We start from the raw sequence: 118116 nt of genomic DNA, 5'->3' as shown, positions 1-118116 counted from the left end.
TGCACTCTTTTCTTGTCTGATTTCTGCTGCAAGGGCCTGCCCCCTTCCCTTCCTTGCAGGCATGTGAGGGGGCTGCTCCTGGCCTGGAGGCAGCACTGGGGTGATGTTGAGGCAAACTGAGTAGCACAACTCCCTGAAAAAACCTCTAATGGCAGGGCTGGCTTGGGGCTGGCCACCTTTTGCATCCATCACCGTGGGCAAAGTGCCCCTCGAGGTAAAAGCCTGCTCAAGGGAAAAGGAGAGGGACACACACAGCCATTTATGTTCTGAAATAACTCTGGTGGTCGCTGGTTTATCACTGTAAAGCAAAGTTAAATTATTTTTTTTTTCTCACTCCACTGCAGAAAAAAAAAATAAAATAAAGGACAGACAGGTGTTGCCTTTAGCTCTTCTGTTCAGCAGCTGCAGGCAGGGCAGCCAAGGCAGGGAGGGTGGGAGAAGCCCCTCGAGGACAGCAAAGTGGTGGCATCTCTCAAAAAAAAACCCTTCCTAATGCCCTCACCAGCACAGGCTGCCAGGCACGAGCACTCCACCCTCCTGACCAGGGAGTGAATTTTTCTCTAGCGTAACAGGGGCTCTTCTCATTACCCAGATAAATGCCTGATCCCACAAGTTAATTGGCATGAATTACAACTACAAAGTTGCTCTGCTCTTGTGTGATAAACTCTCCTAGCAGCCCTGCTTGGCAGGTCTAAGGCAGTCATCAGATGTAATTGCCTGCTCGCTCGTGCTGATATAAACCAGGATGATTACCTTCACTGGGGTCACTGGTGATTTACACCCGTGGAAGACGAGGAGCAGGGCTGGTGGTTCCTGCTGTGTCTCATTGTTTCGAACACCAGGACGGTGTGCTTTGGTGGAGATGAATGGAATAAGAGATGGGACACACGCATTTGGGCTGCTTCTGTTTTCATTCCTGATTTTCCCTTGGGTGCGAACTGAAGCTCGTGATGATACTAAGCAAGCTTTGTGCTGCTAGAAGAGGACAGAAAAGCAACACCAGGCTCCTGCTGGGTTCCTCCTCTGCAGACTCACTCTCTGGGGAGCCCACTGAGTGACAGTGGTAGGATCAGGTTTTAGTTTTGATTTTAAATCCAGGTGAAGGCTCCCGGGTTTCTGCATTAGGATTAGAACAAGATGGTTTTTCATCGACAAGCCCAGCCTTTGGGTTAAGAGCAACCCCCGCCCCTCCTAAGCATCTCCTCACAGCAGTGTCTGTGATCTCCAGGTCAGGGCAGGGCAGCTTTCCAGAGTTTCCATTCGTGACCACGCGAATACAAACCATCTTTTTTAAATTTATTTATTTACAGGACTGAAGCCTGCTGCCCCCTGCGCAGCTGCTCTATCACCAGTGCAAAGGGTACAGCAAAATGCATAGGCTTCAGAACTGGAGCTCTGGGCTTGGGCCACTTTGAGTCAGGAAGATGCAATCCTATCTCTCTAGACACCTCCCTTCCTAATGCGTGCAAGATGAACAAGGATCTGGCAAAACAGCTGCTCCAGTGGTTCCTCTCTGTCTCTGGAGCCCAGTGTCAGGTGCCTGGTAAACTCGCTGGGACGTTTCTCATCTTCTCTGAGTACTGCAGGTGTTTGCTTTCATACAGGCGTGCTAAATCCTCAATCCCCCACTGCCACCAGCAGCAAAAGCACTGATTGTTGGAGGATGAATGACTTCACTTTTCCAGCTTCAGCATATGTTTGCATGTCTGAGAGCAAAAAATGTGCGAAGCTCACACAAACTATTAGGATTCCAGCTACAGGGACTGGCGAGTAAACATGAAGTCGCACGGTATTTCATAGAAAACCCACAAATTACATGTTCGACAGGCTAAAGTTGATCCTTTGAGGCATGTGCCAAGAAAAACCTCTCATGTGAGCTCCACCAATATTCCCCCTCATCTCCATCCAAGAGTGCAGCTCGGCTGAGGCGTTCATGCCTTGTTAACTGCTGAGCTTCCCTACCAGCAGGCAGAGGCACACCATCTTCTCCTAAGCTACCTTTAAGGAGCTCTGCTAGCTTGGGTGAATTGAGTTACGTGATAACTGATTACACCAAATAAAAATTGAAAACCACAGTGACAAAATAATGTTATAATATTAAAATAAATCAAATAACATACTGCCATTATTCTGATACAGAATTTTTACACAGCAAATCCATACATATACAAGAAGTCAGGCAGCCCATTACAAGAAACTTCAGGGTTCCTTTTTTAATATAAACTACATCTTAATACAGAGTTTGAGATGATCAGGTAGTTTTACACCAACTCAAGTAACAACAACTTTTCCTCATCTTAAAATACTAAAATAACAAAATATTTAATGCTTTGAATACTGAAATGCTTTGGTTCCATCTCCCACTTTTTAAAAGTGTAAAATCTACATCTATTGGTTAATCTTTTAATGTAGAGATGTGCCTAACTTACAAGGACAGTTATATTAATAAAGAAATGAAATGTAAATACAGGTTTTTGGCAATCATCGTATGCTTCACACCATAGAATTACTCAAATCTCAGTTCGATTCAGGCATCCCAAAGTGTAAAAACATGGCCAAAATTTTCCAAAGGTGACGATAACCTTGGATGTTCTCGCTCTGGGGCTATGCTGGAACCACGGGGACAACAGGACCGTGGGCTCCTGTCCTCAGAAAGCAGCGTCACGTTAGCACATCTCGCTTCGCCCACCCCATCACCGCCAGCCCCTCAGAAAACCTTGGCCACAACAGCACAGCATCGCATCGTCGGTTTGGGTGGTGGCGAGGCAGGACAGTGTGTGAGAGGGGGTTCCCCGGTAAGTACCTTGTTCACCACGACAACAAGAACAGGAACACATCGAGCGGCCCTTCCTCGCGCTGAGCAGCTCCTGCTAGAAGAAGACGTCCTCTTTCCTGAAGTCCGGCAAACACCTGAACTTGCTGGGAGAAGTCCGTGCGCATGCCAGGCTGGGGAGGCAGGGGCAGGTGTGGTGCATCCTCCGCCCCGGGAAGGGCACCTGGGCACAGAGAGAGCGGGTGTCAGGTTTATCACGTGCTGAGGACCTGTTTATCACATCGAGGTCCTCAGGCCAGCACCAGCCGGTGCTCAGCACCCCCTGGAGAGGAGCCCAGCACGAGGGATGCCGCGGGCTTCCCCCTGTCCCCCACCCTGGTGCCTCCGCACGAGCACAGAGGTCATCGGGCACGGAGCCAGGAGCTCCCCACAGGAATCATACCTTGCAGGTGCCCACGCACAGCGCTGCAGAAGAACCTAAAATCTCAGCTTCTCGTGCTGGCACGGCTGACTCAGAGGTGCCTCCGACAGCTGAAGGGGTTTATTCAAAGCCTTAAGCTCAGCAAGGAAACAGCTCTTTCAGGGGGACGCCCACGCTGGAGCTGGGGGGGGACACACCTGGCTAGGGACAGGGGGCGGGTGGCAGCGCTATGGGGATGGGGAGCATTGCCCCATCACAAGCCCAGCCCCAGATTTTGATGAGCAAGGGGGTGACAGGAGCCTGGAGGTGGCAAGGGAGGGACACGGGGGCTGTGTGCAAGGTGCACAATGGCAGCAAAGCCCCCCCGGTGCTGCCAGCTCTGCCTGCGGTCCTGCCAACCCTCACCTGCTGCAAAGCCTGCCTCTGCGGTGCCAGGAGAGGCTGCTAACAGCATCGAGCCAACGCCATCTAGTTGCTGAGAAGGAAACCAGGAGGTGGAAAGCCATCCACCAGCCATCTCCTCTGGGCACCTCTCGGGAGGTCCCCCAGGCGGTGGTGTGGCCGTGGGGGCCACCAGAGGTGGGACAGCTGTGACAGGGGAGCACAAGGCTGGTCTCCCAGCAGCACTAATTCCACATACACAGCCTTCAACAGGGGAGTGCAAACACAGTGGCAGAGCAACACGTGCAGAGACCGACCCGGTGCTGCTGCTCCATGTGTGGCCTGCAGGCCAAGGAAGGTGCTGGTGGTCAGGGCGACTGGTCCCCAGCAGCCCCCTCCCAGGTATTTAGGGGAGAGAAGCTGTTGAGTGAGCTCTCCACCCTAAATATACGTGATTTCACATGCTACAGGAAATCAGTTTGCTTTGTGTTTGTCGTGAAGAGCAGTGGGATGAGGGATCTGCATCTGAAATTAACCTCATAAAGCTCCCAACACCCATGACTGCGACCATTAGCCCGGGGTGGCAGGCATCTTCCCTGATTGTAATTAGCCTAAAATATATCAGACAGTATAAATTATCTTGCAATAGCAATAAGCCCATTTAAAAAATAAATAATAGAGGAGTTTCTTTTGTCCTGAGATTCCTACATTTCACAGTAAGAATGAGAATTTGGTCCCCAATGCCACAGTAGAAGATTTAAAAAAATAATAATAATTGTAATAGAACAGAGCTTTGCACTTCCTAAAACTGAGAAAATTAACTAGAGAGACAGAGCTGAGAAGCCAGGCACTGAAGGGAAGTGTGAAAGAGGCAGCTGACTACAGTTCTAAACTAAATGCATTGCCTTGGTATCCCTCATTGTGATGGCTCTTGGGCCGTGCTCTTCTTCGCTTGGTCTCAGCACCTTCCCTACCGCCTCGGAAGGCACCAGCGGCTCTTGGTCCCCAGAGCACAGCGTGCCACCGCTGCTCAATGGCAGGGACAGCGCTGCAGTGCTGTGCTGGGTATCCCAACAGCTCCTGGTGACACATCTGTGGCTGTGATGGGATCTCGTTCAGATCCATGGAGCTCAGCAGCTCGTGTGCGAGAGCAGGGCTGGGCTCAGGAGCTGCTTGGGATGTTTCAGGTCATGTAACGGAGCAAATCAGCAAGAACTAACTAATAGGAAAACAAACTGAACAGCGTGTAGTATTGTATTACTGTCAGAGTTATTCTGAAGACATTTTCTTAGGTATGTATCAGCACTATTTCCATAAAGATGCGGATGGTTGGATTACAATGCACGTGATGCTTCCCCACGTTTCCACCACGCATAACCTTCACGCGATGCGACTCCCAGATATCTGTATTTGTCCCTGCCCTGCCCGGGGCAGCCCACAGCCCCGGGACGTACTCACCCGGTGACTCAAAGGATGGCACTCCTCTCCCAAATTCCCCATCGGCGTGCACATTCGCAGGCTGCGGATCCACAGGCTGACCGCACAGCACATCCCTCCTCCGCACTGCTGATCTCTGTCGCAGGCCTGCAGTTTGACAAAGAGTTATGCAGACAAAATTAATAATAAATGCCTTCCACAGATAGGACAGCTCAGGTGCCTAACAGCTACCTCGACACCCCACGAGTTATTGCAGCTCCTTAAGGCAGGACAATAAGGTCTGAGGAGGACGTGTGGGCTCCTGGCACCTTGCAGGGTGTTTAAAGCTGTGCTTAAAGCCCAGACCCCAGAGACAGGACCAGCCCCAAGACTGTCACTGATTTGCAGTGATCATGGCCCGTGCCACCAAGCTTTCCCCAATGGGAGCAAGGACCGAGGGCACCAGTTGCAAAGAAGTCTTGCAGAGAAGCTAAGAAACAAAATTATCCGCAAATTTAAGGATTTTTAGGTAACTATTCCATCTACCTTCTTACGATAATATCTTGTGGCTGAGTGCCTTTCAAATGCAAGAATGCTCGATAGTTTCATCAGCAAACTCCCAGTGGAGGTAGACAAAATAAAAGTTTAAATAAGGATTTTGTGGTTATTTGGAATTACGTGAGGTCTCAAACGTGTAGCAGAAAAAGCTTTGTGTAAGTGTCCACACCCAGGAAAATGCTACAGTGGAGGCACTCACCCTGCAAGAGGGAAATAAAAATTTCAGCCACTTATCCAATACACTTCGTGGCTTCGTTAAGTACCAACCAAAACACAAACTATTAGGGATATTTCAAAACCCAGAAACCGTGAAGAGCAATTGATGTATTAGGAATTGGAAAAGGTTCTTGCACGCCTTTTGCTTATTTTTTTAACCAAAAGATTACCAGATTTGTTATTATATGGGTTTAGTGCTAAAGCTGGTCTTTCTTCAGTGAGAAATCCCGTTAGTTAAAGGCTCTGATTACACCCCAAAAGTGAGTTTAATTAACTTGCTGCCCTCCTCATGGCTGGCAGCAGGGCTGCTGGACCAAAGGCTCCGGTCAGCAGTACATAAACAGGCAATTTCTGAAAATGTACATAACAGATGATAAGGGCTCTGGGGAAGGCTGCGTATCAGAACAAATACCCACTTGAGGAAAAATGCTTACAGGTCTTACCTCGGGATTTACATAATAAATGCCACTAGACTGTACTCTGCTGGGTAAATATTACACTATTTCAAACAGCAACACCAGACCAAAATCTGTATTTACAGAGCAGCTAGTAATTTAGGAAAAAGCTGCTGCATTAGTGTCAAGCCACTAATAGTGCGTGTAACCCAAAGGGCCAGCACTCCTCCTGGACACACATTTAGCAAAGCGAAGAGCTCTGTGCTACAAGTGAGCCCAAACACACAGCGTATTTACTTAAAAGAGTAATATGTCCGCAAAACTGCCCGTGCAGCCTTCCATGTAGATAGTATTTACTTTGCAACCTCTTAAAAAAAAATAAATCCTGATGTTCTAATTTTTGCCCTGGTCACAAAAGCTGCAGGTTGGTCATTTGGGGACTGGAGGTCAAAACCATCAGGGAGAGAGGCAAGCAGTGAGCAGCACCCCCAGGGGACCTAAAGCCCCGCACTGGGCGATGTTTCGTGTTAAAGCTCACACTCACCACGCACATATACACATCTGGCAGGAGTTTTCAGGTTCCCCTTCCAAAAACGTATGACAGGCTAGTAAAATATTCAGCCCAAACGCTGCTGCCCACACCTTAACTCCAATGTGTAACTCACACCGAGCCTCCTAACGTGCACAGGACACAACACGAAGGACATTCCTCCCCAGCACCCCATTTAACACGGCTCTGTGGAAAATGCTGCTCGAGGAAAAAGTCCCTGGTGAAATGCTGGCTCCAAAGCCAGCTGAAGTCGGAACATGGACAGCCACAGGAGTAAGGAAGGTTTGAATCGAGTCCTTCAATTGCAAAGGAAAAGCACTTTCAGGCTCGGGGAATGCGGACAGGAACACCTACATCAGCTCTCACCTGAGATCTGCCTGCTCGTTCAGGAGCCAAACACGCATCCCGGTGGTTTAGGCAGAAATACACTGCAGCAGTTAATAAAGTAACATTTGCTATTTCTAATCTATTTTTACTTTTTCAACACATTCTGTCTCTAATCTTTTATTCAGAGCTTCGCAGTTACTTCATTTAATTTATTAATTATGTTTTAAAGGCGAAGCCACAACTTTGACAAGACTTATATAAACCGCTCCTCCATGGCTCGAAATATTGCCATATAAAAGGAACCTCCGATTCTCAAATTTTAAAAGATCCCTTCACACTCTCCCCTCTGCAAACCCTGCCAGTCTGGGAGCTATCTGCCAGCCAGAGAAGTGCCTACGAGCTCTTCCACCAGCTTCAGGGAGCTCGGCACTGGGAGCCTGGACCGCCAGGGAGTTCCCGCTGCTGCGAGTACAACTTCGGAGGGTTACAAAAGACATGTGAGCTCTCACAAGAATGCAAGCGCCGGGTTATTAATCCAAAGCAAACACGAAAGAAAAAAAAAAAAAAAATCATTTTACTTAAGAGTGATGCAACGCTTCGGGTTAAATAACGTCTTTGGAAAAAAAATATTTTCACAAGCAGAGTAAATCTCGAGCCCGACAACAACAACAACAACAGAGGGCTCATCTGCGACGGGCGGCTACTGAGGGGAAGAAGCAGCACGGTCAGACTTGGGGGAGAGAAATAAAAAGAAAAGAGGCGAAAGAGCAGCGTTTTGTGGTGCTTGCAATACCGGCGCCTGCCTTACGAGCAGGCAGGGCTGCAGGAGCGGGGCTGCGGGCAGGGGGGGACCCCGAGACCGGCCCGGGGGGGGGCAGCCGGGGCTGGGGTGTGCAAGGGGCGGACGGGTGCCCCGGGACAGACCCCATACCCCCGGGACAGACCCCACAGCCCCAGGAAGCCGCCAGCCCCAGCATCTCCCGCCGCACGGAGACCCCTTACGGTGGCACCAGCCACCCCAAAGAACCCCCCCAGCTCTCCTGTCCCCCACCCCAATGACCCCCCATCTCCAGACACCCCATCCCGCAGGGACACCCTCAGTGTGTGTCCCCCCCCGGCACATCAGAGCCCCTCCACCCCCGTCGCGTTCATCCCGGGGATCCCCCGGCGCTGGGAGCATCCCTCCGGCGGGGAGACCCCCTCCATCCCCGCACCCCTTCCCCGGCCGCCCCCGCTCCCCGGCAGAGCCCCGCAGCGGCACCGGCCCGTCCCGTCGGTGCCGTCGGAGCCGTGCCAAGCCGTGCCAAGCCGTGCCGTGCCATGCCGAGCCGTGCCGAGCCTCTCACCCCGGTGATGACGGCTCCGCGCCCCGCCGCCAGCCCCAGCCCCAGCAGCAGCAGCAGCACGGGCAGGGGCGGCGGGGCTCCGCGCAGGCTCCGCATGGTGCCGGCCCTCGGCCGCGGCCCCCCGCTCTCCCCCTCGGGCTCGGAGAGGCGCAGAGGAGCCGGGCTCGGTGCTCGGTGCCGCCCCGGCCGTTATAAAGCTGGGGGCTGCCGTGCGCCGCGCCGTGAGTCACCCCCGCCCCGGCAGCGGGATGCTGCGCGCACCCCTCCGAGCCACGGGGCTTGGTGGAGCCCGGGGGGGGGGGGGGGGGACAACCGAGGCAACGGGGGGCTCGGCACGGCTCGGGGGACAGCCCGAGGAGGGGCTGGGGGGTGTCCCAGGGCTGCTGGAGGGCATCCCGCAAAGTGCCGGGGGCAGCGCCCAAGGGGGTTGTTGGGGGAGCCTCCGGGAGCGGACTGGTAAATGGAGGGGGTGTCCCACAGCACGTCTGGGGTGATGTCCTGCAGGGGCTGGGAGCATTGCAAGAAGGTGGGGGCACCCTGCAGCAGGTGGGGGCACATCCCACAGCACATCGGGGGCAGCCTGCAGCGGCTGGTGGCAGCCTGGGGCTCTGTCCCTGTCCCGGAGCTCTGTCCATGTCATGGGGGCTCTGTCCCTGTCCCACAGCAGTCTCTGCAGTTCTCCTGCCAGCCCCAACCCCAAACTCCCCCTGTTCCCCTCCATGAACAGGAGTCGCCTAGCCAGCCTCTGCTGAGTCCCAGCAATGCAGTGGGCATGCCTGTTTTGGGGGGATGCGCAGGCTGCACCTCACTTTGGCTGAGAAAGAGGAACATTGACCCAAATTCACCCCACTGGCCCTCTAGGAACAGAACCAACACCAGCCAGCCCAACAAGTGCCAATGCTGAGAAAAAAAGAAGCGCTTCTGTGCGCTTTACCTTAGCTCTCTGTGGACCTGTGTCAGCATCAGGGCGCTCTGCAGCCCAAATCCCCTCAAAGTCCTGCACCCCTCCTGCCTGTGCTTCCCCCTGGAGCCCCTGCCCCTTCCCAGCCCTCCTGGCTGCTGCAGCCCCAAGGACATGAGGACAGGGCAGCTTCCCCCTGCACGACCAGATCCCAGTAGATCCCAGCTGGGACCCCCAGACACCATTTGCTCCTTCCAGCCCTAGCACCAGGCCGTGGTCTGAGCAGCACAGTGGGCTCCCAAAGTTTAAGGACTGATGGTGCCACCTTTGGGAACCTCTGTCCCTGCTGGAGAGAAGGTATCAGAGCCCAGTGAGGGTCAGTAAAACCTCCAGAATCACTGAAACATGCAGTCCCCTTCCCTGCCTGGGTTTTGTCTCCATTTCCTTCTTACTTTTCCAGCTCTCTGTACTTATTTCCTTTCACCTTTCCTCTCCCAGAACTCCATTTCTGTCCCTTTTTCTGCCATTGTGTCACCACCTCGCTCCATCTTCCCCGTTCCTCCCTGCCACCCCCCCGCTCCGGTTTGCCCCGTTCTCACACGTAGGTCCCTGTTTTCTCAGATATTTCAAATTCTCTTTTTTTTTCCAAACAGGAAGGCTGAGTCTTTGCAGAGCCCGTATTTACACGATTCCTGAAACAGTCTCATTCTTTGGCTGAAGTGAGGCTGAGCGCAGCTGAAGGGGAGCATATAACGCACGTATTGTCTCCGCAAAACCCCGCTCCGCTCCGGTCGGGAGCTGTCGGATCGATTTGTTGGACGGCATCCCCCGAGGGGGTCGGTCTGTCTGGCACGGTTCTCATTACAGACGTGGCCTTTTTGGTACTCGTGGCTATTCCGTAAAAGTGCACTCAAGACAAATACGGCCTGAGTAAATAGTGTCTTACTCCAAGGATGCTTTAAAAGCAAATTGGGATGGGACAATTTTGACGCATGAGTATTAAAAATAACTGGGCCGGATCCTTAGCTGTTGTAAACCTGCGTGGCTGTCTTGAACCCTCGCCAGCTTAAGCCAGCTGAAGGGACTAGCATGTTTTAATTCTTATTTGTATCCTAGAAACCAAAAAAATTAAACATAAAACGTGAATTATTACTTTCATAATCTCCAGGTGCCCAGAACTTAAACAACAACAAACAAATAATCATTTCCAGCTCTAAACCTCCCAATCCTTCCAAAACACTGCAGAATTAAGGTGAGTTGAAAAGGGAGATGTGAAGGATTTTGTGCAGTTTTACATGGAGGCCATCAGTTCTTGTAAAAGCCATTTTCCATGAAAGGTATGACTTATGAAAGGTTGCCAGTTGTCAGCCCAGAAGGTCTTACTAACATCCACCCTAACACCAGTGTTTTCTACCACCAACCAGAGCCAGTCTGCTATTAGAAAAGTTCTCACACATTTATATGGTCTTTAGTTGATTATAAAATTGTAATCAAAAATAAATTAAGTCCAATTAAAAGGTTGATGTTCTAAAAAAAATCAAGGCCTAGGAGGTAAATCTCCAAATTTCAGTGTCATTCCTTCCTACAATAGCTGTCCAATTACAAAAGCAATGAAAATACACACAAAAAAATCTTAACTGTAAAACTTTACATTGCCCATCTCACAAATGCACCAGAAGTTCAGAACTCATTTAATTTCTTTTGATCTGCTTTGAAGGACAACCTCTTATTAGTTTTCTTAGCGTCAAAGTTTTGTATAGCTGTATTTTACTGAACCACTTCATTCTGAAACGTGTAACATTTCTCCCAATATTTCCTTCTAACTTTGCTGGAACAGCACCAAAAATTCCCCAGAGGGACACGCATGACAGACCGGGCAGGGTGTAACCTGGAGTAGTGCAGAAGCAGCTTTCCAGCCTCTCTGATAACATTACTGCAATTAACACAGCTGCCTTCCCCATTCCTCTGTGCAGGTACTTGTCCAATTGGCGTCTGCGATGTTATCCCAGGGTAAGTAAATCTACCCCATAAATACATCTCCCTCCACACGCTCCATCCCTGCAGGATGCAGGGCTTCAGGGGAGCTACACCTCTGGCTGCGCTCAGTGAGGTTCCTCTCAGAAGTCCCACTTTCAGATCGCCTTCACAAACCCAATGAATATCTTCGACTGTAAAAACTCAAACATCAGAATCAGGAAATATCATTCTAAATTAACCATGACACTTAGGTTTGACACAGTAAGTTAACAATCACGTAAAAGTCCTCGTTGCTGAAAGAACCCGGAGTGAAATGCCTATTTATAGCTTTCAATGAGGTTGGTAGCTCTCTCTAATTCTTCTTGGAGCCTCAATTTTCCTGAAAGCTAACTGTCTGTGGGTAGGCATTCAAATAATTATTTGGCCTATTCAAGTGATAATGCACTACAGAGTTTACAGATTTTTGAAGACTAGGAATGTGAATAAATCAGCTATCTAAAAAGACAATTTTCTCATAAAAGAAATGAGAAAAAGCATATAATGTGCGACAGGAGAATTAACTTGTCCTAAAAAACCCTCTTAATAACAACAGTATCTAATTTGTTTAATCTTCCCCGCCATGTATCAAACAACGGTCTGAAGTCAGCAAAGCGGTGCGAGTTTGCTGACTCTGGTACGAGATGAATATCATCGTTTGTATCACAGATTCCATGGATCGGCACAGGGCTATGACCAGCATTCCCTATAACTACATGCTCAGTTTTTGTTTTTGTTTTTGTTTTTGTTTTTTTTTCCAGAGAAAGACACTCCAGCGGGGCACACTGATGCTGAGAGGTGCAGCTGCACTTTTGTTACCATGAGTTTTTCAGCCTATCCTTGGTTTCATTTAAATAGAGCCCCATGAATAGGCAGTGCTGTCACAATTAATTGAGACAAAATGATTCCCCTCTGCCAGAGATTTTTCTTAGCAAACTAGAAAATTGAAAAACATGTGTTCAAACAAAATGAAGCAGAAATTCTTTTAAGATGGAGAAAAAGAAGGGCTGTGAAGCTGATAAGTCCTCCTTGTTTCTCTGTAACTTAGGGCTTAATGCATACACCCAGGGCATGGAAGACCTCAAGTCACTTGTCTCCAGTGCCTGGGATAACCTGAACACATGGTTCATTCAAGAACCTCATTTCTAAGCTGTAAACCAGGTTGAGATGCCACCCTCCTCTCACCCAACATTTCTGCCTAATGTCAATAAGTAATGTCCCGTGGAGCAGGGGCTTGCCCAGCTCGTCCCCTTCACAGGCAACTGCCCAAGACCCTTCTCAGTCTTTGGTCTTCAGACCTGGGGACTGCACAGAGGGTGGAAGAAGCCCCTCCTGCTGGTGTGGGCACTAAACAGAGGCTTCATGCCTGCAGCTCTCACTGAGGCTCTAAAACCCAGCTGGATCTGGATCTGCCGTAAACTGCTTAGCAAGTCTGGGCACCCACAGGTGTGATTTTAGATTATACACACAGCCATTTGCGTAATGGTGCAACATAAAGAGAATGAAAGGCAATTTAGGCTCCTATACGCAACCTGCTGTGACGCAGGGAGAGCGTCTTGCATCTGCATTGGAGTTGCCTTTGGATGCATCCACAAAGGCTGCTGCCTGCAGGAACTTGCGTGCAGGTCTACGTGGTCAGCACCTCGCTGCCCATACGGGGTATGGGCCATAGGTGAGAGCAGGGGTGGAGGGCGGCAGCACGTCTGCTGGCTTACCGGGAATGAGAAACTGGTTTCCAGGAATGGGACAGATTGCCATCCACAGGTCAGCGTGAGCCACAACCATCTTTTTTGTGATTGCTGCCCCACAGGCTCACTTCTGGCCTCTTCTGATATCAAATGAAGTAACTGATTACCAAAAAAGTCTTAAGAGACTTGCAAATTTTAGGATTCGAAGGGGCACTGTAGTCTCAATTCCTACTAAAGCAAGCCATAAATTTCATTAGTGAGGCCTAAATATAGAGTCAGAACTTGTTTTTTGAACTGGAACATATCTCGAGAGAAATCAAGCCTTGACTTAAAACAACGAAGAATTCACCACGTCCTTTGGCAAACTGCTCCAACTCTTAAAACCTTATATCCTGGTTGAATTTCACTGATTTGGACCAGTGGATGGTATCATGCCCTTGAATATTTGGGAATTCCACCTTCTGCAAGCAAGTCTAAGGTGGGAAGAAACTCCACAATGCCTGCGTACTGATATTGAGGCCTCTCTTTTCTCTCGTTTTGAAGCCACATTTTTGTCACCATCAGATTATTCTGATAGCTCATCTCTGAATCCTTCCCAATACATCCACAAACTTTCTAAAGTTCCTGGCATTACATCAGGAATCTCCTCACTCCGTGAGAAGAACCACACAGCTCTATTCTTAGTTATATATTCTTGCAGACAAAGCAAACTGAGCATATAAACAGAAACGGCCTTGTGGATACACGAGCGAAATGAGAGTTGAAAAAATCATTAGTAACAAAAAAGCACCTAAAAGCGTTTTCATTTCTGAGGTCAGGTAAGAATAGTTTCAACGAGCCGCTGTTCTAGCAGCGTGTTCCTAGTGCTCCTCGTGTCTCATTATGCTGCTTTTCAGTGCCGTTGTCATAGTAGTCTACAAAGAACCTTATGTAAGAAATAAGATGATGGTTCTGCACAATGTTAAAAAAGAGCATTTATCAGATAAGTGCTAATGTTCTAGATTAGGGATTCTTGCTCCCTCACTCTGCACTGGACCATGTAACCGCATGAATCATTTTGATTGCAAAGTACACATTCCCTCATCAGCTCGGAGAGATTAAAGTGGAATAGTACAGAGTCTACTCATGAAACCATGGCATCAAGTAGACCAAAAAAAAAAAAAAAAAAGCTGCAATCATACAAACAAAACTAACAATTTCTAGTTTCTCATGAAATATTACTCCTTTGAGTTATACCCAGATTTTCTTTAGACTTTTACATGTTTTTGTGACTGCATTTGCACATTCCAGGGCAGCACAACTCCGAATGATTCAGCGGGAACTCTGGATTTATATGACGGGCAGGGACTCAATGTCTTTCCGTAATTTTCAGATACGTCTTTAAAAAAAATGTCGAATTTTTGCCAAGAAGATGCAGTGTTGGTTTGGGGAGTTTGCTGGGCTTCGGGGAAACATTCTTTCAGCCTCTGTTCTTCCTATTGATTGCTTTTGGTAGGAAACTTCTCTCCTCTGAACGCACGCCAGTGCGGGCTTGGTGCTGGGAACTGCAGGCAGGGACCCGACTGATGGAGCCATGCGGCCTCGTTGCGCATGGAGAGCCCTTGATGGCTGTGATGGATGCATGGGGCTGTTGGGGAAGGTGCTGGGAATACTTCTATAGCCAGAAAGCTGCCATGAAGGCAAGAGCTGTGGGCAGGCTGTCCAGGAGGGCATCGCTGTGGATGCCGAGGACAGGCTGTGTATCACAGGGCTGCAGCAACATGCAGGCCCCTGCCTGCTGCCCTGCACAAGCGTGCTCTGTGCCCTCACCGTGTGAGCTGGCCGCAGCGCTAGGAATGCTGCTAGCACCTGGCTGCCCCCCATCTCCGAGGGGACCAAGAAGAGGTCACTTGTTCACGTTTTATTTACTGTACTTAACTCAGGCGGCATGGCTTCCTCCGATTGCCTGCAGGGAGCAAGCAGAAACGTTTTTTCTCCTTAGCACACAGCTTAGTTTCTGTTTGGGTTCCGCTGCTTTGATTTCGCAGGGCGCTGCTGGAGCGTGGTCTCTGCCAGGGCACGGCGTGGGTCGTGCTGCCGGCCCTGTTCGCACCAACCTTGTGTGGGCCCGGCCCCCCCTGGCCAGCTCTGCTCGCAGGCACCTCGGGCAGGACACAACAACCTGACATTTCACCAGTCGTCCAGCACCCCTGTGGTGTTCTTCTGTCTTTCTGAAGCTCCTTATGGCTGTAGCTTTTCTCCTGTTATTTGGGATGGTTGCAGCAGGCCTCAGGCAGTGGTGTCACCCTCAGCAAGGGCAGAGGCAGCAGCGCTGCTGGGCCCACAGCTCTGTTTCTCCCTTCACCTCCACCACAAGGGTTTTTTGTGTTTGTTTTCCACGCACTGTTTCTCTCATTTTCTCATTTATGTCCTTTTTCTCTCTCCCCTGCACCTTGTGCTGCTTCGTCTTTCACCACCACCACCACTAAAAGTCTGGGATTCCCAGCTCGGCACAGCTGAGGGGCCTCCAGGGCCTCCAGCACCACGAATCCTTTTCTCTCCTTTTAATCCATAAGCCAGATTGCTATGAGAAGTGAGAATTCCAGTGAAATGGCATGTTAGCAAAAAGCAGGCATTAAATATCCTGTGGGGATTGCTGCAAACTGCTTCACCTCACCAGAGCCGTCTCCAATGTGGAAACTCCACTCCCTGTTCTCCTAACATGAACTTCAGAAATGTTCACCTTCCTCTCATAACACACCTCTCTGAGAACCCCAGAGCCCTCAAATTGGGGTAAATTGCATTCTCCTGAATTACTTCAGCTGTGGCTGGGGTGACAACTGGCACCTGTGCTACTTCCCAGGCCCACAGCAAAGAACAGCTTTGGATGAAAAAAAGAAAACATCGTCCCTTGGCTTGGTGGTGGTTGGTTCTTGGTTGTTTCCTTTCTGTTGTAGCTATTAGGAAGCAGAAAATAAAGCATTAATACGGAGCTTAGATGTTCTGGGAGTATTGGTGCTATCCTGAGGGAAGGCTACAGTGTCTTCCTCACCACCAAGAGGTCAGCATCCCACTCTCTTCTCTCAGCCAAATTGCAGGGCAAGCAGCAGTGCTGGAGCAGGCACTGCAGAGATAAGGTGGGCTCTGCTGGGCTGTCCCCCTTCAGACGTGCTCCTGCTGGCGATGCTAGGGCCCAGAGGCTCTGGGGGACACCAGGGCTGGGTGGGAGAAGGTGGCAGCGGGGAAACCCCATGTGTGAGCACAGCTCCGCGCACCTGCCCGGCTTTCGAGGGAAGAGCGTGACCTCCTGCATCACCTTCTCCGGGCAAGATGCTACAAAGGACAAATTACCCAGCTCGCCCTCCCGCTCCCGGCTCTGATCTTCTGCCAGCTCACATTTCCACAGCCACTAGTGCAAAGGGCAGTTCATTGTTGCAGGAATTCGTATGGGTTGCTTTTATGGTGAAGATCAAACAAAAAGAAAACCCCAGCAATGCGGGCTGGCGTTGGCTCCCTGCCGCAGTGACGAGTGCCGTGCTGGGAAGACGCGCTTCGTGCCCCGAACAGCTCGCTGTGTGGGGAGCTGGGGCTGGGCCACAGATGGGCAGGAACACAGGGAGCAGGGGACGAGGGTCATTCAGCCACAGACAGACCCATTTCGCTGCCCAGGTTCACTCAGTGCATTTTCCCCTTTTACTGGCTATGCCCAAAGAGCAAAGTAAGCCCTGGAGCCTGTGGCCATGAGGTTTTCCATGCCGCCCTGCTCACCAAAAGCCAACATCTCCTATCACTGAAGGACACTCACTCCTATGACCCGTGTCCCACAGAAAGAGCTCTGCCCAAGGGCAAAGTGGTTGTGGGCAATGGCTGAATGAGACCACAACGTACTTTGTTGTTGCCTTGACAATATACTTGCACTCTGGAGCTCTATTTTAACCCTGTGCTGGGGTAATACCAGCTGATGAAACACTGCTGGAAACCAGGCAAGCCACTATACTTGCAAAAACAAGTTTTCACACATGCGGTAGCATCGTTAGGGTAAGCGGCCTTTTGCCCCAGGAGAGGGGCTGGGTGTGTGCCAGGAAACGTCTGCACTCTCGCTCTAAAGGATGGATTTTCAAACATTGCATAGCAAATCCCTTCCTTGTACACTGCCTTTTTTCTGTTTTTCTTTTAAATATGTTTTGAATATACAAAAATAATCCAAAACATTCAAGATGCTCACGTTCTTTAAATAGAGCTTCATGCAAAATCTGCTGAGTCCAAAGGCGGCCTGCAGCTGACTTCCCCGGGTGCAGCACGAGCAACCAGCAGGTTGCTGCTAGCAGAGGGCTGTAAGTCACATCTTGCCAGGGGTGTTTCCTTTACAGTACTATTAACTCAGATCATGGCCCATCTAATTTGGGAATCCCTTGGTGACCAATACATTTCAGTACCCTGACGGTCGCGTGCAGCGGCAGGGAACCAGCCTGTCGCAGGTTCCTAAACTCACGCCACTGCGCTGCCCCTGGGGACAGCCTCATTTCCTAAAGCTGCTCTTCCCATGGCGGGCCCAAGCTGCAGACAAATCAGAAATAGGTTTTCTTATAAGTGTCACAAGAGGACCATTGCTCAGCCAGGCTTTTTGTGCAGGACTGTTCACGAGTCCTTTCCTGAGAGGCACTGGGACATCTGCTCGTGGCCCCTCACCCTGCAGTTGCCTCCAGACCCACGGGTGCACAGGGCGCAGCGGGCAGGCAGTGCCCCGGCTCTTTCTAAAACCAGCTCTTTCTAAACCCCGTTACTCAACTTCCTGCAGCAACGAAGGGTGACCACACTGCAGATGAAGAAATATTTCCTTCAGTTTACCCTAAATCCCAGGCAGTGCTGTAAGCAGCAATTCCCTTCGTTTTTGCACTGCTGGATGCTGCGATGAGCAGGAGGCCTGGGTCCCCAATGGGCTGCTGTGACGTTCAGATCCCCCTGTGAAACCTTTTCTCTTCTGCCTATTTCAGCCCCCGTTGGCATCTGCCGTCACAGTCCTTGCACGCTTTGTCTCGCCAAGGGGAGCAGTCAGCTCTGGGACGCTTCCAGCTCGTTTTGTTACCCTGTCGGAGATGACATTTTAAGCTGAAAGTGCTTTGCGTTTACCTGGCACCATGTCAAGCAACTTACCTCTCATCGCCCATGCCGATTGCTTGTTCAGTCAGAAACCTGCTACACGGCTTGTGCACATAATTACGGTAATTGCCTGGGAGAAAAGATCTTCCATTGTGCATCTTCCATTGAACAAAATGCATAACTGCTGGCCTGCACTGACCTTTTCCTGCTGCTTCCTTCCCATATGAGAATGGATGTTATTAGCTGAAACTTCCCCACGTCTGCTCCTTGTTCCGCCCTTCCTGAGCGCATCCCGCTACGACATGGCCAACGGTTTGCATGGGTCTGGGAGAAGCACCAGCAGTTCTCATAGATGTGGATTTTGCTTTTCCTTAGCTGCATAAACAGGATATTCTGTTCAAAATACAGCAAAATGGAGCCACATAGCCAATCGTGCACGTAATTTTCTCCAACTAAATGGTGCTGTTTGCTTGCTTAAACACTAACCCAGGGAAACACAAGTGTACATTTCAATAAATCAGGAACTTAAAGAAATCACTTCATACATTATTATCTTTATTGGCATCTCAAACAACTTCCCCTACCAGAAAAGTTGCCCAGAACGAAGACGGGAAGCGAGAGCTTTGCCACAGCCAAGCCCTCACTCGAGCTCGTCCAGCAGCATCCTGGAATTAACTCTGCCTCCCCAGGGGGCTGGGGCTTTCCTTCGGCCTTGGGAGGGCTGCGCTTGTTTATGTTTGTCTCTGATCCAATGTCAGCCGGGAGAGCTCTGGAGGGTTTCCGTGCACAAGGACAAGCTCAGCACCCCTCCTGCTGCCAGCACGGCAGTGCCTGGAGTCCTGCTCTCTCCCCTTGGAGCCCCCAAAGGCCACGCAGCGTCCCAACATCCTTGTGCCTTCAGGAGATTCCAAAATTGTCTCCGCAGGCAGAAGTGTGGCTGCAGCGTGGGGAAGCCTTTGAAGTTGACATTGCCAGGGTTGGAGCTGGTTTGAGCTGCAGAGGGGAAGCGATACAGAAAGAAAAGGCTTTTATTCTGACAGTCAAGCTTAAGCCTGCCCTCGCTGCATGTGAAGTGCGAGCTCGAAACTTAAAGAGGGGAAAATGAAAGGGCTGGATTCAGTGGACAGTCAGGTTGGACTCCAGCTCGGCTGTCAGGGGAACAAAGCCTTTGAAAAAGAACAAATCCCATCCTCAGCCATTCCCCTGGGTGGGACCAGCTTCAGCAGCTTCAAAGGCCGGGCTGTGCCACCGAGGAACCAGATGTGAGCACAGGGCCACCCCAGCACCCAGCCTTGTCCCACATCCTGGCCACGCTGCTCCCCTCGGGGTGCACTCAGCAGCACTGGGTGTGGGTCGGGACCACCTCTCTGCTCCTCCAGGATGACAGGGATTGCTGTCACGGCTTTACCCCTCCAGCATCTGCTTCTGCACCCACTGCTGGTCGGGGTGCAGAGGGTGGCCCTGGCATCACAGCTCGCTCCATGGCCCGCTGCAGCTCCAGAGGTAAAGGGCCATTAAGGAAATGTTCATGTAGGGACAGCACATCAAATAGGCAAAGCTGGGTGTCGAGAAACACACAAACACACACACAAAAAAAAGAAAGCAGCTTGTAATTACTTTGGTTGTATTGCCTTTCCAAAGGGCATAACATTTGAGGTGATTCATTAAGATCAGAGCCCCGGGTGTGTTTGTGAAGGCTGTGCTAGTACAGAAATTAATCATCTGGAGGAGCAGGGCTGGGCTTTGATGGTGGCTCCCATGCGGCCATGCAGACTGGCCCTTGGGGCATACCAAGGCAAAGCTGGTGCCCAGCTCCCGGCCACGCCAGCCTGCAGCAAGCCCCGAGGTGCTCGTGTTATCCCCTCTGCAGCCCTTGGGCTGTTGTAATAGCGACTGAAGCAGATTAATTACAAGGAAAGCACTGAACCACTGCTACTGCAGCTGTAATCTCACTTGTGGGCATTTTCCCCACAGCTGGTGCTTCTCTGTAATGGCCGGGATGGGATTGTTGGGGGAGTGGATATGATTCACTGGCCTGGTCAGCTGTCAAAAAATCTGGAGGCTGCTGATCCCTTTGCAAGCTGGACAGTGGCAGGCGCTGCCTTGGGCACGGGGCGGGTCTGGGTCCGGGCTGTGGGATGCTGCACGTGGGACACAGAAAGTGCCCCGAGGCACACGTGGGCCCTTCCTGACGCATTATCTAGTCGCAGCTGGGGGAAAATGATTCACATATAAAATATTTGATTTCAGCCGGGATATTTTTAAGACCGCTGTATAATAAAATCAAAGATTTATTACTGTTCTATTCCTGCATAGATGCAAAGCCCGTGAGTAATTATAGCTTTGCAGCAGCCTAACCTTTCAGGTATTTGCATTTCACGTTGCATCCTTACCGGGAATAAGAGGTAACTGCACTCAACTGCAAAACGCCTCCGGTAAGACTAGATCATCAGGAAATTGGCAAAAGGCAAGGTGCACGCTGTGTGTGTCGCAGCCCGACGTCCCTGTCACTTCTGCTCAGTTTATTAGCAGGAAGCATACCTTCACTGCACCCCTTCAGCTTGAATCTCCTGCGGGAGGAGCGCAGCCAGGGAGGCTTTTGCTCTTTCTGCTTTGTGACATGATGCTGAGTGCTCAACCGAGCCTCTGCTCCGGCAGCAGGAGCAGCGGGGCTGCGTGCTGCCCTCCTCGCCGGCCGCAGCCGGTGCAAGCACCACGGGGTGACGTTTCTTTTGGCAAACTGCAGATCTCTGACAAGTTTGCTCGGTAAGATCTCGCAGACTTTCCACAAACAAATTCCTGACGTAGCAGGAGTCGGGAGACAACTCCTAAAACCTTCAAAAAGGTGACATTTGCTCTGTTGTTCCATACAGACACAGGGCTTGGTCCAAAGCTTGTAGGAGCCTTTCTGCAAACCTTTTGGTCACAAAGCTCCCACCCTGGTCCCTCCTGGCACAAACCTCTCCCCCCAGTGCTAAATCTCATTAGGAGTTGAAAAGACTGACGGAAACCACACCGCTGTAAGGGGAGGAAGTGCTGGGGTTGTTGCTTTTGTTTCCAGGGCATGAAATAAGGTATTGAATAATGAGTTTTTCCTCATATTGCTTGAGTTGTGTGGGTGGATTGCTACAGCTGATTCCTAGCCGTGTGTCTGACAGACTCACGAATGAGGCCCCTTGGTGCACATCAGCTGAGGGAGACCCACTCTTGTCTTTTTCCTCTGAGAACTGGAAGCCAAAGAGCACGAGCACCCGTCCCTGCTCTAAAACCCACCCTGGCAGACGGTGCTGGCAGGAAACGTGCCCTGAGCCCTCCTCACCTGGGCATGGCCATGAGCAGGACACACCACCACGTTTGCCCAGACGCTGCCCACCGTCTGCCTGGCCGCACCGTGCTGTCTGCTGCGCAGGCTGGTGCTCTCGGGACAGCGATGGTCATCCACAAACACCCCGCAGGAGGAAATAACAACCACAGACTTTCTCAGCTCGGCACCGCAGGGGCTGGCCGCATTACGAGTGAACTCTTCCCATTCATGCTCAGGTTTCGTCACATTGAGAAGAAACAGAAGAAACGCTGGAACTGGAGAGGGGCTGGAAAGAAACAAAGAGCGGAGCAAAGTAACGTTAGTCATTAGAAATAACACTTCAGGAGATCCTTTTCAAAAATAACAAGCAGCTCACTTAACCTCCTACGTCAGAAAGGGCGATTCCGTATCTGTTATTCTGGAGCAAGGACTATGAGCTGTTCATAATACACACAGATATCAAAGAAAGCAGAGGAAAGATACCACGTGAGCAAGGGAGCTAAAGGACTGACAGCGCATTATCTTAAGCAAATTTGATTACTGTAGGCATTTAAAGTGTGCTTTGTCAGGCTTGTGCCAGGACAAGCCCTCCTGCAGCAAGCTGTGATTGTACCTATGACAAAAACCAATTTTGCTCAGGGGCAGTGGACAGAAATGCTGTGCAGGGCTGGCCACAATTTCCAAGAGACCCCCTCAGATTTCAAACTCCCTCTCTTGTTTCAAATTCAGCCACTGCTCTGTTTTGCCTGCCCATCCCTGATTCAATAGCTGCCAAAATAAATTTTAAATTGTCCAAAAGAAAGTCAGCCAAAGAACAACAGGGTGAAGACGGGAGGAGGGGAGGTGACAGCCCTTTGCAAACAGCTGAGCAGCAAGGGGCTGTCGGCCTGGGTGGAGAGCAGACCTTGCAGAGGGGCAGCAGCTCGAACTGTTTGTATTTGGTTGTTGGAATGTCTTTTCCTCCCTTAACTTTACAGCCCTGAGTCCATTACTCCTCCTATGAAATTGGAATTATGGAGAAAAATGGATCAGTGCATTTACTTGGAATCATTATGTGTCAAGTATTAAATTGGGAAGGAAATTTTAAAACCATTCTTCTAATATGAGTCACAGGAGTAAGCTATCAGGAGCCGTGTCAAAGGCACTGTAGCTGGCAAGAAACATATAGCATCTTTATGATTCTTCCTTTTACAAAACCCAGACCATAAACAATAGAAACAGGGGAAGAGAGAGAATGTAATTTCATTAGAGTAAACGTGACATAAATTTAATAATGAATAATAGCCGTTATCTATAAAAATATGAAAAGCCATTTTCAAAATCATTAGCTCTAATCGCAAATGAATTTTGCAGCTTCTTTTCTATTTTGCACCTCTGTAATGAACTCTGATAAATTCAAGGGACTACATGTTAAATAAAGAGATAGAAGGGTCTAATTTGCTGCTTCATTAAACCGGCTTATTTCTAGAACATCTTGCTGTTGCTCTGAATTTCCTATCTCTGAAAGGTGGAGACAATGGAGCTATCTGTCTCTAATGTAGTGTGGCACACAATTAGGGATTCAAAAGGATGTGAATCTCTTTCCATCAGAGATACATGCAGCGATTATTATTTTATTACCAAATACTGTCAGCATTACATATTTCCAACAGCTACTGTGACACCTGACTTGCATGTTAAGTTTGCACGAAGCATTATAAAAGAAGTCAGATGGAGTTTATTTATACCACATTATTCCTTCTTACGTAGGCCTTCGCAGAGTCTGGTACAGCAAAATGTTCACGGAGTTCAACATTGAAGATTTGCAGTCAGCCAGGATATATGGATGGTGGTTTGCCATTTGGACGTGTTTTTAAGGCAGTGATACATCACCAGCTCAACCTTACAAACCACGATTACAAATCAACAAAAAGCATATCTGGACCTCTCTCTATTTATCAAAGCACTTAAATGTGAATCTGAGGCACTGTCCTTCTTAGGGATGGAGTTTAAAAAAAAAAATTAAAGAGTTTTGAACTTCAACTGAAACTTATTTTTAACATTAACCCCAAAGTTTCCTAACCTCTGCTTGTACAAACTGGCTCTGACTAGAAGCCAGCACGCAACCGAAAGTTGGTTGACACGATCCTGGAACCACAAAGAGACTTGAGAAGACCAGCTTTGAACTGACAGAATAAAGATGTTTTCTTAGATGTAGCACGGGCTTGGGTTTTGCCTCCACACCCAGGTACCTACATGGGGGACTTACCTGGCAGTCTGAACAACAGCAAAAGGAAACGATTGAGGCATTTCAGGTGGTATTCTGCCTTCCTAAATCCACTTCATATATGCATATACATGTACATATATCACCTTCACATACCTACTGAGCAGTCAGAATTACCTCCCGTGTACCAAGAGGTTGCCAAAACAGGTCTGCAAAGCCCTTCCTTACCTCCCAGGCACTGCCCAAGGCGCTGTGCAACTTCTGCTCTGATTTCACCCTCCTAATGAATATCTTACCAATGCCAGAAAGCCTCACCTGGGAATACAAAGTAGGAGTTCAAGAGAGATATGAAAGTTTACTGTCACAAAGACGGCAGAGCAAATTGGTGGGACAACAAAACCCAGCCCTGCCCCACTGGAGGTGCATCTAGGCAGTGTGTTGAAGGCCGTCAGAGCATCCCATGCAGACTACTCATGGCATGTTGTTCCCTGTCTCACCTTTAATGCTAGTGGTGGGCGACACGGATCAGCTTAAGGGTTTGTGACACAAAGAAAGCTGGATCCAGCCTTGAAAAATCTACGAATAATAACTGCAATCACTTTCTTGTGAAGAAGAGAGTCTTCAGCCAGTCACATCATCCAAATTGCTGCGCCAGCATAAAGGAGACCGAGAGCTGTAATATAAATTATAACTACAAAGTGCAAAAAGGAGAGAAAGAAACTACCCAGAATATTGGACTGGAGAATTTAAACTCACAAGTCAGGACATTCAAAATCATGGCTCCCGCAGCACCCATAACTTAGCTCCCTGCACATATGTAGCATGTACTGCTGGGTACGAGCTCATATTTATGCCTCGCTCCTTCTCTGCCAGGGGCAGAGTTATGGCTGCTGGGGGAACCATAATTTTGATTTTCCTGACTTTGGTGCACTGAATCTTTAAGAAAGGGAAAAAGCCACCTGTTTGGGTGGTAGCGAATGTCTCTCTCCATTTGCCTTTATTCCCACTTTCTCTTCTTGCCCTCTGCAGACCCCAGTAAAACTATGGATTTGCACACACAAAGAGGGATAGTTGTTAAAAGGATGCAAACTATATCTTCTTTGGAAGAGGCAACATCTTTGCATACAGTCCCAGCCCATACAGGGCCTTGTTAGGGAGGCTGCATTAAAACACTAAAGCTCTAAGAGAGTTTTATTTACAAATGGTGTTTGCAGCCACCTTGTAAAACAAATTCTCCGCCCTGCCTGTATTGCAAGGGCCTTGCAATAACCTCTAAGACAGCCAACCCCGTCTGGAAGATGCTTACAACACCAGTTCAGAGCTCACCGAAATGCAGACATTCTTTATAGGTGGAACAAGCAGTGGCGAAAGCCTGAGCCTCAGTTTCAGAGCCATTTCCTGGCACTAGTTGCACTGTGGCTCTGGAGAGGTGAGGAAGGCCTCATTTTCCTTTTCTGTCTGCAGCAGCAGTAGCTGTTAAGGGGCCTTTTTGCTGGAAATACTATTTGGGAGATTGGCACATACTTTCAAAGAAAATTTCTTCTGTTTCTCTACTCGGGGTTATTAAGTAATGCCTGTTGCACGGGCTCAGATGTGGTTACAGTGAAAGGAGCTGTGTCTTCGCCGAAGGCTGCAGGAGCCAACGTGATGCTTCCTGATGACTTGGGTAACCTCTGGGTTGAGCCCTGCACCGCTCTGGCTTCCCTGCTGCCTGCCCAGCACTCGCAGGCTCCGTGCTGACAGCCCTCGTGTAACGGCAGCAGACACAACAACACGTGATTCCAGGCATTCGGTCACAGATAACTGCAAGAAAGAGAAATAAGTAGTACTAACGAAGTTAATACGTGGCATCTTGATGTTAGTGGCATTCCGCTGTGATGGTTCGCTTTGTAAAGCCTCTCGTTCTGTTCGGTCATTTATTTATAGGGGGAAGAAAAGAAGAGAAAAGAAAATTAACCTGGATGCTTCTGCTCTCTGCACAGTGATACTTTCCTGTGGAAGCCCTACTGATTAGAAAATGCTTTTGATTTGACTTCCTGGAACATTATGTTATTTTCTACTCCAATACGGGTTTATTTCAGACATATTTCAGAAGCTTTCAATGAACAAAGATGCAAGGAAATATATTACATTTGGGAAAATCATACAAACGGTAAATGCCTTTTCAAAGAAGTTATAATGATATTTCAAGGGCAGTTTAGACCTATTCAAATCGCATACTCTCATTACCATTCTTAGCAAGAGGCATAAGTCCTTCAATCTCTACGTAGTTTTGCTACTCTCTCTCCACAATTTTCAATTTCCTCACAACTATTCATCTGATTTATTATTTCCCTCCTGTATTTTAAATGCATTGTAACCCCATACATTTGTTTCACTCTCTCAGCTTCAATACTCAAGGTCGTTAATACCCCCAGATATCCTTTGCTTATATCACAACTTCAAATGTGCTCTTTCTTGCCCAATGGCTTGTTACATAATTACCACTGCCAATATCATCTTGTTTTTATAGTTTTACGATTAAAGAGATAAAAATGAACTCAGCTGAATAAAATGTAGGAACATACTTGCAATATCTGTGGCAAGGCTGCTGCTGCTGCTCCTACTGCACGGATGATACGGAGAGATGCAAAATTAATCTCTCAGCATGGCTCCTGAAAGTTAACTAAGACAAAATGAATTATGTAGTACTAGCGTTTGGCCCTTCTGATTAAGTGCTGCTTAAACACGCATCGAGTTTTAAATCGATCGCCCTGTACAGGAAGGCAAGGTGCATGCCAGCCAGGAAGGCTCAAGTTTGTCTTCAAAGAGGGAGCATCCTCACCATCCACGTCCCCAGGCACACCTCCTTGGGTCCCCAACCTGCTGCTCTCAGCCTCCACATCCCTCCCAGCATCCCTCCATCTGCCTGAATCACGGACCCTCTACCCAAAACACCCCGAGGAGGAGGGCTGTGGCACACCCAGGGGCACAGAGCCTTCGGGGCAGCTCACTCCATCCACCCTGCATGCACACCAGAGACAACTCCTCTCCCCCCACCACCCCCTGCTCTCACTCCATCTTTTCAGGGCACAGCAGACGTGGGAAGCCCCAGCAGCAATGCCTGGGACGGGCGCACTGGGGTGTGGGGAGGGAGCACGTTTGCTGGACACGGAGGAAGCCAGGCGCTCAGACGCGACAGGAAAGCATCCGCTTTCACTCCTGCTAACCCAAACCCTCCCCTTGAATCACAGCCTTGGCTTACGAACAGGAGGTTTATGTAAACATATAGCTTGCTTTCCATTCAAAGCGCACAATTCCTTCCTCTACTAAAAGCTGTTTTGTTTTTTTTTTCCATGCAACTCACAGACCCGGAGCCTGCCGTTCCAGACAGCCAGTCCTTAGGGCGGCGTTTGCAGGGGACCAAGCAAAAACTCTTTATTTTGTGTCTGGTGCTGAAATCCTCCGTCCTGTCTGTAACCATGCTGGTGTGGGTCCCACAGCTCTGGTGTTTCTCCAGGCAAACCTGGTTGTGGCTGGTGCCCCATGCTCCCAGGGGTGCCCAATGGCACCCATGCAGCAGCCCCTCAGGATCCCCAGCTGCCAGGGAGCCCCGGGCATGTGGGGTAGACTCACTGAAGCAAGCCTCAGTCCTACCTTTGACTCATGAAAACAAACCAGAGGAAAATACCACCCTGTTAGTCACTCCTGGGGAAGCAGGCCCGTGCTGGACGTGCTGCCTGGCACAGCCACAGGTGGTGTAGCCACAGCACTCGCAGCCACTGTGCCATCCCGCACATCTCACCCAGACCTCAGCCTTCCCCTGCTGTTTTTCCCTGGGGCAGCTCACAAAAGCCCCAGGGGTGGTTTTATTGCTCAGAGAGACTGCTGCAGCTGAGTCCTGCTGCCCTGCTTGCTAACACACATCCTCCCCAAATGGAGTGGTTTGAAGAGGGGAGTTTCAGTAAACGAGGTGTTAGGAAAAGAAAACGCATCAGTCCCAAATCCTACACGTATCCTCCCTCCGTCACCCCTACAAAACCAAGCAAATTTTGCATAAAATTACTTTTATCAGAGCAAGAGGAGGTACAGCTGCATCCACTCTCCAGGAGTGACCCCTTCAAGCTGCAGCACCATCCTCCCAGACCCACTAATTTAGCATTCCCTAACGAGGGCCACAGCCCCACGGGGCTGACTTGCTTGATGTTATCAGACCATTAAAGCACTCATTAGAGAAGGGCTCCATTTGCTCTTTGGCCTACGGAGCTCGGATGAGTTGCTGAGCAGCCGGCCAGGCTCCTGGAGGAGAATCTTTAAGAAAACAACGTCTGAGGATAAATTTACAGCTACAGCAACCGCATATTAAGTGCGTTTTACCCCAGCTAGTTCCGTGTCACAAGTTGTCAGTACAGATTGGTGGGAAAAGAGCATGAAATATTCATGAAGTTATCAATGGCACCGAAATACCCGGTTAATTATGCTGCTCAGCACCTCCTCGCAGGCTCCCAGTACCCAGCGCCCGGCTTGCTCGTTAGCGTCACCGCGCTCTGATTGCGCCTTTGTGGCAGCGCTTCCTCCGTGCCCCTGCCACACCACCGTGCTCTTGGACCAGCTCCATCCTAATTAGCTTTGCTGCCACTGGAATTAGGCGATATGTTGTAGAAGTCACTTAAATTAACTTCTGACTCTTCCTCAGACAGATGGGGCCTCTGTACCCGTGCCCGCCTGTTCGGTTTGGTTAATCATTCCTTAAAGGGCTGTCGCAAACAGGGCGCGTCAGAAACGTGACCTTGCCTTCAGCTCTGCTGTTTGAAGAGGAATGTGCTTCTTAGAAGGCATCTTCGTTTCTCAAGGCAGCTGGGTTAGGTATTTGGGTCATGGCCCGGAGGTTTCCAGGTAGCAGGGCCCCACTGAGCTACTCACAACCCAGACAGCACCGGTTACAGAGCTCCCCTCCCTCCCGTGATGGTGCCTGCAGGGTGCATGCCAATGGGCATCACCTTCCAAAAGCTGTCTGTGCTGGGCTAGGGGCTGTAGCTGGGAGAAGCTCAGACAGCGCAGGGTGGGGTATTCTGGGGCATGCCAGCCTAGATTTTAGATGGAATAGACTTTAATTTGCATTTTAAAATGTTAAAGTTTCCACAGACTTTATTGTTGTACTTGATGAAGATCTTTTCCAGCCTAAATAGTTCTCTGATTCCATGATTAGCAATGCTGGGAGCAATGCTGCTCTGCCCCACAAAGGGAAGATGCAGCTCCAGTCGTACCCTGTGCTTGTGTGCAGGAGGGCACCCAGATGAGTGAACTAATGCTCATTGAAGGGACTTTTCTGAGATTTTCCCATCTAGTAGGCTTCATCTAGAGCTGTGAGCACACAGTGCATTGAGTCAGCAGTTTTCAATTAAAAAAAAAAAAAAAAAGTGTAAGAGTTTCCCTTAGTTCCTCCCTGGAGGTTTGCTTTCAAATTTCCCCTTCAATCAAGCCCAGCTTTCAAAGTTTAGCTGGCTCCATCAGCACGGTTTGTGAGCATGCAGACCATGCAGGGCAAAGAGTTTCCCTACAGCAGGGCTGGCGAAGACTCACCTGAACATGGGTTTGGGGACATTTTGCTCGTTTCTCTCAAGATGTGTTGCAAGACACCAGCAATACTGTGGTTCTTGTCTGACACGATAGCGTCTTACTGGTAGGACTTACTGCAGCATTTGAGAAACTCGCAGCCAACAGCTTCAAAAAGCGCCCCTTTCACCAGTCTCTTGAAACACTTCATCCTACCGAAGGCTTACTTCAGTGCTGACACTGCTGCCAATTTATTTAAATAGCTTTACCTTTGGAAGACAGGCATTATCTGATGTACCACAGCCTGCCTGTTGCACGTTATCTTTCTTTATTGCAAGCAAGACACTTCAGCACATGCTTCAGTATCATCTCATGAGTGCATTGCTGTAGCACTTGCTGAATCAGGGTTGCAAAACTGTAAAATCCTCTTGCTGCCATGTGGACAGAACTGGACATGGCGTGGTGTCCCCTCCAAGGGGAAGGTGCTGTCACTGGGTCATGGTCTTGCTGATTTGGGGCCATCTTCTGAGCACATTGGGTTTCTGGGGAGTGGGGGACGGATGCTGCCGAGCCGTGACCGCACTTCTGCAGATTCTGGAATGTGTCTATCAAACCGAAGTGGGTTTGGAGGCCACTCTCCCAGCTCTTGCTCCGTGATTATTTGCGTTAAATATTCCCACAGAAATATTTGTGGTGTGGCATTCATTCCCTAACCCATGCTGAGATCCCCTGTTATTCCTGTAGTGATCCCCATGCGCTGGCCCCCTCACAGTCGCTGCCTGCAGTCCCACGGGTCCCGTCAACTCACTTTTCATGGCTCCAGGGTCACCCTTGCCTTCCCTGGGCAAACTGCCTTCCCTGTAAAGGAAAGAAACAGCTATCCGCCACACAATAGTGCACAAATAAGAACATGATTAAACCATACTGGGTGCTGAGAGGCAAACTACTGCACTATGATGTTCAAAAAGCCAGAATAATGTGATGGTTATAAAGACAGACAGCTCAGGCAAAGATTGCCTAGAGCACAGAATGATTGTCAGGATGGGCAAAAATGTAGAAAATCATGTGAGTGTGTAAGCTGCCAAAGCCAATTAATCCTAAGAACATTTTGCAACCATTAGGCTTCTATTACTGTGCATGCATCATAATTACTAGGGGTCTGCGTGGATATGATGGCAGATCCTTAACGATATCGAGTTTCCATTTGACCTTTAATTATCTTCATTGCATTTGTTTGTGTTGAATCGTTGCAGCATCTAAAGTTTGAAAAATTGACTCATTTTTAATTTGTCATTTCAAGCGGTGCTGCAAAAGATCACCGAGCTCCTCCTGGCAACGAGGGCGAGGAGCCTGGGAGGGCTGCTCGGAGGAGCGGGGATGCTGCGGCGCTGCCCTGCCTCGCGCCACTTTACAGGCAGCTCACGCCGCCAACATCAGAGCCTGAGAAATAGCAGGAACACGGAGATCAAGGAAACTTTCTGCTGATAGAGAGGTGCAGAGAGGCGTTTGTCTCGGCAGCTTGGATTTGAGCATCCTCCTCTGTGGTGGGGCTGGAGAAGCCAGAGCTTGGAAATGCAGGTGAATGCAAACCCTATGGGGAAGGACGGGATCCACCTCGTGTGGCTGGCTTGAACCAGTGGCACTGCAACCCCGAGCCATCAGAAACACTGCCCTGAGATTTCAGCATTGTTGCCTGGGCTTATCTTCTGCTCGATAACAAACAACAGGGGGTTATATCAAAATTAGCTTCACACTTCCTTTAGCAACGCATCCTACCCCCAAAAAAGCTCTTTTATCAAAGAATGTGAAAAGATGATGCTTCTCAGATTGCTGTGCTGCTGCCCTGATAATGTGACAGATATTTGCACTTCTACAGAAATTAAATGGGGGCCATTTTTAAAATCTGGTGTTTTTTTTTTTATATCTTCTATCCATTTGGTTATAATTATTGCAAAATCTTGATAGTAGGAAACAGAGATGACAGGGTGAGAGAGCTAAATAGGCTTTGGTTTATCCAAAAAAAATTAAGATAGAAAGCCCACTGACTTGCCATTAACTGAAATATATTAATCTTCTGAAACTGAGCCCCAGGTCTGTGAGCAGCCCACCAGACCTTCACCTCCATGGAGCTGACATCCCTTCCACACAGTGGGTTGCTTGCAGAGTGTCTGCCTAGTTAGGGATCTCGGTTTAGTTCCTGTCCAAGGAACACCGACCTGCAGTCTCTGCCATCACGTTTACCTTCCTGAAACTCCTTTCAGCCTAAAACTCTTTTGCTCTCAGCTTCCCCGTACCTGCTGGCTTCTGGGAGCCCGGTGCAGACTCTCGGTTCTCACCCTTTAACACTCACCCTCCGGGGCTGTTTCCTTACAGCTCTGCGCTTCCCGACAGACCAGGTGCTGTCAGCGCTTCCAGCTGCAGCCTTCCCGCTCTGCCTGGCACAGACACCCTGCGGGCAAGCTAAAACCACAGAGATTTGGGCCAGTTCAGGTGCTCGACACATCACCGCTCTCCCTGCCCTGTGGCGTGGCAGGGATTAAGCCAAAATCAGACCATTATGGGCAACGCTTGCTAAGCCCAGCACACGATTCCCAGCAGAGTGGCCAGACCTTTGTGCTCCTCCTGGCCTCCATCTCCCCAGTTTCTTTGCCACCAGTCACCAAGCAGGTGTTTGGCATAGGGTAATGATAGCCCATAGGTGGGATTGGAAACCTTGCTTTCTGTTCCCATAATGTTTATCCTCCTGCTGTTGTCCCCTCAGCCCCAGGGAAGTCAAGCAGAGGACAGACTCTGGGCAATGGGCCTTCAGTTTTAAGTAGAGGATCTGCCCCTCTCTTCACCATCCTCCCAGATTTTTGCTCTCCAAACCTAGCTGTGACAGCCAGCCTGAAAAAAAAAAGCCAGTCCTTTAGAAAAGTTCCACTGGACCAAAAGGATAGACTAAAGAGAGCTCTTGTTTTCATGATTAAAATAAATAAATAAATAGAAATAAAAAAATAAATAATTCAACATACATCAGAACTGCAGCACCTCTGGCAGAAGAGGTCATCTCAGAGCATTCGCTTAGTCTCGCCTTTTTGAGGTCTCAAAGCAATTAAACAGATGGATTTCTTCAGACAAGCCATTACCTGCTAATCTTCTTTCTTTTTTGGGGGAACTGGTTGTGAACCGTGAGTTACACTTTGTTTTGTTTCCTTACCCAGATGTTATTTTAAGTGTCTGAGTTCTATAATTGCACAGCGCTCTGGGCAACTGAGACAGAGAAGCAGCATATAAATAAGGCTGCCTCGCCTCCCTGCTAGCGTTTACCCAGTCCCATTTGCTTTACGAGACGAGCAAAAAAGAAAGAGGCGAAGCAGGCTGTGCGTGGCGGGCAGGAAGGCAGAGCCTGCGGGCTTCAGGGAGTGCTGGGACGGGCAAGGACACCTCTTCCAGGAAGGAGATAAACAGCAAAATAACCTTTTTTGCAGGTCAGAGCACATTGCGAGTTTTTTACTGTTGCTGGTTGTCTTTTTTTTTTTTTTTTAAATAATAATAATTTTAAAAAAACTTCTGAAGGAGTCCAAAGAGCAGGACGCTGCTTTTCTGCTGCATTTGCACATGGGCAGATGAGGCTTTTCAACATGATAGTCAAGCAAGCAGCTCCACGGGCAGCATTTAGCATTTCATTTCAACATGCCTGCACTGCTTAGGAGCAGGAGAGCCTTGTGCCTGACCAACCTCATGGCGCTGTTCCCTGCCCCTCTTGCAGGCCAGCCCTGACCCCAAACCCTGCAAGCAAAGCACCCCCGAGCTGCTCCTCTCCATCTCTGCCACTCCAAGCTTCTCTTTTCCTTTCCCGTTTCTCTCTAAAACACACCAAAATGTTACAGGCAGTATTGAGCCCTCCAGGGCTCATTGCTGACCACCCCGGTGTGGGTACTTACAGCCCATTTTCTCAGCCATACAGCTTGCACTGAAGATCAACAACTGCAATGCCTCCTACTAACTGATAGAAACAATTACTTTAGGTGAAGACTTGCAGGTATTTAAACACGAGAAAAGTGCTTTGGAAGCCTGATTAAAACAAGTGGAACAAAATCCAAATATAATTTTGTCCCTAGCCTTAGCACTGGTCATAAAACACGGCTGGTTGTCCTGTTATTAATTATTATTACAACTCCTTTCACAGCATCACGGAGGCAGAGCACAAAAATCTTTGTTACAAGTTGAATGTTGGCTCTGGCTGAGCAGAAAGCAGGTGAGCACTCATGGGAGCACCTTTTGAAGCTATTAGTTATTTAAGCAATTTGTAGGAAGAATAGGGAGCTGTGCTGGGAAGGAGAGGTAGCTCCGAGCTCCTCGCCATGGAGAGAGCTTTCCTGGTTTGTCTACATCAAAGACTCGTAGCATCACCGCCCACTCATTTGATCTTAATTCAGCTCAAAAAAAGCTCCGCTTCATGCATTTCTAGGTATGACTTAGACATGGAGCATGACGCAACGGTGCTTTGATGAACAAGGAAACATAGACTGGGTATCGTGTGTGCCAGGACGATTTGGGCTGCTTTTGGGAAGAGGTGAACACAGCCACGCACGCACACGCACGCAGCTATAAATAACGCACGAGCTGCTCACGGGGGAACAGGAGCCGAAAGCCCTGTTGATACAATTCATTGTCCCAGTTCATCTCTGTAATTTTATCACCCTAAAAATATCCGTGCAGCCAGCATTCTTTATGCAAACTATGATAATTTCGAGCACAACACAGCGTGCCGGCAGGCTCTGAGACAGAAGCATGGGGACGAAGCCGGGCTCGCCTCTCGCTGCTGGGCCAGTGGTGGCACCACGGGGACAGGAGCTGGGTCTGGCACCTGCCTGCTCCCCACTACCCCTGAGCAGCTCCAGCTTCCCAAGGAGAGGCTCCCAAAAGGCTCCCACAGCACAAAAGCACTGATAGCTCCAAATAGATGTCTGGCACTGGGCTTCGTGTGCTGTCTAGGTGGGCTGGAGCTGTGGCATTCAACATATGCCACGTCCTGGGGCCAAGCTTGGGTGAGACCAGCTCCTTACATCCATCCCTGTCCTGGGCAGCACTTATTCCCTGCCCTGCTATCGCTGCACGTCCACCTCCAAAGCCAAAGGCAGCTGGGCTGTGTCAAATCCTTTCTGGGCGATCAGCTCCTAACGCTGTGTGTAACTCGCTGGCTTATTGAAGATGTGCTGCCAGGCCCTGTAACACAAATCAGTTCTGAAAGAAAAATTATCCTACGGTGTCAACAACACAGAGCTCCAGATAGGCCAGGAGAAAACAAGCTGCGAGGCATTTTGCTCAGATGAGGAAGTGAAAAGGCTCTTTGCCTGCGTTTTACTTTGCACAGATGGAAAAGGAGCACATGGGCACTCTGACACTCATCACCTTTAATAGCTGTCCCAGGGCTAAATCCTCACTCATCATGCTGGAAATGTAGGGGCGAGCCTGCAACTCATAGCCTTCAATAATAGAAGCAGCCATTTATAGAGAGATGTGAAATATTTAGACTGAAAGTGTTTCATTTCACTTAATTTAAAATCACTTAACACCTGGAAAACTTCTATAAATGAAATCACTGGAGATTCGGTTTCCTACTCTGTCCAAACGTACCCGGAAAAGAAATGTGTCCATTTTCTGTGCAACAAATGCTCAATTGCAGATTTTCTGGATAATAAAATCTCCAGCCTAGCTATTTAATTATTCAGCTGACTGCTGGAGGAATATGAAGCTATGGAAATCTAAAGCCATGTGCCGGGAACTCTGGAGTAAGTTATAGCAAACGTTTGCTTTAAAAAGACACCAAATAAGCTATTTAGAAGCTTATACTTATGAGATAATGATCATTTAATAATTATGCAAAGAATTGCCATCTTCGCTCACATAATCTCTCCTCATAAGGCCAAAAATATTTTCTTTTTTAGAGCTCCATAAAACAGGCATGTTTTCCGTGCCAGAGTTTTAAACCGAGATCACAATCCTGCCACGGGAGGCATGTGGCCAGGCTCGTTCATGTCACTGGGCTCCCGTACAAGCATAAATCTCCTGCCATAAAATCCTAGTGCTGAAAAAGGCCTAAGCAACCCCTTTGTGCTACAGTTCCCACTCCTTGCAGCCTCCCAGCCTGCCCCAGGCACCTCCAGGCAGGCGGTCACACCTTTGCCACGCGTCCTCACGCTAACACGGGTCCGGCTAGCCGGCCAGAGCCAGGATCCAACAGTGTTCTCATGGCTCAGACAGTTATTAGCCACAATATACTTCCAGCATTAGGTAATTTGTAATTACGTGACTAATTACATCACCAATTGAGTGCAATCTGCCATTTCTGGAATTCTCTCACTAATCAAACGCTGTCCTCGAGGCACGAGAAATATGCTGACACAGAGCAGCGGGAGCGACAAATCACAGCATCCTTGTTATCACAGCATCCCCGCTGAGCCGCCGCTGATCAGATGAGCCTGCAGGAGCCTCAGCGTGCTCCAGCCGACTCAAACTGTGCCTCTCGTCACGTTGCAGCAGCCAACACAGCCCAGATTGCCAAGGAGGCATGTGGGAAGGAAGCAGCTCCCACACCAGGGCAAGCTCTGGCCTCCAAGGGCTCAGGCCAGGAGGAAATGCAGGCTCCTGGCTGCTCGCAGGGATCCAGAAGAGACTGAACACTCTCCTCCCTGCTCTGAGTTTTGATCATCCAGCCCAGGCCACTCTTTCCACAGACTCATCGCTCTTCTGTAAAACCTCTTTTTTTACAGCCTGCAGACACGGCTGCTGCGATGAGCAGGCACAACGTGGTGGCAAGCAGGCACTGATTTGGGATGCTCTGCCCATAATCATGGGGGCATTGTGCACATGGCATCCTCTCCTCCACCACAGGTTAACCCCAGAGGTGCCCAGGGCTGGCTCCTCAGGCATTGTGCTGCTGGAGAGCTTCCCCAGCCCTCAAGAGAAATAATTTGAGAGCCCTTTTGAGAAATAGTTGGGGAGCCAGCTGCTTCTGCAGACTGGCCTTAGTAACATTTTTCAGCCCTAGACCCCATCAGTGTAATCAGGCTCCTGAACAGCCAAAGGCAAAGTGGAAAGTCATCATATTTATGGAGTGCTTCCCCCCTTCCCTGTCGACTGTTCCAGACCTGACTCTACTTACTCGCTCCATCACTTGTCTATCAGGAGGTCTCCAGAACCTCTAGATGTACAATATTGGCTGATTTTGCCTCAATAAAACTTGTTGGAGGTGGCATTGGGGCAAACCCAGCTCCACAGGTCCCACAACCGGGCTGCAGCGGTGCGAGTCCCACTGGGAACAGGTGGCAGAAACACAAATCATTTGCCTAATGAGTGGACAAACTTTTTGCTAGCTGTTTTCTCTGGGTTTCCAGTGGAATAATCTTCATTTCTCCTCCCAGGCTTCTGCTACTGGTCCGTGCTCTTCCTACTGCTGTCGTCATCCCAGATAGCCCTTGTCTGCTTGGGAAATTCATGGTATGTATATTTTTGTGCATGGTGCTCTTGAGATGTCTGAAAAATGTTCCTGTGAACCAGGCACTAATGTATCACTCTCTGGAGAAGATAAATTTCTGTCTGCTTCCTTCCTCCCTGTTACAGTACGGGGTGAATACAGATTTGTTTGGAAAGGTTGGGTTAAAACAGTAATATGCTTTCTCTTCTCGTTATGTTTCATGTAATGCAGCAATTCCCATTTCACGTTGAAAATATGAGAGATCTGCATCTGAACAGATCCTTGGCTCGCTTAGCTGAAGATGTCTCATAATTGTCTAACGCTAACTTTGCCTTTAGGATTTTCTGTCTGATGTTCACAATTAAAGGGGGAGAAGACGCTTTATTTTTGGTGGCTGGAGCTGCTGTGAGCAGCTCCACAGCCCCCCTGCAGCATGACTCTGCCACATAAATCCCAATAAGATGAATCTTCTGGGGTCTCAGCCACATCCCCTCACATACCAGGGCACAGGGGACCGGGCACCCACCCCTCCTGGAGGAAAACCAAACCAAACTTCTCGAGGCACTGCCATGGGGTGTCTTTAGTGCTGTCAGCGAGCAGGGCACCTGCTGCCATGCAAGAAAAGGATGGGAATTATTTTATAACTAACAATTCCCCTCTTTCACCAGAGTTTTAAGCCCAAGGTGGGAGTCATCTCCTGAGGCCAAGATGAGAAGAACAAACAGAGTGATGGAGAATGGTGTTTGAAATGACAAACACATATTTGGCTTTGTGAAAAACAAAACTCCCCATGCTGCTATTTCCCAGCCCTGGAGGCCTGAGGGACACGCTGCTCCCACACAGGGGACGTCCCTGTTTCTGCCGTAATGGTACTGCAGCTTCCACGCACACGGAGAGCTGATGAATTAACCAGAGAGAAGAGATTACAGCTATAAGGGAATTTGTGGCTTTTGAGCAAGGCAACCTGCGCAGATCACAGCTCTACAAAGTGTTCCCTGCTGCAGGGCCCATTGCTCTCACCATCCCAGTCCCAAGCAAGCTCCAGTCCCTGCAGGCGAGCACACCTTGTGTGAATCAGCTGGAGCAGACTCCTGCATTTAGCTCCTGCTGCCAGGCCTCGTGGAGCCTGAGCACGGTGCCACGGGAGGGTCCCCACGGGCAGGTAGGGTGGCCAAGCTCTCGGCCCTCCTTCCATCCCCTTGCCAACTGTGAAAGGCTAGAAAAAGCACTTTGCAATTTTGAAAGAAAGCAAAGAAAGCACAAGTGTAGGAGTATTGTCAATGAACAGTTTGCAAAGGAACTCAAAGTACAGGACTGCTTTCAAGATAAACTCACAATATTTTCCAGGACAACGAATCCACAGGAAACTCTTCCATCAGCTTGTTGGCAGCTCCGAAGCTGAATGCCAGTAATCTGGCAGTGAAGAACTGGCATCCAGCACGTTACAGGTTTAGAAGCTCACCAGTTTCACCCCCTCTAAGTGTTGTGGTAACTTCATTACTCATTACAGACATTACTCATGTCTGTAACAAGATTTTACCTTTACACTCATTTTGCACCCAAAGCAATGCACCCAATACGCCCACCCTGACTGCAAGCAGCTCAAAGAAAAGCTGCCCTCCACTCAAGCCCATGAGAAGGTAACTGAGATCTTATGAAAATTCATTATCCTTCCTTAGAAAAATGCACGAAGAAGATGTTTATAAGCATTGGGCATCACCTAAAATAAACTTTTTGTCTCTTTTTCATGCAATGCTGACACCAATTTACTCCAAACATAAGATCTTTGTGCACGTGCAAAGTCCCATTTCTTCTGTCCCTCAGTCCCATGGCATGTGTGATAGAGACCAGCTTATGGCTTATTTGATAATTAGCCTCATTACAGGCAACTTGGAAGCTCTTCAGTCCACTAAAATATGCACTGAGTGCTGCAGGTATGCAGGAGCTGACAAATCTGAAGTTAGACAACACTGGGGCCACCATACTTCACCAGAATTAACTGGCCAGCTCCCGCATGGATATAAGCAAAAAGGGACCTTTCAGAGTGAAACAGATAGACCCCAGCTCTCAAAAGTGAGTGGCAGTTAGCAAGGCTGTCCAAGACAAACTGGAGAAAACACAAAAACACATCTAGTCCTTTCCTTGGTCTGAAACTAGCAGCATTTCAGATGATGAGCTCAAAAACCCTCACCAGAAGTTCATTTTACTCAGGCAGTTTTCCATAAACGTACACATTTTTAACATCCTACATATACATCAGATTTCTCTTGCAGACAAGAAAAACAAGGAGTTCCCTTAGTGATGATGTGTCCACGTAATAGAAAATGTGTCTTAGGAGCTGGGAACACAAGGGAATAGCAGAGTGCAGTTTGGCTCGTGATATGTCCTTGGAAAAATCTCTCATTTTGGCTACACGTAGGGAAAATTACCCTATATTGGCAGCAGATGAGATTTAGATTGATCAACAGTGAGCAAAGATGCAAGGATTTGGCCCTAGCAAATCCTTGTTTCTGCGCCTACATTCTTGCTATACGTCATTTGGTTACTGGGAAGGGCGTAGAGCACTGCAGCCCCTTCATCCCCTCACCCTCTAGCTTCAGATACTGACATACAATTTACAATTAAAAAGAGAGAACAGAAGCAAAGTGAAGAACAAAATATTTGCATTGTTGCAAACTGCCAGCTTGCCTGAACTGTGAAGTCCCCAGACTATTTTGGGATAATTCGGCACCTTTCAACTGTCACACAGAATTTCATGGGGGATGATGCTTGGCATTGTTTATATGACATTAGCATCACCTTTTCATCCTACCAGGGACCATCAAATGCAAAATTGGATTAAATTTGGCAGATCACATTATATATGGGGAAGTGAGAAATATTGCTATATCACAATTGATTTTCCCAAAGGCACCAGGCAACCTCTGATATTTTGATACTGAGATGATAAATAATTTTCCACTGGTAATTTCCATATTCAGTAAGCTGAGACATTTTTCTCAGTATGCAAATGAGATATATTTAAAGCACCACTTTGTGTTGCTTACAATTAGATTGATGTGGATGGCTGCAGGAGGCTGTTTGTCTTGGCGATACTGAAGGGGCAGGAGCAGAGGGAAGTCCTTCATGCAACAGAGCCTTCAACCTAAACCAGATTTGCTCATTGGACTTGGATGATCATGACTTTTGTGCCTTGGATGAAGCCTCAAACACCAAGAAATGCTGCTGTGACACCACATTGTCATGAGCCACATGCTTGCCTTAGCCAGTTACATTGCAGAGGTTACTGGTGCAACCCTCCTCTTGCTGGCTGAGATGTTTGATCTTGATTCCACAGAATAAAAGCACTGATTTACCCATGCCTTCTCCTAAAGCTCTGGCTCAGCAGGTCACAGTCACCACTTTACTCAGTGAAAGCCATCAGAGATGGCTCTGATGGCCTCCAAGGACTACATAGGAGACAGAGCAAGAGATGGGGTAGTCTCAATATACCCAAGTCTTAATGCACAGAGCCAGAAGGGCTGTGAACAGCAAAAATGAAATAAGACAAAGCACGTGCAGTGCTGCCGTGCCCTGCTTTTCCTGCAGCCCTTCCTGCCCAGCCCCAGAAAAGCCCTCAGACAGGGGCTCTGGGATGCGTCAAGAGCAGGCCTGCTGAGACCATCGTCACTCCAAAACACGTCAAATGATGCTTGATGGTTTCTTCAGCAGAGGGTGTTCCTTGCTGCCTGGAAGCTTAGTGCCCAGCTTGAGCCTATCAGTAGGAATTTGTATTTTCTAAGGAACAAAGCAGCTGCCTTCCAAACATCAAGCCCCCTCTCTACATCCTGAGCTGAGCACCCCAATTTAAAGGCTGTCATCTGTTTGTCCCCAGAAGAAAACTCAGGAGCAACAGAGCAGCCCATGAGATGAAGCCTGTTCTGCTCCGGGGAGCTCAGCCTTCCCCCAGCTTCAGCCACCATGCAGCACAGAGGAAATGAGAGCAGAGCCTGAGCCAGTTACAAGTTTCTTTCCCTTGAGGCTGTTACAGATATGATAAACTATTTTTTTTTCTAAGTGTTGTCTAGAGTTTAATAAATGCTCATATGTATTATTAATCTGGAATATTAACCCCAAATCCCATAATAAAATAACTCAAGCATTTCAAGCCATCTCAGAGGCTTGCTAAATCCTTGCAAGTTACTAATTAAGCTACGTTGGAGCAACAGTTCAATAAATTTTACAGTCAGGTTTCGTCTCTTTAGAAAGGGCAGACTACAAATTTATGCAACTTAAAATGGAAGGTAATGAATTTGGAGCATATTCTGTATAGAGCACACAACCAACAAGTGGGAATAATAACATTAGCAGCACTTTGAGATAATGGACTACTTAAATTCATATTTGTAGGAGCCGTAGACTAATACACAGTGATCTACAGAGGAGATGTGGTTTCCCTGAGGGTGCAATCCAGACTGTGTGAGGATACACATTTTCGGGTGGAAGAAATCTCCCCCGATTTTCCCACGTTAAGATACCCAATGAAGAGGGGCCCTGGTGGGGGTCTTGAGCACAGAAACATCACGTGGGCTTCCAGGAGGAGCCCACGGTGTGGTCCTCTTAGAGCTGGGACTGCTCTGGTTCACCATCAAATACCAAATGCTCCTGTCTGGGAAGAAGCAGGTTCACCCTGTCCCAGTGAGTGCCCGGACTGGGCTTAATGGTTGGCATAGGCAGGTATTAAAAAGTCATGATAGGAATCTTTAGCAGCACATCTGGCATTTTGGTGCTTCGTGCAGTGATTTTACTCTCGGAGGATGCAGAGCTCTCAGCAGCAGTTACAGCAACCCCCGGCTGCGTGACGGGAACCCAGCCCTGCTCATTTCCACAACTGGAAGATGAGTTTTGTAAGGATAAAATCTACATCTAGCAGGGCTCAGGTTCTGGTGTCCAGCCAATTCGCAAAGCCTTAGAAAGCCTCTTCTTTTCCTCCATACGCAGCTGAACCAGTACTGGCATGTGATGAAAACAGTGAATCCCCTCTCCAAGCCAGCCAACACAAATCGTTTAATTCCTGGGCTGCCAATGGCTGCATTTTAGCATTGTCTCACCAGACCTGGAGCTGAGCACAATTTGGACAGCAGTTATTATAGCTGTGCAACACCACATCCTGGCTTTTGATCTCCAGCGCTGGCGTAAACCAGGTCCCCAGGGACCAGAAGTCCCTTGGGGTAAAGTTTCCATGTCCCACATCAAACACTGCTGGGAAGCACAGATCCAGCCTTTAGCAGTTGTATCATGTTTCCAGTTGTCTGCAGCGTTACAATGCCAATGATTTATTCATTCATTTATTCCACGCTTTGCATACGGGCTGTAACTCCGAGGGCAAGCACGGCACAGTCTTGCTGCAGCTACGTGCACTGTGGGTATTGGGGAGCACAACAGCAGGTGATGGATGGCACCTCCTTGCCTACAATTGCTCCCAGGCAAGGACCAAGACCACAAGATCTACAAGATATATCAAAAATTGGCAGAGGGCAAAGCAGAGAAGGGGCGTCCTCAGGGAGCAGCACCCCAGGGCTGGACAGAAGCAGGAGAGAGTCAGGCAAGGGAAAGGAAAGCACAACAATCATCTCTGTGATGAAATTCAGGATTTTCCTGGGATTTTCTTGATGGACTGCTGAGAAATACTACGACATGAAGGAAGTCTTGCAATGCTTTCTCCCCTTGGACTGCAATAACTACTCTTTGTTTGTAGTGCTGCTAGGAGAAGAGAAAAGTCTGGGAAATGCATCACTTCACCCCATTTACACCAAAAGGACACCAGAGCAGAAACAGACCCTAATGGACACTGTTCTTGCTCAGAAAATCTCTCCAGAGAGCCCTGGTGCTGGGAGCATCACCTTGGGCACTTCTACCCCTTTGGCACCTGCTGCCACCCTCAGGTGCAGCCTCAGAGCCGCGGGACACGCTGCCATCCCCACCGCACCCAGCCTTGCCCAGGGGATGCCCTCAGCCTCGAGCAACTCATCGGCACTGCACGGAGCCACCTCTCTACCCAAGAAAGTGTCAGGCAGCTCGGTGAAGCTCCCCAGCCCAACTGAGGAGGTTTCTGTAGCTCTGACCTCGCACAGCCTGGTGCTTGCAGAAATCCTCATGCTGGCTGCTTGCACAAGCCCAGAACAAAACCCTTCTCAAAGTTAGTTTTAAATTAAATTCTTTAGGCAAGGTCTGAGTCATCCCCGTCCCCTCGTGTAGCGTATTAATTTTACATGTGCTCTCTGATTTTCAGAACCAAGAGTTACAGCTCTCACGTTTCCTGTGCTCATCCTGGGGCACTTGGGGCTGAATGGGAACGAGAATGGGCCATGGGTCAGGGCTCGGATGGGCACCACGTCTGGCCTTGGGGCACAGGCACAGAGCCAGGGCTACACAGGGGTATGGCAAGTCAGAATAAATGTGGGCTATGCTTAAACCTAACAATTTTTGGTCTAATACTGAAGATGAAACAAAGCTGGGTCAAGTTAAGGGGGTCTTTATGCGAGACAGGAACTCAATTCAAACAGAGCCCTCACTAACTTGGTTAAGAATTCACCAAGGCACCTTCCAGAAACATCCCCAAGATATTGCTGTACCAGTGAGAAATTAGCATCATTACTGTCATGATGCAATGATCTTCTTTATTAGTTTTCTCTTTAAAATTCAAAAGGGAGACGTGCGATATTAAACAACGCGTGTACTCAGGGAACAAACACGTTGCCTGCACGCAGAGGGTGCACCAGGAAGCGTAACTGTCTTGGAGAGACTGTGCTAATGGGCACAGAGCCTGTGCTGTAACCAATTACTTCGTCATTAATAAAAAAAAAAAACAATGTTAGGCATCCCAGTGACGTGAAGATGAAAATAGGAAGTTCATTAAAGGTAAGCTCGAGCTGGCACAGCAAGCCCCTTTCTTCGCTGCAGTAAGGAAGCTTTTCCCAATCAGCCTCTGTCCCCAGCGCAGCACAGCACTTGCCTGCAGCACCGAGCCTCACACATCCTCAGTCAGCCATCCCTGACAGCACCACCCTCTGATGGAAGCTTTAAAGGCTCTTTCATCCAGTGACTGGAGGGCTGGAAAAAAATGATGCTTTTCCTCTCCCTCCTAAAGGTCTGAAAAATGAGAGTAATGAGCTCAGAAAAGGCTCTCTCCACGCTACTCGGCACACTGCTCTGGAGACTGAGGGGCCAAACAGCCTCTAATGAGTTCTCCAAAACTCGACACCTGCTGGGCAGCATCTTCCCAGAACCTGTCCTGTGCCTCTGCGTGACCCTGGTGCCGGCCGCAGCAGGGACCTGGACACGCTGCAGCAACCATCTCAGCCTGCTGTGCATTAAGGACAGTTTATAACAACCACCTTGTCACGAACAAATGGGCTTCAAATTCGCAGTGAGCGCCACTGGTGCCAGATCCAGAGCATGTCATTGCTGCAATCCGAGGGCGAAACCCTGGCAGTGACAGCGGGCTGATGGATGAAGATCTTGAAGCTTGTCCTGACTCCCAGGAAAGCAATAAATCAATGACACGGGAAAACCCCAAGCCCCTGAGTGCTTTAAAAGTCAATAGTAAAATTTAAAATCAATGGGAAGGCTGGCAGGGAGGCAGCGCAGGGGCGGCTGCGTGGAAGGGACGGCAGCTATTGTTCAGCTGGGGTAAGCTGCCAGCACGCCGGAGCCTATAAGCCAATTTTACTTCATAATCCCACTAATGTGGAATGACACTGGTTGTAATCCTTCAGTGATTACAGTGCAGACCAGTGCCTCGGCATCTCTGGGAGGATTTGAGGGACAGTGCAGCATCCAGAAAGCCATAGCCAGATTTTTCCAATCAACGAGAAGAGAATATTCAGGCACGGAAAGCACAGAAGTTGTCTATCTGGCAATAAAAAGGAGAGCAAAGCCAGAGCTTCCTTGCTGTGCTGGCTGCCAAGTGCCTCTGTGAAGCGGAGCCCAAATGCAGAGAAGAAGGAGAAGGGGGATATGCACAAAAGGACACCGACAGCAGAAAACACAGCCAGTACTGGAGCAGGCCAGGAGCTCGGGGACTGCTCTGGGGGCTGACACAGTGAAGAGAAGGGAGACAATCTGTGGGATCAAAGGGATTGTGAACAGAGCACGTGAGCTCTCCCTGCTTGCATTAAGTGGCCCCAGGAGAGGAGCCAGGTGTGAGCAAAAGGGAGCCAGGACCCCTTGGTCTATCCCGTACCCCCGCAGACACCCTAAGGACCCCTGCTGGGACTCCCACCCACCCTGAGGAGTCTCCCTCACCACCAGAAGTCCCCCAGCTTTCTGTGAAGATGCCCTTCAGACTAACGCCACATCTGAGCATGGAGAGATCCCATCCCGGAGCACGAGGAGAGCTGTCTTGTCTGCAAATTCCTACCGAGAGCTTAAATTATTGCTAATTTATTGGAAGTGTCACTTGTACGTATTATCGATGGTGATTGTCAGGCTGAGGAGAGTGAAACTGGAGCACAGTTGGGAGGTTTCAGAAGCTGGTGAGCCACTGGGGGGGGGTTGTTAAATTATCAGCTGCATATTGAGAACAGCTGGAACAACTCCAAGAGCCGAGGACAGATGCAAAATTGTTGGAAGGATTGATTTAACATCATCACCAGCAGCCTTGTATAAGCAACGCAGGCCAGGAGGCCTGAAGAACAGCTGGTCAGAGTGGACTAGCTGAATTATTGCAACAAAATTAGATAAAAAGCACAGAGGAAATGATTGCAGCCCTTTAGAGGGAGGCAGGCGGCTTTCCATGCTGGAACAGCTGGAGGGCTTGGAGAGACTGTTCTCTCCTGATAGTAATCACTAAATTAGTCAAATTCAGCCAGTGAAGATGTCTTGTTACGAGCATATGGAAGTTGGGGTTTAACTGTCTGCTTTGCATAAGCGTGTTCAAAGGCGCCGTAATTCCTCGGTTCGGTGCAGAGGAGATCCGAGCGGCACAGTCCCAGGGTGGCAGGGGGCGGCCACAAACAAACAAAAAAACCACTATCAGACTGTCAGCTCAAGCAAAAGGCAAAGGATAGTGCTCTCAGCATCTCTGCTGCTTGTGAGCACACAGTGCTGCACCCCTGGAAATGACAAAATGATCAAGCCAGTGGTTCTCCTCAGCCTGTAGCCTGAAATGGCACTCCTGTGCAAGGCAACAGCCCTCTAGATTCAAGTCAGAGCAAAAAGAGTATCAGAGAAAAATCTTCCTATGCCCCAAATAATTAGAGGAGGTTGTACTCCTTGAACCACAAAGGTTAGCATTTACACCACAAGCATTTTTTCAGGAACCTTGTAGCTTTTTCCCCTGTTTCTGAAAACTACCATGCACTTGTCATGAGCCGTCTTTTGGGCAGGAGCAGTTTTTTCCAGACACGGTTTCCTGGTGCCTCTGAGGGCACCAAGGCTGCAGACGCAGCCGTGTGCTCTGGAGCGGCACCTGATGGCCTGGTAGGATGGTGCTTGAGCCTCAAACAATCTTAAAGATGCTCGTCTGCTGGCAAATGAGCATTGGCCCCTACGAAAACCACTTGAAATGTCTTCCCTTTCAGCAAATGAATGTTTGCTTGGCAATACTGAAACATTTCATCTTGCATGACCTCATTCTCGGCGTTCTTCAGGTGGTGAGCTGTCCCTCTCCATTCAGCAGGAGTCCTAATTTAGACTCGCTCCCCCCATCACCAGTGTGCTGGGGATGAATCATAAGTCATATTTGTGATTGTGAACCCACATGCCAACCTACATCTGGAGAGATGACTCCTTTCACTAGCCTTAAATCTGCAGCTCCCTTTGTTAGGATGAAGTTTAACAGGTTGTTTTCCCTAGCTCCAAACAAAGAAGCTTTTAAAACCCCTCGGTGTTCAGAAATGCCTTCTTGTTCCATTCCTCCCGTGTAGGCAGCTTCCGTGAACTTTGCTTATCATTGAATTATCTTAACGAGGAGGCCAGGAGTGACTGAGCAATAACAGCTTTATGAGTTTCTTGCAACAGGATCGGAATTAACTTGGAAAATTATCTAAAAATAAAACTTCTGGAAGGACAAAAAACACACACACACACACAAAAAAAAAAAAAAAAAAAAAAAAAACAACAAAAAAAAACACTAAAATGGAGCAACCACAGGTTGAATCTTGTTACCCATCTGACCAGAACTATGCATGATGAGAATTTCTGGAAATGTGCTTGGTTCCCATTGGACTTTTGTCTTACCTTTCAAGGATTTTAGCTGAAGGTAAATCCTGCTTTTGGGCTAACTTTAACAGAAGCATTTTCAATGTTTGCACCACGCACAGGAAAGAGCAGCCTGAAGATCCCCTCCCACCCCAGAAGGCATTCAGCAGAGTCCCAGGTGCAGCCGCACAGCACCTGGAGGCGGCAGCAAGCATCACAGGCACGAGGTACCGAGGGCGTCAACACCACGCTTATGTTAATGTCCACGTCTTAGTTAATTGAACCATACTCATCCAGAGCCGAAAGCATAAGTCATCGCGGGGACAGCAGTACATGCAGTAACCAACAGCCCACTAATTCTAAGCCTCACTAAAACCACCGGTCGGTGCTTGCAGATGGGAGCGTCAATGGCACGCGGGAAGCAGCAGCACCGCTGTGACTCAGGGCGTGCTGGTCCCCCTCTTGCTCAAGCAGCTATGGACTTGCCGGTGCCTCCCACTGGTTATTTCAGTTTTTATATAGTCATTTTTCCCCAAGGGACATAGAAAGGGAAAAGATTTGCATAGAGAGATTTGTCTTCTGCTCTGCCACTGGGTAACCTTAGACCCATTCCAGAATCCTCTGCTAAATCAGTTTGTATAAACGTATGCATAAAAATTCAGAGCCGGTGCAATGCTACTGCACAAACAAGCAGAAGAACCAAGAAGCATGAATCCTGGGGCCGTGCTGCCCCAGTTCTCACCCACGTACATCAGCACCTGCCACGGTCCTGGCAGGGATTTCTGGAGAAAAACATGGTCATGGGAACAGCAAAGTGCACCTCGAGAGCTGGGAGCAGCTCGGGGGCAGCTCTGCACCTCTGGGGGGCCTGGAGGGTGAGGGACAGCACAGCACATGTAAGAGGGTGACAAAAGAGAAAACCTGCTCCAGAAAACAGCAACAAAATCATTCACCTGGTGCTGCAGAGCGCAGACCATCCTTGCCCTCCTGCCCCCGCATTCACAGTGAATGACAAAGCACAAAGCCCGCTTTTAGGACGAAAGCACAAACAGGAGTCACCGCTAAATCCCTTTACATGTTTCACTGGACACATACCTCAGCCGCTTCGGATGAGAGGGCTGCGGATGTGCAGACGTTATGCAAATGTCTCGGCATTTTTTTTGCTCATCCCAAAGTTATTTTACGCGCACGCATTGTATTCTTGGTATTCTCTTTGCCTGTCGAGTATTCCCCTAGAACGCCTCTAAACAATGAATTCTGCACCTCCCCTCCCCGCAGATGATGTGCTTTTATACCTGAAAACATTTAAGTGGGATTTTTGACTTAGTGCCTTTGTTCTTGTTGTTAAGCTGATCAAGCTAGAGCACTTCGGAGAAAAAGAGAAGAGAAACAATGTTGTTTTGTCTGCTAACATGATTGATGGACAAGTTTCAATTATTGTATCTTCAACTGACTGGGAAGCACTTAAAAAAGAGACAGACTCGTGAAAGATGTGCTCCTTCCCAGCTCAGGGCTGATTCCCCAGAAAAAGTATACAAGGTTGCTCTCTGGTGGTAGCTGCCTGCCTCTGTGCGCAGGGCTCTGCTCCCAGCTGCTGTGCTGCCAGTTTCTGTTAGGGAGCGAGTAGCAGTGTGCTTTCTGAGCATTAAAGTAGGAAATTACATATATATTAATCATTAGTTCTCTTGATTTGATTTGCTTGCAGGGCTTTCCCCTTGGGGCTGTGCCACTCTGATCCAAGCACGGCTGGGACACGCGGATCTGCTCCCCTGAAAACCTTCTCCCAGTTCGCTCATCTCCTGTCATTTTCGTCCCTTTAAAAAGCACTGAAAGACCTTTTACAGAATCACATACAGGTAAATAGTGCTGCTTCAAAGATTTGTTTTGGCTAGATGGATTTCAGACTGGTGACCGGCTCAGGCTTGGCCACCTTACTTCCATCACTGCAAGTATAAGCACAGATTTCATTTCATGAAGACTGCACTGAAGTTCCTGGCACACCAGTGTTATGAAAGGATGGCTGCGTTGCAATCCCCAGGGTGTCACCTGGAGCCAACACAGGCACATGCACCCTGCAGCCCGCAGTCACAGCAGCGAGGTGCACCCTGCCCTCAGCCAAGGATGGGAACTGCTTTGTAGTCACTGATTGCCCTGCGTATGGCCCTGAAACAAACCAAGTTCCTGCCTGGAAATGCAGAGCAATGAGGGAAATCGAAGGGATGTGGAATTCCCCAGTGCCAGCCTGTTCCCAGCACGCAGTGACACAGTGAGGAGCCCATCTGCAGGGGTCCCTGGGGAGATGTTCCCCGAGGGTGCTTCTGAGCCACTCAGGGAGACCTTGCCCTGGGGAACATGCCCCGGTGATAAGCCCTGCCCAGCAAAGGCTGGCATTTGCTGCTCACCCATCCTTACTCCCTCTCTGATAACCTCTGGCTCCTTTACACCAAGACAGATGTCTGCCACCTTCAAGAGCAGCCCCACTTAGATAAGGTGCTTCTGTTTGCTGGGACCTCCTCACCCTCCAGGCCCTTTCATGAGGATGGCATTGCCAGTCTCCACAGGCAGGAGCACCTTGGAGCCCGTACCCACCACAAACCTCCAATTCCAGCTCAGATTTGAAACCCAGCTGTGCAAGAAAGAAACACTGCAGGGCACAGGTTTGGAACAGCCCAGAAATACTGCAAGAAGCACCTCCCTCAAGCAGGTGCCCGGGAGCTGGGGTCAAAGAAGGTCCCCCAGAAGCACAGGAGCTCCAGGCTGAAGCTCAGACCAACACACCTGCCCTTCCCAAGCAGGCAGCCTCCAACAGGCATGCATTAGAGAGAGGAGCATCTTAATCATCCACCCTGCTGCAAATACATTCGCAGAGCTTTAATTGATTAACAGGCAGTCCTTGCCAGCAAATGAGCGGTTGGCTCCAGGGAGCTCTTGCTTGCTTGTTTTTAAACAGTGCAAAGTGGAAAAATGGAAGGAATAAGCAGCGAAAGCTCCAGGGAACAACGCAGCGGGAGGGCTGGGGGGAGGCAGGCGGCACTGCTCGGCGCGCTGACCTTCCTGCTGCAGGGAAATGGGGGTCAAGTGGTAGCAGAGCACAGCACCGTGGGGAACGGGGAGGAGTTCAACAAGCGAAAACCCCAAACTGCATCTCTCTGCCTCAAGGCACAAGAGCCAATGTTCCCAGCGATGTGTGAAACTTTAAAGAAGCTAAGGAATTACTAAAATTGCCTACAGCTCAATAAAGTGTTCATCCCTGGTGACGCAGTAGAAATTGGTGCTACTCCTCGTCAGCCTGCTCCCAGCTTGCCATCTCTCTTCTTGCAGCCGTGCTCAGCCTGGGAGAGCTGGCCTGATTTTAAAAAACCTTGTAGACCCAAGAAAGGCACAGGCCAGGGTGAAAACGGCTATGGCAGAGTGACCAGAGCACTGATGGCCCTACCACTATCACTGGGCAGAGGGGTCCACTGGTGAACCCCAGCTCTCCGGCAGGCTTCTCACCATCAGGATAAAACCCTCTCAGGAGAAAAGCAGGACTGCCAGTCCCCTGCTGAAGCTGCAGAAAGATGCACAAGGTCCCAGGCAGAAGGGAATCACCAGAGCATGCCGTGACTGCTGGGCTGTGGCTGCTCCTCTCCTTGTGCTGAGCTCCCTGGGTGCTGGTTCTGCTTCAGCTGCAGTGAGGCTTTGCACGCCCAGCTGCAGGGGGGATGCCCGCAGGCCTCGCTACATCCAGAAAATCCCTATAATTAAATTCATGCAATTAAAAATTGGCACAAAATCTGAGAGCATTCATGGCAGCGCACAGCTGCCTGGGTGCAGGCAGCCTGGATGCCCCTCTACAGGGCAGGTTTGGTGTCTGGTGGTCGCACCAGCACAGCCACCTGCAGCCAGTGTCACCACCTCCCGTACAACCTCCAGCTTTCCTTGCCTGTACCCAGCACAGGGCACCAAAAAATCCCACTCCTGGACGCCTCTCCAGCACTTTTGTGCCTGGCTAAGGCTGCTTCTGGAAAGCAGGTCTAATCTGAGATGGGTAGGAGACTTTTGGGAGAGAAAAAGCGTGGCTAGATGCAATCACTGATTGCTTTTGTAAGTCAGAGAGTGCAGGAAAACCACTCTTGCTATATTTTCTTGCAATTTTGAAACCCATTTTATAGCAGAAGACGAGCGAAGTCACCCATCTGGGTACAAAATCCTCACCACCATGCTCAGAAGCTCATTTACTCGGTGCAGCCCAAAAGGGAGATGCAATATGCTGCGGCGCTGGCAATCTGGGGCAGGATCCAATAGCAGGGAGATTCACATCAGATTCCAAAGCGCCATGAACCTCAGCCAAATCAAATTACTCTGATTGCCGAATATAGCATTTTCCACCTTAAGTGGAGCAGCCTGCCTTGCCTTAACACGCTCCAGCCTCGTACCGGCGCAGCACTGAGCGTGCTAATAGAGACGTCTCTCCCGGGGCTGTCACGGCCGCCCACCTGCTGTTTGATGACTTTACACACGTGTGACAGGTAGTAATGTCACTGACAGCCTCTCCTCGGCACCCAGTTTTTATTCATGCCAGCGCCCTGCCTGTCTGCGCCGTTCCGGGAGAGCTTTGCTCGCCGGCGAGCCTTGTGTTGCTCCCGGCTCGCTCTGTTGCTTATCTCTGCTGAGAAACAGGACTTAATTTTTCTGCTGCTCCATTCTGCCAGTCTATACATCAGCTGAGAAAGAAAAAAAAAAAAATACAGATCATGACAGGGCAGGATCATGACAAGCCAGCAGCGGGAGAAATATATCCAGTGTGAAATCCCCCACAGAAGCACCGGGCGCTCTCCTGACAGAGGATGTGTCAGACACTGAACCAACAACGCCACGCTCGGCCCGAGCCAAAGGCCAACAACCAGCAGGCCCAGAGGGGAAAACAACATCCTGAAGCTCTGCCTGCCACTTGCTCGCTAAGCCAATTTCGATGGGGATCCTCGTTAAGTACAGCTGCCCTGAGAGCAGGCCGCGGTGGGAGCAGGCCGCGTCCCCGGCCTCCCTCCCCGGCCCCCCGGCTTCTTGCTTAAAGCAATGCCAAGGAGGTGGCGACAAAAGCATTTCTGAGACTGAGAACTGGCTCCTGTGAGGCTGGGAGTGGGAGAAAGAACGCTATTCCCTCCCCTCAGGAACCGTCGTATTAAAATCATGATGAAAAGTCAAAGAGTGCTTTGTGTGCCCAAAATGCTTGCAGGGAGGTCAGAGCCCCGGTGCTGGGACAGGGCTCCTCAGGCTCCTGTTCAGTGTCCAGACTTTTGGGGACTCTGTTGAAATGACTGTCTTCTATCGCTGTGTCAAAAGAAGCACTACAAACGGAGGTGATTAGACGTAGAGAGGTTTAAACGATCTCTAAGATGGGTTCAGTAGAAGTGAAGAGGCAGGATAAAGACAGCAGGCAGCAGTCGAGCAGCAAGAGAAGCTGTTGCTCTGAGTATCTGGCTGTGCAAGGACAAGACGCAAAATGAGCGGTTAGGCAGCAGCCCTGCAGAAGAGGAGGTGGGAATTACAGCATGGGGCAGACATGCCCTGGTTTTGCAAAATATAAAGCCCTTTATCCCAACAGGACCCAATGCTGGGGTGACACCAGTAAGGACCCCACTGTGTCCAGAACAGGAAGGGGTGAGAGGAAGGGGGGCACCAGAGGAGGTCAGGGCTTGCCTTTTGGGGACATGCGGGTGCAAATCAGGTTTATCGTGTTCAGATAAAGAATAAGTCTTAGTGGAGAGCCTGTGAAAGCCCCCAGGTCCATAAAAAGCTGCTTCAGGAGCGCATGGTGTTCAAGGTGTCTGGGGCGAGCTCTGCCCTCCCCTGCTCCAGGCTGCCTGGCTGATGCAAGCAGAACTTGGAGCAGTCCAAAGCCAAGCTCCGGGACCCATTTCAACAAGATAATTGAGTATTTAGACATACAGACAACCCTGCTAGCTACTGCCCGAGTATTTTGAGAAATGAAGTCCTGGTTTTGCTTCCCACAGCTGCGAGAGCTGGAGGATTGGACCATGCACACCACAGGTTCCTCTCTACCGACAGCCCCAGGAGCCCACCAAGGGGGTTTTTAAGGTGAAGCTGGGCTCTTACTGCCCACAGGCAGCCTGGAGTTAATGAAATACTACCAAGTGTCATTTATGTTTTAGAAAGCATGATGATGTTAATTAGCGTTCAAATTAAGCAGTAAGATAGAAGTGGGCATATAATGGACCGCTAATAAATGCCTTGAGTGTGTTGAGAGACGTGGGTCTGGGAGAAGAGTAATTCTAATCACCAGGAGTATTACTGATGGCCCATGGACTCCCTTATTGCTGTTCCAACACGCTGGAATGCTGCACTTTCCCATTAAAGCACCCATTAGCCTTCAGCCCACTAAAAATTTATCAGTGAAGCTATGTTCTGCTCATTTCTGCTCTACGTGTGAGCTAATGAACACGGCCACAGGGGCTCTAGCACCAGCCCTGGCTCTGAAAGCCTGACCTGGGCAGACCCGGGTGGTTTTGGGACGCACTGGGGGCCCCCCAGCACCCACCACATCACTGCTGGCACTGCCACTGCAACAAAACCTGCTCTGCCTGCCTCTCCATGCGATGTCCTGTGCCCAGAGTGATTGATCGCAGAGCAGCATCGGTTAAAATCACGGTGTTTTTCATTTCCATGTGGATAAATTACTTCTCCAAAAAGCCATTTGTGCTTAATGCCATTTATCTGTAGCACGGTGCTAATCAGCGGCAAAGACGTTTTTGTGCAGAGATTGATCAGCTCCACACAGGTAGGTGGGACCTTAAATTAAAGCACAAGCACAGCCGCCGTGCCCCGGCCTGCTGACAACACGGCACAGACCACTTAAGGGGCTGATTCTACTTTAATCTACCCTGGCATAAATCAGGAGAAAGACCCGGCTCAGCAAAGCACTTAGCACATGTTTAAGTCCATCAGATTCAGTGAAGTGTTCAAGCATGAGCCGAAGCTCGGCACAGGCAGCGCCACTGCTCCCAGGCTGACGGCTCTCGCCTGCTAAATCGGAGACCAACTGCAAGGCTGCCTCCGTGGCTTTTCATCCAGCTGCCTGCAAAGACAGGGCTCAGCTCCTGCTCCCAACGAGGGGCATTTCTGATGGCAGCAGGAGACTTGGGAAAACCTCAAGAAAACCTTTGGAGAAAAACCAACAGGGTTCGTAACACGTAGCTGGGGAGTGATATTTAACCCAATAAAGAGGGCTGCAAAAAAAAATAAAAATAAAAATAAGCCTTGAGGAGGCTAATCACCAAGAGGAAATTAGCTCTGCAGCCTCTGGCTTCCAGCACTGCTCTGGGGTCCTTTCCTCTGCAGAGAAGGGCAAGCAAACGCAATCAAACTCCCCCCATCCACTGGGACCTTGCTCTGGTGGGGTAAAGTGAAACAAAGGGTTAAAGCCAGCTGGAAAATAATCATTTTTCTTACTCCAAGTTAGCAAAATAAGTGATTGTAAACACTGAACTTGGGATAATGATGCCAGGCTCAGAGGAGAGGACGCCAGGGCACACCGACATGCAAGCAGCAAGAGGATTTTGTTATTCGCTTCTGTTTCCACCACTAGACTAAACCGAGCTTGGCATTCACCAAGTTAATAGATGGCCAAAAACACAGCTGGAAATGTGGCTTCCTTGATCCCGGGGCTGGATGCCAGCCCAATCCGCTGCCTGCCACACTTTCCGAGCAGCGGGCGATGCCCCCAGCAATGCAACAGCTCCCTGCGAGGTTCAGGGGTGGCACATGAAGACGACACAGCCCAGCAAGTCATTAACAAGTCACGACAAGTCACAACAATGCCATGTGCAGTGGGAAGAGGACCTGGTGTGAAGCACGAGACCAGAAACAGCCAGGGTACAGCTTCTGCTGGGCTGACCCCAGCTGCTGCTGCTGAGCCGAGAACTAAAATGGCTTTTGACAACTGAAACGAGGAGAGCTAGAGAATTCCTTTCCAAAATGATTATTCTTGCTCTGTGGCTAGTTTGCTTGAAAATTATTAATTTTGTTTCCGTATTATTTCATGACACAAGCAGTCGTAGCAGCACAGTATGTCAGGTCAGGTCACCGGATAATAACATGTCAGAACATTTTAACTCCGTGTCATGTCAGGCCGATTCCTTTCGATTATTGTATTTTTAAAATCCATTAGCAGCGGCTGCAGCTCAATACCAATTAAATATACTGTCTTGTTTTCTGGAGTGAAGAGCTTTCCTCTGCTTCATAGCAAAGCAATTTGACACTTGGAATAAAATAAGCATTAATTATATCAATTAATGGAGCAAACCTGGAAAGATGATACCCAGCTGATAAAAGCACGTTGCTCTGGCCTAACCAGGCAGCGGTGGTCTCGGGGAAGGCACCGTCGGGGCGTGCTGCTGAGTGCCTCTTACAGGAGCCCTGAGGACACCAGCACCAGGCTGAGCAGCGCAGCATGCTGCAAACCCTGCCTGCAAACTCCAAAGTTTCCTTTGAAGCCGCTGTTTCTGGACAATTTAAGACACTGGCAGCTGCATGGAAGTGGCCAAAGGAAAATGCTCTCTCATGCCAAACGAGCTGTGAAGGCTTCCCGCTGGCAGGGGGGCTAAGAAGGATGAGGGTTGATCACATTTGAAAACACAAGCTCTCCTGTTGTCAGCTTTCACAAAACATTGGGTATTTGTTTTGCAGGGCCTCGCCATCTCTATGAGCTACTGATCCCTTACAGCACAGGGAACCTTATTCATAAACATATTTAGTCTTTTCCCAATGGTCCCATAACATCCCCCAAGTGACACAAGTGGTGCCGCTCAGCTCTGGGTGCCCAGCCAGTTGTTCCAGTAACTTTTTACAGGAATTGCATTTTTTAATCACAACTTTCCACCAGATCTATTACCTCCAACCCTAGCCTCAGGAGCAGGTTCTGTGCCATCCCACGTTAGCCAGCACATCACTGCACCAGCACTCACGTGGAGCAGGCGTGCCGGAGCCACGTCCTCCCTGGCACTTCTGGAGAGCCCTGGTCTGCCACAGCTGAGTGTAAACCAGCCGAGGACCTGACCTTGGCTGAGAGCAACCCAAGCAGAGCAAAATAACCCCACCGTACAGCCAGGCTGACTGCCTTTAGCCTCGTCATCTTCGCCTCTTATGAATGAGGAGCGATTCACAGGGCACAGCCTGGAAATTGAAGCCCAAACGTGACGGCGCTCGGAGAGGGCTGCGGGCTCCCTTTTGGGTGGCAGTGCACAGATACAGCACAGCCACCTCCGGGAGCAGACTTTCCCCTAACGAGGTCTGACAGGCGCGGTTTCCCCACTGGCAGGAAGCGATGACGGACAGATTTTCCCTGTGCAAACAGAAAGCCTCCCCTGCAGATCAAACGCGTTGTCACAGCCCGTCCCATGGCTTCGTCTGGCTGTCCCTTGCCACGTAGAGGCAGGTGCAAAGTCCCCAGCCCCTCGGGGCAAGAGTGTGGGCTATGAGGGGAGAAGGGAAGATAATGTTCCCTCATCATATCCCTTGATTTCAATCTCATCTAATGAAAGCCGCCCATGAGAGAGCTGGAGATCCTGAGCGAAGCATCCCAAAATGGGATGCTGCTCCTCGGGCAGGTGGATAGCTGGGCTACCATGCTGGTACTGCCCAGAAGCATTCAATGAGCTCACTCCTTGAACCCTTAATCAACATTATCTCCTCTATGAGAGCAGACCACCTGAACATTAAAGTTTAAGGCTCTCCTTCAAAGGCCCAGAGTAGTAACAAACACCCAGCGTAACTTCCCTGCACAAACCCAGCACAACCGACTTTGGCCTGGGACGCTTGTAGGGGGTCACACGCTTCGAGAGGCTGTGTGCAATTTTGCAAATCACTAGTCTCTGTCATGGACGAGTGACTCACAGCTTTTTTGTTATTAAAAACAGAACGCTCCCATCTATGCATTATTAAAACATCATGTGGATGTTGGTATGCGCACAAGCACGAGCCCCTGGCTTCCTGCATTCACTCGTTGGCTCGCCGATAGCAGTAGGCTGGGACTCACGGGGTAAAGACCCGGCACAGATTTTTCCCACGGAAACGTGTGGATAATTCCCCTTTCTGCTCACGAGTCTGGCAGTAATCTGATCTGCTCTTCAGATCCAGGGCAGCACAGTGGGCCCGGGTGAAGCTCTGCTCCGACGTGTTACATCCATGATTACAAGCTGAGTGTGCAGCCAGCTGAGACACCAGCACAGCCTCACTGCAGCCACCCTGTGCTCATCACCAAAGGTCCTCATGAGCAAGAAGTGGTCCCCACGGGCAGGACTGAGCACCTTGGGGCTGCCACAACCACCCCCAGCTCCACCTCCAAACCTTCTCGTGGCTGGCGTCGTGGTGCCAGGCTGGGCTGCGAGTACGGCAAAGCACAAAAAATAGAAAACCCTCCCTTGTGACTGAGCCCTGGACATCCAGATCTGAAATTTCTCATAGTCTCGGTCTCGTTAGGGAGGGCTGAGACATGGTAGCACTAAATGGTGCGTTCAGGGAGGGAGAGGAGCTGAAGCTATTCGCAAATTTGCATTCAGTCCAGACTGCTGAAATGCCCTCGCTAAGTTGTGGAATAGCTGATTGTGGAAACAGACACACAATCAGGATTTTTTTAAACCTAAATTGCTTATTTTTAAGTCAAATCACATTTTATGATGAAACTGAATTTTAAAAGCCTTTAATGGAAAGGTAAATTAAGAAGAAAATTACGAAAAAACTTTGTTTTGGGTCAAATGTCACTTTTGATCTGATACAAGACTCATTTTTTTTATTCTTCTCAGTGGAAAAAAAAAAAAAAACTCCATTATGATTTCATCAAGCTAATCCTGTTTTTCTACATTTATCAAGGACCCTTGAATGGCAGTGGTGTGCCCAGAGGGGACCCGGGACATCTCCGTGGCCCACCAGCGGCCCCCAGGCTCGGGGCTCCTTTCCTTCAGCCCCTCTGGGCCCTTCAGCTGGGGCAAGGAGGAGCAGCAAAGCTTTGTGGCTTGGGCTCTGCCAGCTTCGAGGCTCCTTCCCCTCTCTTCCCCTCTCGTCTGAGGCTCGTTCACCACTGCCATTAGCGGGCTGGGCTTCCTCAGCCTGTCATGCTGATGTGAGGACATGAGGCTGTGGCTCCCTTGTTTAATTACAGCTGAAGTGCTGTACCCACGTACTCCACAGCCTCTAACTCTGGATGTTTCCGTATGAATGATGATCGGTAGCTCAGCACAGAGCCAACCAGTGCTGGCAAGGCTCTTGCACACACAGAGGCTGTGAGCAGGGCTGTGGGTGACTCTCTGAAAACCCACAGCTCAGCAGGGTCCCCAGGCTGCGAGTTGGGGTGAGAGAAGGTCTCGGTGGGCAGAAATTTCCTCCCGACCACCAGGAGATTTCCTGAAGGTGGAGAGGTAAATAGAAAGGAGCAGCAATCGAGGGAAACACAGGATTCACAAAGCAAATCCCTTGTTTCCCCTTAAATACAAGGGTGGCAGCAGCTGGGGGAGCTGTGCTGCTCTCTGCAGCGAGATGCTCCTGCCCTGCAGTTTGGCTCGCTTCCACCTCCAGCTTCCCTGCACTCCCACGTGCCAACATCATTATTTTTTTGCTCCCAGCTCTGAGGCGTTCAGGTCCACCCAAGAGGTGGCTGCACTTCATTTGGCAGCAAATTGCGTATGGAGCCCGTGTCAATGCATGTGCTTCGGTGAGCCTTCAGAGGGAAGGGCACAAAGCACCACGACGACAACGTGCGTCCTCCCTGAGCCTGCCCCTGGCAGCCGGGAGGCTCCCCAAGCCCTGCTCGTGTCGTTTCAGCTCAAGCTGCTGCAAAAACCCTTCAGCAGCAAAGATCTCCCCAGGAGCTGTGTGGGACCCACAGGGCTGGGAGGACACCGCCTGCAGGGACCCTGCTCGCCCCGCGGCGCTGTCTCGCGCTGCCTTCTCGTCCCCGCAGCCCCGCTCTCTGGGAACGGAGCCTCTCCAAGCACTGGGAGTGGTTTCCATGGAAATAAAGAAGAGTTTCGCAGCCCAACTCCACCAAAACACCGACTGGCTCCCTGTGCTTCGCAGGCCACTTATTAATTGATAACAGCAGCGACACCAGCAGAGGCTGAGAGATGCCGTGGCAAGGCTAACTCAGGGTTGGACAGGAATTATCTGCTGGAGCCATCACTGGTGCCCAGGAGGAGCCCAGGACTTTTCAGTGCCCGTTTCCCTTGCTGTGCCTGCTCCCTCCTCTCACGTCCCCATCACACTGGGATGCACGGGGGCCTGATCCTGCCCCCAGCCCACGCCAGCCGTCCCTGCAAGGGCTGTCCCGCTCCCAGCCAGCTTTCAGCCCAGCCAGAACCGCACCAGCTGGTTAAATCACATCTCCTCTGCAAGGCAGGGATACAAGCGTTGCTGTTCAATAAACAACTCATTTCTGAAAGTAGGGGGGAGCAACAGAGCAGAGGAAAACACCCAAACGAGGAAGATGATGGAAATTATTCACTGACAATAAGCACACATACGAGCATCCTGGGTACACCCTTAACACTTTGCACAGCATCAGCTGCTGCCCTTCACAGCCAAACCCCACCAGCTCATCCTGCACCGTGCTCCACCCCTCCCTTACAGCACAGAACGAGCACCACGGTAAAACACCAACAAAACACCTTCAATTGGCAGAGGACAGACAGCACCAGCAATATGCACCTACTGATCAACAGCTTCGACAGATGCTCGGCTGCAGAAAGTCTGCATGGCACCTGCGTGACATTTAAAGGCAGAAGCACTGTGAGGGATGCAGGCACAGCAGAGACCACAGGTTGCATGGAAATTCATTTCCTTATTTAACAACTAGCTGCTGTGGTGGTCTGTTTTTTTTTCCTAAAAAGTGCTGCTGGTCAGATATATGGACCCAGATCCTCCCCAGTGTGTTCAGGACCCTCAATATCCTCAGAGATCTGGGCTCTTGCCCATCATACCTGCACGGAAACAGATTGAATCGGAATGCTTTTACTGCTGTTTCTGGATCATTTGGGATGCTGGGCAAAGCTTTTCCTGATGAAGTAGCTGTCGAAGGTGGAGGTCTGGTCCTTATTGCCTACATCCAGCCCACTGCTCTCCTGCAAGCCTGGCAGGGAAGGGGCAGCAGGAGCAAACCTGGCTGCGGGGATGGGTACATCACAGCACCACACAGACAGCACACGAGCGATTTGTTTTAAGGGAACCACTCTCAAGTGTGCTGGCCACCTGAGACTAGTAAAACAAAAATCCAGAATGAAAGATAATAACGCAGGATTTCTTTAAAAAAGGTCATATTGGGGAAAAGTGCAGTAAAGAGAGCAGTTTTTGCATTAGTGTCCTGCACAGACGGGAAGAGCAGCTCAGCTGCAAGATGCAGCTCCATACTGACGGCCCCTGGGGAGATGCTTTTCTACATCCTGGTTGTGCACCCTCTTCACTGCTCACTTTGGGGCATGCTGAAGCAGTTTGGGCAGCCAGCCTATCATTAACATGCATATCTAGGAGTGATGTCTCATCAAAACTGTCTAGGACATATTTTAGCACATCAGAGCTTAGAACTGAAGATGCTTACACAGAAATACACAGATGGGTATCGGTGCAAGATGGAAACACTTCAAAATATGTGTGCTACTTGCAGCAAACTTTGTCTCACTGATCCTTTCCTCCTTGGAAAAGCTTGTGAAAGTCCTTGGGGGGACTCCAGGTCGTTCTGAGCTTGTGGGAGGAGAAAGGATGCGATTAACGCCCATCTCTTGTAAGGAACGAGCTGTCCTGTTTCTGCAAATCTTTGCCCCAGAAACACAAGCACGACCGACCACAGGTGGAATTGCAGCACGCTCTGCAGTTCCTGCTTTATTTTCTGGCTCTCGCAGCGAGCCAGCCTGATTACCCTCATTTAAAACGCGATTGTTCCCAGAACCGCTGCGCGCAAATCCCTCGCTGGAGGGGGATGCAAAGCAGAACAGGTGGGAGAGCACCCCCCTGCCCACGCCTGCCATCACGCTGCCAGCAACCGAGCCGTGCCCGCAAAAACTGGGGGGAGCCAGAGGGTGGCTGAGCTGTAAATAGAGGGAAACAAATCCTGCAGGGAACACGTCCAACAGCCGCCAGCTCCCAGGGGCTGGAGCGCAGCCCAAGAGGGTGGCAGGTCCTGCGCTCGCTCCAAGCACGCACACACTCGCACAGCCCCGAGCAGGTTTAATTTGCTGCAACTGTTTCAACAAACCCCGAGCCCTGGTAATGCTGTTACACGCTGAAATTGCTCAGTGTAAAACAACACCGAGTGGAAAACACTGCGGGCGTGGAGGAGCCCCCTCCTTTCTTCAGCACCCAGTCTGCTCCTGGCACCTGGACTTTGTAAGGAGAAGTTTAAAAAGCCTCCAAAAAACACCAAAACACCCCAGAGAGCTTACAAAATGTGTTTTGCCAAAGCAGTCTGATTTAGTCTGGGGGTTAGAGGAGATGCAAAAACTCCTCAAGTCCTGGTGTGTGCCTGAAGGACTGAGCTCAGCGCAGAGCTGATGCTGAACATGTTTTTAATTCAAAGTCTGTGTAAGAACACCAGGCACTTCTTGTCATGGCCGTCCCGTTTGACAGCAGGGTCTGAGTGTCCTGCTCAAGGTTCCTGCCAGAGCCCTGAAATTGCCCAGCTTGCCTCATGCCTTCTGCCTTGCTCCGACTAGAGAAGATGCCCTGCAGTTTCACGAGGGTACGAGGGATCCTAACGCTGGTGGTGTGATGCTTTGCTAAGCCATGAGGGTGATTCATCCCTGGCTGGACCAGTGCTAGCTCCAAACACGAGTGTAGGAAATTCCTGCAGGGGCTGAAACTCCCTGGAGGAAACCAACACAAATCCAGAGGCTCAGCCTCCTGACAGCCACCAAAGCAATTCACTTCCCTGCTTCAACAGCAGCCCCCGAGCAAAACCCCAATGCCACATCACAAAGCCACCAAGGCTCAGCTGCAGCCCAGCTGAGTTTCGCCTTTAGCTACAATAACATGACTGTGTTTTGGCTGGACAGGCTGCGATTCCCCCGTCTGCGTGGGCTTAAGGCTTAATTTCCATCCCCCAAGGCGATGGCTGTGCACCCAGCTCCTGAGGAGGTGCCAGCCCAGAGCTCTGCACCATGCCCAAGGCTACACTGCTCACACACTTGTTCCCTGCTTCCTGGAGACCCCAGAGAGCTCAGACCTGCTGCTTCAGCCAGTTAATCCGTGCTGCTCCTTATGCCAGTTAATCCACTCTGCTCCCTATGCCAGGCCTCCTGCAGAGGCACGGGGAGATGCGGGGGGACCTGCAGCACGGGGCTCTGCTGCAACCACTCACCCCTCCTCACTCCTGGCCCTGGCATCAGCGTCCAGGGCTCACGGGTGAGAAAAACAGAGAAAAAAGGGCTTTCTTACACCAGCCTCACTGCTGGGGCTAAAAGGGCTCATTGCACCAGGGCTTCCTGACGGGGGAAGGGAGCAGCCCCCGCACCATCCCCATCCCGTCCTCTCCCCGCGTCACATCCTCGCCAGGGCTGATTCAGCCGCACACAGGCCACATGGTGAATCACACAGGGAAATGCTGCGGGCTAAAAATAACCCCTGGCTGTTTTTGTCCTGCCGAGATATTTTTAAGCTGCTGGCTTTGCCAACCCGGGACCCGACACCAGTGAAGCGAGCACTGTAAGGGCGAGGGCTGCTGAGCGCCGAGCGAGGAGCTCCGGCTCCAGCTGCCGTACCCCAGCCTGTGGGGTCAGCTGCCTGAACCCAGCACAGCCACCCGTGCACACCAGCTTGTCACAGCCAGCACGGGATAAACCCACAGCACCAGCAGAGCCGGGTAAGCAGCCCTTTGAAGCCCCAGAAGAAACACCTATGCCGGTGGTTTCGGCACTTCGCCTCTCTTTCAGCTGGCAGAGCCACTGCCTCAATCGGGAGCAGCTTCAGCCAAGAAAAATAAGCACTACCTTCCATTCCCAGGCTTGTTTATCATTGTCACGATGCTCTGCTCTAACCAGGAGGCTGCATTATGCATCATGCTGCCTACTTGCAAATAATAAGCTACATGTGTAAATAGGCTCCACTATTTTGAGTTGAATAGCTAACAAATGAGCAAACAAAAACTCCGCAGCCCTCCACGCTCCTGTTTAACTGACGCAACGGATGCCTTTATGCATCCCGAAGGTGACACATCCATCACGCTGAGCCCCAGCGGCTTCTGCATCACTGCCAAAACCCCAAAGCGCGGGGGCTGGCGGCAGGCGGCGAGCACGGGGCTGTGGTCAGGCTGACACAAGCCCTCGTCTGTGGGCTCAGACCTAAAACTGATGTGGTATTTGCTCCTGCTACATCATCGCCATCGCAGTCACCGTGCAGGCTCTGTGGGGATGGTTTCAGCCACACGAGGTGCATGGCCTCGCACTGGGCAGGAGACGTAGGGCACAACGAGGGTGTTTGGTCTGAGCAGGGGTCCCGTGGGCACCCGGCTCTGGATTCGACCACTGCAGCACCCCTGTAATGAGCCCGTATGGATTTGTGAGGGCTCTCATGCTGCACTGCTCTCCTAAGTCTATTGAAGCCTCTGCAAATGGTGTTTCCCTCATCGCAGCTCTGCCTTCTTTTGTATTCTTTAATTTTCTGCCATAGTCTGTATTATTATCTATTGTAAGAAGAGTTATTTAAGAACCTTTGGACTATAATGGGCTTGGCATTACAGGAAAATAAAGCAGCTCTCCAGGAAACTTGTGCTGATTTCAGCCTTCCCATTTACGCCGTGATGCATCACACTGTGCTCTAATGTCTCACTAATCTGCAGCTCAATCTGCTGTTAAACGGGCTGGTGATGCAGAAGCCACTCACTGAGGTTGCTTGATATTCAGCTGCTGATTGAATCATTTGCTTCTTGCGATTTGCAGATGCGCCAAAGAGCCAGAAGCCCTTTTTCTTCCCGAAAAGTTAATTGGATCAGAGCTCCTCGCTGGCAGCTGGCACCCAGGTGAACTCCAGCCCTGCAGAGGGGCTGCCTGGCAGGACCAGGGTGACCAGGGGACAGAGCCTGGAGACAGAGCCCAGGAGCTGCCTCCTGCAGGGAGGGAACTCGGCAACGTCTCAGGAACTTCAAGAAGGCCCCGTGGTGATGCCAGCCTCACTGCTCCATCATGGCAGAGCCCATCCCACGGCATCACGCAGTGGTTTTGCTCCCATTAGACATTCCCCAGGATGAATTTCCCCCTCCATGCTTCCAGCTTTGTCATTTGTGAGAGCTGATTACTGCCAGCAGTCCCTTTCAGCACGGCCCACCCAGCTACTCACAGGTACAGCTCCCTCCTCGCCTGCAAACTGAGACGGCTTCAGCAGCACTCGGGTTTTGTTATTTTTTCCAGACTTCAGCATGCGACACGCCGCTTGCCATCTTCCTCAATAATTAAGCAGTCGGTGCCATTGTCAAAGAAGCACTTCACTACACTTGTACCAGGTTTCCGACCAACTGCGGTCCCAAGCGAGGCGGCGTTAGGCACCGGGACTGCAGCTCGGCGATTACGGGGCTGTAAATAACGCCTCGGAATATACGGTTTGTTGTGGTGATAACACACATTTGGTGGGTTACATAAATTGGAGCAATCCTGCTGACAGAGGAAAAATAGTGGTGTGTAATGGTTTCCTCCAGTTGCTAGGAAATAGAGTTAGTGCTGGGCTCCTCGCACGCCTCGGTGCACGCTGGTGACAGATGATGGATGCGGCACATGTGCGGCGCCCGGGCTGTTAGCGAGCCCTGACCGAGGGGAAGGCAGCCACGCAGTGACAGCAGGAGCCATTTAACAACAATATATGCATTTTTCATTACGAGAATTACATTTGTTTGCCCAAGGCGTTTAGGAAAATGTAAGCAAAGAATAAAGTTCGATGGAAAGGGACAGGTGGTCCGTGCCGGCAGACCCAGGAGCGCTACGCAGATGCTCCAGGTCTGTGCTAGGGGTCTTCACACCTGCCCAAAGCCCTAATTGGGATGGGATGTTTTAAAAATGGCCTTTTACAGCACTGCAAAGCTCGTGTCCCCAAAGAGCTAGATCCAGGCTCTGTCCCAGGTGGAGGCAGTGGGGCAGCCCGTTCCCCTCTCCTTGTCTCCCTGGGGCTTGTCTTGTGCTGCAGCAGGAGCTGGGGCTGGATCCTGCTTTTGTGGGCATCTGCTAAAGCCATTGCAATAGGTGGCATTGGTCCCGTGCTCCACTTGGCTGGAAATGGCACAGGCATGGCCCCAGCAGAGCCTGACTTTCTTTTCGGAGTGACAAACTTCCCCTAAAGAAGTTTCAAACTTCTCCTGCAGCCCCGGGTGCCATGGGACACCCGTGCGTCCACGTGCAAACTGTTCTCTCCCAATAACCCCGGGCTGCTTCATCACGTCCTCACGAACCCACCGCCTGGGCTCAACGTCAGCGCAATTCCTGAGCAGAGTGAGGTCGCCTCCTTTCCCACAGAGAGGAGGGAAGGGCCCGGCTCCAGCCCCACATGGAGACGGGAGGACAACGCAGCTCTGCGTTTCTGGCCCGCGCTCATCCCCAATCACAACCATATGGGGACGGGAACGTGCCTCCATAGCCGGGGGCTCGAGGCAAGCAGTCGCTTTCGATTGAGGAGAGATGCATCGTTTCCCCAGGACGCACTATTAAAGAAGAAAAGCCTTGCCAATGTTATGCTTTATAATGCAATAATTTCCCTAACAGCCCAACATGGTTCATCAGCATGTGATCTGGCATGTGATCAGCTTTCCTTTCAGCCATCCGGACGGGCTGCAAGAGGTGAGGGAGAAAACAGACACAGGATCTGGTTTGGTTTTCAACAAATTCTTGCACCCTGCCTTGGCGCGTTTCTGTCCCCACGGGTTCACACCTGTGGTGTGCTGCTCCGAAACCTGGCCACGGCCCCCACTTTGGGCCAAAACTGTGCAATATCAGCTCACCTCAGCTCTGCCTGCAGTGCCACGGGGTGGGGGCACCGCTGCAACAAGCCAGGGAGCCCCGGAGTGACTGTGTTTGGTTCATTATCAGCAAGAAGCCTGTCCCCAGGCACAGCCATCCTAGCAACCATTTCAGCAACGCCAGTTAAATAACTGCCTAGCATCACCTGAAAATTCAGGTTAGCAGCCTCAAGTAACTTCATCATCATTTTAGGGGGGGGAAAAAAAAAAAACACCCCAAAGCCAGCATCCTTACACACAGTATGGAAAATGGGCAATGGTGGTGCCTCCAACCGTGCTGCCAAAGCTTGGACCAAAGCTTGCTGCCCCCAGTTTGCTGCAGAGCCCACACCGTAAATGAAATTGGTGATCTGCTGCAGTCCTTACGCACACCCACACCCCATCATTAGCGCCAGATGATGCCTTGGGAGGCAAAAGAGGGAAATCTGCCATGGGGTTTCCTACAAGGAGGTACAGGTTTTGTGGGGGAAACATCAGCAGGAGCACAGCCCCCGTGTGCCTGCACACGAGCTGAGCGTTTCAGGTGGTGCCGTTTGGCACGCGGTCCCACAAAGGCTCGAGCAAGTGGGAGACAACGTTCCCCGAGGGAACGAGGAGCTTCAGCTTTTGTAGCACAGCAAGCATGCAAACACGGTATCTTGAGGGAATAAGAAAGATAAGTTATGTCATTTCATCACTGTTCTTGGAACGGAGACAAAAAAGCAAAAGAAAACAAAACAGAGCACCCCCTGGGATCCATAAAGAGGAAACTAAAAATATGATAAATAGGCTGGATCCGTATTTTCTGAAGATGACATGTTGCAGCCCATGTTATATATCTGGATTCCTATTGTCACTAAGGATAGAAATTTTGGCATGAAGTAAGTAAAGGAGAAAACTGAAATTTCTGCCACACCACAAACCAATAAGCACTGGTAGGGAGCCATCTACTAAAAAACCCAGCCAGAAATCCCAGCCCTGCAGGACAGGAGGAAGGAGGAGAGCACAGGAGCACCGGCTTTCTTTGCCAGTGGGAGACAAAGGGTTAAGCAAAGGTCCAATTTCTTGTGTTAACTTAAAGCTTGAGAAAAGCTGAGAATTAAAAGATCAAAAAACCACTGCAAAGTGTGTAAAGGTACTCATAAATCCAAGGGAAATAATACGTGCTAATAAATGCTCAGGGGATTGCTCAAAATGCTGTCTGTGTTTATAATCAAGCAGGTACCACGCTGCAGCCTAGGACACCGCGGTCTGCGTTGGGATTTACCCACAGAAACGACTCCCTGAGGAATCTATGTACAAAGCAGAGGAGCAAAAAGACAAGCAATATTAAAAATAAATTCAGAGAAGCCAGAAAGCCAGGAATCTGATGCAGTTTTAGAGGCATGGCAACATAACAAGAGCAGCAGCACACAGGGACAGGAAAACCCTCTGCTTTTAGAGTTGCTTGGCACCAGGCATGAAATCTTCAGTTTGAGATATAGGGGAGGAACCTATATATTAACACATCGTGACAAGATCCAACTACCCTGCTGGCTTTCCCAGAAAATAGGGGTCACGCAGCCAGCCTGCCTGCCTTCCGAGCTGGGGGATTTTTCCTTATTTTCTTCCTGACTCTGCTAAATTAGCAAAGCCTTCCTTGGTTAACTCTCGAAGCCCCAAAATGAAGGCTATGAGTTTGTGGTGGTTTTTGGTCCCTGAGGCTTTAGATATGTCTCCGGCTCCGTCCCATCCCTGCTGCAGGGGAAAGGATGTATGGGTGCATCCAGACAGATCCTGCCCCGGAGCCAGTGGCACAGCTTTCCCGTGGCTTTCCAGTGATGTTGCTGAAGAGCCAGCAACATAACCTCTTAAAATCTTAGTTTTTAATATCACTGGATGGTAAAACACAGTCAGAGCTGGCAGTTTTGATCATTTATGGCAAAACACTACATTGAGCAGAGGGTTAAAAGCGCACAGGTCTGGTGCTGAGCACTAAGGTTTGTGCTGTGTCACCCAAATGCCTGTTCAGGCTGGTTTGTTGGTTTATTTTCTCCTAGCTTAAACAACTCCAGACAAGTGATCCCCTACCCAAAGGAAGCCACCACAAATAGCTTGGTTTGCAGCTAGGAGGTGGCTGCGCACCATGACGGACACGTGGCTGCAGGCTGCTCCCGACTGCAACAGATCCACTCCGACAGGGCAGGACTCACACAGTGCCTGTGAGCACCAGGCAGAGAACTGATCCGAGATAACCAGGGACAACCAGCCATGACACAAGGGCTTCCATGTGCCCCAAGTCCAGCATCGGACCCCTTGATTTTGTGACTATATACAGATGGATGCACCCATGGGTCTGAGAGAGCTGAGAGGTACCCAGGCAGCAAACTCATCTGCACATCCAAATGAGAGGGAATAAATCCATACAATCACCTTTTTCTGCTCATTTTGGTGTGTTTGAAAACCTGCTTTGCTCCTTCAGAAACACTTAGACCCACTTCATAAGCAACGTGCATGACCCATTACACACAAAAGGCATTTCTCTGATTTTGACGAGCTCTGCGGGGATACCTCACGTGGGAGATGGGAGGCACGGGGCACGTTCCCCAATGAGACTTCACAGGCAGTCCTGCACCCGAGGGCCTTCCTCTCACCCCAAGAAAGCAGCTCGGTGCTGTGTGTGCCCCTCGGCAGGCTGAGCACAGCCACAGCCCTGTCCGACATGCACCGTGCGCTGGAGTTTCGCTCCCATGTATTACAGCAAATCTCCCCAGCAGAGCGAGTTACCAAGCGCCTCACAACTGCACCTTTGTCTCCCGGAGAAGCCGAGGGCTATAAAATACAGGATAACCCCTGCTGCGAAGGTTTCCAGCACAGTTTGGTGGAAAAGAGCGAGGGAAAAGAAAACAATGAAGAAAAGGAGACGATAAACTTCTTAAAGTAGCTCCTGCTGTCAGCCCTCTCCTCCCGTGCGTGAACCAGCCCTCCCTCCTTCACCTCTTAATTCCGGGCTTTAGGAAGGCTTGGTACTACTCAGGCCTCTTAGCAGGCTCTGAAGAGTCAAATTTAATCCGGTAAGCCTGAAATTGAAAAAAATCCAACCCAACTTGGGTCTTTGCACTGAATTTAATACCTGGATAAATCCCTATGGGACACCAAGCAAAAAAAAAAAGCAAAGCTTGCTGTGTATGAAGTTATCTAATATAAGCCATTCCCCCTTATCCCTTCATTTCACAGCAAAAACACAGACACTATTCACTCTGCAGAGCTTTTCAGATGAAGTAAATACTGCTACATCCAGCCTTCATTGAAAAAACATGGACCTTCCATTTTCACAGGGCTTCGCTTCCAACGCCACGGCCCCATCCTGCCTTGGAAGTAATTTCTTTCCTTAATTACACCTATAAAATAAAGACTCGCTCCTTACATAATTAAAAAGGGTACAGTTGATAGATATCTATTTTTGGCTGATGATATCATGATATCACTGTGTTTATGTAGGAAAATTTCCAGAGGGTTCAAAAAAAAAAAAAAAAAAAAAAAAAGAAAGAAAGAAATAGCCCCCCCTAAATTATTCCCAGACTTCTCCAGTCTGAATGTATTTATTTGCAATAATGATTGCGGCTTTATGCGAGCAGATGGGCAGTCCCTGAGAGGATGATTTGTTTCCCCTCTTTTCTTACTTCATGATGTATTTTATGATTTCAGCAGGTCAGTGGCTGCCATGTGTTTCTTTCTAATCTGCGAGCGCTTTTCGTTTGCCTCATTCTTGGCAGCCGTCGTATTTACCAAAGAGATCAGACACGGACAGATGATGGCAGGGATCCAGGCTCCTTGAGAGTTCAGTGCTTGGATGTTGGCAGCGAGTAAAGATATATGGATTGCTGTTGTTGGTTCAAACTTACAGGGGCTTTTTCCCTCGTTATATTTCAGTTTATGTGTGCACATGTATGTACAGAGGGAGATGTGTGTGCATGTGTGCACACGTTTTTAAATTCCCTTTGTAATGCCCTCCACCAGATAGAATACAGATGAGCTGCTACACAAAGAACAATAGATGTCAACTAGATTACTCTCCCCCCCCCCCCTTTTTTTCTTTTTCTTTTCTTTTTTTTTTTTTTTATAGGCCTGGTTTGTTATAAATCCTCCATGCCCATTAACCTCTGAACCACGCTGATGATATCTCTTCCGAGCTAAATTGCCTGTATTTCCAGACATTTGTTTGTTCACTTAGAGGTCTATGGGCAGTGGGAGGGGGGGAACAGCCCATCGCTGAATAGGGCGCATGGATTATAAATGAAAATTCTTCCCCTCCTTGTAAGATGATGCTCTGAGACCTCTCATAAACGGACAGCTCTAGTTTATACGCTCACAGGTGGAGGCCAACAGTAGAAAGTTAATCACAGCAATACCAAAAATATCTCAGCAGCACGGGGGGAGGATCAGCTCCTTCCCCACAGCCGTGTCCAACCCGCAGAGCCTCCGTGCGACACGCGAGGCCACCGCTGGCCCCGCAGCCAGAGCCTCACAGAGCCTGCAGCAGGGTCAGCCCTGCCCTGCTCACCCTACTGGGTCATCCTGTGCCAAATCCCCTGATCACATCCTCGCCTTTCCCTTTTTACCAGGAAGAACAATGCCTCGATGGCTGGGGGTCGGTTGGTTTGTTTCCAAGAGCCCACTGAAACCTACAGCGGGATCACAGAACGCAGAAGCGTCCTTAGAAGAAAATTCAATTTCCTTCCCCGCCGCACAGCACGTCTCTGCAGAGCCACAGGCTTGGTCCAAGCTGCAGGCCTGGTCCTTCTGGGGCACTTGGCACAGTCGGTCACCAAGCTACTGGAGATAAAACCCCTGGAGCTGCCAGCAGCTCCCAAACAGCCTCCAGCGGGACCCGTCTCAGTAAACACGGCCGTAGCGCTTCCAGGAGGCTCTCCAGCTCCTGGGAAACATGCTGAGCAGCGTTTCCAGCATCTTGACTTTAAAATAAACCCTTGGAAGCAGCAAGCGTGCTGGCATTTCCAACGCAGGCCTCCTGCCTTCCTTATCCATATATATATATTTAAACTCACGGTTCCAAAATACCATTTTACTTCCATACATCGTTGCGCCCATTTAAGCTCAGCTCCCATCTGATCAGTTTTGGAGCAGATTTCTCAGACTTTCCTGCTCACCCTGGGTCCCCCCAGGTGCTGGGACCAGGAGGGGTTCCCCCAGAGCTCCAGCTGCATCCTGCTCCCTGCCTCCAGCACTGGGATAATAAAGCCATCGGGGTGGGTTAAAGGTGAGCATCTTGAGCACCCTGCTGCTGGGGGTGGTCTCACGCTGCTCTGACTCCTCTACTGAGATGTCCATGCCCAGCACGCTGATTCTGGGCACCCCATTCCCAGCCCAAAGTTTCCCCAGCTGATGCCTGAGGACCAATGCTGTGATGGAGAGCGTGGGTGACACGCGTCCCGATAGCATGGTGCGAGCAGGTACCTGCTTCCCTACACAGCACCAGCTGCAGCATGCACGCACAGCTGATTGCCAGCCAGTCATTAAACTATCTCAGTGGGGTTTTTTATGCATAGCAGAGGGTAGGAAGCTGTAACAACCCATGGTTTTTCAGATCATTCATGTTTTTCCTGCTCTCACTAACAACTCCCAATTTCCATGGCAACACCCGCATGCTTCGGTACGTGTTACTTTTTGCTTATGCAGAGCGCTGTTCCCACAAAGCAGGAGGGCCGAGGTCCCCAAACAGCCAGCAGAACGCCCCTTGCACAAACCCTACACCCATCCCCATCCCGCTGCCCCAGCAGCACACCCGCACCTTCCCCCCGGCGCAGCACAAGGACAGGCACTACTGTCTGTTCCCCAGCCAAGAGCTCGTTTTAAACTTGGCTGTGGTTTCTATTTTAATCCGCCCCCCCCCACATTTTTGGAAACACTAAACCATTAACACATTTATATGAAAGATGGCGATTAGCATTCCCCCACACACACACCATCATTTCTTTTTGTGTCGATTTCCTGGCTCGGGCGGTGCTGCATAACGTGGCTGCAGCCCTGCACGCAGCTCTGGCGGGCGCGAATTCCTTCACAGCATCAACTTCATCTACCTCGGCCTCGCTTTGCTGCTCCTCCATTTCTCTGCACACAGTTTCACCGCCGCTCCTGTGCTTGTACAAAGATGAACATCACGAGCTTTACCCTAAAGCGTGCTGAAGCCAACACAAGAACTTCATTGGGGCTCAGTAATTTATTGTTTTAAAACCAGCCTTTGCTAATGGCTCATTAGGACAGACAGCCGATTCGCCTGCTCTGGCCCTTATGCATCTTTTTTCTACACCTACGGGGATGTTTTCATAAGTGAGAATCCTTTCCAACGTAAAGAAGCAGCAATTAGTGCATTTATTTATTTTACTGTAATTCACACCACAGCACAGGCAGTTTCCCTGCTGGCCAAAGTGCAGAATAAATAAACAAAGTCCACTAGAGATGTCTTAAATTTCTCCCATACGATGGGACAGAAAATCAAGGCTGCTGCGAATAGAACCTCTGATCATTTGAAACTGTAAGGGCAGAAATGGAGCCAACAGGGCTGGAAATTCGTGCAAAGGAGAGGGCTGGAAAGTGATGCTGACCAAGCTCAGAGCTTGGGAGAAAACCCAGGAGCAGAGAACCACAGCAGAGCCTGCTGCCCAGGTAAGAAACATGCCTGATTACTTTCACAATTGCATTTTTTTCTATCCTGCATTCAAATACCATCTGTCATTTCCCAGCAGAGGGGCTGCACTTGTCTGGGAGATGCACCTGGGGTCCCAGGCATGCTGTATCGGAAAACTGCAGAGGATGGCGTAATAAGATTCTGCCCCAAATGAGCATAAAGTGTTTTTTTATTTGTTTTAAAAAACAAAGATGACTGAACATACTCAAGATCCACGCTGGCTTGTCTGAGGGAGCCAAATTTATCACTGGTGAATTAAGAATGAAGTTACGCTTAGAGGTGGGTTTTGACCTCTTTGCAATTTTGTGGGCACTGACAGTTTTTCCAGCAGAGGCTGCTGAATTTCCCAGCAATAGGCTTCCATCACCACACTGCCTCTCACGGCTCCTTGAAGCAGCCCACAGCTTCCCAGAGGAAGCAGGAGGTCACGGACCCAAGCACAGCACCGGGTTCCTGCTGGCACAGCACCAGGAGCCGGGCTGAGAGCCTGCTGAGGAGTGGCACAGGGTGGGACGGCTCATACCAGATGTATGGGCTGGTCCAGCAGAGGTAAATTAAATCAGATGCGACTAGCCAAACCCTGCTCCCTGCCTTCTCAGGGTTGCATACACCTGCCAAGGACGGACAGAGCCCCTCCAGGACTAAAGCCACAGGATGGCAAAACTTTGGCTGCAGTAACTCCAACATGGAGCCTCCAGTGGAGCGGTCTCTTATGGTCCCAAGAATTACTTTTGTACTCAGTTTTCTCCCTGAATTCAACAAATATTGACAAGATACCAGGAAAAGGGAGTTTTTATCTAGAGTCTTTATTTTCTGTTTTTTATCTTTTATATTTTTTTCTTCTCTGAAAGAATCAAAACCAAATCAGCACTGAGACGGCAACCCCCTTAGTACAGAGAGCCGAGCAGTGCCTGGGGACAGCGTGTACCACTTTCCTGAGGGGCCTCCACTGAAAACCAATATATTGATTAAAAACTCAGGGCCTTTCCCTTGACTTACAAGAACAAAAAAGCTAACTCCTTTTGTAAAAAGCAGCTCTCAACATGTCTCATCTGTTCCCAGCCCTGGAGGACTGCGTGCACCTTTCGAGAGCTGTTCCCGTGCTGTTATATTGGGCACTGTGCTGTCCCACCTGTCTTGGAGGCTGTTCCTTGACACCGGGTGAAATCCTGGGAGCTGTGCACACGAGGAAGGCCCGTGTTAGAGGCTGAACGTGAAGGGAGATGTGTGGTCCCCAGCTCTGCACAAGAACCGCCAGCTCCTTCAGGGCCAGGAGTCAGGCCAGCCAAGGTGCGGCTGACTGCCTCTCCTTAGGTGAGGCTGTAGGGCAGCCAGCGAGCGTTGCTGGGCACAGAGCTGACAAAACCTCACCCTAATCCACCCTTAGGTTGGACTCGATGATCTTGAGGTCTCTTCCAACCTAGACAATTCTGTGATTCTGTGATTAGGCAGCAAGGAGTGCGTTGGACCTACATCGACATTCAGACAAAGACGTTTGGGGAGATGGGCTCGTACAGCCTCTACAAACAAGCAAGGCTCCAGAAATGGGAAGAAATCTCCCTGGTGGGGAACAAAGGCAGAGGTTGGGCTCCGGCCGTGAGGCCCTCAGCACGTTACCACCAGCGGCAGGTGGTCACCACATGAGCAAGCGAAAACGTGCCTGTGAGCGGAGCGATGACAGGTCTATAGTCATGAGCAATTTTCTCTACGATGCACTTAGGCATCTGCTCCGGATTAACATTGTTTTGGTTGAAATGAGCGTTTTGGAGGCTTTTAAGCAGGTAAGTGGCTGCACCTAAGCAGAAGGAAGAGTCGTTAATAGGCAGACACGCAGGACTTGATGAGAGAGGTAACTTGGCCCCAGAGGTAACCAGCAGAGCACATCGTGGGCTATGCCAGGGGATGGGAGGAGCAGCAATGGCTCAGATAGCACGGGATAGGATCGCTGCAACAAAACGCCAAATAGTGAGGACTTGGGAGAGCTTTGAATAACTGAAATAAAGAGGATGACAGCTGTTGGCCTACTTCAGCTAAGAGCTGAAGCCCAGGCTTTACAGCTCAGAGCCCCACGTTCGTGGCAGGAGATGAGCACACGGATTTGGTCTCTGTAGCTAAAAGACTTCTGTCAATTCAGCCTGGCTGGGAAGGGGCCATGAGCCAGCACACCCAGGCCTTGCTTCCTTCAGTGTTCTGCACTAAGTTAAAGCCCTGTGAAAAATCCCAAAGCCTAAATTAATAACTACACCATTCTGATCCACATAATACTCAAATACAGCCAATAACTGGGCAGATGAATGAACAAGACACAGGTACGGGAGAGGACAGCTTCAAAGGCTGACTGGCAAGGTATCCACAAACACCTAATAAATATGACAAAAACCCCATTAGACTGAGAACAGCCAACCTGACCTTGAGGCCAGGGAAGCAGGAGGAAGCTGCTCACCCGGCTGATGAAGCAGGGATATAAAAGCAGGCCAGGCGCTTCCCAGAGCCAGCCCTGAACCGCAGCTGAGGTGGGGGCACAGCTCATCCCAAAAGACCTGCCTTGTTTATTTGCAAGTGCCCGGAGCCAGAAGCAATTACAGGACTTTGTGGCCTAAAGCCATGGAGCAGAGGCATGGCCTGCTGACACAGCACTGCCAGTAGCACCAGGGGATGTGCCGGGCTCTGTGTGTACCACTGGGTCCCACAGCTATCACTGCACCCTTCAAAACCCAAATCTATAAACACAGGTAGAGCTGTAGCTGTCAGCAAACAGCACGCAGATCTCTCATAGTTCCCTGTCAGTCTCTTTATTTCCTCAGCATGAGCTGCAGGGCCTGAACTGCAGTCCCAGTCTGTTCTTTTTCAGAGGCCAGAGCTCAGGGATTTCACTTACTGGTTCTAGTTCAGGTTTTCCTCTCATTTCTTTAAAAGACTTAATTCCTTCAGTGCCTGAATTCCAGGATTTTAATACCTTTAGCTCCATTTCCCCCTTTCCTGCTCTGCATCTAATACTTCAGCCCATAAATCTCTGCAAGCATGCAGCACAAAAACAGATAAGGAAAGCTGTATAACCATAAAAAAACTTACTGCAAAGGACCAACATAAAACCCACCCACTGAAAAGATTATAACCAACGGAAGAAGAAGAAGAGAAAGCCAGATTAAGTGTTCCCGTCAAAGTTCAGGCAAGCCTCAGAAAAGGTGTTGTATGATAGCTTAATTAAGCTTACAGTAGATCACAATCAGCAATGCATCATTCTGCTGATGGAAGAGCTCCAAGGGTAGATGAATAATGGCCAAGCTCAGCACGGGATATTTTTTTTTGCCAGCGTGGTTCTTCCAATTAATGGAGGTTCTCCAGTCTCCTCACTTCCTACAGGTCTGTACAGGGACAAGTGCTCAGAGGGAACCTGATGGACCCATCTCCTTTTTAGCTGGTCTTAAACGCTCATCCCCATCAACCAGTTCTCCAGTACGGTGTGCATGTGAAGCTTCACATGGCACTGCCTCCCACATCTGTGCAATGATGGCCACAATTAACGGTAATAACTATTTCACTCCATGGATTTAGCCCTTTTCCTTTGGGTAATTATGATCTTTCTTCCTCTCCCCAACCCTCATTTTAAATCCTCGTGGGTAACGGGCAGCCAGCTGATTCTACATTTATCTCGCTTCTATTTGTTTGACACATTTCAGGCAAGCGCTGCTGAAAAACACTACAAAGCCAAAAACTCCTGCTCATTAATAACACTCACATCACCTCCTTCTTTGCTCCTTTAACATGCTGCTTTTATTTGGTCTAATTGCAACTCTCAGCATGATTAATCACAACATTTTTGCGGGAAGCTGGGGAATTTGATATCCCTGTCCTCATATGGATCTGATCACATTCATGCTGAGAGTCCAGGCACGCTTCCTGCAATCTTAATGTAAAAGCTTAGTGTCAAATGATCCTCCTTGCCTAGTACACACTAATTACCCGCATTACTATATTCACCTAGGTCCCAAACACGGGCTGAAAATGGAAGCCAGATAATCTGGTTCAGCTTTGGGACAAAGCTCTTATGAGGGTTTATCTTCCTGTATGTAGGCTCTCCTTTTCTCAGTTTTACATCTGGACCAAAACCATTTACCAGACAAAGTTAGTAGCAATCTTAGAAGTTTGAAGAATTAAACTTATACCCAAGAAGGCGTGTAATCCAAGGGGCCAAGTCTCTTTGGAGAACTGCAGAAATTATAGCAGGCACTACAAAAAGTAAACTCAGAATTAATCTGCACTAAGTTACGTTTTTCAAATGTGGAAAGATAAGATCACCAAAGAAACCTCCTCTAAAGCAAGACTGATTATTGCAATAGTTGGAGTTTTAAATATATATACGTATATACACAGCCACACATTTGTTTTGTAGTGCTGCTACTGAAAAGTTCTTCAAGCACCAATCTTGGCGTATCACCTTTCCTATAGAAGGTAGTGACAAAGCTTCCCGGGATTTTAATGAAACATGAAGAGCATCAGTGTACACTTCTGAAACGCTGTCTGGAGGTCACACACATCAATATTTGAAGACAACACAGCCTCGCCTGAGCTTACCGCTGCACCGGTAGGAGCAGCAGGACCGCCTTTGGCTTCTCCAGCTGGCTGGTGATGCTGCTTCCCACCCACTCCTCCCCTTCCAAGCCTCCCCACCCACAGAGGAGCTACAGAAAGAGCCCAGTTTGCTCCCAGGACTGGACCTTCCTGCCTCACTTACTCCCACGAAGGAAGACAGTCAGATGTTAAAACCACATGGACACCACCAAGCATCCCTTACCCACACCTCTCCCAGGCTTCATGTTCTCTGCACCATTTGCCTCACAAAGCGCTTTAATTAAACAGTGAAGGCCTACTGACTATCACCTAAATCAGAAAATACCTTTTGCAATAAGGGAACTAGGCTCCTACTCAGTCCTGGAGTTTCATCTTTTCCCTGACGATCTCCTACAAATGCTGTTCCCCATTAGAGCTTCTCTGGATGTCACCACTTCTGTGCGGAAGGGCTGAGAAAGCAGAGAGCCAAGGCTTGGCACGGCGTGGGAAGGGGCCGTTGGCCGGATGCAGAAATCAGGCTGTCAGCACCCATTCTCCCCAAGCCCATGATGCAGACCCATGCCTCTCCTCCCCAGGGCTCTGGGGAACATTCGTGGCACAGAGAGGCTGCATCTGGGTGAGAAACATTCGTGGGATGCTCACGCTGCACTGCGGACAGGCACGCAGCACAGAGCTGTTACTGCTCCTAAACCCTCTGGTTGTATGATAAAAATTTCGTGCTCACAGGCCTGCCATTCTTTGTAGCCCTGAGAACAGGCTGCGCACACAATAGTGTCTTCAGATTTAAGGCATTTGCTGAGTTTCTCCCCAAATAAAATGAAAACGCAGGCTCTGAGAGCCCTGCAGAGCACCAGGTCCCCCTGCCAAAACCGACACCTCGTGCAGCCGGTCGCCACGCCAATGCCTTTTCCAGGTGCCCAGCTCCCAGAGCACAAACCACCAACACCGGAGCACAATTTGACTCTAAGTCCTTAAAAACCAGGGCTGCTCAGAAATCACATCGTTTTGTTTGTGTGCTTGGGTTCTTTCAGGTAAAGAGGCTTTTCTCGTCTGTGTATATATGAAAAACCTGACGTCACCAATGGTTTTCTAAAATGCTACAGCTGAAACACATCTAAGGAGACTCCAGGAACCATCCTGCCCTGGATAAATACTGGGGAGGGTGTAGATATGGATTTCTGAGAGGATATCCTCACGAGTGATAGCACAGACTGTGCACCACATTTAGCCTTCTTTCCCTCAGGTCAGCATAAAGAGAACACAAACCAAACCAAAGCCCTCTCACACCCTTCCTCCCCAGCAGCACCCAGCCTGCAGGGCCTCTGGCAGGTTTCGGATGAAAGCCCACGAGCAGCACCCACCTTGCCCACAGCCACGCACCGCCTCCAGGCCGAGGAGCATCAGATGAAGCCACCCGCTACTGGAAAGGATGCTGAGCAAGGGACAATCTGCAAAGGGAGCAGTCCCTCCTAGCACACCCCGAGAGGAAATGGGCTGTTATTGCCTGTCCTGACACACTGCAAGGATTCTCTGATGTATTTTTTTGTGAAGTGCAGTCACACAGGTTGTGTTTGTCACCGGCAGGAAGATGAGAAGAAGCGCCCGACATAACAGGGATGCTCAAACCAAACCTTTCTGATTTTTCTGCACAGATCACAGCAAAACACAGCTTACACCAGCTGGGAGGCTGTCCCAGCACATCCACCTCAGCCCCGCAGGAGCTGGTGGTGCCTGCATCCATCCCGGCGCGCTGCGGGCAGTGACCCACCTGGGTGCTCTCCTCTGCTGTCAAGTTCAAAGGAAGTTTTGTCTCCTCCACTGATGAGCACATCAAGCAGTCACTTCTGTGTGGGCTTCCAGTGTTATCAGCAGCCTGTTCCCCAGAAAAAAAAAAAAAAAAAAAAAAGAAAAAAAACATCAGCGAACTATGATCTGTTTGTTCTCTGTTCCCCCTAAAATATTAACAAGACATTGACATAGTGGAGTGCTTGCTGCACAAAACCTGCTGCGACTGGGGATAACCGGGACATTACAAAGGGCCATGAATCAACTCGGCTGCGCAGGCTTCAGGTCCTTCTGCTGGGCACGAGTGAAATATGCTCCCTTACAACCCAGTGACCACTTCGGTATTTCTACCAGTTACCTCAGGAACATTTATTAGATTAGGAGAAGGTTTTTATTTATGGACTCTGAAACTTTGCTGTTTCCCAGAAAAGAAGGCAGTGCCTGTTTAATGTTCCTTTTGTTCTTCTGGACATTTGCATTTATTTATTTTGATTCATTGCTGCACTGGTAACAGGCTCCAAGTACCTGCAGTTTTACATACACTCACAGCACACACATCTCAGACACTTAAAATCTCTTCCCTCTAATGGTCTCCCAAGAGCCAGGATATCTTCATTCCCGTGTGAAACCCAGACGTTCTAGGATCAGAACTGCTTACACACAACAGCTAACACTAAGCTTTCAAAACCGCTCACGCAACCCCATGCAAGCATGCTTCATACTTTGGCACGTTTATGGGAAAGTCAAAGCTTGTTACAATTGATTTATTTACCATAAGGCTTCATAGATAGGGCCAGTTTCTCCAGTGCCTTACCCTAGGGCATTATTCCCCCCCTGGAATAAGCCAAGCCTGTTCAGAACTGGCCTTGCTGGAGGAAAATTTCATGTTTGTCCTCCCTTTGGCAGGACTGAAACACTGCCCACATGTCTCCGAGTTATTTAAGTTTAGGACAGAAAGCAGAAAAGCTTCGCCTATACCCAAGCCCTCAGATTTGCACGTGAGTTTTAGATTAAACAATTTGTTTAATGCAAAGCAAAGGGTAAGCTCCAGCCTGGGGATCGGGGCAAGCTGAGAGCCTGCGATGCGTGCCAGAAACACAGCCAACCTGCAGCCAGGTTCCAGCAGTAACCAGGCGTGAAGAGCAGCTCCACCCCCAGCTGCTGGATTCCAGCTTTTGTTGGACTCAGATGGACACAACACAACTCCGAGCAGAAGCTGCCAGCCCCACGAGGCTCTGTATCGTGTACCCTTAACACCTGTTCAATGGAAACCCCGCTTGCCTGCGTCATCTGCTCTGATTTTTGGGGACACTTCTCAGGTGCCATCCCCGTGGGAAGGCACTGCACTTATTGAAATGGATATTTTAAATTTCCTGTGGGTTTTTCATGTCTCTCAGAGCAGATCTGGAACCACATAATACACCAAGGCGACGCAGCTGTGACACGGCGTGGTTTGCACGTTTCGGTGGAATTCGGGTACGGCCTCTGGTGAGCCTCAAGTTCATCACCGTGACCAATGGATTTGGAGCCGCTCAGCACAACAGTTGGGAAATCGATATATTGGGCTGGCTTTGGGGGGTTTTCTCCCCAGCACAACTTGCTGGAGCTGAGTGGCTGCCAGGACAGCAGCCACAAGGAACGGGCCCCATGCAGCAGGGGCATTAAAGGATGGGAGCGACACCAGCAGAGGCGCGTTGAGCCTTCACAGGCAAAACACATCTCCCACTTCTCAGGCTTCCTGCAAAGCTCTTCCTATCTCAGCTGCCACACCGGGCACCCAGCAGGGCACCTGCTGCAAACAAAGTCCTCCTTCGCTGTGATGATACCAGCCTTGCTTTTGCAGACTCCAAATCCTGCTTTTGAAGCCAGCAAGGGAAGAAGACATGAAGATACAATCCCAGCTACTGCCCTACCATCATCCCATTCTCCCCAGCTTATCACGTTTTGCATATGTGAAGAACTACAAGCAGAACATCTCTGAAAGCAGACAGACACCAGACCAGGCTGCAGCCACTCAAAACCAGCAGCCGAGGCCAGCAGAGTTAGCTCAGTCAGCAGCAAGCTTTTATCCATGCAAAACGAAAAGCAGAGGGAGCTTAGGACCACTTTGAACTTGCTCGGTGCCCAAAAAACAGAGGCTGAGGAGCTTTAGCTCTGCTGTGACTGATGAGGGCTTCAAGAGGGGTGTGCAGCCCCCCGAAATTGCAGCTGCTCCTTAAGCATCACCTGAGCAGGAACCTCAGCATCATCTGTCTGGCAAAGCCACATGCTGAAGTCACCAAACTGGCATACTCCACTTGGAAAAAGGAAAAAAATCCCCTAACACAAACACAAAGCATCTGCTTTTGAACCTATTTAAAAGAGGAGTAACTTGTACAACGTAAATAACGTGGCTTTAGACAAAGACCCGCGTGGGGAAGGATGAGACCGAGGTTGTCTGAGATGCAGGTGGGGAAGGAGAGTGCCTGGAAATGAGCTGTTCTCCATGCTCAACATTTCTCCAATCATTTTCATATTAGCATATCTCTAAGTGCATATAATTTTCACATCAAAGAGTAATTTTTTAGGTATTTAAAAAAACAACAAAAAACTAGGATTGAAGTAGAGAATAATTTCTTTGCTGAAATCTTTCAAGCAGCTCCTCTCCATGGCATGACAGAAAAATTACAGAGGAGACAGGCGTTTAAAAAAAACCTCTTCCCTAGAATTCAGATTATTCTTGAAGCACAAGGTAAAAAAAGGCTCAGCCAAACTGCAACAGAAAATAAGAAAGCCCTGAGTGCAGTTTGTGCTTCAGGTTTAGCCTGGAACAAGAACATCGTGGTGGTGGCACAGGGCTGGTCCTTGCAAGCTCAGGGACACGGCGTAGGGGGAGCACCAACATCCCTGCAGCTTAACTCAGGAGCACCCTGCACCCTCTGCCCCTTGCTTGGGGGCTAAAATAATCAACAATTAAGGTGGGGAGGAGGAACCGGGGATGAGCCTGAGCCCTTCTGGTCTCCATCCCACCAGCCCTTCCAACACCAGCAGTAGGAATTAGCTCCCATACAATACCCAATGCTTCTCTCCAGCCCCAGACGTGTCCCTGCAGGGGCTGCTTGCTCCCCCACACTCCCAAAATGTCTGGCGAGGCTGGCCCTTGGTGCTCCGGTCCGGCTGTCTCAGAAACCAGGCTCAGGCAGGAGCTCCCCTTTAATGAGCTTTTATTAAAAGACTCTGTTACAAATAGCCACTTAAGCAAGTGAACCTTTGGAGCCTTTAGTCCATGATGTCAGTGCTGTGGCTGGATGTTTCCCGGGAGTATTAAACCTGATGCTAATATAGGTCTGTGCTGTATGACAGCTATAAAACTCCTGAAGCATACCAGGCAGGAGGCCAGCGTGGCTTTCTGGTGCCTGTCAGGGCTTGGCTAAAGATCTCATGCACCAAGGCAGCGGCAAGCAGGGCTCTAGGCAGGGACCCAGCTCTTGCTCACCTCCATTGTGAGGCTGGAGAATCCCCCAGGCTCCACATCCCTCTCCAGGTGATATCTTGGGGTGATATTTCCCACCTCCGAGCCCCACATGAGCATCTCTACCTCCACGTTACAACACACCGCCTTCTCCCCATGTCCTGATGGTCACAGACAGAGGAACACCCATCATCTCTAAGCCAAGCAGCCTCATGGGCACATCCAAAAGCCCTCATTTCTCCAAGCCTGGCTGCTCGGTGTGCCCTCCCCAGCTCTCTGCGCAAACTCCCAGGCCACTGCCACAACCCACCTCGCTGCCATGAGAATCACACCTGAGATGCAGGAGGAACACAAGCAATGTTTGCCACCAGTTACCAGTACCAAAACCAACAGCAGAACTGGCTCGACCCACCTGCCCGCTGGGAAACCAGACGCAGAGGGCACGACCACACGCATTAATCATGTAATAACCGGCAGCTTTCCACCAATAGGTGGCACCAGCAATTTTTGGATGGGCTGCAACATGGTGCTCGTGGTCCCCTTCCACCAGGCACCCAGCCCAGCGGCGATAATAGGAGGATGGGTGGGCCATCTGCAGCACCCAACCCCTCTTTCTGCTTGGGTCAGGGAGAGATTCAGAGCCCCACAAGCCTGTCTTTCTTCCCCACACGCTTATTTTAAGGAGTACATCTCACATGAGTGCATCTTTCAGGGAACAGAAGTCTGGATGCAAACAGATCAGAAAATTTTGTTTAAAATGGAGGCACAGCCTGAGCCTCAGTGGAAGGGAAACACCAATGATGCTGTTAGCACAGCAAAAGCCAACACTTATTGTAACTCTGTGCTGCGGCCACACATGGAAAAATGTCTAAGTTATAGTCTAATGTAGCTTAAATACACGTGGTGTAAATGCATTACCTTGATTAGAGAGTCCAACAGAAGGAAACATCAAGACACGTGCCCAGGACACACGTGCTCCATCCTTGCACACAAAATAAAGGAGAAGCCACCCAGCCTGGCCAAACTGAGCTGGCAGCTCCAGGGGCCTGATGCTGCAATGGGGAAAAAACAGCCCCAAAAGCAACCTCCGACCAGCAGCCCCCAGCAGACTACAGGTGCGTGGTATCTAATGACTTCAGCTTACAACGCCATGCAGCTGAATCCTGCCTGTATAAATTATTAAAGAGTCTGCAGAACATTACACAGTTCATGTAGTTAATGATTATAGTTCAGCGTCTAGGTCAGATATAATTAGATGTTACATTAAAATAGCTTCACAGAGCCATTTATTCTGATTTAATTACTTAAAATGATAGTATAATGAGCAGTGCTTTCAAAGAAAAAAAAAAAGAAATCTTTTAATGAGCTCATTTTAAGTTAATATAAGGCAAATTAATCATTTAGCAAAATGTAGTAAAAAAGACAAGTTCATATTTTAAAAAATGTTGTTCCTGCGTCAAAGAGGTTATTTTGATGGCATGCTGGGAAAAACACACAAACGGGTGGTGCTTGAGACAAAGCTGTACGTCGTACATCTGGAACGTCTTTACAACATGTTTTCTTCCTTCCCCAGATATCCCTGCTATGTCAAAGTCCTTTGAAATACAACCTGAGCTGCAGATTTACGACCATCAAACTGCATCTTTATTCCAATGTGAAACAGAGCAAGAGCCGTGCAGAGCAGCTATCTGGAGGAGGTGAGCTTGTGATGAAGGGTTAATCACGAGGTGGTTCATTAATCATTCAATTGCTGGCTTGGAAAATTAGCTTTCACTTGTTTGTTTGCTCAAGAAGTGATAAGCCCGTTCCCTTGCTAGCTCATCTATTTTCTTCCCTTTGCATTGTTTTTAGTGATTTTAATCCTTTCCCATTTTTGTAATCAGTCATTTCGTTTTTTTAGCAGGATGAGGGAGCAGCAATGAGGAGCATGAAAGCAGCAGCCTTCTGCAGGAGGGCAGCAGGCTCTGGACTGCACCATGGCAGAGGGCAGCCCCGTCCCCCTCCCACAGCCCCCACACCGTGTCTGAGCCAGGGCTGCCCTGCTCCTGCTGTGAGCACAGCTCCCTGCACTTGCACGTTTGAATAAACAACTATATTGGGTTAAAAAGTGACCAGAAACATGCTGGTGGGGTCATACTCCAGCCGCCACCACTTGCCCTCCTCCATCCCCACCTGAAACCGCAGCCCCGCTGATGGCAGCTCCGGTCCTCAAGGGGAGCCCTGACCTCTCGTCCACCCAGCTGAGCCTAATGAGATCCAGCTACTACACGAAACAGCAAATTAGCTCTTTTCCCACTGCCCAGACCACTTGATTCTCAGTTGCAGAGAGGCAGGAGCAGTCCCTGGTCCTCGCAGGGCTGGGCTCAGCACCACGCAGCATCGCTGAGCTCTGTGGAAGGAGCTGGAGCTGCCGTGCTGCCTGCAAGCCACGTGTGAGCCAACCCTTCCCTCCTCAGGTCAAGTTAGAACAAGACCAGATTGCTCCCAGTAAAGCAATCAGCCCGGACTGCCTTCACAAAGCCCACAGACGTTTTGCACTCGTTCTTTTTGCAAAGAAACTAAGCTAGAAATTAAAGACATCAGAATTTCTTCTCCGACAGAAATTAGAGAGCTCTTTGGAGGGGGGCAGAGAGGATCCTACTCCCCACCCAGACTTTTTTCTCTATATCAGCAACAACTCAAGCCCCCCCCTCAATAAGATGTTTGCAAACATTGCTGTTGGGTTGCCTGCAGGATGAGTGGTCTGAGCTCAGACATTTTCTGGATACCTTGGCAAAACACACGAGCAGAGGCTGACTGCAAAGCAGCAACCGCGCTGCTCCCGCTAGGAACATAAATAATTTGGGACTACACATTTCTTTCTTAATGCACAGCCTCTGTTCCCAATTAGGGAAGGCCAATGGCTGTCAAAGGCTTTCCCTTCCCAACAGCAGGGACGGGGGCAGCAGTTTGGTGACAGCACCACGGGGCTCATCTCATGCACAGGTGCTGGCAGCGCTCGGACATGCCAACCCACCCATTTCCCATCCCATCCCTCTCAATTATTGTGGTTTAGGTAGAGCAGAACTAGGATACCTCTCTCCCATTGCTTTTTTTTGGTTTACTTTTGGTTTTTGACCCCCTACCCAGCAGCACACCCTGATGCTGCCCTGGCACCATGTCCACGGCACTGCAGCGGCACCGACCAGCACAGGAAAGGTGCCGCAGGGCTGCACACCGAGCCTAACCACATCTCCAAACAGCACCACTTCCCCTTCTGGGGGCTAAAACCTGGATTTCTGAGAAAAAATGCAACATTTCAGAGCAGCAAGAATCAAGTAATGCAGCCATTAATAAGGATTTCCAGACAAATCTGACTGGAGAGATAATGGGCTTAAACAAGTAGAAAAAAAAAAAAAAAAAACAGTTTCTGCACCAGAATATTTTTCTTGTTGTATTCACTGTAATTATTTTCTAAACGTAGATCATTTTATATGATGCAGGCAGCAGTGTTCCAGAGCTAATCAGGCCATATGTTTTCACATTTTGAAAGGAAAACTAATTAAAAAGAAATGAAAAAGGTTGGTAAGGAGGGCTGTAGGTTTGGGTCAGAGAGGAGCCGTGAAGGAATCCTTCAGGAATGTATACATTCACTCTGCTCTGCGTTTTGTTTTCAGAATTGTTTCTGGCAGAAACCTAAAGAAAAATATGAACCAGATGTACAAGGAAATAGTTTCTTCATCAGAGAGAAGAATAGTGCTCTGTCTGCCAGGAGATTTTGGCCTTTACATTTTAGGAAGGTGATGTTAAAAATACCCTTCGAAGGTGGCTTCTCCTTCGGCAGAGCCCAGGACGTCCCAGCCAGGGAGGATGAGCAGCAGCTGGGAGGGACGGAGGGCTGCAGGGGGCACGGACAGCTGAGTGATTTCTCTTCCATCGCCTCATCTCCTCCATCTGCCACCAACCTGAGGACACCGCTCCTCTCCCACCCACTCCAGGGACTCTGGTGCTGGCAGCTGCTCCACACCCTGATGGATAACCAGGGGCCCTGTGTGCCCACACCACAACCAGGGGCCCCGTGTGCCCACACCACAACCAGGGGCCCCGTGTGCCCACACCGCACAAGGTGACAGCACAAATCATCTCTCTGCTGCCAGAGATCTTCCCCCACTGCCGTGCCACAAGAGGAAAGTACCCGGAAAGGAGCCGGTGTGCTCACCACAGCGAGGAGCCCAGTCCCCAAGGAGGGGAGGAACTGAAGACAGAGGGGTGGGGAGAGGAAAAATATACATATATATTATATACATATGCATTCCCTCTGCTCCAAAATGCTGCCTTCTGATGGAAGCAGCAGCAGACAAGGGAGCAGGTGCTGTGGTGCTGCCGTACCCCATCCCGGGATGGGGACACCCCACAGGAACCGACCCACGGACCCCAAGCCCCTGCAGAGGTCAATGACTGGGAATGGGCAGCTTAAGTGGGAGTTAATTAGGACTGGAAGAGAGCAAGGGAGAGCGAGCAGGGAACTTTAATCTCATTAAATACACCTCGAGGCTCCAAGTGGCTGTACCTGGTTGTCAGTAGTTTGGCCAAGAGGAGCCCCTCTCACCCTTAGCCTCGCTCCAGCCTCCCCCCAGCAGGGGCGAGCCCCATGGGGTGGTTTCCTCATCTATTTGGGGTGGTCAGAAGCCTTCCTGAGCCCTCACAACCTGCCCAAGCTCTCCCCTTGCCAGTCACACTTTGATCCCATGCAGTGAGCAGGGTCTGCCTGCCCCCAGCCAGCAATGCCCATCAGCCTCCTTACTCACCGAGGACTTTTTCCCCCTTCCTTCCCCCAAAAAAACCCTCCATTTGGCTGCCTGAGGTGTTTTCCCTCTGTAGCAGTACACACAGGCTCCACGATCAATTTGAAAAGGGAAAAAAAGAAAAGAAAAAAAAAAAAGATGAGTCACGCGTGCGGGTGATGTCTTTATCTCTTGAAACTGGGGATTTTGGGGGGAATGCATCAGCTCAGATTAGCAGCATCTCTGGTGAGGATTTCCCAGAGCCGTCATGAAGTGGTGGCTCAGAGCAGAGCTGCTGAGATGCCCAAAGACCTGTCACTGCTCAGATGCTCACCCTCACCCCGGCTCTGGTCACAGCTCTCCCACCACAGCACCTCTGCTTCTGCGCCTGGTTGCTGTCTGGAGGAGATGGGTCTCTGCTTCTCAACAGTTTTTATTAAAAAAATAATAATAATAAATCCTAAGCTTTCAAACTTTAAGGTAAGAAAAAAAGCCCTCACTACAGTAGTATTACCAAGTCTTTGTTTTCTGGCCAGCTCTACTTAAAAACAAACAAATGCTGCAAGCTCTGAGGTTGGCTCGGCGTATTTGCTTTGTCCTCGTAAGTCACGGCACCAGCTAACACTACAGGCACGAAGTTCAGCTTTCTGCACTGAACAAAAAGACAGCTTCATCTGTATGACAGCCAGCAGCGTCAGCTTCCCAGGTCTATCACAACTCCCCATAAATTTAAAAAGCTTTGCTGTATTTCATGAAGCATCTCAAGCAGCGCAGATTTCACAAGGGACACCAAGAACAAACGTTAAGCAGCGCATGTTTCGTGGTGATTGGCAAATTATCAGGTCACTGCTCCAACTTCCACAAACATCAGCAGCCAACAGCAATAAAAATACAGGTTTTGGTCCCAGGAGCTTAAAAACTATTTTCCAGAGTTCGACTTCATGACAAGATGCTCGCTACGACACCACAGAAGCACCGAGCTGCTTAATTGGAATAACACAGATGCAGTTCAGTTTTTAAGTCAATCAGAACAATAAATATAGAACCGACAGATTTTTGCAAAAATTGCTTAAACTTTTAGCTTTTTTTTTTTTTTTCCCTCATTCTTTAAATGTATTTTTCTCTCTTGCCAGTAAGTAACCCTGAAGAATCCCATTTCTTCTCAGGCAGAGTGGCATTCCTGCCACGAAGTGCCCACAGGCAGCTGCTCTTTGAGTTACCTGGGATTTGTCGTATTCAACTCTTTCAGCATGAGGAAAAAACTCAAGGCATACAAATTTCATTCAGATCCCCATCTGATAGCGGAACCAGTGTACTTACAGGATGGCTATCTCAAACCTCAACATCTCCCTGACAATGATATCAAGAAAAAACTCCAGGGGTTTTGTTAATAGAGAGGAACTTCAAACACTCTCGATTCCTGAATTTAAGCAGCCAGTAATCCTATAGGGCTGATTTTTCTGTAGCTGCTGAGAGCAGATACCAAAGAGTTGCTTCCCAAAACACTCACAAATGATACTGATGCCCTTTTTATGCTTTTTTTTTTTTTTTAATACTTGCTTGAAAAACAAGAGCAGCCAGTGAACGGGCAGCCCTTCCCAGTACCCTGCATGCCACATCCCACCCCAGTGCTGCCATCACCCACACTGGACATGGCACAGCCAAGGGGACAAGGGACGGTGATCAGGCACTGCAGCAAGGCTCACACACAGCTGGCAGAAAGTCATCGCTCAGACGGAGAGGAAAATAACATCTTATTTACTGCCTCTCCTGAGACCTCGCTGAGGGCTGTGCTCCCGGCTGCCAAATGCAGCCCTGAGCATCATCACAGGCTCCTCACCTCGCTACCAGCACGGCCATCCCCAAGGGCAGCAGGAGGACGGATCCCTCCTGCCTCAGGCTGTGGCAGCCCAAGGATGCTTGCTGCAGGCACCAGCTGCGGGGCTGGCTCAGCATCGGGCTGCGATGGCCGGGGCCACATCGCCTCACCCCTGGCAAGTGCCCTTAGGGATGGGAGAGGAGCCCCCAGGAGCTGCTGCCCCGCAGTGCTGCCAAGAGAGCCAGTGCTTTTAAAAGGGACCCTGCCTCCCCGCTTCACGTTCCTGCTGAAAACATCTGGTCCGCTTGGCACCTATGCTCCAGTAAATATAGCACACCATCTTGCTCGCGGGCACGGTGCCACCGCGACAGATGGATATGAGCACAGGCAGCCAAGAGACCTTGTATCAGCATCAAGTGTGTTTGCTAAGGGCAGGATTCGCAGCCAGAAATGTCAGAATGGCTGAGTCTCCGTGCCTACAGATACCAGGGAAGCGAGACTGTGCTGAACCAGCTCTGGGCAGGATTAAATTCGAGACAAGGTGAGTGGGGGGAAGCTAATTTCTGTGGTTCTGGAGCATAAGTTTCTGGTTGTGTGGGGATGGATTAGCTTCTGGCTCAGGGATGTTGCTGTGGCTTCATCCCTCTTCCAGGAGGGAGAGCCCACAAAGATGTGGTACCTGGCCCTGAGCATCCTCCTCATGCCCAGCATCGCTGACAAGTGATGGACCCAGCCATTATATTTGGGGATGATCAGAGAAACAAACATGTTCTGCACATAATCTCCCCTCTCAAATCCCACATGCACTTCTTGTGGGAAAGCTCAGCCGGTCACTTGCAGCGGGGCAGAACGACATGGTACCAACAATTCAGGGAGCTTGCTGGAAACCAGGAGCAGGACAGAGAGTTTTCCACCCCACCCACGTTATATCTTGCTTTGCTCTTTCTTCAGCTGGTACTTCATGAAAAAAAAATAAAATAAAAGCAACACACACCCTGAATGAGAAAGGAAGGAGAGTTGGCAAGAACCAGCATGTCTGCACTTGCTTTAAATTTTTGTATTTATTAAAATACTCTGGAAGTCTCCTGCATTCCAGCAGCCTCTGGAACAGCACTGAAATAAGTTACATATTAGGAAATGCTCCACTTCCAGCAGCCCTGGACAAACGCAGCTCCTGAAGGGACCGGCCAGGATGGGCACAGGATAAGGGGCTGTACCTCACATCACCCAAAGCACCCGCATTCCCCAAAGAAGCTCTGCAGTTTGAGCCCTTTTTGCCAAAGCAGGAGCCAGCCACAAGGTGCCTTGAGCCCAGGCACAAGAGAGCTTTAAGATGTCTTTCTTGTTGTTTTGAAAAAAAGATTAACTTCGTCAATGTGTGAAACCGGCACACAGATCCCCCTGGAGTCACTGGGAGCTTTTCCACATCAGGTCAAACCAGAAGCCCATTAAGGCTGATGGAAATCTTTCCTTTGGGTTTTATGGGATCTTTTGGTCCCAGCCAAGCTGTGTCACTAAACTTAAGCCAGGCTTGGTGCTGGTGCCTATCACTGCTATCTTCCAGCCTGCCTAAAAACTGTGAACTCTTCAGTCTCCCCTGCCTCAACCTCCTCCACATTCAGAAGCAGGGTTTGTCAGAAACAGGGACAGGGAGGGGAAGGTGACAGTAACTGGGATGCTGAACCTCCAGGCCCCAAAAAGCCCCTGGAGTGCTCAGCTGATGCCCAGACCACAGCATGCCCAGGGGAAAGTCACAGAAGGAGCACAGCCACCTTCATCCTTCCAGAGAGTGCTGCTCTGCCCTGTGCTCCACGAGAAGCATGGACTTCTGTCAGCTTCTCTCTTTGGGGGCTGAACTTTGCATTGGAGCAGGATGGAGAGCGGAAACTTGCTCATGTTTTCCATAAAGAGCTAGATTTAGATGAAAACAGACATTAAAAATAATAAAGAAAAAAAGTTATTTAGGAAGAAATCCAAAGTGAACCTGAGGAATGCAATGAAGGTTCACACAAGAAAAGAGTAGAAAAGAGCAGACAATTGCCCAAGCAGGGAGGAGAAAAGAAGGATAGGGGCAGTATCCTTGCAAGTACTGTATGAGGAAATATTTTGCGCAGGAGCAGGGTAAGAATGTCACTACCTGAGCAATAGGGTTGCTCAAGAGCCTCCAATTTGCCATAGGCACCTTTTTTAAAAGACCTCTACTATGGGAAATGTGGACCCAGCATTGACTTTAGGAGTTTGGGAGACAAAACAGAGAGCAAACAAAATGGCTTGGCCATAGGTACAATAGGATGTGTACCTTTAACCTTTCATATCAGGGGTAAAAATGTAGGCCTGTGGGTCCAGATAACTGAATTTCCTAAATGCACACAGCTGGTTTCTATACATCCCACAGCTCTAGCTGACTACCAAAACACTCTGAGTATCATGAAGTGCCACAAGACAGAGGAAACACATGTCCAATAGCTGTGCCCTGCTACGAGGGCTGGCTTCCTTTATCCCCCTGCAATTACTTGCACACAGCTCCATCCTACTCAGCAGCTTTGTAGTGTCCAGACTTTGGAGATTTACCTCTTCCATTTACTTTCTTTTTTTTTTAGTTCTGAATATTAAAGCCTCTGAGATAAAAAGAGGCTGGGGAGAAAAAAGGAAAAAAAAAAAAAAAAAAAGTAGTCTTCACCCAGGAGGTATGAGGAAGAGAAATAAAAGGACACCAGAAAAAAAAAAAAAAAAAAAAAATCTCAGTATACCTTCTTTGCATCCTTTATTTTCCCTAAGATGCACAGAAACCAGTAAGCAGTGAGCCAGAAATCCCTGGTCCCAGGACACACTTCCACAAAGCATCAGAAGTCATCGGTGGTGCTCCCAGCCCCAACAAATTGGGAGCATGCAGCAAAGAGCGAGGATTTGTTATTGATTGCCAAAATAGACCCAAACGTGCTGGTGGTTAAAATAATAATAATAATAATAATAATAAAGAGAGACCTAGAAATGGATATAATTCTCAAGGTTGGTAGAGGAAGAACCTAACTCAGCTTCCTTCTGGTGCTAATAATTAGGAGGACTTGTGAGGCCTGAAGGGGAGATTAGGTTGTTTACACTTTTGCCTTTATCAAATAAATTAAGGTCTATCTGAAGCCAGCACAGATTTCCCAGGAGGGCCACGTCTCCCGCTGAGCAGGTTATCTGTGCACCTTGGACTGATGCAGAAAACTGCCTTTAAAAGATACAGATGGGAAGGAGCCTGAGCTAGCTCAAGAAGAAAGATCAGCATCAATGGAACTGCACCCAGAGCCGTGCCTGGAGGGGACTGGAGCATCAGTCCTGTGTCTGCAATGGGACCTCACCAAGGACAAAATAATAACAGCGCTTCTGGTCTGCTACCTTAGCTCTTCCCTCTTGCTTTTGGAGGCTTGTATGGCTTGGGCCTAAGTGATACACCATGAGATTTTAATAAGACTGCTCCAAAAGGGTGCTGCTGTAACCTTCTGCAGCTAACTTCTCCAATTTAGGTGCTTTACCTCTGAAATTTTGAAGCCTATTTTCTTTTCACTATAGCTTTAGTGAAAGGAGCAAATGGTTTGTAATGGCAATGGTTACTCTGGAAAAAGGCAAGTGAAGCTCTTAGGATTTCATACCCTGGACCTCAGTTAACTGCTTCACATTGCACTGTAGCAGAGACTCAATCCTATTTTGACTCTACTAACCCATTTATTCCACCCAAATTAACACAGAGCTCTGTCACAGCAAGGCGCTTCCCTGCCCACAGCACAGAGACCCATGGATCATCATGGTGAGTGACCCTGACACCAGCCCCACTGACATCCCATCGGCTTTTGCCACCTTGTTATTGCAACACGCTGCTTCATGCCCTGAAATTGGGCAAAAGAAGGAAGCACACCTCTCCTTCCCCACCTCCTATCATCCCTGCACCTCTGCAGCCTCCACGCATGGCTCTCCCCCAGGGCCTTGAGAAATAAATGTCTTTGCACCAAACCCTAGGCAGACAGCAAAGCCCAGAGGTGAGAATAGCCTGATAGGGCTGCCTTTTCCTTTCAGACTAAGCATCCCTTTGGAAAACATTGGCTTCATCATTAATTTCACCCATTAGCTGCTTCTAAAATGAGGCACCTGTGGGCTGGAGCACCTGGGAGCAGGAGAGCCCCACTGCTGCCGGGCTCACCCAGCCAGTGGAACTAAGCTGCTGGATGGAGAAGTGGACAAAATATCACATGCAAGGTTGGATTTATTTTATATATATACTTCAAGTAGCTCTGTCTGACCCCTTTCTCCATCCTGACAGGGGTGACCAGGACTGGAGCCCATCACATGCAGCAGCAAGTGCCAGAGGGGCAGCTGCAGAGCCCACTCCCACCAGTATGGATTGCTATAAAGTTAAAAAAAAAAGTTCTGGTTTCAGATTCCCCTTACTGTCCAGTTTTCAATCTGGTTATTTCATAAGCTGAGAACAGTGTTATTGGGGTTGACCTAAACGTATAGGTGAAAAAAAAAACTCCTGTAACTTAGGAGAGGGGTCTGAGAATGGAGAGGCGCGGAGGTGGGAAACGACTTATTGCTTTGCCATAAAGCTTTTAAAGAAAAGAGAAAGGGGGTGGGGGGAATGCGGAAAGAAAAGAGCAGCAGGAGGCCGTTGAACAAAGAAGATTCTGCCCAAATTGCCAGCGAGAGGCCCACAAGTCAGCGGGGGGCTCCCAACAGGGGAAAAACTTCCAGCAACTCCGAGGATGTTGTGAGAGCTCGAGAACGCCGTCGGCAAAGCAGGAGCAGCCTGCCCTGCTGCTGGGGCCCTCTCTCCATCTCCTCGGCACTGAGGATCGCTGTCCATAAGGTGTTCTGTAGAGGCTGCCCTGTCTCAGAGGCTGGGCATGGCTGTCCCAGCCCTGGCAGCCCGTGCCTGGTGGGCTCGGCACCCCAAAGTGTCCCCTCTGCCCACAAGGAGCTCTCCCTCTCTACCGTACCTATTACCTCCCTATACAAATATGCTAAAAATACTTTCTCACTTTGTCAAGTGGGTCCTCGACTTATGGACAGGCCTGCTGGTCAAAACGGGCAGTAAAAGCTGACTGATAAATTCCTGTCTCGCTGGCAGCAGGACGAGGAGCCCCTCAGCACCGAGGAGGCTCTGGGCCTTGCAACGCCCAGCGCAGGGAGGATGCCGAGGTCAGGTCCATTCTTCTCTTTCAAGACACGATTTATGGGGAAGCTCTCCTCCAGGAGATTGATGAACAAAAGGGCTGGATCAGCTACTGTATAGTCAGGGGTGAAATCCTGGATCCTTCAAGGTCAGTGGCAAAGCTCTCGTTGACTCCAGCGGCCAGCCCTGCTCTGCGCTGAGCTGGCTGCACTTCTACACAAAACCTGCGTGTCCCAGGGACAGATGTCAGCTTCTCCTTCAGCAAATACACACCACCGTGACCCCCCAGAGGAGCTGCTCCAACTGTCTGAGCTGGGAGTCCATGCACAAACACACGCCCTTTTCCAAAGGGCTTTAAATCTTGCGGAGTTGCAGGAAAAGGCAGTACATTAAAAGAAAAGAGCATAAATTATTCCAGCCTTGGGGCAGCAGTGACTTGCCTTCCTGCCAGCGAGCTCTGGAGGTTTTATGTGTTAGTTTACTCTGGTGATTAATAAAACATCCTGCACTTAATGCAACTTGTCAACCTCTGCATCCAGGAGAGCGCACGTGTCCTGGAGAGCAGCGGCGATGTTCTCAATTATTCGTTTGCTCCGGTGCAGAGCGGGCATTCGGGGTTTCTGCAAGGCAGAGGCTAACAGCAGATCATTTGTGCATCTTACACAATCGATGCGAGATGCCACGAGCACTGAATGCCAGTTTGAAGCCAAGCCGGCCAAGGCTTAACCGATCTGCTTTGGGTTTGGCCAGGCTGCGCTACCCCTGCACTGAGGCTGAGCAGAAAAGCCGGGTTTAATGGGGAACTTGCTGCAGAAGTACCTGCCTGCGGTGCTCTCAGCCTTTTTATTGCCCATATGGTTTCCAGCTAAGCTTCTCCCATGCAAGCATTCATCAGCTCCACGCTTATCTACATCCTGGCCAGTGCTGACTTTGCACTTTTAAGATGTCAACGGAAGAAACATCACACATGTACTTTAGCATCATCATGTGTCAGAAGCTCAAGGTCCACAAATACACCCTCCCTCCTTCCCCTGCACTTTAAAGCACATTTTACCAAGTAAGCAGTTTTGCACTTAAATTTTCCTTCCCAAACACTTCTCTCCGTGCTAATCTTAATGCTCAGGAGAGATGCAAGTCAGACGGCACGAGAAGCAAAATTTTCTGCTTCCAGAAGAGATAGCACGTTCCACCCCAGCAGGCAGGCTCATTAGATGTCCCGGTGATAACTGCTCCAGAAGAGCCTCCCGCCGAGCAGAAAGCCCCCGCTCCCCTCCCTGTTCCACCAACCCTACAGCGCAGAGCAGCAGCCCCAGCACCCTGCCACGCAGCCCTGCTCACTTCAGGCTCACCCCCACCTCCCAGCCATAACTCACTTGACCACGTACCTCACCTCTCTGTTTAATGAGCCATGGCCAGAAACTAGAGAGAAACACATCGTTTTTTAAAGCCACGCCAGGTTCCCTGGGGCCACAGGCTGCAGCAGGGCTGTGGGTCTGTCCCCACCCCGCTGCAGGACATGGGCACCCCCGGGCTATGCCACGCTGGCAGCAATTCTCCCTTAAGTTGGTTTCCTTGACTAAAGGGCCTGTGAAAATTAATTCACAGGCGCTGAAGTGTCTTCACACTTACTGTAGGGAGAAAAAAAAAAAAAAAAAAAAAAAAGCTGGGTAATATTCACAGGCTACAGTTTTTCAGGCAGGGCTTCATCAAGCATGCAGCCTGTAAAAGGGAAAGGGCCAGGTGGATGCTCTTGCTACCTCTGGAACGAAACTCACTCCATCCAGGTTTGTGTTCAAATTGCTTTTCCTAATGTACCTCCAGAGATTTTTTCCTCTGTTGTTACTGTGCAAGAGGATTTGTAAGGGAATGGAGATTTAATCTATTACTGATTATTGCATTATTAAAAAAGTAAAAATAAAATTAAGTCAGTCTCTTTGAAGTACGAAGTAATTTATTTTAAGAAACTCTTAAGTTTCATAGTGACTCTTAAAAAAAAAAAATTGCTATTCCCTTTCCCTAGTACAAATCTTATTGCCAGAGATGAAGCTTTACTCCTGTGCTGTCACACCTCATTGCTTTGTCCTGCAAATGCCCACTACCATCACTACTATCAGACTGTCACCAGTACCACCTATGTCACCTTCGGTGCTCCAGCAGTGCTTTCGAGTGGTGAAACAGCACAGATGAGAAACTGAGGTGCCAAACCCAGTCACCTCTGGTACACTTCTGCAGGGGGCTGGAAGCAGCCCTGAGCAAGAGAATATCTGCACATAGATCTGTGCAGCAGCAAATCTGCATACTGGAGGGTGCCGGTGCCTCAGCCTGGTGGGTGCCAGGGCTTCCTAAAGCGAGGTGCCGGAGTCCCAGCAGCTGTGGTGCAAGCTGGGGACCTCAGCACCGCTGGAGCCACGCTCCCCTGCCAGCCAGGCTCGCCTCGCTCACGTTTTATGGAACGAGTTTTTACAAGCAACCCGATATTAAAGTCAGGGGGGTTCGGTAAAACGTGTGTATTAGGGTTCACATCATAAAAAAATACACAGGATATGCAACACAGTCAGGCTAACGTGGTTGGAACCTTCCCTTTCGGTACGCTCTATGCTTTGTTATTTTAACTGCAAATCTAAATCTACTTAAAATCTAAGCACTGCTTTAACAGAGTAACATCTCACGCAATTAGGCCTCTCAGCACCTTGGGATAAGGGTGCAGTAGACATTAAAGCCTTGCAGCTAAGTTTTCCCTCATCACCTGGAGGCCCACAAACAAAAACACGCAGATTAGTTTACAGAAACCTCATTTAAGGTGAAAAATCCTGTTAGCTACAATCACTAGATTCTTAACAGATGTGCTGGAGCCTACAGCTGTACACTACGGCATCTTCTGTGGAAGAAGGCTCTGCGGAGGAGCCAGCCCCAGGGCAGGGGACAGGCGGGATGCATGCAGAGAAAACTGCTCTCACCCAAAGGCCAGCGAGATAAGAAAAACCCTGCTCTGGATGCCTTCTCCGCTCTTATGAGCTTCTTTAGGTTTTGCAGACTTCAAACAGCTCTGATAGTTCTGTATGTACCTTTCTGTTCTGTACCTTTGAGTATTAATATTAAAGTGGTTTCCATTTTAAAACCATAAACACTCAAGTCCAGCAATTGATAATGGATTAACAGTTACAACAAGCAATCCAATAACTTATCAGCATCTTCCAAATAGATCTCAGAAGATACTCACCTGGGCACAGAAAAATCCTGACACAGAGACCCCTCTCCTGGATGACCCTAAATTACTTGCACATCTCTGGATGGGCAGAAATGCAAGTTATAGGGCTTTTATAGGGCTTCCTCTCAGGGCATTCAAGAGCTCATAGAGAGATGGGAGGAAAAAAACAAGCAGAGCAAATGCTGCAATTGTTTGCAAGCAAGCATACAAGTGTTGAAGTAAGCAAGCAATCAGAGGTGCTAGGTTTAAATGAACCACACCTTGAAATACTCAATCAGTTAACTGTTAACATTTGCTTCTAGCATTCTGTTAATTAGTCCGTGAATAGATTCTTTCATCATCTTTTTTTTTTTTCAAAGATCTTCTCAATTCTATCATCTTAATTATTCACCTTCATAAAGAATCACCTAGGTGCAAAGGAAATAAAAGTTTTTTTAAGTATTAATAGATTTTCTTTTTTTTTCTGCTTTTCTCCTGCAATAGGCTTTTCATCTCTCATGGTTCCTTGTCCAAGAGTGAACTTACTGGAATTATGCTAGGAGTTTTAGGAGACAGGAATTTAGGAATAGATGCTCTCAGGCTAATTGAGACACTGGTGTATGAAAAAGGGCACATGAAATAGGAACGGATTTCTCTCTATCTCATGTATGTGTGTTTGGAAGTAAATTTCCTCAGACATTTTGTCTTTGTAAGTCAGCAGCCTTCCTGCAGGATCTGCTGCAAAGATGTGCTGAAGCTGGATGATGCTGAAAGTAAAACCAGGAGAATATCTTGGATGGGCAGGAAATTGTCGCTCACACCCTGATCGTTCTTTTCTCGACTTGAGCTCAACACAAACGTTTGGGCTCCGTAATGACCTCACTCCTGGTGAAGTGCCTCACCAGCCCCGACAGGTACGGGAGGCTGCCGAGGGCTGAGCTCGTGCCGAGCCAGCACCCCAGGATGTTTCACCAGGACTCGTGCGAGACCCAAAAAACAGATCCTTGTGTTGACTTCGGTGAACCCCGGGTAGTGGGAGTGGGAGATAGCTGCGGCCAAAGCTCTGTCAGCCCACCACAGGCGGGCTGGGAAGGAAAGTTGGAGTCAGCAGATCCGCTCCCGTTCCAGGGAGACCAAGCTCCTACGTGCGTGCACATCGAGGAGTGATAACATCGATGCCTCTTCTGAGACAGCTTTAGGATTGGCGTTGGGCCCAGGGATTTTGCAACTCACTTCTATTCCACACAAAGCACTGCCTTGAAATATGTTCCCTCCACAGATACTTACATTTTCCCCTTTATTTCAACTTTGGGTACAAATACTATGCAAGGAGCATGTCCCCACTCTTTCCTCCCCACTCAGTCTCCACGTTACTAAGAGCCCTTGGTAAAGCTCTTTTCCATGCTAAATATGCATCCAACCACTGTTAATGAGCTTTGGCCAGCTCGCAAGGAGTTTTGACAGGCCTGTTGAACCGGTGCCAAGCAGAGATGAATGTTTGGCTTGGACCAGCACAATGCTCTGTTTGTCTCATTGTTACATTGCAAGTGTTAGCAAACTAATGTGACAGGATGTAGACGCACACAACTGAAAAATGACTGAAAATATAATTCCATGTCAGCAGTGACTCCTGAAGGATTATTCGTCTCTGGTGACTTGAGGGAACTTTTCCTTACGGACTCAAAATAAAGACAGGTCTGTGTGCTCGGGGAAGGCGATCAATTAGTTTTAAAGCTAGATGTAAGGAGCTGCACTCTGCTCTTGCTTCCTAAGATTTACTTCTAAATCAACCAGGCACTCTACCACAATCCTTTTCTTTTTTTTTTCCCCCAAAAGCCCTGCAGCTGGCTGCTTGCACAGCCTGGTAAGAGCCTGATCTCCGCTCTGCTCCCTGCTATGGGGATGTGCTCCAGAAAACCCTTCAGGAAACCCTTAAGCCCACAGGTAGAGGAATTGCCAGACTTCACGAGGAGAGCAATGGATCATCTCAACACAGACAGAGTGAGGAGCAGAGAGCCATCCCCACCACGCATCTCCTCGTTTTCTGGCACTCTGCTGTGTACGGAGACCTGGGGAGCTGGAGCCCATCTGAACCGTCACGTTTAATAGCCACGAGGGGATCCAGCTCCTTATGATCTATAGCTTCTGGGTTTGGGGGTTATTTGTTTTTAATTGCTTGTTTGTGTGTTAGTTTTGGAGCTGATCTTCTTCCTTGTCTCTGCTGCATCATTTTTTTTTCCCCTTAACTTCAGAGGAAGGATTTTATCTTTAAAAAAGCAGATGTATAGGCAGCCCTGTGCTGTTCTTTCCCATGAGGAAACAGGGTCACCCACGAATCTGTTCCAAGTTACCTCCCAGTGTCTGTCCTCTCCAGACGAGGAGCAGTAACCCCAGTAACCCAGCGTCCCATCTCTGGCAGGGTCCAGCAGCAGAGCACGGAGCAAGCTTACAGGGGGGATTTCCCCAGGGAACCCTGGTGTTGAGCAACCCAAAGCTTTCCATCACTCTGAGCACCGCTGTGGTGTTTCTGGAAGTTGGTGCCGTTTTCTCTCCTGAATGAAAGGCATTGTTTTAGGACTCATCTGAAATGTTACCATCCTCAAAGCCTAGCGGCGGTGATTCCCACACATAGAGGACATGTGGGAAGGAGCACTTTTGGTTTTGCTAGTCGGGATCCTGCCACTGTCCTTTGGGCTATCATATTTTGGTGTATATGGTAATAGGAGAGGGGCTGTTAGATTTTCAGAAGGTATTTAGACCTCTGAAAGTTCAGAAAAAAAATAGCAAGACTCACAAAAAGTATTTAAGTCCTGCTGAAAGTCAGGAGGAGCTGAGAGTCTCATTTAAAGCTCTTCAGTAAATCCTACTAAATGCTTATCTGTAGCTTTCAGGCCTTATAAACCCTTGTAGATCCAGACCATGTTGGTAAATGACATTGTTTTTGTGCAGTATAGGTGGATTACCACCCTACCCCACCCCACCCCAGAATTACAAACTGTAGATGGACCCACCTCCCTCACGGGCTGCTCAGCTTCGCTATACATTTGTTCATTTGTTTCTTTCATTTTTATAGCCAGCATTGCACAGACGAAAATGTTTGGCCAAAGTCAACATACTGGGGGCTGAAAAGAGACAAACCACGAACATTTATTTGGATTCCTGGTGCAATACTACAAATACCCAAGTTTTTTATAAAAATCATATAAAAGCCTCTGTAGCGTAAGACCAGCTTTGCAAATCCTTTTAATTACATCTCTATTTTCAACCGCTGGCATGTCAGAAGGAGATGAGAGGGTGTTAAACACATTCAGTTTGTTGTGGCTTCATTCAGTTTTTCAACTCACAGAAAGGTTTTAGAAACACTTGAGTCTCCTTATCTTGTCACGGGTCATTTTTTTTATGCATGAGACAATTTAATAGCAACAGAAGGTACAAATCTGTATTTCAGTCTTAGGAAAATTGCTCAAATTCTTGTCTAAAGCTCTGGAAGGGATTGACAGAGCCAGCGGGTTGTCATGCAGGGACTTGCATGCACAGATGCTATCGGTTGTGGCTCCTTGGGTATGACGACTCCGTTGCTGCATGTTCTGCTCATGCAGGGAACAGCAAAGTGGATCCACTCTAATCCCACTAGAAAAGACTACAAACTTGGAAAAACAACTTCTTGAGAAGCGTTGTTTCCATTTTGTAAACCTCTGGTCCATTTCTGTGGGGCTTTTCCATGTTCTCCTAATGAAAACTGTTTCCCAGGAGCCCCATATTGCTGCTGAAAGCTAGGGGTTTGGTACGCACTGAAAGAAATGGCATTGCATAAAAAAAGATAGTGATGGAAAATTTTAACAACGCTGATTGTTTAGGCTTTCTTCCCCTTCTCAAAATGAAACACTTTTTAAATCAAGCCTTTTTTTTCACCGAGAGCTTTGTGAGCATGTTTTTTCACCTGGTTCCAATCTGGACACTATTGCAACACAAACGAAGAGTGAGAGCATCCACCGAGGGAGTGAGCGAGAGCATGAGAGCTTCTGGCACAGCAAGCCTCGCTGCTTCCAAACTGTCCACCAGATCCTGCAACAGATGACACAGGAGGACAAAACAAATATGACTCTGTACATGAAAAAAACCCTCAAAGGCCTGGAGCAGCTCAGAGGGGTGGTGGAAAAGGGCCCTCCCTCCCCTCTGGTGCTTTGATGGCTGCAAGGCACCAACACTTCTTTCTCCCTGACAATGGTTTAATGGGTTCACACACACAAAAAAGATGCCAATTTGGATCTAGCACTTGCTTAAGAAACAGTTTCTTCAATAGAAATCTCAAAAAATGCCACTGAAGGGTAGGACTGGAGGGTTCAGGGCAGCTGTTGACCCAGCCCTGCAGCTACTGCAGCCAGGCAATAGCAACTGAGGCTGGGGGTCCATGGCTCACACACCAAAAACATCTCCAGCACACTCAGACCAGTAGAGAAAGGCCACAGCACTTGCAGGCTGCAGGAAAAGAGCAGATGAGGAGAAAAGTACCAGCAATAACTCCAAACCTCACAGCCCCAGGGGGTTTGTTGAAAAGTTTAGAAGGACTCGAGTTGTCGTGTGGCACTCACAGAGCTCCAGCACTCACTATACCTCATCCAGGTGAAAACCAGCCCCAAAATTCAGATGTATTTCAACAGTACAAGCCCCAGATCCCTCATGGTCCATCTCAGGACCAGGAGAGGCCTGGGCCCATAAGAGGAAAGGGGAAAGTTCAGGCAAACAGGGGTCCCTTTCCTACCAGGCATCCTGGAGCGGGTGATGTGGAGCCCGTGTCCCACGCCGCTCTGCAGGCCTCTCCACTGGCTTATCAAGCTCCATCTTGAAACAATTTGGGCCTTGAACAGATTCGTTAAACAATGTAATATGGTGAACAAGGAATAAAGATGAGGAAAGGCAAAATTAGATTAATGCTGCAGATAACTTTTGAGTATAACTAATGCCAAATAGCCGGAGGGCGACATGTCAACAATTTAATAGGGCACAACGTAAAATAATGTTTTCAAAACAAGCAGTTCATTGGATGCTTCCCTTCTGAATCAGATAAAGCGTATCACTGCAGAGAGATTTGCTTTGATCTGCTCTGTAGCAGAAGGTCAAGGGTGTTTAAACCAGCTATTCAAAGCTTGTGAGTAATAGAATTAAACGGCTCAGATGACTGGGTACGTCCCCGAGTTCTCAGCATCCTCCAGATGCCGGGCCAGGCCCCGGGGTGGGAGCATTCGCTTTGCCCAGCATCGCTGCAGGCAGCTCCCAGCCATGCTGAGCCCACAACCAAGATCTCCGTGGCTGCCCCCAGCAACCCGCTGAGCTGCCAGCCCCGAGACAGGGCACCCACGACGAGAGGGCTGGGGTGAACGAGTCCCACACATCAGTCCTGGGCCCTGCCAGAGGTTTGTGAAACCTGGGCACCTCAGGGATTTCACCCCAAGGCAGGTTTCCAGCTGGATGGATGCTGGAGATAACCCCAAACCCCGGCGTGCCTTCTGCTGCTTCTCACCGACCTCCTCTCCATGGGTCACTTGTGCTCCCCCCAAGGAAGAAAAGACGGGTCAAACAGGAGGTGGAAGGATTAAAACGGTACAACAGGTGTGCATCTCATTGCCGTAGTGTTTTGCTGCTTATCTCTGCTTTTCCAACCATAAAATCAAAGCAGAGGCTGGGCCAGCCCGTCTAGTACAGTCCTGGCAAAAGGGGTGCAGTGCAGGAGACCTCGTGGCCCAGCTGCAGAAGATGCCATCTCCCAACTCAAGAGACCCCAACTTCAGGCTTCTTCTTGGCAGGGACACTGTGGTGTGCTCTCAGCACCCTCCCAAGGCACAGAAACATATTTTAAGAGCAGGACCCAGCGAAGAGCTCTTGCAGACCCCACCTTCACAGGCACACGTGTGCACAGACACATCCACAGGACCAAGCGCTGCGAGACACGCCGTGCACCTCAGCCACCGCCTCACGGGGCTGCAGCAGCTGCCAGCACAGCACGGGGTCCTTGGGGACAGCAGGAGGACAAGTGCCACGATGGGGCTCATTTGTCTCCAGTGGCACCGTGGCAGCACGCCGTGGGGTGGGAGCAGCACACACAGGGACTGCTGCATGCACGGTACTCGGGGGGACAGGGGCAGTCACACAGCAGTCCCTCAGCACCCCTCCCTGGGGATCAGGTGCCTCGTGAGGATTTATGGCCTCACCTGGATTGAACACGGCTCTCCGGAGCCTCCCAGAGCTGTAGGACTCCAGCCGTTACCCAGCTCCATCGAGGCATGGCTGGGTTTGTTTTGCCAGCTGTCACGTCTCAATTAGCCATCACCTCGGCAGGGCAGCGCGTGGCCAGGGACCACGGGGTCTCCACAGCTTCATAACTTCAGGGTGAAAAGGAAAATCCATCCACGGGGCCCCGATAACAGGGCTGCCCTTTCCCTGTGAGGGGCTGACCCCAACCAGGGATGGGGGCCCCAGGTCCCCCGCGTGAAGGCAGCTCTCCCCGCCTGATGGCCTGAGCAGAAAGGCAACGAGACAGAGACAGGGCTCAGCAGGGACTGCCTGGAGCTCCTTTATCAGCAGCACCACTAACGAGATGCTGGAGGCAGGCGGGTGCTGCCGTGCTCAGCCCCAGCCCACGGAGCTGCCTGCCAGAAGCGCCCTGCCCTGGGGGCTGCTGTTTAAAAGCAAAGCAGACACCGAGAGGCCCCATAAATCCCCCACCTGCTGCTGCTGCAGCAGCCCCAGCCTCTCCCCTGGGTACCTACAGCCCCCACCTTGCTGCCGAAATGCCCCCATGTCCCCTGGCACCGGGGTCCCCTGGGGCAGGGCATGGATTTGATTTTTGGGATGAAGCCCCACAGTGGCAGCCATCCGCAGCCACGGGCTGCGTGTCGCGGGATGAGCTTGTGAAAGGAGAGCAAATTTAGCCCTGACTCATCTGGGATAAATTTGCCATATCTGCTGGGCTGAGCCAGCTGTGTGTAGCTGTGTGGCAGCGGGGAGGGTGTCAGTGCTGCGTGCCCCGTTTGGTGGTGGTGAGAGGCATGGGGAAGGTTTCCGCACCCAGAAGGCTGTCCCGACATCGGGTTACCCATTGCTGTAATTGATAAGGCAGCTCAGAAAGCATTAACAAAGCTGAATTTGGCAAAAGCAGAAGTGAAAGTTTGTGAGGACGGGAAGGGTTTTTCCACTCGCTCTCATAGCTGGGCACAACTGCCCGTGCCAGGCGGACCTGGGGACTGTTGGCCCGGAGCGTGGCCCCCGCAGGCCTGGCTCAGCAAGGCGATTAGGGAAGCATCCTGCCAGCTGCACGGCGTGGAACAGGGGAGAAAGCACTTCTGTAGGATGCAAATATCTGGGCTTCGTCAGCCGAGCCCGTGGGTGCCCGAAGATGCAGGAGGGAGGGCAGGAGCGCTGCGGCCACGGGGCTCCAGCTCTTCTCCTCCCACAAACCCATCAGAGAGCGGCTATGGGGGAAACCCCACCTTGCTGTTCCTGTTAGACTAACACTTTACCTGCGAAATGGGGGTAGGAGGCTCATACGTGTCTCGTAGGTGGACCTGGAGGAGGTGAGAGCAAACAAGGCAAGAGTCAGCTGCAGCCTTGCTTCGTGCTTTCTGTCCCCGGGCACGTTTGTTTAGGGACCGGGGGCTGCAGTCACAAATTTAGCACTAAGGCAAATGCCCGCTCCATCAGTTTCGAGGGTGGGTTTTCTTTAAAGCTTTCATCCTGGCAGAGATGTTTGAGGAGCTAAAAATAGGCAGCAAAGTCACGTGAAAACCTCCGGATGTGAGAAATCACATAAAAGATACGAGCGTGAGTCCTTGTTTCCTTGGAAATAATAGTAGTAGTAATTCTTGAAGGCGAGGCTGTGATGGTGAGATCTCAAACCGGCCCCATGCCCCCGGGGTGCTCCGTGAGGGTCCGGGGCAGGGCAGGAGCCTGGTGCAACGAGACTGAACCGAGGCAGCTGCGTTGATGGGGTTGGAGGTCTCAGTTTGGGATGAACCCAAAGGAAAAGCCTCCACCACTGCCCCCCCAAGGCTTCCCGTCTGGGTCCGGGTTTAAATTCACAGGTACAGCTGGGCTGGGGGGGAGGCTGGCTCCAAACCTGCAGCTCTGGGGAAGTCTCAGACCTGGAGAAGTCCACGGCACGAGCCCATCCCTGCTGGAAATCATCGAGCTAAAGGGGGGCATTTCTGTGGCAGCACAGGGCCCTCACCTATGAAATTACCTATATTTACATTTTAACACCCCCAGTACCATAAGACACTCAGGCTCAGCTCCAGCTGACCCCCGGGGAGCTGGGCAGCGCTCAGCAGTGTTGGAGAAGCTCAGCACCCTGCAGCACCAGGCACACATTTCCCATCCCTGCGGGGATGGGGCCAGGACAGCAGCTCTGGCCCCTGTTCCTGCACCCAGCCTCGGTTTTCCACCTCTCCATTGCCAGCCTGAGCCATGGGCTACCTCCCAGAAACCCTTTCTAAATCAGCATTAGCATTTAATTTATCTTAAAGAGGCTCACTGCTTCTTATGCATGGTTTCTACAGTTCAGACCCCGCAGCCAAACTCTCCCTGGTCAGTAAATGCCAAAACGAAGCTTTTGTAACCCATCCTGAGCCAAGGCTGCCCCACAACGCAGCGATACTCAGACTTTCTGCTGGCAGCTCCCAGCACCAAGCCTGCTGCTGGCCCTCGCTGTACGGCTCCCCCAGACGCAGCAGCAGATAACGGGTAAATCCCTTCACAGCCAGCATCACTCGCTGTAGTTTGGGCAGGGACGCACAACAAAAGATGCCTGCCCTTGCCTAAATCCCATTTTATTCCTTGGGATAAATGGACAAACGGTGGCACAGGGGTGGGGGTAGAGACTATCCAGGGTCTCAGCCTGCTCGGGAGGACCTTGGAGCTGCCTGCCCATCGTGGTGCCCGCTGCTCCGGCCGCTCCCCGTGCCCGTCTGCCCCCTGCTTTGCCAGATGCCTGCGTGGGGCTCTGGTATGGATGACCAGAAACCGAATTAGGCTGCCTCCAAAGAGACAGCGCGACGTTGCTAGGCAATTACGGCTGGCTGAAAGGAGCTGACAGCAATACAGAGTTACTGATCTGTGCAGGATGCGGTGATAAGGTTATCTAATTCTGCATGTGGGACTGGGATGAATTTGCGCTAAATATGACTTTGGCCACGGAGGTCGAGAGGGCTTCGGCTCAGCTCCGAAGCTGGGGAGTGGTGTGGTGCCCCGGGATGGGGCTGCCTGGCAGCACCTATATGGGGGAAATGATTATGGGATGGTGGGGGGAGCGCTCCGCTCCAGCAAGGCTCTAGGAGCAGATCACGTTCCTAAATCCAATAAAAAAAAAAAAAAAAAAAAAAAAAAAAAAAAGGAAAAAAGCTCTTTTCCTTATACTGCCTTAAATTTTGCAGCTCCGGGTTAATTAGTGCTTCCTCATTAGGGCTGGTGCCAGGGGTTTCTGTGGGGAGCACCAGGGCAGGGCTGGGAGGAACCCAGCTGGGACCCAGGCAGCACTCCTCTAATTTTACCTTCTGTTAATAAACCGAGGCTGTGCAAAAACATCAGGCAGGGGCTCCAACAACTGTGCTGGCGTCGGCTCGGGGTGGCTGGGGACTGCACAAGCTTCCAGCCCTGATTTCAGCCGGTGCCAGACACAAAAAAACAAGGCGAAGAGGGCTGTTAAGCCAGAGCAGTGGGTAGGGAGCACTGCAGTGAGCTCCTTGGCAAGCCCAGAGGCAGAGCTCAGGGATGCACCAGCAGCCAGCATCAAACAACCCTGAGCCACGGCGCCTCCCTGCAGGGGCACAGCCAGCTGAGAGACACAGGGCAGAGGGCAGGAACACACACACACATCTTAGATGACATTCCTCCTTCCCTCTCTGCTCTTTGGGACAGGAGGATACAAAGCTCTGCCTTGACACCATCCAAAAAGCTGAAAATTGTTCCGCCACAACAGAACCCCAGCGAGCCCCCGAGCACCCTGCCAGCAGGCACTGAAATGCTGGAGAGAGCTGCTCAGCACCCCCCTTTTTATTGCAGCACCCCCTTTTTTACTGCAGCCCCCCTCTTTCTGCTGCCCAGGGCCCTTTTTTGCACCAGGAGCCCCGTGCACAGCGGCCGGGGCCTCCCGCTGCTGAGGAAGCAGGAGCGCACCCCTCGCCGCCTCGCAGGATCTTGGCTTATAATAGCAATTGGCGCAGAGTCATCCTTATCAGCTAGCACATTAATCTTAATTAACAGATCGACAGCAACAGTTCCTCCCTGCAGCTCCCCTGAGCATTCGCAGCCTTCGCTGGCTTTCGCAGCGCTGAGCCGCGCCGGCAGCCTGGCTGCTCCCACCGGAGCGAGGGCCAAATCCTGCACGGATCCAGGGCAGCTCGGTGCTGCAGCCCCCAGGCTGCTCCCCCAGAGCCCTTCTGCACCTGGCTGAGCAGAAATGCATCTCCTCATAGCAAACTGTGGGGTTGGGACCAGGAGGGTCCTCCCCATCCCAGCACCCCGGGTCCTGGCTTTGCTGCAGGGCTGGTGTGGCACCCCAATATCCCTGAGACACCCCAAGGGTTTGTTGAGGGTGCAGGAAGCTCCCCGGGGGGATTTGAGCCGGAGCAGTAACCACACGGGGCTGGTGATGATGGGGCTGGCTGAGCCCATGGGATTTGGCTGCAGCTGGCATTGTGCTGGAGCAAAAAACCCTCCCGACACCGTGCAGAAAACCCCAATGTCCCAGGGCTGGAAGAGGCCCTGGCTGCCCACGGGGAGCAACACAACCCAAGGGGAGGCTTTCCCTCCCACCTGCTGCCGGAAAGGTTTTTAAAACAAACAAACTGAGGATAAGCAGATGATCCATGGGTGATGGAACTGCTGCAAAGGAAACCCGAGCTGCATCCCCTGTCCCCTGCTGCTCTGGAGGCTGGGGGGCCGTGCTGGCTGCCCTGGTGCCCAAAGCACAAACAACTCCCCTGGCCAGGTCAGCAAATCCCACGGGCTCTGCCCTGCCCAGAGCCAACCCAGCCAGTGAAGCAGCACCTCCCTGAGCAGCCAGATTAATTCTCCCCGCTTTGCAAAGCCCGGCCCCAGCAGGGCTGGCAGCATCAGGTGCCAGCGTGCCCCCGGGAGATCCGTCCGTCTGCAGCCTGCTTCGCAGCAGGAAGGTTTGCTGTTCACCTGCACTGACCTTCTTACTAAATAAACACACACTGAGCCCCTACAACAGCTTTGCAACTGCACAAGGATTTCCTTTTGCAAAGACTTAAAGCCATAATATCACAGGACAGATCAAGCCCCGAATGTTTTTGGGAGGGGAACCCGGAGCTCAACGTCTCTGTCTGCACAGATGCTCCCAGACGCGCAGCCTGGTTTCAGAAGTTGCTTTCCGAGGGTGCTCGGTGTTTGCAGAAGTTCTGGCCAAGAAGTTAGCTTTAGACACGGACTTCTGAAAGCACTGACCTAAGTGTTTTTCCAGCACAGAGGGGGAAAAACCCATCTCAGCTGAAATACCGGGGCCTTAAAAATTAGTTGCTGTTCATGTGCAGTAGCTCTTGTTATTAAAAACATCATAAAAGTTTTACTGTGCTGACTTAGGGTGCACGTAAAGAATCTAGTTTGTCTTGACAGACCGTAAAGGAACTTTTATGACCTCTCGGGTCAATGATTTGCGAGGCAGGATTTACACGGCGGCGCGGGGCAGGGATGCAGGGCAGCAGGAGGAGAGCAGCGGGGCTGCAGGCCTGAGGGGTGACCCCACTGCGCCCTGCCTGGGTGCACAGCCGGGCAGCCAGCCCCACAGTTTGTACCCACAGCCCCAGTGGTTATAGGGGCCCTGCTAAGGTGGGAGGACACGGGGTTAGGTGCTGACTGGATGCAGCTGATGGGCCTTTATTTGTTTGGGGTCACAACGGAGCTTTGGGAGGAAACCTCCCCGTGCTCAGTGCTGCCCAGGGATAAAGCTTTGGGAACACAGGCTGAGTTCCCAGCTTTGCGGTTGCTTTATCTTCTGACACAAAGTGCTGGGAAAATATTGGCTTTGTCGGTCCAAGGTTCGGCCTCATCGGCTCCTGGGGGAACTCGGGGAAGAGGAGGCTGAGTCAGCAGCACACCGACAGCCCGGCAGGACGCTGCCAGCCCCACCTCGGACAGCTCGGATGGAGCGAAGGGAAGTCCTGCAGGGCCACACTGGTGGCTTTGTACCAGATACGCGAGGGCAGGGCAGCTCGAAGTGCTGCTGAAATCCAAACACACGGTGCACCTCCAGCCTTAGAGGCTGGGCAGGGAGCCCCGTCCCACCTGTGAGCAACGACAGCTGCCCTGGAAAAGAGAACAAGCTCCCAAATTCATGGCTGTCCCCAGAGCTGGACATCAGGAGAGCATCCCGGGCACCCACCGGCTGCTCCCTGCCCTGTGTGCTCGCCTGTAAGCACCTCAGGGTGCTCGGCTGGTGCTGATGATACCCCAGAGCCCGCAGCAGCTCCTCAGCCCTGGGGCAGCCCTCCGGAGCCAGCAGCCTCCCAGAAAGATGAAAGCTTTCAACATTTCTCTCCCGAGCGGCTGCATGGGCTGAAAGGAAAAGAAGTAAGATGTTTTAAGCTGCAGCTTCAGGGCTTTTTTGGAGCAATTCACATGTAGCTGTTCCCAAGAGCAGCACCCTGAGGGTGAGCAGCATCCTTGCACACACCTCCCCCCCCCCCCCCCGAGTGGCCCCACAGCTTTGGGGATGCTCGTGGGGACGTGCAGCTGGATGAAGCCCCCCAGAGCCTGCCCCAGCCCCTCCAGCCCTTCCTCCTCCTCCAGCCTGGTGCTCAGTGCCGGGCTGTGCTCTGCAGGCTTCCTTCCCCAACGCCCTTTGCTTCGGCCCTCGGCATCCAGACGGATGGAGCCGGGTTTGCTGCACACGTGGCAACCAAATGAAATGGTTTCTTTGGCAACAATAGCGAACACTCGGAGAAAATTTTGCTTTCTCTCTCCTGTGACTCCAGCAGCCCAGGTAACGCGAAGAAGCCGTCTGACTTAAATTACTGCCTCTGATAGGAATCAGACACGCACTCCAGCATGTCTGCTGCACGCTTCTTTATTTATTTGGGGGCTGATTGATTTAAAGACTCCCCATTGCCCAAGCAGCGGCATGGCACGGTAACTCACTTGATCTCTGATTTATATTTTGTGTTTGAGCAAAGCTGGCTGCTGCTGCCCGGCACAGGACCGCGCTGTGGGTGCCAGCACCGAGTTCAGCTCTGGGGAAGGTGAGCACACACACAGGAGCACAACCCAGGGCTGCAGGAAAGAGCACGAGGCAAAAACTGCCTTGCAGCACCCAGCTCTGCACGGCCACGTTCCCAAACCAAAGCGATGGTGTTTTGGGGCATTAAGCTTGAGGACCTGAAGCTCTTCACACCTCAGCGTTGGCCATCCCCATCCCACCACCACGTTCTGCCCCGTGGGGTTGGACACTTCCCACCCAACCCACAGCAGCCCCCCGAGGACCCCCACACTCCCCGGCTGCACCGCGGCACCAAAAATAGCTGGGAGCTATCTCGATCCTTGCCCCCTTCTTCTTGCAGACATTGTTATGTGGAGCAGAGCTAAGGTCTCTGTTCTCCCTGCTGCCTCCCGCTTGGAAATACCCAACGGGACTGGAGGAGGATAAAAATAGGAGCATTCAATGGAAACACAAGAGAGCTCTTCAGAAGGTGCCATAATCACACGGAGCCCAGTGCTGAGCCCTCCGCCGCAGTGAATAGCACTGCCGGTTGATTTCCTTCAAAGCAGCGTTGAATGAGGTCTTCGCCTGATAATTTAAGGGGATGAAGCCCTTCCTAAGGTTTAGAGGATCTGGGTTTTTCATTTTACATCACCTTCTCTTGGATGCCACAATTAGAGCTGGGGGCCCCCTCCCTGCTCCATCATCAGGGGCCCTTTTCCCCCAAGAGGAATGTTATTTGTGCTGCACAGAAGATTTACCAACTGCCTTTATAGCCCTCCCTGCACTAAATCACACTCCTAATGGATCGCCTGAGGTAAGAGCACCACTGTTTATTGTATTTATTTTTTTTTTAAAATCCATTTAATGGCAGGGTCGCACACACCAGAGCTGCTGGGCTGAGCTCTGCCTCCTGCTCGGGCAGAGCAGCTCGGGACGTGCTGCAAGGCCCCCCCCCAGGGCCCGTCACTTGCCAAAAATCACGAGGAAAGAGGCCCCTCATCCGCAGCCCTTCAGGCAAGGAACTTCTCCATGGTGGCTGGAGGGCTTGGCAAGCCCCACGTACCCTGCTCAGGGCACCAGGATCTGGACAAGAGGGCTCTCTGGATGCCAGCAGTGCCCACAAATGATGCCCCAGCAGCTCCAAACCCGCGCTGTGCAGCACACATCCCCTGCCTGCCCTGGCCCCCTCCCAGCTCCGCGGGCAGGGGAACTCCGGGCGCCTCCCCGTTGTTCCAACTCACCGCCTTTCGCTGACGCTTTTGATTTATGAGGCCTCCTGGCATGTAAATCTGCAGGATTTATAGCTTGGCACGGGAGGGAAGCGCCGCCTGGCATCATTACAGGACGATGGCGAGTGGGTGGATGGGCCCTGAGGGGGGCTGAGGCTGGTGCTGTGCTGGGGGGCAAACGAGGCAAGAAAACAGAGCAAGGGCTGGCACAGTGACCATCGAGGGTGGCCAGCGGGGCTGTCCCCATGCCACAGTGCTGATCCTGTGCTGTGAACCCCGAGGAGAAGGGCTGAACGTGGTGGGAGCAGCATGGAGATGGAGGCAGCCACCACAGGGCACTGCGAGGGCTGCCCCCGAGCCCTGGCACCCGCTGCCATCACGGAGCCTGCAGTGGCTGAATGTGGTCCTAGCCCTCGGCAAAAGCCAAAACCTTTCACTGTGTGCTGAGATGTGGAGATTTCAGAGGATTCCCACAGATGTGTGGCATGCAGGATGGGTGAATTAATTGACTCTCCCCAAGAGCAGCAGCATCACGCCCTGACCAGGCTGTGTCCAGTCACCACGTGCCACCCCTCAGCAACACGCAGGGTTCCTCCTGACACTAATTTTGTCCTTTTTGGATCAGAAAGAAATGAATTTAACCAAGAATTGTGTCTTTCTTACTCGATTTTACAAGCCACCCTGGGAATCAAGGCAGGTGGCGAGCGGGGTGCAGCCTGCCTGCTGCTGAACCCACCCGGAGGACAGACGGGGTGGGTGGGATGTGGGAAACCCCCATCGGGGACAGCCTGGTGAGGGTCGTGCTTGTAAACCCACCACCCCATTAACCTGCCACACAGAGCATCCCTACAGCCCGTTTGAAAACTAATGTATATGATTACACATAACAGATTATATACATTAGCTATTAGCGTGCAGAGGAAGGTAGAATTAAAACCTCCGTGGCTCCATGCACTGCGCCAAGCTTTCATCTCTCCCAAAATACACACACAAACACCGAAAATTCCTCCTGCAGAGTCCACATCAAGCCCCAGGACTGCATTTCGGGGATGACCAGACACAAGTTTGTTCACTCCTGTTCCTCTCACCTGGGCAGCAACGCACCAGCGCACCAGCCTGCTCCTCGCCTCGCGGGTATTTTCTGCCCAAATTCAGCTCCCAGGCTCATTTTCCCCAGCGGTCTCGAGGAGCTTACAGCAGCCACAAGACACCTCGGATCTCCTCCCTCTGCTCTGGCCAGCTCCAGCGGCCGTGGCCAATTAATGCTTCCTAAAAGCTTTTGATGTGCTGTTATCGAGCAGGTGTTACACCGAGAATTTCACGGCGTTTGAGCGAGCGCTCTCAGCATTACACGCCTGGAACGCCCCTGACTCACCTGCTGGCGGCAGGAAAGGAGGAGTGCCAAAGCAGGGAGAGCAGAACAATGCGGATTTTCACACCATAACTTCCTAGTATTTAACGTGCCAGGTTAAGTCCTTCTCACAATGATGCTGTAAAGGGAGCTGATCCAGGCGCTGGAACATCCTCTTAAGCTGGACCAGTTTTGACAACTCCAAATGTGAGAAGTTGGGGGAAAAATGGAGGTGTAAGGAAATTGTGAGATTTTCAGGGTCCTGGAAAGAATAAACCGGCACGGTGGAGACTTGTTTTTTGGTGTGCAGACAAAGAGGTCTTTATCTCTCAACTCCTCACCCAGAGGTGAGCACATCTCATGCCTCGGTGCTTCCCGCGCTGCCAGGAGCTGGTCTCCCTGCTCTGGGGACAGCAGTCCCTGTTCGAGGAGTGACAGGGGACATCAGAAAAGATGTGCAAGAGTTGCAGTACAAGAATTACACAGTTCCTAGCTTCATATTAAATAAGACCAGAGTTACTTACAGATTGCTCTGCACTATTGCAAGCTTCCACGCTGTCCTGGAGGAGTTTTGCGAGTGGGAAAATTGCTGGTGTGACCTGAAAGGCTTTGAGTTCGGGATTTCTGAGGTCGCTGTTTGATGTTACTGGTGATTTCTGAGCACATCTAATTCTTTGCCGAGATACGTAAACGAGCCAAAAGAAAACACTGCAGATGCTTCTAAAGTCTTCCTATTAAACAGGTTCAGACAGGATCAGCATTGGCCTCAATGCTGGCTAGAAAAGGGCAAGAAAAAGCACCAAGCAGCCCCTCCACCAGGACCAAACCCAGCAAACCCTCCCCGCACCAACCAGCAGCAAAGACAAGGAGCAGGGCTCACCTACCTGAGTATGAAGAATGGAACTACAGAGAAAAGGAAAGGCAGAGAAACCTGAGGTTTCCCTGTCCTTATTGCTGCTACAAAAGCCACAAACAGACTTGAAGCTTTGCAGATCGCACACAAGGAAAATCTGCCAGCCCCGGCACCCCGGCTGTGAAACCCCAGCTGCTGGAGGGCACCTGTCCCCCCTGCAGGGCCACTTTGGGGCCTCCTGAATAGGGCAGCAGACCTGAATGAAAAAAAAAAAAAAAAAAAAAAGTGAAAGATGGTCAACCCAACCATCTGTGAATTTACCTGAAGGGCAAGAAAAATAAGGAGATTTACTAAAACCTGAAACAAGACATGCATTAGATGTGAACTCTACCGTTTTGGTGTGAGCAATTTCTTTTTAGGGGTTGATGGGAAAGGAGCACAGCACAAAAGAAGAAAAAAAAAACTCTGCAAAACATGGATTCTTGCATGAAAATTATATACTAGCTTTTTCTTCTTTTTATTTCCTCCCAGTTTGTGAATCACAGGCGAAGTCTCACACTGCTCCCTTTGAAGTACTGGAGCCTCGGGTTTCCACCTACCCAACCACAGAAGCGGGGTGGCAGCAGGCCCTCTGCGAGCCAAGGCACTTGCCTGAAGGCCCAAATTTAGCCACGGAGGAACCACAGCCCCGGCCAGCAGCACAGCGCGGCCTCGCTGCCCTGCCCTGCTGCAGCACCCAGCACCGCGCTGCTGCCAGCAGCACCCCCAGCCCATCCTCACAGCTGGCGTGTGGGTATTAAATAATGAGGATTTTTTTTATTTTTGGTGGGTATGTGAAAAAGGAAATTTGGGCAGTAGCTCCACCGTGCCAAGAGTGATTTCTTCTGATGCAGCTCTTTGTGAGACAGCAAGGAGCTTGCCAGCAGTTGGGCTCCAAGCACAACCCCTGTCTTAGGGCGCTTTGCTGGCCTGACAGCACTCAGCACTTCCACCCGACCTAACGCCTCAGCACAGTGGGCCAGGAACAGCCATTTGTCACCTCTGCCACAGCTTTCGTAGTGAAACTTCTCGCTTCGGCCCCTGGAAACTCCCACAGTGATGAGCAACAAAGCTGCTGCAGGACGCGGGCCGCTCATCAGATGCTTCGAGAGCAAGCACCGGCCTGCCGCTGCCACAGCGCTCTCCAGACTTTTTTTTCCTCCCTTATGTAAGAGAGGTAAGCTCAGATTTAAGTTTACATCCCCTACAGGTAGCGACATAAGCCTTCGGCCACAACACTAAGTTCAGCACATACCTTACGGACTTGGTGCCCTCGCTGCCGCAGCTGCCTGCTGCCTTTCCACGGCTCCACGCAGACGTCGTCCCATGATGGGCTGGCCAGACCCGTGCTACCCAAGCCAGTGGCACCAGCACAGCTCAGCCCCAGCCTTACCCGAGCCATGGCTCAGCCCCAGCCTTGCTCGTGCCATCGCTGCCAGCCCGTGGGGCCAGGAGCCCCCGCTCCTCGCGGCCAGCCCGCTTCTCCGCTCGCTCCTGGCACGGCGAGCCAGCGCTCCTCGGGTCTGTACAACAAGCACTACCTTTCCTGTTTCTTCTTATTCTTGGCACCAAGCGTTTTGACTCGTTTCCAGCTGAGGTTAAAAGCATTTAAGAGTGTGTTTGCATAGTGTGCTTTTTTTTTTTTTTTTTTTTTTAAAGCGACCTCTGGTTGTAACAGACACTTCCCCCAGCACGCACGAAAATATCCAGGTTGCTTTTGGTTTAGTAACTGTCTCTTATTCCTTCAGGGCTGGAGGGGGGGAGAAATGACAGTACCCACACCTCTGCAGTTAAGATATTTTTCTTTGCATTTTACCAATCGCTTGGTTTCTGAATTTCAGCTTCGCATTTGGACTGGCACAGTTACACCAAATGTCTGCCCTCTCAGGTGGGGAAAAATCAAACACCAACTAGAAGGGAGCACAGCAATTTCCATCAGCTTGCTTCCTAGCAGAGGAAAAAAATGCTTACAAAATACCTGCATTTTTATGTCACAAAAAATATAATTAGGCCCTCAATTAAGTTCTATTAATTTTACTCGTGGGAGTTTGTTAGCACAAGACACCAGAAGGAACTCCCAAGGGCTCTCACTAAGATCTGCACTGCGCTTCTGCAGCCACAGAAAGGGGAAAAATGATTACTTCACGGTAAGAGAACCCAAATTCTGCAGACACCCACCATGAGCTTTCCTTGTACCAGCAGTCCTGGAGAACAACACGGACGTACTGACACGCCTGAAGCTTTCCATGTGTGCAACCGTGTCTGCAGAACTGGGGTGCTCGGGGACAGCTCACGGGCAAGACGTACGGAGAGACAAAGTGCTTCAGCAGGACTCCGCTGGCCCTGAATGCTGGCATCTCCCAAAAAAGAGAGCTTTCAGGTTTAATTAAATTTTACTATTTTATTTGTGAAAAAACTACAAGCAGAATTCATAAATAGACATTTCTATTTAAAGCAGGAAAATGATAAAGTGGCTTCTAATAACAGTCGTGCACATGCCAGTAACAGGAATATATTAACATCTTTTATTTGCTAGACAAAGAGCAGTGTCCAATATAAATTTCCCGAAAACATTTAAGACCTGTGAATTTCTGACCAGTTCACAAAACCACCATTGACACTTTAGCATGAAGATTAAAACAAACCTAACAGGACTGTCAGCTCTAAAGACTTTACAGAGCGGAAAAACTTTCAAAAGCGTTATACAAGCTGTCTTTCTGGGCAAATGAAAAATATAGCTCGTATAATACATTAACATAAAAATCCACAAGATAAGATTATGTTTTGACATACTTAAACAAGCATTCTATATTTGTCTCCAACAAACAAAGCTAAGGAAATAATGTAACCATCTTTACACAGTAAATTAAGGTTACAAGTCATACACAAGAACAGAACTGCTTGCGCATTAAAAACTGTTCAGCTCCATTGTCATACTCTAAATGTTGGCTCTTAAAACCAGTCGGTTACATACAAGCAAAGGTTATTATATAGTCAGCAATTAATAAATTTTCAATAATTTAAGTTTATGGTAGAGCTTAAAAAAGTAGACTGAGAATGATCTTGGTAAGGCAGGTGAAGACGTCTCAGTGGAAATAAACTCGCGGAAGCTACTGCCATGTTTTAGATCTGTCCAATTCGAAATGAGCAAAGTGTTCCAATTAAAATAAATAGCCTGGTTGTGTAAAATGCCTTTTTTTTTTTTTATTTCTCCTTTGCATAACTATGTCAAACTGAGCAAGTCAGGCAAGCTGTGTTGGTGTATGTGTGTGTCTGTGTAAAAGTTGAAACTTAGCGAACGTAACACTGTGCTTTACTTACCTGCTTTCCGTGCCACTGAATACCAAGAGCCTGGTCCTTCCTCTATACTAGTGTTTTTGTTGGCTTGGTTGGCTTTAAACATGCTCCCCAACAACAGCAGGATAACGTGCGAAGGGAATCCCATTTCCAGACACATGCCTTGGGGGTGCTAACTTCAGAAACCAAGTGTAAAAGCAAACGCTATCCTCCAAATCCACAACACAACAGCTACGAATGAGGCCGGGTAAGTTCAACGCTTAGCTAGCAATTTCTACTAAATGCAGAATTACAGGTCACTTGTTCCAAAGAAATTTTCCCACTTATGTATAGTAAGCTACTTTATCAAGGAGGCACACCCAAAGAAACAGATTTCACTGACTTAATCAGTAGCCTATGAGTAGCTGGTTACTGCGTTAAAGCTTTTTCAACTAATCTACAGGTCCATTCACTTTAAAAAGAAGCGATTTCCTGGTACACACAATGCTTTTTTTTTTTTTTTGCACAAATTCCCAGATTCAACAAAGAATGCAAGCACGTGTTTGACTAAGCACCAGAAAGAGCCCCGCCGAAGGGACTTGCCACTCGCTTACACGCTTTGCTGGATCACGGCCAAAATGCACGCAAGCCTAATCGATAATGGATCATTTATAAAGCAGTGCAAAATATACAAGTTCAGGGGCATCTTCAAAAAATCTCTCTTAAAAAATTATTCCAATACATTTCAGTAAAATAAATAAATATGGCTGACCAGTTTACCCTCCCTGAGACCCTTAAAGGAATAGTAAAAACTGGAAAAGGAATGTCTTTGCAATATCCCACCAATGTTAAAACGTGGATTGAGAAATTCATAGTATTTAAAACTATGTATAATAAATTGTCTTGATGCTCGTAGGAAGCATCTGTTTTCCTTTGGTTCTTTAATAAATACTTCAAAAATGCTTAAAAAGGTACAGACAGCCTATACTGTGAATATAAGCAGAATTAAGTTGGGGTGTCCATATCAACG

The 118116-nt window shown here is 49.9% G+C and overlaps 1 protein-coding gene and 3 long non-coding RNA genes across 11 annotated transcripts; 1 reads left to right on the top strand and 3 right to left on the bottom strand.

Annotated features, from left to right (window-relative positions):
* Nucleotides 1-2075: 2075 nt before the first annotated feature.
* Nucleotides 2076-8581, bottom strand: PROK2 (prokineticin 2). The gene is made up of 3 exons (XM_038186117.2): nucleotides 8384-8581; nucleotides 5034-5159; nucleotides 2076-2996 (listed from the first exon to the last, which is right to left on the bottom strand). Exons 1-3 carry the CDS (start codon nucleotides 8477-8479, stop codon nucleotides 2871-2873), a joined length of 348 nt encoding a protein of 115 aa, XP_038042045.1. The 5' UTR covers nucleotides 8480-8581; the 3' UTR covers nucleotides 2076-2870.
* Nucleotides 8582-18602: 10021 nt separating this feature from the next.
* Nucleotides 18603-97318, bottom strand: LOC113845059 (uncharacterized). Of its 8 annotated transcripts, none has more exons than XR_011812504.1 (8): nucleotides 97162-97318; nucleotides 78737-78841; nucleotides 26142-26239; nucleotides 24901-25377; nucleotides 24072-24150; nucleotides 23803-23889; nucleotides 21384-21654; nucleotides 18603-19622 (listed from the first exon to the last, which is right to left on the bottom strand). It is a non-coding gene; the product is annotated as an uncharacterized lncRNA (long non-coding RNA). The 8 variants fall into 8 exon arrangements; XR_011812511.1 differs by having other exon boundaries at nucleotides 18603-19057; XR_011812507.1 differs by having other exon boundaries at nucleotides 25099-25377.
* Nucleotides 83415-85516, top strand: LOC106019010 (uncharacterized). Its single transcript, XR_001193491.5, has 3 exons — nucleotides 83415-83444; nucleotides 83778-83901; nucleotides 84105-85516. It is a non-coding gene; the product is annotated as an uncharacterized lncRNA (long non-coding RNA).
* Nucleotides 97319-100141: 2823 nt separating the features above from the next.
* Nucleotides 100142-103756, bottom strand: LOC110353833 (uncharacterized). The gene is made up of 3 exons (XR_002404898.4): nucleotides 103338-103756; nucleotides 101891-101987; nucleotides 100142-101193 (listed from the first exon to the last, which is right to left on the bottom strand). It is a non-coding gene; the product is annotated as an uncharacterized lncRNA (long non-coding RNA).
* Between the last annotated feature and the right edge of the window lie 14360 nt (nucleotides 103757-118116).

This window comes from Anas platyrhynchos, chromosome 13 (assembly GCF_047663525.1).
Source record: "Anas platyrhynchos isolate ZD024472 breed Pekin duck chromosome 13, IASCAAS_PekinDuck_T2T, whole genome shotgun sequence".
NCBI classification, from domain to species: domain Eukaryota; kingdom Metazoa; phylum Chordata; class Aves; order Anseriformes; family Anatidae; genus Anas; species Anas platyrhynchos.
This window is presented reverse-complemented; position numbering and strand designations above follow the sequence as displayed.

Coding starts and splice junctions, on each gene's coding strand:
- PROK2 (XM_038186117.2), bottom strand. CDS start 8,479: ATGCGGAGCCTGCGCGGAGCCCCGCCGCCCCTGCCCGTGCTGCTGCTG. Junction 5,160..8,383: donor GCGGAGCCGTCATCACCGGG/GTGAGAGGCTCG, acceptor GTCAAACTGCAG/GCCTGCGACAGAGATCAGCA. Junction 2,997..5,033: donor GCCATCCTTTGAGTCACCGG/GTGAGTACGTCC, acceptor CTCTGTGCCCAG/GTGCCCTTCCCGGGGCGGAG.